This window comes from Ovis canadensis, chromosome 11 (genome assembly GCF_042477335.2).
Source record: "Ovis canadensis isolate MfBH-ARS-UI-01 breed Bighorn chromosome 11, ARS-UI_OviCan_v2, whole genome shotgun sequence".
Taxonomy (NCBI): domain Eukaryota; kingdom Metazoa; phylum Chordata; class Mammalia; order Artiodactyla; family Bovidae; genus Ovis; species Ovis canadensis.
In genome coordinates this window covers 42228305-42369948 of record NC_091255.1, presented here as the reverse complement: position 1 = coordinate 42369948, position 141644 = coordinate 42228305, and the positions used below count along the sequence as shown (strand labels likewise).

The 141644-nt window shown below is 49.0% G+C and overlaps 4 protein-coding genes, 1 long non-coding RNA gene and 1 other non-coding gene across 39 annotated transcripts; 1 reads left to right on the top strand and 5 right to left on the bottom strand.

Moving 5' to 3' along the window:
• The first annotated feature begins 3890 nt into the window (after positions 1-3890).
• Positions 3891-19938, top strand: ALDH3A2 (aldehyde dehydrogenase 3 family member A2). 8 transcript variants are annotated; one of them, XM_069603626.1, is made up of 13 exons: positions 5183-5548; positions 5671-5797; positions 6575-6735; positions 8897-9128; positions 9834-9919; positions 10997-11205; positions 12169-12286; positions 13912-14053; positions 14566-14732; positions 16074-16173; positions 17118-17353; positions 17961-18066; positions 19771-19938. In XM_069603626.1, the coding sequence occupies exons 3-12, from the start codon at positions 6583-6585 to the stop codon at positions 18030-18032; spliced, it is 1515 nt and encodes a 504-aa protein (XP_069459727.1). In that variant the 5' UTR covers positions 5183-5548; positions 5671-5797; positions 6575-6582; the 3' UTR covers positions 18033-18066; positions 19771-19938. The 8 variants fall into 8 exon arrangements, with proteins under 8 accessions (XP_069459729.1, XP_069459725.1, XP_069459731.1 ...); XM_069603624.1 differs by having other exon boundaries at positions 4496-5783; XM_069603629.1 differs by lacking the exon at positions 17961-18066 and having other exon boundaries at positions 4788-5548; positions 5671-5783.
• Positions 17164-22143, bottom strand: LOC138447543 (uncharacterized). Its single transcript, XR_011259881.1, has 4 exons — positions 20498-22143; positions 20307-20391; positions 19479-19588; positions 17164-18941 (listed from the first exon to the last, which is right to left on the bottom strand). It is a non-coding gene; the product is annotated as an uncharacterized lncRNA (long non-coding RNA).
• A 778-nt stretch (positions 22144-22921) lies between these two features.
• Positions 22922-42680, bottom strand: SLC47A2 (solute carrier family 47 member 2). 23 transcript variants are annotated; one of them, XM_069603599.1, is made up of 20 exons: positions 42579-42668; positions 41927-42040; positions 40085-40145; positions 39299-39400; positions 39037-39105; positions 38220-38368; positions 37556-37598; positions 37311-37394; positions 34333-34377; positions 34060-34157; positions 33663-33760; positions 32662-32775; positions 31973-32040; positions 31003-31111; positions 30267-30342; positions 29934-30003; positions 25310-25442; positions 25144-25238; positions 24184-24277; positions 22922-23410 (listed from the first exon to the last, which is right to left on the bottom strand). In XM_069603599.1, the coding sequence occupies exons 1-20, from the start codon at positions 42614-42616 to the stop codon at positions 23190-23192; spliced, it is 1881 nt and encodes a 626-aa protein (XP_069459700.1). In that variant the 5' UTR covers positions 42617-42668; the 3' UTR covers positions 22922-23189. The 23 variants fall into 23 exon arrangements, with proteins under 23 accessions (XP_069459700.1, XP_069459702.1, XP_069459716.1 ...); XM_069603600.1 differs by lacking the exon at positions 22922-23410 and adding an exon at positions 23717-23916; XM_069603601.1 differs by lacking the exon at positions 37311-37394 and having other exon boundaries at positions 42579-42680.
• A 10937-nt stretch (positions 42681-53617) lies between these two features.
• ALDH3A1 (aldehyde dehydrogenase 3 family member A1) lies at positions 53618-61702 on the bottom strand. The gene is made up of 11 exons (XM_069603598.1): positions 61596-61702; positions 59554-59720; positions 57741-57972; positions 57352-57437; positions 56913-57121; positions 56235-56352; positions 55630-55771; positions 54884-55050; positions 54374-54473; positions 53904-54034; positions 53618-53819 (listed from the first exon to the last, which is right to left on the bottom strand). Exons 2-11 carry the CDS (start codon positions 59713-59715, stop codon positions 53805-53807), a joined length of 1362 nt encoding a protein of 453 aa, XP_069459699.1. The 5' UTR covers positions 59716-59720; positions 61596-61702; the 3' UTR covers positions 53618-53804.
• A 17088-nt stretch (positions 61703-78790) lies between these two features.
• ULK2 (unc-51 like autophagy activating kinase 2) lies at positions 78791-134092 on the bottom strand. Of its 5 annotated transcripts, none has more exons than XM_069542933.1 (28): positions 133505-134092; positions 132535-132627; positions 131205-131246; positions 126278-126310; positions 125826-125862; positions 120276-120449; positions 119116-119189; positions 117400-117501; positions 116384-116442; positions 114114-114196; positions 112186-112233; positions 111763-111851; positions 106071-106242; positions 99448-99508; positions 97122-97259; positions 95994-96139; positions 94266-94346; positions 91990-92276; positions 90946-91133; positions 90437-90540; positions 87855-88004; positions 86495-86703; positions 84542-84720; positions 84046-84164; positions 83562-83719; positions 81555-81690; positions 80900-80988; positions 78791-79901 (listed from the first exon to the last, which is right to left on the bottom strand). In XM_069542933.1, exons 1-27 carry the CDS (start codon positions 133592-133594, stop codon positions 80930-80932), a joined length of 3111 nt encoding a protein of 1036 aa, XP_069399034.1. In that variant the 5' UTR covers positions 133595-134092; the 3' UTR covers positions 78791-79901; positions 80900-80929. The 5 variants fall into 5 exon arrangements, 3 of the variants coding, with proteins under 3 accessions (XP_069399034.1, XP_069399035.1, XP_069399032.1); XM_069542934.1 differs by adding an exon at positions 124852-124947 and having other exon boundaries at positions 78791-80988; positions 133505-133628; XR_011247043.1 differs by lacking the exon at positions 83562-83719.
• TRNAR-CCU (transfer RNA arginine (anticodon CCU)) lies at positions 132156-132227 on the bottom strand. The gene has a single exon. It is a non-coding gene; the product is annotated as a tRNA-Arg (tRNA).
• Positions 134093-141644: the final 7552 nt, after the last annotated feature.

Sequence of the window (141644 nt, the reverse complement as noted above, 5' to 3'; positions counted from 1 at the left end):
CAGGCATGACATTTCACAGAATTCCACCAAACCTTTATAATACAGATCACACCTACACCTTGTAAACTGTTTCAGGGCATTCAAAAAGGAAATAATTTCAATTCTCTTAATGTTATCAGTGTAACATTAATGCTATTAATGTCAGTGCTTAGAAAGATTACACACAAAATACAGCTACAGACCAATCTTCCTTATAACTGTCACTGCAGAATTCTTACATAAAATATTAGCAGAGTCTGGCAGCTCCCAAGGAAAGTAGCACATAACAGTCAAGACTGTTCTATATGAGGAAACCAAGTAATGCCATTTATCATCAGAGCAGATCTAACGAGAACAATCATAGGACCATCTCCATGGGCACAGAAGAGTCATGTGGGAAAATCCTCAACCATTCTCGTTGGAACATTCAATAAAGCAGGCTCCATGGATACTTTCTGAACATGATTTTTTAGAAGATGCTTCTTTATGAGTACACTGATGAATGTCTTGATGGCATGTTTAAGATCATTCGTAAGTCAAGAAGGAGTACCTATGGTTCAGGCGCGGAGCTGATGGCCTCTGTGGACGTGGTTTCAGACACAATCCTGCATTACCGATAACGTGAATTTTCTGCACTGTATCAAGCTCAAGGACACCAACAGCTGTTCTCAAAACAATCTCTGCCAGCTGCAGCCTTAAGGTCTCAAGGTCTCCCCTTGTAACTAGGCAACCATTTGAACCCCAACCAACCCCTACTTAACCAGCACCCTTATTTTTCGCCAGCACCAAACCTAACTCGTGACAAATAGCTTAAGCAACTTTCTGCTTTTTGCCTTTATAAGCTGCCCCCACTTGTAGTCCGGCAGTGGCTAAGACTGAGCTCCCAAGGCAGGGGGCCCAGGTTCTATCCCTGGTCAAGGAACTAGATCCCACATGCCATAACGAAAGATTCCACGTGCCACAATGAAGATGAAGATGCTGTGTGCTGCAACTGAGACATGGCACAGCCAATTAAATTAAAAAATAAGTCACACCGAGAAACAGCCATCAGAATAGTTAACTTCCTTTAAGTGACACTGTCAAGTGCTGATGAGGCTGTGGAGCTAGCAGACTGTCACACACACGTGCGTGGACTATGAACAGGCAAGAGCACACTGGAAAGTTGACTACTACAGTTACACACGTATTTGCTTTCACGTGGAAATTCTGTACCAGTGACCAGATATGGACATAAAGGGGTGCTGGTAACATTCCAGGTGGCAGTTAAATAGGCAGGTTAAATTTGTCATAATTCACTGTATACGTTTATCATTCACGACCTCTTGTATTTATGTCATATCCAATAAAATGTAATCCTTAATACAAGAAAATACATAAGGCAATATGCAAGACCTCCTCAGGAGCTGGCAGAGAGGGCTCTCCTAAAGGGACAGGGGCAACAGACCCCTTAGTTAATTTAAAAAAAAAATGCTCAAGAGTGGGCGAGGAGTCAAACCTCAGTGATGTTGCCTAATATTAGAATCACAACAGATTCTTCTTAAGATCCTAAGGTCAAACCCTCAGCAGGAGAAGCAGCCCTTGGCTACTCAGAGGTTAACCTACCTTAGCTGACACTGGTTCCTGTTCTATTTTCACGTTGGTATTCTGCTCATTGTTTATGTTTAAAAAACTGTGATGAGACTCATAAGCCAGTTTAGTCCCTTATGTAACATTTATATTGGCTCAAAGTTTAAAATGTCTACCCACGTCAGATCAAAAAGGGTGATCTGTGGTGAACTCTGAGCCAATGTAAACATTGCCACAGTTCTAGAATCAGGTTCTGCCCACACTTGGAAAGTTTGTCTGACATCACTGTGCTGTCACTAAAGGCCTATGTTAGCACTTGTCTTTGCTGGCAACACCAAAGAACGATCAAACTACCGCACAATTCCACTCATCTCAAACGCTAGCAAAGTAATGCTCAAAATTTTCCAAGTGAGGCTTCAGCAATACGTGAACTGAGAACCTGCAGATGTTCAAGCTGGATTTAGAAAAGGCAGAAGGACCAGAGATCAAATTCCAACATCTGTTGGATAGTAGAAAAGGCAAGAGTTCCAGGAAAACATCTACTTACTATGCCAAAGCCTTTAACTGCGTGGATCACAACAAACTGTGGAAAATTCTTCAAGAGATGGGAATACTAGGCCACCTTACCTGTCTCCTAAGAAATCTGTATGCAGATCAAGAAGCAACAGTTAGAACTGGACATGGAAACACAGACTGGTTCCCAACTGCAAAAGGAGTATGTCAAGGCTGCTGCTGCTGCTGCTAACTCGCCTCAGTCGTGTCCGGCTCTGTGCGACCCCACAGACGGCAGCCCACCAGGCTCCCCCATCCCTGGGATTCTCCAGGCAAGAACACTGGAGTGGGTTGCCATTTCCTTCTCCAATGCATGAAAGTGAAAAGTGAAAGTGAAGTCGCTCAGCCGTGTCTGACTCTTAGCGACCCCAAGGACTGCAGCCCACCAGGCTCTTCCATCCATGGGATTTTCCAGGCAAGAGTACTGGAGTGGGGTGCCATTGCCTTCTCAACTTTATTTAACTTGTATGCAGAGTGCATCATGCGAAATGCCAGGCTGGATGAAGGACAAGCTGGAATCAAGACTGCTGGGAGAAATATCAACAACCTTAGATATGCAGATGACACCACCACCCTTATGGCAAAAAGTGAAGAGGAACTAAAGAGCCTCCTGATGAAAGTGAAAGAGAAGTGAAAAACCTGGCTTAAAACTCAACATTCAAAAAATAACAAAGATCATGGCATCTGGTCCCATCACTTCATGGCAAATAGATGGGAAAACAATGGAAACAGGGACAGACTTTATTTTCTTGGGCTCCAAAATCACTGCAGATGGTGACTGTAGCCATGAAATTAAAAGACGCTTGCTGCTTAGAAGAAAACTTTGACCAACCTAGACAGCATATTAAAAAGCAGAAACATTACTTTGCCAACAAAGGTCTGTCTAGTCAAAGCTATGTTTTTTTTTTACAGTAGTCACATATGGATGTGAGAGTTAGACTATAAAGAAAGCTGAGCACCAAAGGATTGATGCTTGTGAACTGTGGTGTTGAAGAAGACTCTTGAGAGTCCCTTAGATTGCAAGGAGATCCAATCAGTCAATCCTATTCATTGGAAGGACTGATGCTGAAGCTCCTATCCTTTGGCCACATGATGCAAAGAACTGATTCTTTGGAAAAGACCCTGATGCTAGGAAAGATTGAGGGCAGAAGGGGATGACAGAGGATGAGATGCTTGGGTGGCATCACTGACTCAAAGGACATGAATCTGAGTAAGCTCCAGGAAATGCTGAAGGACAGGGAAGCCTGGCGTGCTGTAGTCCATGGGGTCACAAAGAGTAAGACATGACTGAGTGACTGAACTGAACTGACTGTCTTTGCTGACAGAAAAAAATCCAAAGAGGATTTTCACTGTGTATATACATGGCTGACTCACTTTGTTGTACAGCAGAAACTAATACAACATTCTAAAGCGATTATACTCCAAAAATAAAATTAAGAAAACAGATTTAGCATTTTAAATGCTTCTTGGCTTTCCTCCGTCTCCTTTGGGACAGTCTCCCGGGAATGCCGTGCCCTGGGACAGCAGGAGGATCCTTCACTGACCTGAGACTGTAAGCCTGCCAGGCACAGGCAACCCTCAGGGATGGAGCTGGCTTAGACACTGGAGACTACAGCTTTTTTTTTTTTTAAAGAGAAGTTTTCTTTAAGGATGTTACGTTTAACCAAAGATGGAATTAGGTAAGCTGAGCACTCCAGGCTGAGGATAGACGCAGGAGTAAAGCCGCTGAGTGGGGATGTGCTTCCCGTTCTGTGAGCAACGAGGCAAGCACTCCACTCAGTGGGAGGATCACTTGGAACAAGGCTGGAGAGGAGGCTGCAGGCAGGACACACGGGGCTGCTGAACACAGTGTGGGTTTTAGATTTTACTCTAAATGTCACAGGAAGCCAATGGAAAGCTTTGAGCAGAGGACAGGATCAAGGGTGTTGATGACTGACAGCTGGGTGGAGAAACGCTGCAGCAAAGTCAGAATTCAGATATGAAAAGAGAAGCCACTCAACCTATGGCAGGCGGAGGGAATCTAAACAGTAAGACTACAGGACAGATGGGAAGCTGCTTAGAATACCCCTGGCTGGAAGGAACCCGGGGGGCTGCACCAGCACCTTGTGCCACCCGGACAGGCTGTCACTGTCACCCTGCGTCTACCAGACATAGCCCCCTTGGCCAAGGGAGGAACCATCCTTGCTCCACTTCCACCTCAGGAATGGCCGGCAACCACCACACTGCAGAACCCAGAAGCAGAAAGTTGCCTTCCTCCTCACCCTGCTCACTCTTGCTCATGCCTCCAGAGGCAGAACCCACTGGAAGCCAGCAGCCATGGGAACCTGGCAAAGTACAGTTCCGACATGCTGGGAGTCTGTGGGGCAGGTTACATAAGGGCAACTGGAGGACAAAAAATGACAATTTCCCAAAGTCAGCAGCAGAAGCAGGGAACCCAGTGGGAGGTTCCATAAAGTGCAGGTAAGAATTATCATGGCTTAAACTAGGGCAGAAGTGCTCGGATCAACAAGCTAGGCCAAAGAATCAGGATAATCTAAGGAGTTTGGCCTGAATAAAAAGGATAAAGGAAGGATGGTACCCTTTACTGAGACTGGGGACACTGGAGGAGCTCTGCAGTGTATTTGGTAGATTAAAATAAACGAGCAATTCTATCCATGGTCACCTTTAACCTGCCTATTATGAACGCCAGTATGAAAGGGATGCAGTTGAACATGCCTATTGGAGTTCAAAGAAAAGGGTAGGACCAGATGGAATTGAAAACCTCCAGCACTGTCCAGGAGATTAGATGAGGTTGTGACTGAGGAAAGAGAAGAGGCCTGGGGACTGAGTCCTCAGGCACCAGAACTTCAGGAGGCCTGGAAGAAGAGATCCGGCAAAGAAAGACCCAAAGGACTCTGTGAGGGAAAGAAAGGAAAACCAGAAGAACACAAACAAGCAAAGCCAAACACAAGCAGAACACAAACAGGCAAACAAGCGAAGCCGGCCTCCAGGAGATGGCAGTGATCAGCTGCAGCGGAGTGTGGAGGCAAGTGATCAGTAAACAACCTCTCTCACAAGACTGTTGTTGTCGCTCAGTTGCTACGTCATGTCTGACTCTTTGCGACCCCATGGACTGCAGCACATCAGGCTTCTCTGTCCTTCACTATCTCCAGGAGTTTGCTCAGACTCATGTCCATTGAGACGGTGATGCCATCCAACCATCTCATTGTCTGTTGTCCCCTTCTCCTCCTGCCCTCAATCTTTCCCAGCATCGAAGTCTTTTCCAAGGAGTTTGCTCATAAAACTAGAAGAGAGTTGTTTTTTTTTTTCCTGGCCAGACCCGAGGGCTGTAGCCCAGGTGGGCAATAACCACATGGAGGAAAGCGCTGTGCAGAAGCTCGGTTTTCCGAACAGTTTTGTATATTGTCAGAAGAGCACGCATCAAACAGGAGACGCGACAGGACCCTTGAAGGTTTCACGGGAGACCCCGCGGCCGGGAGGGAAGCGCACCTCTGGGGAAGCATCAGCGACGCATCCCGGGAAAGGGGCAGACTTCCCCATCCTGAGGCAGAGTCCTTCACCTCCGGATAACAGGTTCTCTCCCTGAGGAGTCAAAGCACAGGGAAATGATAAGCAATCACGTGACAGGCAGATTAAAGTCTCAGTGAAGTCAGGAAGGAGCCAGAAGGTTCCTCCAACCAGCACAGGTGAGGAGAGTGAGGTGAGCACCCACCGGCAGCGGGCTCTGTCACCGTGGGTGCAGGGGGAGCCGGAGCCCGGGCCCTCTAGGGGAAAGGGGTCAGGGGCTTGGGGAGGCAAAGGGGGACAGAGACTCAGGATGGGGGTGGGGGAGGGAGACAGGGACTCGGGGAGAGGAAGGGGGACAGGGACTCGGGGAGGGGGAGGGAAGGGGGACAAGGATTCGGGGTGGAGGAGGGAAAGTGGGACAGGGACCTGGGGTGGGGGAGGGGACAGCAAACGGACGGTGGAAGCGGAGGAGAGCGGCAGATAAGGGAAGAAGAGATGCCGCAGGGTACTGACATGCGTGACGAGTCCAAGAGACTCGGTGCCCGGAAGAAGCGGTGTGGGCGGCCAAGCGCCGCCTCCCGAGCCGCTTGGCGCGGGGCCAGGTCTGCGAGGTCTGAACCGCGCGCCCCAGGCGCAGGCGCAGCCGAGGTCCCCTCCAGCCCCCACGCGTCGTCCTCCCCGGCTCACCCGCCGAAGGCTGGGGGCGGGGCCCGCACAGTGTCCGGCCTGCGGGGGTCACGTGGGCCGCGCCGGCCAATCGGCGCGTGATTCGGGGCTGAGCACTGCTGGCTGGGCGTCGGCCGGGCAGTTGGCGTCGGCTGAGTCGGCGCGTCGGGTGCTGAGGTGCGGCGTGGGCCGTGAGCCGTGGGCCCGGGACCGGGTGGAGGGCGGGGATGGGGCGGCACCGCCCCGCGGCCCCGCGTTCTGCCCGCCCGCCGCCTACGGCGCCGGATTTCCCCTCTTCCTGCAGGACCGGCCATGGAGCGCGAGGTCCAGCGGGTTCGCGCGGCTTTCGGCTCCGGCCGCTCTCGCCCCTTGACGTTCCGGCGGCGGCAGCTCGAGGCCCTGCGCGCGATGGTGCAGGAGCGCGAGAAGGACATCCTGGCGGCCATCGGTGCGGACCTGAGCAAGGTGCGCCCGGACCTGACCCCACCCTTACCCCTCTCCCGGGATTGGGTCATTTGAGCAATTTGCGGGCCGGATTACTGTCTTTCAACTTTATGGCTGCTGGTTGCGCTCGGATTTTCCACCACGACTTTAGGTTTCAGATCTGTGCACCCGCGAGTTACCCGGGACGTGTTAAAGGCAGACGATGTTTCCGTGGGTCGGGTGAGGTTTGGGGGCACTCTGAGAGCCCGAGTTTGTAACAAGCTCCCGGATGATACAACGCTGCCTTTTTCTGGAACCCTGCTTTAAATAGCAAGGTTTTGGGCGAGTGTTTAGGGTTTAAATACTGTCCCCTGTGTTCTATAATACTGTTGTTACTATTCTTTTTTCCCCCTCTTTATTCTAGGGGTAGCAAAGCCAGAGCAAGGCCTTGCTCTGGCTTTGCGAGGCTCCATCCCTCACTTCCCCCTAAAGATTATTTTGAGGAGTACAAACATAAGAAGTGTGGGCTTCCCTGGTGGCTCAGTGGTATGGAATCCACCTGCAGTGCAGAAGATCAAGATCTGATCCCTGAGTTGGGAAGGTCCCCTGGAGAAGGAAATGGCAACCCACTCCAGGATTCTTACCTGGGAAATCCCATGGACTGTGGGGTCACAAGAGTCGGAAATGACTTAGTGACTGAACACCACCACCACCACCAGTAGTTACAACAGAACTATAACATTTACTTACGGTGGAGAAGCACTGTGTCACAGAAGGTGGATTTAAGTTGTCTGAAGCAAGATGTCTGAATCATTCCCTCTATCAGCATTTCTGAGTGTGTATCTTAAGGATTATGAAAGAAGTACAGGGCTTCCTTTGTGGCTCAGCTGGTAAAGAATCCACCTGCAGTGTGGGAGACCTGTGTTCGATTCCTGGGTTGGGAAGATCCCCTGGAGAAGCGAAAGGCTAGCTACTCCAGTATTCTGGCCTAGAGAATTCCATGGACGATACAGTCCATGGGGTCGCAAAGAGTCAGACATGACTTTAAAAAAAAAAATGAAAGAAGTACAGTAAATTCCTTGCCCTTGAGGGTGTTAAATTTGGTCCAGAAACAAAACATGCCCAAAGTGAAACTACAGTTTTAAGTGAAGTGAAGTGAATTCGCTCAGTCATGTCTGACTCTTTGCGACCCCATGGACTGTAGACTACCAGGCTCCTCCATCCGAGGGATTCTCCAGGCAAGAGTACTGGAGTGGGTTGCCATTTCCTTCTCCAGGAGATCTCAACGCAGGGATCGAACCTGGGTCTCCTGCATTGCAGGCAGATGCTTTACCATCTGAGCCACCAGGGAGGACTGGCATAAGGCAGTGTATTAAGGGTGAAATATTAAGATATGGGTGAAAGCATAATTACTGTGGCTTGTAAAGTGAGATTAGGGCACACCATTATTAATTAAGGACCATTTAAGCCTGGGTTTAAATGTCTTGGATCGGTAAAGAAGGATTTAGAGAGACTGAATATATTAGGGAGTTAATGAGCGTATACTATGGGCTTTAGGTGGCACTAGTGGTAAAGAACCTGCCTGCCGGTGCAGTTGACATAAGAGAGGCAAGTTCTATCCCTGGGTCAGGAAGATTCCCCTGGAGCAGGGCATGGCACCCCACTCCAGTGTTCTTGCCTGGAGAATCCCAGGGACGGGGGAGCCTGGTGGGCTGCCATCTATGGGGTCGCACAGAGTCGGACACGACTGAAGCGACTTAGCAGCAACAGTGGTAAAGAACCTGCCTGCCGGTGCAGTTGACATAAGAGAGGCAAGTTCTATCCCTGGGTCAGGAAGATTCCCCTGGAGCAGAACATGGCAACCCACTCCAGTGTTTTTGCCTGGAGAATCCCATGGATAGAGGAACCTGGACGACTGCAGAGTCGGAGACAACTGAAGTGACTTAGCAGGCATGCACTGTGGGCTTGAAGGGCGCAGAGAAATCTACACAGCAAACCAGCCCGTCTGACAGGTGTGCTTAGCCCAGCACTTTGGTTTCTTTGTACACTGCTGTATGGTTTGTGGGATCTTAGTTCCTGGGCCAGGGATTGAACCCATGCCCTCTGCAGTGGAAGAGCAGAGTCCTAACCACTGGACCACCAGGGGATTCCCTTGCCTGAGTATGTCAGACCCATGAAAGTTAACTGTATCCTCTTGTGACAGAGCGAATTCAACGCATACAGTCAAGAAGTCATTTCTGTGCTTGGAGAAATTGATCTCGTGCTGGAGAAGCTTCCGGAATGGGCTGCTGCTAAACCAGCTCAGAGGAACCTGCTCACCATGCTGGATGAGGCCTACATCCAGCCAGAGCCCCTGGGGGTCGTACTGATTATCGGAGCTTGGAACTACCCCTTTGTCCTCACCATCCAGCCCCTGATAGGAGCCATCGCTGCAGGTCTGGGGTCAGCTTGTGTCCTCGTGCCATTGTTGCATGTTAAGGAGGGTGCCTAATTAAATGCACTTGCTGTGGTGGCTTGCCTTAGTGTAAGCCAGCAGTGTATTGAAAAGTCATAGCATTATTCTTGTTTAGTGGGCTTCAGAGGTTTGTGTGGCCACTGCTTTCTGGAGCCCTGGAGAGGGAACCCATGAGGGTGGAGAGGCACACGTGAGTCCACAGACTGGGTCAAGAGTCAGACGTCCATGTTCCCAGTCACCACCTCTGGCTTTGGATGAATCAGTTGGATCCTGTCTGACTAGATTCTGCATTCAGATAAGGACTGTGGGAGTCATGCTCCGTGGCCCACAGCAAGTGCGAAGGGATTAATTTCTCAGTTCTCCAGGATCCAGATCAACAGCTTCATGATGACAAGGCTCATATTTGTGTAGTAATCCCAGGGCAAACAGGAAAACCCAGGAGTGGGAGTGAGAGCAATGTGGGAACGCTGGAGGCCACGTAGGGAGGCTGATGGGACCTGGAGGGTGAGAATGGAGGCGTCAGCCTATAGGAAGGAGGCAGTGGGGTGACTCGGGCCCACGGTGAACAAGGCCGAGCACAGACGTGGAGTGACGCTTAGCCTATGCTCCGCACGTTAGCACCATCTGGGTGGCTGTTAGTCACTCAGGTACTCGACAGTGCTGTCCTGCTTTCTGCTCTGTTTAGGAAATGCTGTGATTATCAAGCCTTCCGAAGTAAGTGAGAATACAGCCAAGCTCTTGGCTAAGCTCCTCCCTCAGTACTTGGACCAGGTGAGAGTGCCCCTCCTTGGCATGCATGTCTGTCTGTTGGTCGTGGGGAACAGGTACCCGCTCTTCCCGCCGCCGTTGTTTGGTGGTCGGGCCTCCATGCCCCATTTCCCTAAGCCTCCTACAACTGGCCTGACAAGAGAAGTGAAGTCCAAGACAAACTGGAATCGTTCAGCTGCTGTGGTTACAGTCTGTTCAGGCCCTTGGCCTTATCAGCACCTCTGCTGCTCAGAGAGCATCCCCTGCTGTGTGGTGTTCTGAGTTGACCTGTTGTTGGATCTGCCGCGATCTTAGGTGTACTCACGTAGTGGGTTGTTTGACGAGGGACTGGAGCTGAGCCAGGTGCTCCTAGCGAGGTTCAGTTGTGTGAGAGTGTGTCCAGGCTTAAATGGACAAGTTTGTGGCCTGAAAACCACAGAAGGAAACAGCCTGCTGACCCGGAGCTGGCCCCTCACTCTGGGTTAAAGTCCTGGCAGTGAAGAGTGTCAGAAGCTGTGTAGAAAAAACGATCAGGGGTCTGGTGCAAGGCAGAGAATGTTGTGATGCCGTTTAGCTCTGTGGGGAGGGGGTCCTCAGGGACTCTCAGGGAGGCAGCTATGAGGCCCCCAGCCAGCAGGCACAGGAGCTGGTGGCAATGGGGTAGGGAGCAGCTGGCCCGACCTTGGGGGCCCTCACTGGGTTTCACACATGTTCAGACTCAGATGTCCCTCGGTCTCCCCGTGGTCTAAGCCCTGCACTGAGCTGAGTTCAGGAAGGACGTCCAGGTGGACGTGCCCAGGGCCTGTCCTGTGCTCACCCACAGCAGCTGCGTCCCTGCCACCCTCCCTTCGCCCTGCCCCCAGCTCTGCATGTCCTGGGTGGGATCCCTCTTCTCCTTTGTGGCCTTGTGAGGCTGAGGTGGAAATGCTGGTCTCTCTGGCCAGTTCTGCCGCAGGTCGAGATTCTCAGGTGCCATTGGACTCCCCCACCCATCCTCACCAGGTCCGGTCTCCACCTTTTCCTGGTTTTACAGACAGTTAGGTATTTACATTGGACGACAGGATGAAGTCGGTGATATTCGCGTCTGTCTCTTTCCTTCAGGATCTGTACGCCGTTGTCAATGGTGGTGTTGAGGAGACCACGGAGCTTCTGAAGCAGCGATTTGACCACATTCTCTACACGGGAAACACCGCTGTTGGAAAAATTGTCATGCAGGCTGCTGCCAAGCATCTGACCCCTGTGACCCTTGAACTGGGAGGAAAGAGCCCATGCTTCGTGGACCGAGACTGTGACTTGGATGTCGCCTGCCGGTGAGACTGGCTCTCTGGTTTCCTGGATTTTCCCAGCTCAGCCGAGAGCCTGCTGGCGTGTCCCCTGTGCCTCCTGGCTCCAAGAGACCTTGATGAGTCTTGGGGGTTGATGTCCTCCTGGGTGGGGGCCAGGCGGTAGCGTGGAACTTTCACACACTCCCTTTTAGCGCCGTGGCCGGAAGTTGTGAATACAAAGCCTTGACATCACACGGCCATCCTTAGGAATGAAAAACAAGGTCTCTCTGTTCTCAAGATAATAGATCAGGCAGGAAATCTTTCTGTCCCACTGGTAGCTGATCCAGAAAGTACAGTAGATAATCCAAAGTCTTTAGACTCCCTATGCTGACCTCCTCAGTTCATTTATTGATAACCGATACTGCTCATCTTCTAACTAAGAGCATCTTGCATCTGAGAACTAGAAAGTGAAAGGTTTGGAGGTGTCTGTGCTGAATCAGTTTGGCTCACAGCAAGTGCTCAGACCCACAGTTGACAGTGCTAGAGCGGCATGGCTCCCCTCCCATCGGAGAGGCGGTGGAGAGGGGGTGGGGGCATTGGGCGGGCTCGGGTGGGCTCTGTAGGTGTCTGTCTGCCCGAACAGGAGACCCCAGTGTGTGGATTTCTGTCAGAGCTCAAGCACAGCTTCCCAGAGCCAGGGGACCCCGTCCTCCCAGACGTCCTCCTAGCCAGAGTTGGAGGAGGGAGGGGGTGTCAGGAAACCGCACTCTGTCCTTTCCTGCTGCAGGCAGGGCCGTCTCTGCATTTAAAGCATTGTTGTTGATGAGTAGGCACAAAGCTTTCCCTTCTTCTTAGAATATTCTGCATCAACTGAAAGTGCTACAGAGATGAGTCATTAAAACATCGTTCAGTCAAGATTCATGAGTACGTTTGTGAGCATTGTTAGTAAACAGCACAGCGTGGGTGGCAGGTGCGGGGACTGAATGCAGCTGCTGGTGCTTTTCCCAGACGCATCGCCTGGGGCAAGTTCATGAACTGCGGTCAGACCTGCATTGCCCCCGACTACGTGCTCTGTGAGCCGTCCCTCCAGGACCAGATCGTGCGGAAGGTGCAGGAGGCCGTGAAGGTGCGTGTTTACCACCTCTGGTTGCACTGGCTGCCTAAGGGTGCAGAGTGAGGTTGGCTGTTTGTGGGCAGCAGCTCCCCATCCCCTCCCCTCTTGAACATTTCAGTAGCAGCTGTGACTGAACTTCCTGGCCAATGAGAAAACATTTTTGGAGAACGTTTGCTGAGAGCAAGGTGAGGCTGGTGGTATGCACACCAGAAACCGTCCAGCTGATTTGTTGATGATAACTCCTTAGGTGCAGCACAGGCTTTAGAAAAAACAGTTCAGGTGTGATTCTGTGGTCTGGGGAGAAGACCGTCAGGCTTCTGCAGTGCAGTCGAGGACCCCTAATGTGTGGCCACTGCCCGTCAAGGTCATCTGATCTTCAGTGTGTAGGCGGTTTAGCAAAGCCAGCTATTTCGAGGAGTGAGTGAATTAACTATGCTTAATGCAGCCCTCAGTCTTTGAGGGTGTTTCAAGTGTCAGTCTAGGGCTGGGGTCAAGAAAGGCCCCAGGTGAGCCAGGAGAAACGAGGGACTCAGACTGGAGGAAGGAGTGATGGCACTGGGTCATGGGCCTCCCGGGTGAAGAAGTTGTTGGAACAACCATGGTTTACTCCCTGGGTGCTGACTGAGCCCTGAGAGGTGGCTCATGGACAATCAGGAGAGACAGTGTGAGCAGTGAGGGGCCAAGGGTCTTGATGTGGATGTAGTGGTGGGACTGTGGCGGGCCTGGACAAAGACAGCATGAGAGGGGCCTTGGCCAGACTCCAGGAGACACTGCGGCTGGAGAAGTTGTGCTGGGGGTGCGTGGTGACAAGCCAGGTGGGAGTGACTGGGAGTGACAGTCCCTGTCTTCCTGGAGGCGTTTCTCCTCTCACCGCCCTGCTTGTCGCCTGAGAGTCGCTAGGCGTGATTTAGGAGAAGTTTCCTGTCCTCCCATCCGCAGGAGGTCTGGGGTCTCCAGGTGACACTCAGGTGCAGCTGGCACCAACAGCCACTCCAGTGGCCCCAGTGCAGGGACCTGAGACCCTGTGTTTCCACAGGCTGCCCGGGATGTTCTTACCAGCCAGCTCAAGGTTGATGGGGGGAGTGGACAGTGGTCAGGGGAGATGGAGCGTGCCTATGGGGCTGACTGTGAGTCATTGAGATTGGTTTACCCAGACTGTGCTTTGATCTTCTGAGTGGTTTCCCAACTGTCTGTGGCTGGTGGAGGTTCCAGGCCAGGAGGAAGCAGCACAAAGCGCGGCAGACTCTTTCTGCGAAGGGCTGCACAGGCTGTGCTCCAGGCTCTGCAGGCCACCACTCAGCTCCTCGAGGGAGCGGAGGAGCCAGAGTCGACAGGGAAGCACGTGGGGCCCCGATACGGGGCACGACTTGCAGTACCCACTCTGCGTCCACCCCAGGAAGGACCCACGCTAACCCCAGAAACTGGGAAATGGGAGACGTGTGTGTGTGTAAACTCCTGTCCTCAGCCTCTCAGGGAGCTTAACCTCACTACTGTCGAAGTCCTCGGGGGGTGGGGGGGGAGGGGGCGTGGGATTCTGTGAGGGTGTAAAGCCAGATCTGGGGACATAAGTGAATTTTATAATTATTAAGTTAAAATGTGGGTCTTTGGTGATGACTAGATACTGTTGTTTGACTCAGGAATTTTATGGAGAAAATGTAAAAGAATCTCCCGACTATGAGAGGATCGTCAATCTTCGTCATTTTAAGAGGATACAGAGTCTGCTGGAAGGACAGAAGATAGCTTTTGGTGGGGAGATGGATGAGGCCACACGCTACATAGGTAAGGGGACCCACCTGGTCTGTGTCCTCAGAGTCCACGTCGTTTCTTCCTGTGTCGTCCCATGTGCCCAGGGCAGGCAGAGCCTGAGCCAAGGCCCAGGGGATGCTACCACTTTATGACATTCTCTGACCTCACTCAGTTGTAGTTAAGGTCAGAGAGATCAGGGCAGGAATGCACTTGAGTGAAGAAGTGGTGCTGGTCTGGTCCCTCCAAGGACCAGACCATCTGTGCTCCCAAGAAGGCCTGTCCAGGGAAGGACGCAGGTGTGCAGTGCTGAACACGGTTAGGTGAACACAGGATTTACTCCAGCCTGCCTACCCCCTTGCTGGCACAAGGATCCCTGATGCACACGCCTGGAGACATTGAGTATTTGCACGGTTCATGCATGCACTTGGGGCTTATTTCATGAGGTGACACTTGGCTGGGCGGGGGAACCCTGAGCGCAGTGTGCAGTGAGAGTTGGATGTTTCTGGCTCAGCTGCAGCCTTTTCATCTTTGATTTTCTGTTTCAGCCCCAACAGTACTCACTGATGTGGATCCTGACACCAAGGTGATGCAGGAAGAAATTTTTGGACCAATTCTTCCAATAGTGCCTGTGAAGAATGCAGATGAAGCCATACAGTTCATAAATGAACGCGAAAAGCCCCTAGCTTTCTATGTGTTTTCTCACAACAGTAAGGTAATCTTCACAGCACATGCGTGCTGTCGTGAGCCACGCTCTTGAACCTTCTCTGCTCTAAAGCAGACTGGGATTATTACGCCTGAGTCCCCAGGGAGGCTGTTCTCACAGCTGGCCGTCTCTTTCTTAGGTAATGAGGCCCTGGGGTTATCACTGTGACCTTCCCCTCACTCCCTGGGGTCAGAGCTCCATCTTCGGAGTGACTGTCACAAGTCTGTTGACTCACAAACACCTCCCGTCTAATTGGGAGACTTCCAGGCGCCAGTGTTAGCAGCTCTCCCGCTGTTAACCCTGGGTGCCCGAGGACCCCAAGGCCATGCAGGCGGGGCTGTGGAGCGGACTGGGGCAGGTCTCTGGCACTGCCAAGGGAGCTGCTTGGAAACCATGGACTTGGGTTTTTCCAGTGATGCAACCTTGTGGTTGGAGCGGTTTCACAGTCCTAGTCAGGCTGGCCACCCACACCTTGTCACCCCAGGCCTAGCAGCCCCGCCACCGCTCTCAAGCCTGTTCATCTGCACCTCCAAGGTGACTGGCTGCTGAGGGACAGTAGCCTCAAGGTGGGCCAGTAGGCCAGGAGCCTCTGAGGAAAAGTGAAAACTCGGAGGAGAATGTGCAGCCAGGCCAAGCCGAGAAGTCCCCAGAGCAGGTGTACCCTGTGGAGCCTCTGCCCAGCCGTGCAGGTGGTCATGGGGCCGCTTCCAGAGCTGGCCAAGCTGTTGAGGGGCTGATCTCTGTCCACCATCTAGGGAGACCAAGCGTGCAGGGCTCAGTGAGGATCAGGTTAGCAAAACAACGGTCTACAGCTGAAATGATCACAGGCAGTGGAGGACAGAGCGGAAGCTGAGGTCTGTGGCCTGGGTGGAGGGTGGCAGGTCAGGCTCTGTCCCGTGGTCAGTGATGACCTTCGGTACGGAGGACTGGACTGGTCGGCACCAGGGAGGCAACGTTTACCAGTCAAGCGTTACTGCCCATTTGGGTCCTAGGTGAGCCAACCAGCGGTCTCCTTCAAAAGTAGGACATTTGAATGTTTTTTGCGTCTCATAGAAATGAAATATCTGTAAATCACAGGCTGTAAAGTAGACCAGAAAGAAGAAATAGTAACAATTCTTAAGACCTGGAATAGATCCTGAATGGTCCCTGATAAGAGAGGCCCTGGCTGTGGGCTTGGGGGTCGAACGCTGGTTTGACGGGTGTTCAACCACCTCTGCATTGCTTCCCCGGAGGACTCGATGTGCAGCTGAGAGCTGACCTGTACCATGCTTGCTCATGGGGTCTGACCTCAGGAGGACGTGTGTCCTGGGCCAGCCACAGCTGACCTGGGGCCTCTGCTCTTCCCCTCAGCTCATCAAGCGGATGATCGACGGGACGTCCAGCGGCGGTGTCACAGGCAATGACGTCATCATGCACTTCATGCTCAGCTCTCTGCCCTTCGGAGGCGTGGGTGAGGCCCCTCCCAGCTGCTGCCCAGAGTCTCCTTCTGGCCTGTCCCCACCCTCCACCCTCAGGGGCGCTTCCCAGTCTGTAATGGTTTACAGTTTGCTGCTTCCCTGGTTTGCGGTTCTTCATCAGATGCAGGGCATGTCTTGGGCCAAGAATCAAGTCTCAGATGAACTGAGGCTTGCCCTCTGTCCTTTATGAATGAGGTGGTGAGGGACAGGCCATGGGCAGGCGAGGGATGGGCCCGTGGACAGGCGGGGGATGGGGCCATGGGCAGGGCAGACAGCAGCCGAGGACCTGGATGTCCGTTTGCATTTTTAGGGAAAAGGCACAAAAACAGAATACTATGGAAAGTTGTGAGGGAAAATGCAATGACCTCTCAGACATAAACACTTAATATTTTGTAATTTAGACTTTTTCTTTAAAAGGCACAACTTTTGATACATCTCACAGAATCCCCCTGCAGCTTCAGCTTCACCCAAATCATGCCCTGGGCCCTGGTTACCCTAGCCACACACGTGTCTGCCTGGCTTACGTGACAGAGCAGACAAATGAGCACAGGCCCGGAGCACAGCTCTGAAAGGGCAGAAGTGTCCACCAGCTTGTTAGCACCACCACATGACCTCCCGAGAGCCTGGAGGAAGCGTAGCTCAGCCCCGGGCTCCCAGAGTCAGACCCTCAGGGCCACACTAAGGCCCTACCTGCCCTGTTCCCTCTTGGAACTGGGGTTGTGGTAGAGTGAGCCTGTCCCGGGAGCACCCTGAGCATGTCCTGGGCCGGGTCCACTGTGCAGGGGACAAGGCGCTCCCCCCATGCCGATGGGCAGGGGGCCCAGGACCTCCTGGAACAAGGCCCCCTTCCTGCCAGGCTGGTGGGCAGGGGTCCTGCCTGTACGCAGGAGGAGCTCCGTTACCTACAGCGGCTTGTCTCATCTGCCCTTGACTTCAGGGTCCAGCGGGATGGGAGCGTATCACGGAAAACACAGTTTCGATACTTTTTCCCATCAACGTCCCTGTTTATTAAAAACTCTCAAGCGGGAAGGCGCGAACCAACTCCGATACCCTCCTAACAGCCAGTCGAAGGTGGACTGGGCGAAATTTTTCTTGTTGAAGCGGTTCAACAAAGGGAAACTCGGCCTCCTGCTGCTCACTCTCCTGGGCGTCCTGGCCGCCGTGCTCATCAAGGTGGGTCCCCAATGGCTGCCTGGGGTGGCTCTGTCTTGGGAGCGCCTCCGATCTTATTAAATCAGTGCTGTCTCATCCTGTTAACATTCAGCCTAAAACTAAGGGCTAGGGAGCGATGGCTTGCAGGCAGCCCGTGATTCTCTGAGCATCTCTGGCTGCTTCTGGGCTCCAGCAGCAGAGACTGTCCAGGCCACAAGCCTGTCCTCACAGGAGCCATGCGCTGCCTCTGGTCTGTGGTTAAAGCCCTGGAGAGCTCGCTTACAGAAGCTGAGCTGCCTAACCCTTGATCCTCTCACTGTTGGTGCCTTGGGGCCAGCTGGTTCCTGGATGTGCATGGACCCGGCGCGTGGAGGTGGAGGACAGTCCTCTGGTGACAGGCTGCTGGTGGAGGCAGCTTGGCCATGAGGCTGACCGCAGTGTGTGTCTCTGGTGGTTGGTCATCGCAGACGTGGACGTGCTAGGAGAGCCGGTGCCAGGCAGCTTCCCAGGGCAAAGCCAGATTTAACAGGAACAGCTGCGTTCGTGTCTATGTTTGGTTTAAGTGTTGAGAGGGTGTTGGTAGAGCTGGAGACACCAGCCGCATCTGAATTCATTTGGGTTTCCTCAGAGGTACCAGGCTGTGCTGAGGACAAAGGCCCTGTTGCTTTTTCTGGCAGTTCACAGACGTGCCATCCCGTGAGCCGGTCTCAGAACCCACTCTGTGTTGAGAGGAGGTAGGGCCGTCTCTTCCTTTCTGTAACTCGGGCCAGCGTGGGGTGTGTGCTCTTCCGATCACGTGTTTTTCTACACTCAGAGGCTCATGTGTTACCAGAAAAAGAATGTGCAATTTATTTGTCTCCAGGCACTTTGGACTTTAGCCTGGAGCAGCAGAGTGTTAAACCTGACAGCCATGGTTCAGTCCAGGGCCGGACTCTAGAGGGTCGGGACGAAGCAACCATTGCTCCCAGAAAGCCACAGCCATGTGCGCTCAGCTGCCCCAAGGATGTGCCCGTGGAGCCACTCAGACCTAGCTTCAGAGTCTGAGCAGCATCTCGTAAAAAGCTCAGAGTCACTTTTTGTTTCGTTTTTGAGTTGTTTTTCTTAAAGTTTAACTTCAGCACTTATGTGGCAGACCTGGTGAATGAGAGCTTGCTGTGGGCTGCCTTGCTGCTCTTCTGCCCCTTGCTGAGGCTGGTGGCCCTGTTTGGTCTCCGGTCCCTGTCTGCCTGTCCTCTCCCAAGTCGTGGGTCCCCAGCCTGATCAGTACCTCCTTGGTTGCGATGGAGTCGCTCAGCCTGGTGGAGAATCCAGAGGTGCAGGCAGACTGATCCCCACAGGCATGCCCCCTCTTAGGGAGCAGTGCTCCCTGCCAGATGGGCGGGCAGCGCTGCACAAAGTTCCCAAAAGGGTTTGGCAGGCAAGTCTTTGTCTGGTAGGCTCTAGAGATGCATCAATGTTGTAAAAATGTCTATTTAGCTGGGCCTGGAGATTGATTTAATTATGGCTTTGGGTGAGGCCTCTTCTGAGCCCGCAGGGTACGGGCAGCCCCGCCTCTTGCTGTCCTCACTGGGAACCGAGGTGTTCCAGTTGTTTTGGATCCTGTGTGAGACTGGGTAAAGATTTGGGGGCTCTTCTCTCTTTGCTGCTTCTCTACGCTTATACCCTCCTTTTAGAAAATCATCTTTTATTTTCAGCAAAGGATTCTGTGCCTAAATTGGCCATTTTCTTGAGGAATGTTTGTTGGTGATCACTGCAAACATTTTTCTGAAATTGTTTTTTTGCACTTCGTAGCTCTGATTGATTCTAATAATTCAGTTTACTAGGATTAGAATGCATTTGGAGCATTTTAAAATGGGAAACTGAAAGCCACAGTTATTAGTCTAAGGGGAGCACATTAGAATCTCAGGGTGGGGGCATTTTCCACATCCTTTTTAGATAGGGTTCCAGTAAAGGTTAGCCTAAGCTACGGAAAGCATTGCTGGGGTTTTTAAAAGCTGAGGAAAATAAAAGGTTAAAATCAATCGATGTCATCAGGATCTTGAGGATTAAATGCATCGTTTGAACTCTGTGGCTATGCTTCTTTAAGCCTCAGTGGGTGTTGATGAAATTAATTACTCTCTGGAATTTGAGAAGCAGAATTGCTTACCAGTTTTCAGAGTTCGCGTGGACAGTCCACTTCCTTCTTACAACTTATGTCTTTGCTCATTGTCATGTCTCCTCCATGTCGGACAGAGTACTGCTTCCAATACCACCATCCTGTTGTCGTTTGGGAGGGAGAGCATGACCTCTCGTCCTTAGGCACCTGTGGGCCCTGCTGTCACTGGAGGAGAGACTTCCAGGATGGGAGGTGCTGGTCGGGGTTCTGACCCTGGGCCCATGTTGCAGGGCTGAGGGGGTCATAAACTGGCTGTAACTTGGATCCCTTCTCCCCACCACAGGGCGGATACTACTGATGGACCCTAGCCACCTCCTCATCGTCTCTGCTGAATTATTATTCTGCTCAGTGGCTAACCAACCAATCATTTTTAAATTGTACCAGAACTTTTTAAGAAGATATGCAAACGCACCATCCTTGCCATTCACCATTAATAAAACTCACTGCTTCAGCCAAAGTCCCCCACTTACCTCCCCACCCTGGCCCCCTAGGACTGAGCACGCTCACTTGGAGAACTTGCGTCCCTAGAGCTCTGGGCAGGGACAGGGAGTGCACTGGGTGAGCCCACATTCCCAGACCTGCTCAGTGACTCTTTACCAGGGACATGGGGCTTGCCACCCCCACCCCCACCTTCAGGCAGCACTCCCTGAAGCCTTCCAGAGACTGCCCTGCACATGTTTCCAGGTCTCAGTCTAGAGAGGTGAGGCAAGATCTCCCAGAGTCCTCGGGGTTTGGGGCACTAGAACTGGGGGGCGGGGGGGCCCTGTCCCTGATCCTGGGACCAGAAGACAGCTCCAGGAGGCAGCCCTCCTTTCTCACCACTCTCTGTCCTGTCCTGAGCTCGGCTTGTGACGGTCTGTTGTGATGTCCACACATGGTAAATCCTTGGGCTCCTGGAAGGCAGCTGCCAGTTTGGTGCAAGAATCATCTGTCATTCGTAGACTTTGTGCATCTTACAAAGCCACTGGCCTGTTTCACTGCTATCGTCATGGTACTCAGATGATACCCACCCTTGATCAGAGGCTGCACATGGCAAGTCAGTGGCTCTTGAGGGACGAATCTTCAAGTTTCCTGCTTCTGTACCACAAGGCGAGTAAGCATCCCCTTGGCCTCCCTTGTGGCTCAGCTGGTAAAGAATCCGCCTGCAATGTGGGAGACCTGGGTTGGGAAGATCCCCTGGAGAAGGGAATGGCTACCCACTCCAGTATTCTGGCCTGGAGAATTCCATGGTCTCTGTAGTCCATGGGGTCACAAAGAGTCGGACACAACTGATTGACTTTCACTTTTGGAAACCTGCGAGGGGCACTGCTGAACAGATTCTGTCCAGAACTTAACATGGGGAGCAGTTTCTGTCCTGGACAAGAGGTCTTGGGTGTTCACAACTTAAAGCCTGTGAGCCCCAGGGGCTGGTGAGGGGCATCTGGAAGAGGGCTCTCCATGACCAGGACAGCAGCCAGCCCACTGAAGGGGACCTCCCAAGCACAGTTGGGACCAGACCCAGCGCTTCAGCCAAACAGAAAGTCTCAAGAAGAGCCCTGGGGGTCCTCCCTGCCCCCACACTCAATGAGAGAATGTACCTCACCTCACAGCACATGTGATCCACCATTGAATGAACCTGCTTTGGCTGACTGCAGAGAGTTACGCCTTCATTACAGAACACAGGGATCAACAACCAATCACTAGGCTGGCTTAGGACATACCTGCTTACACTGGGGCTTTATCAGAATAGTCAGCCATAAAATATCTCAGACAATGGAGTTTTCATTTGGTATATTGTGCATTTTACTTTCTAATTAAAATTATTTGCTTGTCTACTGCTATATTCTGCTTCAAAGTAGACACATTATATTTGATGAAATTGGCATGAATTTTAATAATGTTAGTTTTCAGATAGGCCCTGATGAAGACAATTGTTTAAACATAAATTTTCTCCAACTAGAAATACACTTTTTGCCTTTATCAAAGGTAGTGTTGATCCACTTAAATTCTTTCTCAATTTCTCAGCCTAGATTTCTCAGGTTTTACTTTGTCACTTGTGCGTTGTTTTTAAAAACCACCTATATATAGTAAATAGGTTTCTTTCTAACTATATCTTTACCCATCGCTGACCTAAAACAAGTATAACATTTCTGTAAGCACATTCAGGAGACCCCAGTTCCCTAAGCCTCTGCACAGAAACTGGCTCTGCGTCGGTTCCGCCTAGCGGGGGCTCGTGCAGATGCGCTGTTTCCCAGACTTGGCGCTTGCAGTCCTCTCTCCTCAGTGCCTTGCAGTCTGATGGCTCAGGTGGTAAAGAAATCTGCCTGCAATGCAGGAGACTCCAGTTTGATCCCTGGGTTGGGAAGATCCCCTAGAGGAGGGTATGGCAACCCACTCCAGGATTCTTGCCTGGAAAATCCCATGGACAGAGGAGCCTGGTGGGCTCTGGTCCATGGGATTGCAGAGTCAGACACTTAGCACTTAACACCTTCCTTTCACTTATGCAACCCTAGGACACAGCACGGCCTTTCTGTTCCATACCTGTTCATTCTGTCTGGGTGCAGAAGCTCACTGAGTCTTCAGGTCACAGATGACACTGGCTCCTACCTTTCTATGGAGTCAAACGTTTGCACTCTGCATCCTTTTTCCCTAGTCACCTTGATTAGTGCATCCACTGTGTCTGTGGATGTAACTACCCACATTAAAGGGACTGATGTTGAAGGCCAGGCTGAGCCCCCAGAGCCCCATGTGCAGCCTGGAGCCCGAACATGTCCCCAGTCCCAGGCCTCAAAGCACCCTGGGACTGGGTTAGCCCCCAATTCTGTCCTGAGCCTCCCTGGCCCAGCGACCTAGGCCTCACTGTCCGTCGAAGTGTTAGCCGTGTCCGACTCTTTGCAACCCCAGGGACTGTAACCCGCCAGTCTCCTCTGTCCATGGAATGCTCCAGACAAGAACACTGGAGTGGGTTGCCATTTCCTTCTCCGGGGGATCTTTCCACCTCAGGGATTGAACCCAGGCCTCCTGCATTGTAAGCAGACTCTTTACTGACTGCCCTTGGTTATATCCTGACGCTACTACGAGAAAGGCATTTCTCAAGTGAAAATGCTGATGCCCTGAGAGGACTCGGGGAAAGGTGACCAGCTTCCTGGACCTGCAGGAGGCTCCAGAGCCGGAAGCAGACGGGTCTCAGCAAGGTGGACGATGTGTGCAGGGCCCACTGAGCCCCCCCTTCCAGAGCTTCACAAAGGCTTTGTGAACAGACCTAGGCAGCAGACTCTGCCTATTTTTCAGTGTGACAGGGGCGTTTTCTATTTCCTTTTGATCTGAAATCTCCAACCTGAAGCCATTTATTAACGGGTCCAACCCCAGGAGTCTCATCTTCTGGTCAGCTGAGCACTGATCAAGAGCAGTCCAGGTGAGAGGAGGCAATTTAACCGCCACTCAGACCCGCCATGTGACATGCAGCACCGGCTGAAAATCTGTTTATTTTCTGGCCACACTGCGCAGCACGTGGGATCCCAGCTCCCCAACCTGTGGGGGTTGGTGGGGGGTGGGGTTGGTGGGGAGGAGGGGAAACCTGCTTGGTGGACAGGCAGATTCTCAACCACTGGATCACCAGGGAAGTCCCGTGAATGTTCTTGAGGAGCGGTCAGGGGCGTCCCCCTGCACTGAATTTGGGGTGGGCAGCCACTCTCAGCTTCCTTTTCGTCTCAAGCTGTCTCACTAGGGCCTGGCGGTGAGGACCCTCAGGACGAGCCCCGCTATCAACGAGCCCACTGCCACCGTCAGAGCAGCCCCCCGGCGGAGAGCCAGCTGCTTGGCTGACAGCCAGCCGGCAGGGGTGGGTAGGGCGTGGACTGCTTCCGGAGTCCTGATGAGGTCCAGGTGGCCCCCGGGCCTCGAGTAGGTCGTCAGGATCACGCCAGGGGAGCTGCCTGTGGCCACTGCAAGACAGACAGAAGCCAGCTCAGCCCTGGGTGGGGGTCTGTGGAGCCACAGGATTGACCCCCTGCCTCACAGCTGGAAACACGTGGGACAGCATGCTATAGACCTGATGAGCAGACAAGGCTGAGATCAGATGGGGTCAGATGACCTCGAGGTGCGTATCCTCCACCAGCGACCTCAGCATGTGACATGCTCTGTCACACTGCCTCCCCCGCTCTCTGGCAACACTGAAGCCCCCAAAGCCTGTGCCGGCTCCCCATGCCCACCCCAATAAAGGCACAGCCCAGGATGAGCAAGGTGAGGCTGCGGAGATAACCAGGCTATGGTCTGTGGACACACAGCCCTGGGCTCAGGCCAGCGCCGGGGCAGCAGAGCTCCGGTCTGACAGGGTGCGGAGGGGTGGGTGAGAAGGGCCCCCCACACCAGTTATCAAGCCAGGCTGACCTGCCCAATCCTCGGCTGCAGGCCTCCTGACCACATTGAAGCTGGGTGGTGACAATGAGCCCTGAGATCAGATGGTTGGTGCTCAGACCTCGTCCCCTAATTTAGCAGCTAGCTGCAGAACAGGGAGGAGATCCAAGCGCCCAACCCATGCCCTCGTCTGATGACAGGACCAAGGGTCAGCCTCCCAGACCAGGACAGACACGGCCTGCTTCCTGGGACATCAGTGTCCCCTCTTGGTGTCAGAACAGATGTCACTGTCACATTGAGGAAGAGAGGCAGCCTGGGTGCTTGCGGTTCCTGGCCACCCAAGCACACAGGGCAGTGTTACCTGAAGACACGACCACTTTCTCAGGCCCGGGCCTGGTTCTGAAGGCCATGCTGTCAGTGCTCTCCAGTGGCGGCAGTCCTGCGTGTTTCTGCGCCTGAAGGCGAGAGAGTCACCAGGTCAGCCTGCCAGCTGCCCATCCACCCAGCCTCAGCTGAGCCCCACAGGCTGAGCAGGATACACATGGTCACACACAGGCACACCTCGGGGGCTCCAGACCACTGCAATAAGGTGAATAATGCAGGCAGAGGGCTTTTCTGGGTTCCTGGTGTACATAAAAGTAATGTTTGCACAACACTGAAGTCTGCTAAGTGTGCAAGACACCTTGTCCATACCGCAGTTAAACGATACTTCCTGGCTGGAAAATAGCATCACCTGAACCTTAAGCAGGTCATATTTTTGCAATGGTGACGTCAGAGTTCAGTGATCACCCCCACCATAAGTGAAATGATAATAATGAGAAGATTTGAAATATGATGAGAATTATGAGCAAAGTGTGACTCAGAGACACAAAGCAAACAAATGCTGTTGCGAAGATGGTGCCTGCCGATTGCCTTGCTCAATGTAGGGTGGCACCAGACCCTCAACCTGCAAAAACCACAATGCCTGAAGTACGGTAAGGCCAGGCCTGCCATGTCCACGGTCTGGGGAGTTTTAAGTGGCGCTCTTTCAGTTATGGGTTGATCCATTGTCTCAGATGCCAGGAGGACTGGATCCGCACACAAAGGCGAACCACACCCCCTGGGTTTCAGGATCTGAGCCATAGAAGCAAACGCCAGGCTGCCTGTTTCAGAAGTGCTCCCAAGAGGACGACAGACAGGGTGCTGTCGGTACCTTTTCCAAGGTCACAGCTCACCCTCGGGGTCATCGGGAGCCCTCTGCTTGAGTTTGAGCGGGGTAGGGGTGGGGGGTGCTGAGGATGGTGTCTGGCATGGTTTCCTTGGTAACGGGAAGAGCACTCACCTCCTCTGCAGCCCGCTTCCAGTCCATCCGGGCTGTGTAAGTGACGAAGGCAGCGGTGGCCAGTATGACACAGACCAGCATGCCCAGCCAGAGGCCTGCAGGACACGGGGGTGAGTGAGGGCATTGACGATTACTAGGCCTGCCCCCCTCCCCCCACACCACGTACCCATGATCCCCATCCCGACCAGGAAGGTTAGCACAACACCCAGCGGGAGGCCGATGGCGTAGTACATAACAGCATTCACCACGGCCCCGAAGGCCTGCCTGCCGGTCCCACGCAGGACCCCAGCGTAGAGACACTGCAGAAGGAGGAAGGGCTGGGGGTTGGTGATGCTGAGGCAACGGTGGGTCTCAGCACTGAGGCTTCCTCAGGAATCTACAGGCCACAGCCTTGTTTAAGTCTGCAACACGGGCTAGGAGGAGCCCTCATCTCCCTTCCTTCCTGGAGGGTCCTGCCCAGGGTCACACAAGGCTGCTGCATTTCAGATACAGGGGGAGGGGTCGACTGGGAGTCTGGGGTGAGCAGATGCAAACTATTACATATAGGATGGATAAACAAGGTCTGAGTATAGAGCACCGGGAACTGCATTCAATATGCTATGATAAACCACTATGGAAAAGAATATTTTTAAAAATGTACACCAACTCAACGGACACGAACTTGGGCAAACTCCAGGAGATGGTGAGGGGCAGGGAGGCATGGCTGCCGTCCATGTGGTAGAAAAGAGTCAGACATGAATTAGCAACTGAACAACAATACATATATGTATAACTGAATCACTTTGCTATACAGTAGAAATTAACACATTATAAATCAACTATTCTACAATGAAAAAAAGAACATTAGTACTTTGGCCACCTCATATGAAGAGTTGACTCATTGGAAAAGACTGATGCTGGGAGGGATTGGGGGCAGGAGGAGAAGGGGATGACAGAGGATGAGATGGCTGGATGGCATCACTGACTCGATGGACATGAGTTTGGGTGAACTCCGGGAGTTGGTGATGGACAGGGAGGCCTGGCATGCTGCAATTCATGGGGTCGCAAAGATTTGGACACGACTGAGCGACTGAACTGAATAAAAAGATAATTACTATGGGTTGGCTTGTGCCCCGCCCTGAAGATGCTGAGGTCCCGACCCCAGGATCTCCAAATATGACCTTAATTGGAAATGGCATCTCTGCAGAAGACCCAGTTGAGATGAGGCCATCAGGGTGGACCCTACCCTGAGAAGACGGGTGTCCTTGTGAAAAGGAGAAACTGGAACACAGACACACAGAGGGGGAAGACAATGTAAACAGACATGGGGAAACAATGCCTTCTACATGCTCAGGGGCTCCTGAGGGTTCCAGAAGCTCAGCAGAGCCTGGAGTAGATCCTCCCCTGGTGCCTTGGATCTAGGACCTCTGGTCTCCAGAACCTCGAGACAATCTATTTCTAGTATGTTAGGTCGCTCGGCTTTGCGTGCTTTGTCAGGGCAGCCCTGGCAGGCTCAGACAACAAGAACCCGATGTCTGCAGTGGACAAAGACACGAGCAGACACTTCACCCGAGGAGACACGCAGATGGAAGGGGCTTGGCGTTAGTCATTCAGGAAACACATCAAGGACTCCCAGGTGGTCCAGTAGTTAGGGCTCTGTGCCCGCACTGCAGGGAGCCTCGGTTTGATCCCTGGTTGGGGAACTAAGATCCCACATGCCGTGTGGCATGGCTAAAAAAAAAAAAGAAATGTACATTAAAACTACATTGAGATACCTGTACAGACCCATGAGGATGGCTCTAATAAAAATGAGAAATAATATAAAAAAGTCAGTTTCTGCTGTAAAGTGATCAGTTATACACACATATATTTTCATATTCTTTTCTATTATGGTTTGTTACAGGATACTGAATATAGTTCCCTGTGCTATACAGTAGGACCTTGTTGTTCACCTGTTTCATATATAGTAGTCTGTATCCTGCATGATTCCAGTATTGGGTACATGTCCTTAAACATTTGTCAAAACCCATAGAATGCACACCAACCATGAACTGTGGACTTAATGTATCAATATTCTTCATCAAGTAAACAAATGTCCTGTACTAATATATGATATAAATAAAAGGGGGAACCAGGGGAGGGGCTTATGGGAACTCTGTATTTGCTTATTTTTTTGGTAAACCTAAAACTGCTCTTAATCTACTTTTTCCAATTTCAAGACAAACAATAATGCCAAGAATTAGCAACACAGAGGAGGAACTGGAATCCTGGCACATTGCTGGTGGGAATGTAAAATGATACAGTTGTTTTGGAAAACAGCTTAACGGTTTCTTACAAAGTTAAACTTACGCTTCAACCTAACAATTTAACTCCTTAAGACTCTACTAAGAGGCAGGAAAACATACGTCCACACAATGATTCATACTTGAATGTTCCCAGCAGCCTTAGTCACAGCAGGCCACACTCAAAACAACCCAAATGTCCATCACCTGATGAATGGGTAGACAAACATGTTACAGCCACAGAGTGGACTATTATTCAGCGACAAAAAGGAATGAGGTCCCGAAAAATGCTACGCCATGGATGAACCTCAGAAACATTTCAAGAAGTGAACGAAACCAGGCACGAAAGACCACATACTCTGTAACTGCATGTCTATCAAGTAATCAGAAAAGACAAGTACACACCGACAGAAAGTGGGTCAGTGCACTGCCTGGGGCTGCCCGTGGGAGCAGGCAGTGACTTCAAAGCAGGCCCCAGGAATTCTGTGGGGGTGATGAAAACAGTCCAACACCGGATTGCAGCGCTGGTTCCACAAGTAGATGCTTACTTAAAGGTTTGACTTATGTAGGTAAAATGCATGAATTTATGGTATGTAAATTATAACTCAAGAAAGACATAAAAAAAAAAAAAAAAAAAAACTAGGTCCATGAAAACTTAAGAATGATATAGGGCTTCCCTGGTGGCTCAGTGGTAAAGAATCCATGTGTCAATGGAGTCACAGGTTTGATCCTGTCTGGGATGGTCCCACATGCTTCAGAGCAACTAAACCCGTCCACCACCCTCGTGCCCTAGAGCCACCACGACTGAGCCCTATGCACCCAAGAGCCCGTGCTCCACAACAAGGGAAGCCTGAGCACCGCCACTAGAGAGGAGCCCCCATTCCCACAACTAGAGAAAAACCTGAGCAAGCAACGAAGACCCAGCACAGCCAAAAGTAAGTAAATAAAATTATACAAAAAAAAAAAAAGAATAACACAGATCTAAGGAGTTCTCACGGAGAAGGCAATGGCAACCCACTCTAGTACTCTTGCTTGGAAAATCCCATGGGCGGAGGACCCTGGTGGGCTGTAGTCCATGAGGTCGCTAAGAGTCAGACACGACTGAGCGACTTCACTTTCACTTTTCACTTTAATGCATTGGAGAAGGAAATGGCAACCCACTCCAGTGTTCCTGCCTGGAGAATCCCAGGACGGGGGAGCCTGGTGGGCTGCCGTCTCTGGGGTTGCACAGAGTCGGACACGACTGAAGTGACTCAGCAGCAGCAGCAGCAAGGAATTCTCTGGCAATCCAGTGGTTTGCCAGTGCAGTTCTCTGGCCATGCAGTGGCGCTTCTACTGCAGGCAGCACCAATTCAATCTCCGGTCAGAGAACAAAGATCTCGCAGCCCACATGGTGCAGCCAAAAGATAAGAATTTTTAATGAAAAAATATATAGACAAATAGATGGATAGATATAACCAGGAGTAAAGATAGTAGATGCAGCGATGCGCACTGCAAGACCCCTGGCAGTTGTGAGCTGTGAATCTGCTGCGGGTTCCCTGGTGGGCAGTGCTACCTCAGGAGCATTTAGGAATGCAGAGCCCTCTGTGGCCTGACCCTGCAGGAGGAGTTTCTCAGCTATGGCCTCACCTTGCAGCTAGAGGAAAAGTAACTATAGTGTCCTTGCAGAAGCCATAACAGAGCCCAGAAGAGGGTTTCTTTTAATGTTTTGCAATTAAAGCTGTGAATTTGATGACAAAACCCAGCCCAAAGCAAGCAGTCCTAATGAGGTCAGAAATGTGCTACAAGCCTGTGCCCAGCTAGATTCGAAGGCCAGCCCTGGAATGTATGGGGAACCAGCCAGAGTGACAGGGCTCTGGGGAAAACTCTCCACGAATATACTTTCTCCCAACGGTTCTTTCTTTCCTTCCTATACGAGCTGATGATGACTCTGTGCAGGTTCTTGCCTCCTGCCTCTTGCTGCTCTCTTAAGTCCATGCTCCAAGCAGAGACTTGGAGCTTCCTGCAAGATTGCCCAAGATGGGAAGATAACAACCCAGGGCTTCAAATTCTGCTCAATAAACGAGACTTTGGTGCTCGCTGTCTCTATGCCAGGCTGTTAAAACATTCACAGAATTCAGACTTGCACTCAATGGGACCTGCTCTTCAGTGATCCAAGTGGAAAGTTGGACCCCTCCGTACTCTGGGTGCCTCTATTCTGGAAACCAGTGTGGCCGCTCCTGGCCGGGTGGGGCCTGGGTCAGAGCTGTGCCCTGCTCCCCACCCCCAACCCGATCCTGGGGAACAAGGAAGAAGAGGGTTTATGATTCTGCACTGAAGAGTGGTCAGTATTTTGCCAATCTGTATGCATCTCAGTAAATTGGAACTGCAGGAGAGAAAAAAGGGACGTGTTATTTTGAATAATAATAGATCCAACAAGAGCTGCCGCTTACTCTGTAGTCAGCCCTAATCAGGCAGCTCAAGCTCACAGCCCTGAGCTGCTGGGGTGGGGGCAGGGGTTGGGAACACGGGGGTCGGAGGGGGACTCACACAGAGGGCATCAAACAGCTGGAAGAAGATGTACAGCGGCAGGACCTTGTTGACCAGGGCGACGACTTCCCTGCAGGGACAGGGGACCATGAGGCACAACCTTGGCCTTGGAGTCCCACTCCTGTCCCGTCTATTCCGCCCTGCCCCCACTTTCTGTGAGCCTAGGTAGTGGCCCCAGGCCAGGCCAGGCCGCTCCTGTCCCTGAGTCTCCCTGTGTGGGGGGGACACATCCGAACCCCCCAAGGAGCCCCGGCAGCTCTGCCCTGCCCTTCAGTCGGCGCCTGGTCTGTGCACAGGCAGCAGCCGAGGCCCCTGACTCGAGGTGAGACCTACTCATCATTGGTGAAGATGTGTCCCAGCTTGTTTCTCAGGAGGCTCAACAGGATGCCCACAACCAGGGAGGTTCCAACTGCAAGAGATGAAGGCGGTGAGGCTGACCCAGCCAAGGGTCGACCCTGGATCCCCTCAGCCTGAGCCAGCCCAGCCGCATGTCCCCTTGGACGAAGACCCTCATCTGTGGTCCCGTGATGACAACATGCAAAATGCCCTTCCTCCTGTGGTTCTCAAAATGGGGTCCCTGGACTAGTGGCTGCCTAGGGAAGCAGACTCTCAGACCCCCATCTCCGACCGGGTCAGAAACTGCCGGGGGCGGGGGGATGTTCAGGTTTTGACACCCTGCTCCCCCAACCCCACCCCCAACCTAGGTCTAAAGCCTGAGAACCACTGCTCTCCATGAAGAGCTGATCTGAGCCTGGCAGCTACAGAAAGCAGAGACAGGATGGATGCAGAGGGGTCCTTTCTGAGGGTCGCCATGAGCAAGCCCCAAGCTCCTGGGGACTCCAGGAGGCCGAGCTCACAGGAAGACCTAGAGGGCTGGGAGCCTGGTGAGGAAGGGCCTTCCCAGCGTCATACTGTGATGGAAACTGCCGGCCCAGACCCCCAGCGGTGGGGAAGCGGCCAGAAGGGGCACCGCAGGCTTGCTGCTCTGGGCCACGTAACAGGTACCACAGGCTTGGAAGGTAGCTGTGGCTCTCAGGGCCTCCCCTGGCCTAGGCCTGACCCCACCCACCTGTGCAGAGGGTGCCTGAGATGGCTGATCGCTTGGCTTGCACAGTGTCTGCAGCTCCCAGGGCTGTCCCCACTCGGACACAGACCGCGATGCTGAGCCCCATGGGGATCTGGACTCAGAGACAAGAAGGTACGGTCAGCCCCCTCCTACCCCAGGCCAAGAGGGAGGAAAGCAGGGTGTTCCTGGCTGCTGGTAACCAGCCGTGAGATTGGCGGCTAGCAGGTCGGGTGAGGGTACCCCAAGCAAGCCAGCCAAAGCCCCACCCTGGCTGAGCCATCTGATGCCACAGGCGGCCAAAATAAACACACAGCCAAAACCTCATGAGTAAACACGACATAAAGAGGCGAGTATAGTCATAAGTCTGTCAGAAAAGGTCCCTGTGAGAAAAAGATTGACACCACTTGCAACGTAAGAATCACCTTACAGATCAGTTCTGTACAGGTAGGTTTCTGTGACTCCCTTGATTAAAGCTGTGGTCACAGAGTGTGCACCCCAGGCGGCTGGCAGAGGCTGTGCAAGCGACATGGGATAGCCCATGTGTCCTTGAAGAGGAAGGAACTGTGGAGAGTTCTTTCCCCGGCGGAGGCAAGGAAGTGCCCCCAGAGGGCTCTGTTCCCCAGGGCCCACCACTAGGGGTGTGCAAGAACGTGGGCCCACTGCCAAAGGGAATGTCCCGTTTTTCAAAAAAAAGCAAAAATCCAGATTGTGTTGTGAAATCTCCCAATTTTAAATGATGCCAATCAATTCAAAACAATTCCAACATGGAGAGTTCTGTATCACCCTTGGCGGAGTGGCTATGGGCCACATGTGCCTGTTAGGGCCTGGGTCTGGTGGACACAGGCAGTCTGGAGGGTCCCTCAGGAGACAGAAATGGCCCCTGGGGGGACAGCTGCCCCTCCCCTCTGACACCCCCAGGCCGTCAGGGGGTTGGGCTGGGGGCAGAACAAAACGTGCCCCCCATGAGCCTCACCATGTAGATGACAGTGGCCACCTCATAGATGACTGCTTGGGCAGAGAGGTCGAGCACACTGAGCAGGCCTGCAGAGATGGGGCGGGAACACAGTCAGTGTCCAGCCAGCGGACCAACAGCCCCGGGCTGACAAAGTGCCCCTTGCTCTTGGGGCCAAGGGGCCAGTGGCTTCCAAGGTCAGACACAGCAAAAACCACCTTTCCACCTGGCATTCAGCCTTCCAGGAGACCCCTGCCTGGGTGTGCCAGGGTCAGGGTCTCTCTCCTGTGTACACGGTATGATGAGGGAGGGAAGAAAGCTGGACCAAGGTCAAGAAGCCTGAGTTCAGCTCTTGGCCCTGTTGGGGTGACTCTGGACAGCCTCTTTTACTCTTAGGACTCAATTTTCTCATCTATAAATGGGGTCCGGGATAGACTGGAAGGTCTCTTGGGGCCATTCCAGCCCTGGCGGTTTGGACTCTGTTCTGAGTCAGTTGATGAGCACAAGATGTGCTGGTTGCACCAGTTCCATCTCACTCCATCTCTGACCGAAAATCATGCTCGGGTGTCCACTCCATGCCAGGCCTAGACTGGACAGTGCTAGGCCCAGGCCTGCCTGCTGGAAGCTCACAGTCTGGCAGGGAGCCAGGCCGGGCAGGTGAACCACCTGTCCGGGGGAGGGGGCTCCCCACATCCCGCTGCCCCACATACCCACGAGGAAGCTCCCGATCTCGTAGGCCCACCACTCGATGCACAGCATCAGCATGCTGGGGATGGCCAAGCGGAAGAAGGGGCCCCAGTCCTGCAGGCACTCCCAGGACCAGCCTAGGAGCAGAAGCCAGATGCCTGAGCCCCCATCCGCCTTGCAGTCCAGCCAGCCCGCCCACCACCAGGGCTCACAGCTTTTGGCTCCACACAGCAAGCCCAGGCACTTGCCACCAGGCAGGGTGGGGGCGGGAGGAGGGCACCAGCTAACATCTCAGTCAGCACCCCTGGGTGGGAGCCTGGGCTGGCAGACAGCCCTGCCCTTCCTGGGCCCCGTCTCCTTGGATGAAGTTTTAGCTTTTATCTCTGCCCCATCTCCCCGAAGGGCTGCTAGGAGGGTGGCACGACACCAAGGTGCTGGGAGGTTTCACAAGGCAGACAGGGTTGTACAGCCATGGGGCCAGAGAGGGACCCACGGTCTACACAGACAGCTTTCTGGGGTTAAAAGCTCAGCACCTAGGCCTAGGAGCAGGTTTGAGCCTAATTCTGTGATTTGCAGTGAATGACAAACTCTCTCGGCACCAGCTTCCTCCATGTAAATAAAAATAGAGTTAACAAGGAGTCATGAAACTTATCTAAGCAATGTGGGTGCAGCCTGCTGCTGGCACCCAGCATTTTATCCGAGTTGTCATTCAATCTCCAATAGGAGCCAGGAAGCTCCTAGCACATCCCCAGCAGGGCTGTGCCCCATGACACACTGGACTGGGAAACCGGGCCTCTAGGGGTTGGGTGCAGAGGCCAAGAGGCGGGTACAGAGGTGGAGAGAGGGTGCAGATACAGGAGGTGGGGAAGGGGTGGGCCTTGAGGGATGTGGGGGCAGGCCTGGGGCAGGGCTCCTCCAAAGGCTCCAGCTAGGACCCTGCCCACAAAGTGAAGGCCCTGGGCTGGTGCTGGCGGCCTACCCGCCCCTCAGCAACCCCCTCCCTGGGTGGGGGCCCCCTCCACACCTGCCCATGTCTCCAGATGCAGCTTCTTCAGCACAATGTAGAACAGGAGGAAGACAGCCTGCGAGAACTGGGAGACAGTGTTGGCGAATGCGGAGCCCCTGACAGAGGAGGGAAGGCCAGGCTGGAGCAAAGGCCAACTCCAGCCCTGGGGGCAAGGCGGGGACAGGCCTGGCTCATTCCCAGTTCCCCACGACCCCTCTGTGGCTGAACAGTGTGGACAGCCTCCACAGCCCTTGTTGTGATGGGACTGGCTGCCCCCTCGGGGGTAGGCAGGGCTCTGGACCAGGCCGCCACAGCCCCTGCCCACCTGATCCCCCAACCAGCCCCTGAACGCCTTACTCACCTGAACCCCCCAACACTTGACCTCCCCAACCAGGCTCTGAAGCCCCCTGCTCACCTGACCCCCTGGCCCAGCACAGAAACCAGGACATAGTTGGCCAGGGCGTTGACGCAGTTGCCCACGACCCCGCTGAAGACTTGGGGCCAAACGATGCCCTGAAATCGGTGAAAACTGGCCTTATTGAGTGGCGCGACACCGGGGGGGACACAGGCTGGGGACATGTGGCTCCCCACAGACCCGTGTGGAGGTCAGAATAGGGACCCCAGGCACTCCTCCCCTGCTGGACAGTGCAGTGTGGGGTAGGGGGTAGCTCCAGCTAGGGCCCTGTACCTGATTCTGCAAGTACTTGGCCTGCAGGCTGTAGAGAAAATTTGCCTGTGTAAATAAGCACACAGACACAAGTAAACAACACCTCCACATGGACAAGAACAGACACTGCTGAGATGAGTGTGGGGCAGCTGCTTCACCAGAGTGTGTCCCGACCTGCAGATGCACCTTGCTAGCCTGTGCCCCTGCCCTGCCTGAGGGGTGGTGCCAGGATGGGGCCAGCGGGCAGGGAGGGTGGACCCGAGAGGGGCTCCAGTGCTCTGGCAAGAACGAGAGGGACTGGGCTCCTGGCCGCCAACCGGGCCTGTTCACAGAAGGGCCACCAGAGCCCACAGGTCGGGGCCACCCTAGGACTTGTCTCTGGCTGCCAGAGACAACACTCTGGGTGGAGAGGCCTTGGGCAGAGGCAGTGGGGGTAGGGAGGGTGGAGGCCACCAGCAGCCTCTGCAGAGCAGGGTGGAGACCTCAGAGTCATCCATGGAGGACAGAGGGGGCCTGCTTGTGTGTGTGTGTCTTGAGGGCATCCCTGAGCTTCCTGCCCTGTCAAAGCCTGGCCCAGGCCTGTGGCCCCTGCCCACCCTCCCTGCAGCCTTCCACCTCTCTTCAGGACTGCACAGTCAGCAAGAGTGTGCCGCTGGATTCAGGTACTGGCTCTGTGCCTCCTGTGAGCGGTGTGGCCTTAGGCCACTTACTTAACCTCTCTTGCCTCAGTTTCCTCACCTAAAAAGGGGATAATACTGTGCGTGTGAATCCTTGCTATTTATACATACATTTATACGCAACGCTAATATTGCAAAAGTGCTTACAAAACAGCATTTGGCACATTTAAGAGTTCCAAGAGTTGGGTTAACATCATGACTAAGACACGTGATGCTTCTCATCCCACAGGGAGTTACGTTCGGCAGCATCTTTGTCTGGGAGGGAGGGGTTTTGTTGATTTGATAAAGTGGCTACCATAGTGATAACTTGGAAGTTTCCCCTGACCCAGCCCCAGGGGCCCTGTTGGACAAGATACCTTCACTTGGTCTAAAGAGCCAAAGCTTTGGAGGAGAAAGACCAGAATTTCAGGTGGTTTCCATGATACAGGAGAAATCTGGAGCCCCAGAAATGTCATGGCACTAGGCTTCCAGATGGGAGGGTGTGGCTGGGGCTCCCTGACAGGCCTGGTGTCCCCTACGGGCACCCTGAACTCATCCCAACCCCCCCTTCCCAGGCCCATCAAGAGCTCTGTCACTGGTGCTGGGAGGATAGAGCGGGGCAGAGCAAGGGAGGATGGCGGGTGGGCAGAGCGAGGGAAGGCAGAGGGGGGCAGAGAGGAAAGACAGAGGGGGCAGAGCAAGGGGGGATAGAGTGGGGCAGAGACAGAAAGGTGGGATCCCCTGAGACAGCCTGCCACGTGGTGACACGTCCACTGAACCACAGCAAATCACGCCGTGCAGCCATGAGTCCCGAGTGGACACATGGACCACTGCTGCTGCTGCTAAGTTGCTTCAGTCGTGTCCGACTCTGTGACTCCATAGATGGCAGCCCACCAGGCTCCCCCGTCCCTGGGATTCTCCAGGCAAGAACACTGGAGTGGGTTGCCATTTCCTTCTCCAGTGCATGAAAGTGAAAAGTGAAAGTGAAGTCGCTCAGTCATGTCCGACTCTTAGCGACCTCATGGATTGCAGCCTACCAGGCTCCTCTGTCCATGGGATTTTCCAGGCAAGAGTACTGGAGTGGGGTGCCATCGCTTTCTCCACATGGACCACTGGGTGGGGCTCAAATCTCAGAAACTTACCTGTGTGGATGGACTGCTTACTTAATATTCAATAAATTAACAGAGAAAGAACATTCAACAACGACTCTTAGAAAACATCTTGGAAAGATTACAGTCCTAAACACAAAAGTAGAAACCATTAAAAAGTTCAAATAAAATAAAGGCAAATGCTTCTATAATCCTGCGATGGGGTGACTGTTCTTAAGCTCATCAAACAGACATCATAAAGGATGGGATTTATGGATCTGTTATGTACACATTAAAAATTCTTTAAGAAAAAAGTATCGAAGAATTAGAAGGCAACTGAAAAAGTTTGTGACACATATGCCAAAGGAGTGAGATATTATTTAATAAGAGTTAAAATAATTAGGGAGAGATTAATCCACTAAAATAAGCAAAGGATGTGGGCAATTCACAGAAGGAAAACAAATGATCAAAGATATGAAAAAACACTCAAATTCATTTGCAATAAAGTGTATGTTAAAATAACCTATTTCTAATTGGAGAAAACATTTTCATAATACTCTGTGCTGATGAGAATATTGTTCTTGAGGGTAGAAATGATACAAACCAGTATCAAAAGCCACTGACAGAGCAACTCCAATTCCAATAAGGCATCATTACAGACATTCACAAAGATTTTTCTACAAGAATGTTGATCACAACCTAATTTATAAGAGTGACCACTGCAAACAACCTAAATACCCAACACATGGGAACTGGTTAATAAGTTATGGCAAAGGGGGGGATACTGTGGGGCCTTTGAAATGGGTATCGTGGACAGTGATTTGAGCATATCTAAAGGTGGCGATGGCACCCCACTCCAGTACTCTTGCCTGGAAACTCCCATGGACAGAGGAGCCTGGTGGGCTGCAGTCCATGGGGTCGCTAAGAGTCGGACACGACTGAGCGACTTCACTTTCACTTTTCACTTTCATGTATTGGAGAAGGAAATGGCAACCCACTCCAGTGTTCTTGCCTGGAGAATCCCAGGGACACGGGAGCCTGGTGGGCTTCCGTCTCTGGGGTCGCACAGAGTCGGACACGACTGAAGCGCCTTAGCAGCAGCAGCAGCAGAGACTGACTAATGATATATTTGAGAGGGAAAAGGTGGCTTACGAAACAACATGCACACACTGGCCGCATCTCCCACTACAGGTGTGGCTCTGTGTTTGATAACACACACACTCATGAAGAGAAACAGCCCTGGAGAGAGATTAACCTCTTTTCTCTGGGTAGTAGGATCACGGAAGATTTGAAAGTTTTCTTCCCCAGGCTTTCCAGAATCTCTCCTGTAAATGGTTTTCTAACCAGAAAAAGGTGTTGTGCTACTTTTTAAAAGTTCAATGTGCACCAACCACCGACCGCACTGTGAAGTTTTCTCCGGCCCCTCTGGCCACCAGCATGAGGGCTGAGGGGCGCCTGGCTGGTGGGGGGTCAGGATCCAAGCTCCATAAGACAACTCACCGGCAGGCCTGGGATGTAGACCTGCACATACTCCTGGGCCAGCCTACAGGAGAGAGAACCAGGCTCTGAGCCGAGCAGCCTATGCCCTGGGTGTGGGGAAAGGTTTGGCAGACTTTGCCTCGAAAACAAGACCCCCAGAGGCATCTGGAACCTCGGTGGGGGTGGGGTGGCAGGAGGCGGGGCCCAAGAACCAAAGGACCCAAACACAGGGTCTCAGGGCTGGGGAACTTCAGTTGGGGTGATGTGTGGTTTGTAAGGGGGAAAACAAGATTCTATCACATTAAGAATTAACTACACGAAGTGCACATAACAGGAAACGAGGGAGCTATTCCGAGGAGGAAACACATCCTACGTTAACAACAGTGTGTAATTCCTCAGAAATGGGGTTCGGTCCTGTTCCCACTGTTTGTGGTGTGGGGTGTGCACATGTCACTGCTTCGGAAGCCTCTGCGGGGCTCAACCAGATGCAAACAAATCCCATACAAATGCCTTTTCTCAATTAAAATGGGCTGTGGTCTGCCCCCTGCTGGCCACAGCTGGAGCAGCATGCTGTGGGGGAGAGTCCCCAGATCAAGCCCCCATGAGAAGGCTGGAGACCCAGAGAGAGCAGCACCGGCTGGGCTGGGCCTCCCGGGGTGACATGGCCCTGCCCGGCCCAGCGCACCTGGACACGGCCGGGTCCTGCCTGCAGAGCAGCAAGATGAGCTGAGTGTTGAGGAAGAGCGCCCAGCAGGGCAGACAGCAGAGCAGCAGCACCAGCACGCCCCGCTGCAGGATGACGCCCACGTGCTTCTTGTTGGGGCTGCCAAAGCTCTGGAACACAGGAGTAATGCCCACCCCACGCCTGCCCTCCGCTGGCCGGCTTGGGGGAGGGGGGGCGCGGGTGCGCTGGGCAGCCCTCCACCACTCCCCAGTCCCTACCCGGGGCTTCATCTGAGGGGCTCAGCGGCTCTGAGTGACCGCAGCGGCCATTTGCAGAACTCCAGCCCCTGTCCACCCACAGTGCCCAGTACTCCCCCGACTCCTGATGGGGGAGGCACTGCCCATCCCCCACCATCCCTGAAGCACCAGCACATGCGAGTCTCCCTGGGGAGTTAGCAGCAGCCAGGCCCACCGTGAGACCCAGGCCCCCGGAGCTGAGCCCCTCCGGGTGGTGGGCCCCCCGAGGACAGCAGGCCCCCTCTGTGTGCCCTCAGTACACAGGGCCAGAGGATTCAAGGTCAAAGTCAGAGGACTCAAGGTCGGAGGACTGTCTTTCATTCCAGAGCTCTCTCGCCTGGCCACCCTGGCAAGGGGAGGGGCTGGTCCCTAGAGCACGCGGTCCCTGAGGGGTGGGTGTACAAGGATAGCTGCCCCCCAGAGGCCTGCCTGACAGGTTCCCAGATGCGGGGGCCACTGGGGGGCCTCGGGTGGGTGCCCAGCCCTACCCTTTCTGCAGCAGCTGTGGGACTGGCTCCGGCCCTGCCCGGGGGCCCACCTACCTGGGACATCAAGGTGTCACAGGCCGAGGACAAGCCAAACCCGACGGAAACTCCACAGACGTTGACAAACTGGAGCCACACACAGGAGAGAACGCAGGCTTTCAGGAGGAGACCGACGGGGGACCCTGCAGCCAGGGGACTGCCCAGCAGCAGGAGACCCCCCGGCCGGGCCTGTGCGTGGGGTGTGCTCAGAGGTCCAGCTGTGCTCTCAGGCCACGTCTTCTCCCAGGAGCCCAGGAGAGAAGGTCCTGGCTGTACTCACAGCCACCGAGAGGGTCACTGCCGCCAGCTCCACCGTGCCCAGGTGTCCGCAGAACACCGTGCTCACGACATAGACCATGAAGTTCAGCATCTGGAAGAGGAACTGAAGGCCGGGGCCAAGGTCGAGGGCCCTGCTCACAGCCCAGCTCCTGGCAAGAGGCTCTCCAGGCCCTGACCCTCGAGGCTGGGTGGCAGAAGGCCTGGGTCCTGCCCCCACCCCACGGGGCAACAGCATCAACCCCTGAGCTCTGGTTCCCCAGCAGGGGCGCTGGAGTGGGCACAGCTGGTGATGTTACTGTAACCATCTTGTCAGGCCGCATGCAAACACAGAGGAGCGGAGTTAAAGACATCAAAACCCTAGGAAGCCTCTGTCCACGTGGTGGGATTGGAAAGGAGTCTTCTTTTACTGTTATCCAAACTCTTACAAGGAGCACATATTTAGTAGTCTTTATGGTCAGAAAAAAAATGTACCTGGAGCCATTTTGCCTTTGAAAATAAATGGGCAAAGGCCCCTCTTCCAGTGCAACGCCCGTGCAGGCACCCCTGGGCTCCCCTTGGCCTCTTGGGCCTTTCGGCCAGCCTCCCCGTGGGTTCCTGAAGGACACACCTAGTCCCTCTGATGGTGGGGGGAGGGGGCTGCCAGCCGCTGAGAGAGGTCAGACCCCGCCAGGCTCTGGGTGGTGGCCCCTGGTGCCACCTGGACACTGTCCCTGTGGGTGATTTCTGGGGAAGGCCTCCAGCAGCCCCTGCCCCCTGCCTTGTCAGCGCCTCACCCCCGCCTCCTTACCAGGGGTCCAGAAAGGACGAAGAGCGTCCGTGCCTCAGCTCCAAAGCCAACGGGGACCAGCCTGCGGAGGGCAGGGCAGCAACTCCTTCGGCCTGGGGGGACCGTGTCCTGGGGGCTGTCCATTCCAAGCCCAGGCCACCCAGCCACCCTGCACGCCTGAGCACCTTCTCAGCCAGCCTCATCCAGCCAGCCAGGGTAACCGTACAGCCTGGCTAATGAGTAAGGGGCGGAGGAGGGGCCACTACCACCCATGGTACCAGCCCTGCCCCCTGTGCACGCCAGGCCTGTGGCCCGACCCACTAGCCATGGACAGGACAGAGGTCTGGGCACCCGGAGTCACCGTGCTGACCCCATTCCAGGGGGTTGGCAGCAAAGGCCCAGGAAGTGCAGGTGTGAGACAGGGCTGAGGGGGCCAAGGACTCTCTGTCCAGGTGAAAAGAGAGACACACTCAAAAGGGTCCCAAGGGGGGTTGGGGGATAGGGGTCTGGGGTCAGTTCTGACAAGGAGTTCCCTGCCCCACAGATGGAGGGCATTCAGTGGTCTAGCCCATAGGGTTCTGGGTTTCCCTGGTGCTCCCCAGGGTACTAAGCAGGTCAGGGTCAGCCCACTGTCCAGGGAGCAGGTCCTTGGCTGAGGATCTGCAAATATCCCCCAGAATTTATTGATGAAAACTCACAACTGACTCCATGTCCTCCTCCATGCTCTCTGCCCCCTGCTGCTCACAGGAGCAAGGAAGTGAGGTGAGTTGGGCGGGGTGGGGCATAGGAACCCCTGCCCTTCCACCCGTGTGGGGACTGCTCCCCCAGGGTGGGGGCCGCCCGGGTGCTGACTTTCAGAACTCCACTTTCAGCCTCTTTCTACGAAGACCCCACTACTGTTGGGGTAATGCAAATGCAGCCAGCACCACGCTCAGGGCCTGCGGGCTTGGGCCCAGGTTTGATTTTCCAGGATTTCAGCCTGTGTGAACTGGCACAGAGTCTCGGAACAGAGTGGTCACCCAGTCCCACGCAGGGTCCCCTGGCCAGGTGAGGACGCCCCTCTCCACGGCCCCCACCCTCAGGGGTGGCTGCGCAGCCTCTGCTCTGTGCCCTTGGTCTCAGACCCCCCCACAGCAAAGAGGAGCAGGGATTCAATTCTCAGGGATGGGGCCACAGACCCCAGGACTTTGGGACTCTCTCCCTTCTCAGGTGAGAACCTGCCCCGCAATCGCCTGGCTCTGGGAGCATGCCTCGCCACTTCCTCCCTCCTGGCAATGTTTGTTAATCATGGTTATCGGGTGGAAACAGGAGAAACTAATAAACAGGAAGGGGAGAGACAGCGTGGAGGGGGTCAGCATTGGCAGGTGATCTGGAAAGAAGCTGAGTGACTAGAATGAGAAAATCCGGGTTTTTAAGGGCAAGTCCATGAGATGATTAAGCTCTGAATACCTTCACCCTCAGAGCCAGATCTCTGGAAGACTGGGGCAGAGTCAACCTGGGATGGCAACAGGAGGGGGAGGGTGGGATAGGGGGTGCTGGGGACCACCTGGAGGGGCAGGTTGGTTCTTCAGAAGGATGAGATGCTGAACAGATAACAATGGTGTCACCTGTGTACCCCAAACTCAAGTGTCTTTAATCAGCCACCATTTATATCATGTGGGCTGCTGGGAGCATTGGGCTGATGTTTTTATCGCACCTGTGTCTCTGTGTCCCCTGGAGAAGGAAGGGGCAACCCACTCCAGTATTCTTGCCTGGAGAACCCCAAGGACAGAGGTACTGGGGGGTGCTACAGTCCATAGGGTCTCAAAGAGTCAGACATGACCGAGCAACTGAATAACTATCTGTATTCACCCCGAGGCTCACCCAAGTGGGACTGTCTGCCGTGGGTGTCTGCGGTCAGCAGGTGCTTCCCTGGGGCTCCATCTTCTGTCACGGGGCCTCTCTGGGCAGCCTGGCATCTCATGGCTCGGAGCTGGCCTGACAAGGGAACATTCCAGGATGGCAGTGGGAAGGTCCAAGGTCACCTGGCCCAAGCTTGAGAAAGGAAGCAGCATCCCCCTCCTAGTGGGAGGAGCTGGAAACCCTGCACCCTGGGGACCCAGCTTCTCGACGGTCCCACCTCCATCCTCTCCCCTCTGGCCCAACACCCACGTCGCACCCTGAGCAAGGGCAGAGCAGGGAGGAGCTCAGACCTGCCCAGGACCCTCACAGAGAAAAAGGACCCAAAGCTCTCAGGTCCCAGGACTGGTCGGGGTGGTGAAGGGAAAGGGTGGAGAGTCACTGCCAGCCCCCAACACACCCTGGGGTTGGGAAGGCATCCAACTAAGGAGAGGATGCCTCCGCTGAAGCCAGTTCCAGTGCCCTGCAGCCTCATTGTGCCATGAGGTGCTGGAGTGTGCCCAGAAGGGCTCAGTGAGGAAGCACAGATGGAAGCAAGCCAGAAGCCAGTGACCTGGATGAATTGGCCTAGCCATCTCAGCGGGGGGGGAGGGGCGGGCTCAAGAGTCCCTCTCACCACAAGACCAGCTGTAGCCAGCACCAGCACAGAGCCATCGCAAGGGGACCCTGACTCTGGTTGCAACTCTTGCAGCAGCAGGAAGACAGTCCCCCTGGGGGTGCGTCTGGCCTATGAGCCCCGCCCTCTGGGAACTGATGACCCAGTGATCTGCCAGGCACAGCCAGGGCCAGCCCCTGCAAGCCTCTCCTCGCTTGGTTACACCTCACCAGGCCTGAAACTATTTTTTTTTGCCCTGGGGCTGCCCTGCGCCCTGCAACCCCAAGTCAGGGGCCAGAGTCCCTCTCTCTGATTCCCTCTTCCCTGCCATGTGACCGCCAAACCCCCAGCTCTCCTCTGGGGAGTGAGAGACTCTGGCCTGGTCCCTCAGCTTCACACACATCTTCAGGGCAAAGGACGGATGGCTGAGCAAGACTGACATCTGAATGCCTGAGGCCACTCCAACCGCCCCCAACCCCACCTCCTAGATTCAGGTGGTGTCCTCTTCCCTCTCTGCCCCTCCTGACATTTCTTCCCTCCACACCCCTGCCCTTCCCTGCTCTAGCCAGACTTCACTGGAATGTCTGGGCTCGGGTCTTGATGAACACCAAGGTTGGCAAGGGTGGGGGGGACACAGCCGGCTGGTCAAGCCTTAACAGTGACCGGAGACCCTCCTAGGGGACCTTCTGAGTTAAATTTCTGCCTGTGGAGAAGTTTACCAGAATGTACTGGAGACACCAAATTCAGAGTTAAACCAGCAGTTCTAACCCGTGACTGCATTTTAGAATCACCCGGGAAGCTTTTTCCAAAAACACCACTACCCAGGTCTCACCAGAGATGTTCGGGCCTAATTAAGGCCCAGGCAGCAACTTCTTTTCCCTTTTTCTTTAACTTCTTACTGAAGTATAACATTTATACAGAGGAGCACACATAAGCCTAAGGGTCTGTGAATCTTCTTAAATTAAAGGCACCTGAGCAACCAGCAGTCCACTGAGGAAACAGTTTACTCTCCTCCTCTGAGCCCGGGACAGTGTTCAGCCACTGTGCCCCACGGAGGAGAACCATCCTCTTGGTTTTAGCACCAGGGGATTCTTCGGCCAGGTGTCCTTTGACACCCGCCCAGGTGATTTCTCCAGAGCAGCTGGGGTCCAGAACATGGGCCTGGACACCTCCACCACCTCACCCAGCACACTACGGCCCTAGCCGACCCCCAACTACTTCCCTCGACAAAGATGAAGAGCTTCAGAGGCACCAAGCTCAACAGTTACTTCTTATATTCACAGATACAAGTCCCCACGGCCCCCCTCTCCCAGGCCTGTCCCCTGTGGCAGGGGCCTCCTGAGCTGGGCCTACTGCTGATTCTCACCACTAACCCCGGCTGTCTCTGAGATGGTCCTTCCAGAAACTGCCACGGCTATCAGGGCTCAGGAGCCTGCTACTGCCTCCCCACCCTGGATGCCATTTCCCCTGCTGAACTGGAGGCTTCAGGATGCGCCTGCTGGGCCGGGACAGCCCGGCTCAGGAGGCCTTATCCTGGGGCCGAATGGTCAGGAGGCAGCTCCTTACCCGTAGAGGGCCGCGGGAACTCCTCCGCCTCAACAGTCAGGGTCTGTACCACCCAAGGGGCTGGGCTGAGGGACTGGGCGCCCAGCTGCAGGCAGCCCTCTGAGTGCGAACCTCGAGCTCGGGCCACTGTGGCCGGCAGGTTTGGAGCGGCTGGCCCCAAACAACGGGCTTTAGCGAGGTCAAGGCAGCCAAGAACGTCACCGTCTCCAGGGTCCGCCAGGGACCCACGTGGGAGAGCAAGCAGGAAGCTGAGCCCAGGCTGCAGGTGGCCCCGTGGGGAATAAGGGCCTCGACTGAGAAGGAGACTCAAGTCAGAACAGTGTGGTGCGCAGCAGGCGGGGATTACTAAGGCCCGGGTGCCCCCGGATCCTTCGGCGTGAGCACCGGCAGCACGTGGGGACAACACCCGGTACAACACACACCCGGCCCTGGGACCCCGCCCACCGTGCCTGTCCTTGTGCCACGTGACTGCCTCTCCTTGTGCCACGTGACTGCCTCTCCACCGAGGTTTATTGGCCGCCTTGGCCGGGCTGGGCCAATCAGATTCTCTCCTGGGACTTCGGGGGTGTGGGCGTGGAGCCGGTCCGAGAGATGGCGGGGCTGGAGGCTCAGGTCTGGGCGGACTCGGCCAGGCCGGGGCAAGACTGGAGGGAGTCCAGCTAAACCCAGGGCTGGGGGCCTGGCAGCAGAGGCAGCTGCGTGGGAGGGGAGGAGACGGGCAGTGGTGGGCAGAGGGGCACAGATGGGAGACCCTGTGTGCCGTGAGGGAGAGGGCCAGAGTATCATTCACTTTTCACTGGTTTGGCTTTTTCAGTCTTTTCCACGTCTGGTCATTTTATGGCCTGGCCATTCCTTCCTGCTACCAGATGACGCCCCTGCCTCCTCATGTTCTACTTGAGATGATGAATGTAGGTCAGTCCCTTGCAACCCCATGACCCCTGAACCTGCAGTTCTCTCCCCAACCCCAGCATCATCTTTGTAGTGACCCCCACTGAGCAAACCCTGGCCTTCCTGTCCTTCACGTGGGTCTTGTTAGAGAGGCAGACGTTCTAGTGTGAAGGGCCAAGCTTGCTCCCAGACCCATCAGATCATAGCCAGCCAGGGAGCAAAGAGGACACCCCCTCTTGACACTTTCTGTCACACCTGCCCATGAAGTGGTTTGCTGAACCCAACTGTTTGCTCAAGGGGAGCGTCAGATTAATTAAACAAAGAGGTCTACAAGCAAACCGACATCTAAGTCTGTAAATGCTTCTAGGTGAGGAGGTCAAAACCTAAGCACAGGGAATGCCCTGGTGGTCCAGTGGCATAAGAATCCGCTTGCCAGTGCAAGGGGCAGTGGTTTGGTCCCTGGTCCGAGAAGATCCCACATGCTGTGGAGCAACTAAACTCGTGAGTCACAACTACTGAACCCTGTGTGCCCTAGAGCTTGTGTTCTGCAACAAGAGATACCACTGCAATGAGAGGCCTGAGCCCCCAGCTAGAGAAAGTCCTCCCACAGGAATGAAGAACCAGTGTGGTCAAAAGCTAAACAAGAAATAACTTACAAAAACAAAAACCTAAGGACAACCAGTCAAAAACAAGTAACCAAAAGGTGGAGGCAACCCAAGTGTCCATTGAGGAAATAGAAAAACAGACTGTTATCTATTCAGTCAATGGACTATAATTATTCATCCTTAAAAAGTAAGGAAGTCCTGACGGATGCCACACATCAACAATACCAACACAGAGGGCATCATTTTAGGTGAAATAAGCCAGTCACCAAAAGACAAACACTGATGCAATACCCTAGGAGATGCTTATACGAGGTCCCTGGAATCATCAAGTTCATAGACAGCAAAATGTTGGTTGCCAAGGGCTCAGGGAAGGGAGAGGGGGAGCTGTTTGGTGAGTGTAGAGCTTTAGTCTTGCAAGATGGAAAGACTTCTGGGGATTGGTTGCAGGACAATGTGAATGTGCTTAACAGCACTGAGCTGATACACTTTACAGTGTTTTTTCATATAGAGGTTTTTCTTGGCCATGCTGTGCATCTTGCAGGACCTTAGTTCTGTAATCAGGGATTGAACCTGTGCCCCTGCAGTGGAAGCATGGAGTCCTAACCAGTGGCTGCTACTGCTAGCTGCTAGGTCGCTTCAGTCGCGTCCGACTCTGTGTGACCCCACAGACGGCAGCCCACCAGGCTCTGCCATCCCTGGGATTTTGTAGGCAAGAACACTGGAGTGGGTTGCCATTTCCTTCTCCAATGCATGAAAGTGAAAAGTGAAAGTGAAGTCGCTCAGTCGTGTCCAACTCTTAGCGACCCCATGGACTGCAACTTACCAGGCTCCTCTGTCCATGGGATTTTCCAGGCAAGAGTACTGGAGCGGGGTGCCATCGTCTTCTCCACCTAACCAGTGGACCACCCGGGAATTCCTATATATGCACTTTAAAATGTTTAAGATGTTTAATTTTAGGTTATGTATATTTTACCACAATTAAAAGTGAAAAAAAATTTTTTTAAACCTCACAGAAAGTACTGATGCAAGTAAATGAGCTAACATATATGGAAGTGCCTGGAACAACATAGGCATTTAATAGGTGTTAGAGTCTGTTTTCTTTTTCTTCCTTAACTCTGGTCCTTGATTCCTGATGGTCTAAAAGAATGGACCAGATGAGACTAGCTTATAAGAGGCTAATGAACACTGCAAAAGTCCTTGGGTTTCTTTCCTTAAGCAGGTTAGATAGTCTGCATAACAGTTTTGTTGCATAACAGATCTGTTTGAAGATGGACGAGAACGAAAAGGAGGAGAAAAAGATTCAAGAGAAAATGAGCTTGCCTCACGGCATTTTCCTTCCTGCAGATTTCCTGCGGATGTGTGTTGAGCATAGGAGCATGTGTAGAGGTGTTGACTGGACAGGCAGCTTTAGCCATGACATCATATTTCATCTAGTCCCAACCTTTTCAGGTGTATGCTTATCTCCCTTTACAAATGAGAGAACTGAAGCTCAGGGAAATAGACTGCCCAAATGAAGTGGTGGGGCCAGAATGTGGGGCTGGTCTGTATCAATCTGGGTGGCAATGCGCTCTTCTCCGGCCCTCCAGCTCTACGTGGATGTCATCTTGCAGAGTGCCCAGCAGACCTGTGCTGGCGTCAACCCTGGCTGTCTGCCATGGCGTGGGTAGAGGAGACACTGCACCTGTGCTCCGCAGCTGCCTCTCCCGCCTGTGTCACAATGAGCACAGTTTGGGGGGAAAAAGAGGAAGAAAACATTTATCTGTCTGCCTAGCAACTGCTGGCCTGCTCTCTGAAAAAGACCTCGGGGTGGAGACGCTCCTCCTGCCGGGGTGTCTGGCTGGGCTTAGGCCCCTCTGCTCCTGCCCTCTGTCTTCCTGGGAGAGAGGACGGGTCACTCAAATTTCTACCAGCCGCCGACCTTGTAAATTCCTACCAGGCAGACGGGCTTCAGGGAACAGAGCACTGTCATCTTTCTCCAGCAAAACAGCTGCCAGTCTGAACACTGATTTCCCAGAAGGTCACACAAGGACTCGTGAGCTCATGTCTGGCCCTGGTTCAAAGGAAAGATGTTCTGTGAGCCTGGTGCTCTGGAACCAGGGCTAGGCAGCGCTCCTGGGGTGCCACGGCAGTCATTAGGGAAGCACGGCGCCCCCAGGGCCTCGTGGTCGTGTGAGGGAACAAAGGGTGTGTGGTTTCTCCACATATGTCTGTCTGTCTGTCTCTCTCTCCCCCACAAACTCAAGTTTTTGACTCAAAAACTTGGGTCAAACCAGAGAGCTGAGAACATCTTCCCACCAACCCCCATCCTCTTTGCTAAAAGCCTGCCGTGGAGTTGAAAGCAGCCTGGAGTGAGGATCTGGCCGGTGGAGGCTGTCCTCTTGGTAGAGAACTTGAGTGCCAGGCAGGGACCCCAAGGCCACGGGCTTGGCCCTGCTGTGAGAGTGATCAGACCTGCACCCGAAAGCACGTGGCTTCCCCTGGTGCCTCCTCCTGGATCTTCCCAGAAGGAGCAGCTCTGCCAGCTCTCTGTCCGCCAGGCCTGGCTCTGAGCCTGGGCGCTGGCTTTGGATGCGGCTGCCTCACTTGCAGGAACCATCTCTGTTGCCTTTAGGAATTAAGCAGCTTAGCCCACACCCAGTTGGTATTTTCAGAATTTCTGATAAACAAAATAAATATGCAGCTTATATAATACTCCTGGCTGGAAAGTCAACAATGGCTGGCATGGCTGAGCAGCCGACCAGAACCCCAAGGGCAGCGTGTCCCGGGTGGCTGGTGATAAAGGAGCCCATTGTTGGGCCACCCTATCAAAACCCTTTGTTCTAAACTTTCTAAAGTGAACTCTCCACAGAGGAGTGAACTCAAAGCCCATGTCAGAGTGAGGTTTGCTATGGGCGGAGGTCTCAGCAGTGGTAACAAGCACCAACCAGGCCCTGGTGCAGCTCCAAACCGAGAGCTTCCCCCGAGTTCTCCCATTTCATCCTCACACGAACGCCAGATGTAAACACCGAAACTAGTGCCCGTTGTAGATCAAGACTATGGCACCCACTCCAGTACTCTTGCCTGGAGAATCCCATGGACGGAGGAGCCTGGTGGGCTGCAGTCCATGGGGTCGCAAAGAGTCGGACATGACTGAGCGACTTCAATTTCACTTTTCACTCTCATGCATTGGAGAAGAAAATGGCAACCCACTCCAGTGTTCTTGCCTGGAGAATCCCAGGGACGGGGGAGCCTGGTGGGCTGCCGTCTATGGGGTCGCACAGAGTCGGACACGACTGAAGCGATTTAGCAGCAGCAGCAGCAGTAGATCAAGAAGGGCTTCCTAGGTGGCGCTACTGGTAAAGACTCTGCCTGCCAATGCAGGAGATGTAAGAGACGCAGGTTCAATCGCTCGGTCGGGAAGATCCCCTGGAGGAGGGCATGGCAACCCACTCCACTATTCTTGTCTGGAGAATCCCATGGACAGAGGACCCTGGCAGGGTACAGTCCATGGGGTTGCAGAGTCGGACACGACGGAAGTGACTTAGCATGTATTCACGGAGATCAAGAAGCAGGTCTGGGGATTTGCAATAGCTCAGCTGACCCTCAGCATCGACTACCCTTCCTACTGCAGCTTTTAGTGTTGCTAAAACCCAGCTTTCCCAGATTCCCTTGCAGCCTGGGCTCTGGGCGAGGACTGAGTTCTGTCCTTAAGCACAGATTGGCTCCTGGGTTTGATGAGCAAGGCCATGGTCCCACAGCAGTTAATTCAGAGGTGGCTCTGATTCCCCAGGCGGAGGGTAACCCTCCCGGTGAGCCCTTCTCATGTGTCCTGGGAGCTGTTCCTGGAGGCCTTGCCCAGTGTCTGCTCCTCCAGACTTTCCTGTGTTTTTGTAGAGACCTAATTCCCTTTAGGTAAGTATGTATTTATATATTTTTATTTACTTTTTGGCTGTGTCTCAAGGCTTGTGAGATCAAACCAGTCAAAATTAAAGGAAATCATCCCTGAATATTCATTGGAAGGACTGAAGCTGAAGCTCTAATACTTTGGCCACCTGATTCAAAGAGCTGATTCATTGGAAAATACTCTTATGCTGGTTAAGATTTAAGACAAAAGGAGAAGGGGATGACAGAGGATGAGATGGTTCGATGGCATCATCGACTGAAATGAACATGAGTTTGAGCAAACTCTGGGAGATAGTGAAGGACAGAGGAGCCTGGTGTGCTGCAGTCCACAGGGCTGCAAAGAGTCAGACACAACTTACCAACTGAACAGCTATTGAAAATACCTACAGAGGATTCCGTTTTCTGTTCTGACATGCCTGATATGGTCCTGGAGTAGACACCAAGCAGTCCTCCTCCAGATGCCCCCTTGGCCTCTCCCATTGGTTCAGAACTCAGGGCATGTGGGCAGCAGTGGCTGGAAGGAAGAACTGGTGTGCATGGGAGTTTAGCACCTAGAGGCCAGCCAGCAGCTGCTTCAGGATTAGGGAGGGAGCCAGGGAGGAAGGGACTTGCCAGAGAGAACAAGCAGTCCTGCTGGGAAGATGCTGGGATACCGAGAGACCAAGGGGAAGAGGAGGAGAGAAGGACACCAGCCAGAGGATGGGTAGGGATGGGATGGGGGGGGGCAGGGTGAGTCTGTCCATCTGATAAGATGATTTCAAATATAAATAGCTGAGAAAACACAGTTCAAAAACTTTTTTTGAGATATTTTATCATCATGGATAACAAAGACTCCAAAGACAGAACAGGGCCAGCAGTTCAGTAACATCTTCCACGAGCCAAGTTGCTTCCATCTTCCAACTGCCCCGTTCTTAGCAGGCCTACTGAGCTCAGGGAGCTGTCCTCATGGTCACGAGATGGCTGAACTGTTCCAGGTGTCCCATCCAGACACATCACCTTCTCAGACCCTCATCCCTTCTAGTGCTTCTGTTTTCATCAGGGAGGAACCTGTCCCAGAATCTAACGCCTGTTGACTTCCCTTCACATCCCACTGCCCACACTTGGTGGCATGCCCATCCTCACCCAGTCACTGGCTGGAAAAATACACTTCAGTACTGGCTTCTGCCAGGGGGGCTCAACCCTGGCAGAATATTAGACTCTTCTAGAGAACTTTAAAATATATATATACTTTCAAATTTTGTGTGTATATATATAACTTTGTAAGTTCTTTCTATACACAATAAATATATGAATACATACATACATGTAATGTATTAATGCTCAGTTTCCACTCCAGAACACAGAATCAAAGGCTCTGGATCCTTGATAACGATGTGTGCAGGGAGAGGGGTGGCTGGGGGGTGGGCAAGGAGGCACTGGGGGCAGGGGAGCTCTCGGGGCCCTGACCAGGGGTGGTGGCCTACCTTCCCTCAGCTCCTGAATGGTTCTCCCTGCCTGCGGGCAGATTCTCCATCATCTGTGAGGCACCAGCCGCCTTCCAGGTGCTCTTCCAGGTGTCTGTTTATCCCTGTGCTTATTGTCTGGTCCGTACAAGTGGCAGACACTTGCTGCCCAGTATCGATGCTCCTGGGCTTCCTCCACGGCTCAGTGGTAAGGAATCTGCCTGCCAATGCAGGAGACTTTGGTTCAGTCCCTGGGTGGAGAAGATCCCCTGGAGATGGTAATGGCAACTGACTCCAGTACTCTGGCCAGGGAAACCCCATGGACAGAGGAGCCTGGCAAGCTACAGTCCTTGGGGTCACAAAGGGTCAGACGTGACTGAACAACAACAGGGATGCTCCTCCTTCCACTGGGACAGGGGTGCTGCGAGACGGGATGTGAGTGGAGGTGACCCGTGTGTGGGCCTCTGCATCTGCCTCCCGCCTCCGTGAGCCCCCAAGGCCTGCTCTGAACAGGAGACCGCTGTTAGCAGGGGCGGGGGGAAGTTCCAGAAACAGAGCCCCGCCAGCCTCCCGTGGCACTCACCACGGCCACTCTGAGGTCAGACTGTTCCTGCAGCATCACCTGAGTCACCCCTATCAACCCCTTCCTAAGTCACCCCAATCAAACACACCTCCTGAGAAGCACAGACCCTGTGTTTTTTTCACAATGTCCCCAGCACCCAGGACTGTCCACTCAAAAAACTGCTGGGTTTTTTTTTCTCTCTCTTGTGGTTAAGACTCTGCACTTCCAATGCAGGGGCCATGGGTTTGATCCCCGGTCCAAGAATTAAGATCCCACAGGCAGTGAGGCATGGCCAAAAAAGAAAGAAATAATTTAAAAAATTTTGCTGAAGCAACAAATGAGTGGAGGAAATCTCCCCTCTGTTTCATAACAACAGCAAAAGAAGAGACTGTGACCACAGCAGACTGCTTGCTTGTTTTCTGAGACTCTAAATACTAGAAGCACCAAACAGTGGAGCCAAAGGGTGCTTTGCCAAGGTTTCAGCTGCCCAGCTAAGAACCGGGACGTCAAGGTGCCCTCCTTGCCCTCTGTCCAGTGTGATAAGGGTTGTGAGGAGCCACCCAGAACGTCACCCCCTCTCATTGGTGACCTGTGAGTTGGGATGGGTCTTGGTCATTTACGTTTTGCACGATGGCAATTGTTTGGAAAGGCTGAATCAATCGTGCAAATATTTTTTCAGTGCATTCCTTAATCCAGGAAAAAAACAGTAGAGGGGATCACGATAGTGAGATTACAGTTTTTTTTCATTGTTTTCTATTGAGTTTAAATCTAGTTAGGAAATAGGGTTAGTCCAGGTTAGTCCTGTTGGTCAGGTTTAGAACATCACAATACAACAGCTTAGACTGTTAGTCTTGTAACAGAGGTGGTGAGTGGGAAGAGGAGGAGGAGGGAGGAGGGAGGCAACAGTGACTTTTCCCAGAGCACAGAGAACGACGCAGATCAGTTGTTTGGAGACCCTGAACCATCTCCTCTCCAAGCTGCGTGTTTCCAGCTCCCTCAACACCGTCTCAGGCAAGGGTTTTGAGGACACATCCCTGCAAGTGACACTTCCATGGTGTCAGGGAGGAGACGCAGACCCTGTGAATGGTGTCGGGAGACCAGGCTACACCACTTCCAAGCCTGGGCTTCCTCCTCTGTGGAGGGTGCACAGAGCTGCTGGTGGTGGTGGGGAGGGGTGGGTCCAGCCGAGCCTTCCTCCTTCCTCTTCCTCTGGCCTGGGGGCGGCTCTTCTGGGAGGTCAAGGGACCTCTTTTGAGCAGGATGTTTTGTTAATTTGGCTTAAATCTTACTGGATATGGGAGTCTGGAGCTTAGGGCCAGGGGGCCGGAGACTTTAATTTGGGAGGAGAAGCCGGGGAGGTGGGGGCACTGAAGTGTGGTGTCCTCGGAACCCAGAGTGAGGGGGAGAGTGCTGGAAGGAGGGGTGTCCTGGCAGGGGGCTGCCATGGGGACGAAGTGTTTTTGGGTCAGCCCGGTGGGGGTGGAGGGGAGGAGGGTGGGGACGGGGCACTGACTCAGGGAAATGGTCTGGGGAAGACTTTGCTTTCGTTTTCAGTCAATTATTTGGATATTTGCAAAATAAGTAACAGGCACACACAGAACATCCAGTGACCTCGTCCTCTCCCCTGCCCTCCTGGAGCGGACGAGGTGACAGCCAGTGCCAGGGTCGGCCAGTCTCCCCTCACCCACCGGACTGATCGATGCCCTGCTTCCCTTGGTCTTCACTGGACCCTGACCCGGGTCCTCAGGCCCCTCAGGCCAGACCCTGGCCCAGAAGCTGCTGTGCGGGGTCCCAGTGCTGCCCCAGCTCCCCATCCTCCCACCCCAGAGGCAGCACACTGGAGTCACCCAGGGGGTCTTGTGGGCCATCCACCACAGGTCTCACCCAGGGACCCCCTGCCCCCGCCTCCTTGGCCCCCCTCTCCCTGAAATGGAGCGGACATCCCCAAGTTGCAGGGCCCTGGGGCTAAAGGGAAGCTCTGAGGAGAATTTTGCTGCTCCTCAGCTGACAGTGGGGTGGGGCTGGACAGGGTGGGGGCCGGGAGGTGGGGGATGGGGGGTGGAGGTGGGATGGGACTGGAGGGGGCAGGGGCGGGGTGCAGACACACAGTCCGGGGCTGGTCTGAAGCTTTATTGCTCTATGCTTAGTGTAGCGCGGGGGCAGGGCTGGGTGGGAAGGGTGCACTCGAGCAGGGGGGCACCAGGGGAGCACTCCGAGCACTGAGAGCCAGGCGGGGGGGCGAGGAGTGGGGGCGCCAGGGGAGCACTCCGAGGGCGCAGCACAGTGAGGCCAGGGCACCGCTTCAGTGACGGGGCATCTGTGGGGGACACGAAGGGCAGTGAGGCCCTTATCTGGCCGGTGGCTCCCCCACCCCACCCCATCCCCACCTCCCACCTCTCACCTTGGCCGGGCTTGGCGGGTATCTGGCTCTGAGGGTCTCTTCGTTCAGCAGAGGCCTCACCAGGCAGGAGCGGCGGTGCGAGAAGGTCTCGAAGCTCTTCCTGCCGTGGTAGGACCCCATGCCGCTGTCCCCTGCAGGGGCGCTGGTTCAGTGTGGCCCAAGACTCTGATGCCCCTCCTGTGCCCCTTCTCCCATCCGCCCGCCTGGGCTGATCCCCTATACCGCCTGGGCCAATCCCTGACCTGGGGTGTCCGCTGCGGTGCCCGCAGCCCTGGGCCTGAAGAGTCTCACCCTGACCGGCCACTAAGTGACTCTGTGGCCTCTCTCAGGGTCCAGGTGAGAGTCTCCAGGTTCAATGTGGCTTTTGGGTGCACCGGCAAAGGAGGAGCTGGGGGAATCTGAGACTCAGCCCAGGGATGGAGGACACCCGGGGTGGGGCAGCAGGTGGCAAGCTCAGCCCCCAGACTCACCCACACCCCCGTAGGGCAGCGAGTGCACGGTGATGTGGACAACGACATCATTGGCTGTCACCCCGCCGCTGGAGGTCTCCGCAATCATCTTCTTAATCACCTGCAATAGCCCCCTGGCCTCAGTCTCCACCCAGGACCCCCCAGCCCTCCCCACCTGTGCGAGTCCAGGAGCTGCAAGGATGCGAGCTAGTGGAGGCTGAGCCCAGCCTGGGGCCGCTCCCCCCGCCTCTAGAGTCCCAGGCTGGGTCCCCCACTCTCCCCATGGGGATTTGTGCCAAGATGGGAAGAGCAGTAGTTCCCACAACACCAAGAATAGCACCAAGTGGGTCAACATCTCAGTCAGTGCTCTGTCCGGACTTCAGAGACGAGGGGAAAGGGACTCAGGAAGGTTAGGGGACTTGCCCAACATCGCACGGCAGGGAGTATGGGGCTGGAATCTGTTCCTTGAGTCTGCATTTGCAGGGGTGCTGAGCTGGGTTCCCAGGACCCTGGGGAGGGCGCCTGGCCCACCTTGTCATTCGGTGAGAAGACATAGAGTGCCAGGGGCTTCTCGCGCTGGGTGATGAGCTGGATGGCCTCCTCCAGGCTGCGCACGCACACGATGGGCAGGACAGGCCCGAAGACCTCCTCCTGCATCACCGGGGACTGGGGGTCCACGTCCGTAAGGATGGTGGGGGCTAGGCAGGGAGAGGCCAGCGTCAGCTGGCGCCCAGACCTGCCCAGGCACGTGGCCTTCTCTCCCAGCCCTTTACAGACGAGGTCCCCGGGCTCCACGAGGGGCAGGAGGAAGCCCTCCAGCTGGGCTCCACCCTGGAGGGTCATGGGGAGGACAATGGCATAACCAGTATGGGGGGCCCTGGGGACCCCACTTCAGGCTGCACGAGCCCTGCTGGAGCTCCTCTGCCTCCCGGCAAACTGGGGGCCAAGTGGGCCCCCATCTGCTGACCCCCCGGGCCCAGGCAGGAGGCCCCTCCCACTTGGCACACCTGGGGCTCCCATGGCCTCTGCCGCTAGCACCCTCTGCTGAAGCTACTGGCATGGAGCGGAGGTGGGGCTCCTTTAGGCTTTGGGGGTGGGGGGGTATGGTCTGAGGAGGGGCTTCCCAGGTGGCGCCCAGCTCCTGCCCATGGGGAGGCCTGGAGTCAACCCGGGCCATGGGTGAAAGGGGCTATATTATATGCACCACAGGGCTTCGCCTGCCCCTCGAGGGTCTGTGCCCATTTCCACCAGCCCTTCTGGAGGGCTGGCACACGCACCGATGTAGCGGGTGGCCGCATCTCCGGTGCCTCCATAGGCGACCTTCTGGCCCTCCAGCAGGCCCATCACCCTCTGGAAGTGCTGGGAGTTGATGATTCTCCCGTAGTCCCTGGACTTCTTGGCGTCCTCCCCGTAGAATTCCTGTGAGGAGGTGGCAGGCTCCAGGTGAGGACTGGACCCTCGTCGTGGCCACAGGCTGCAAGGCCACAGCAACTCCAAATTGGGAGTATGTGGGCACTGCCTGGCGGAATGGTGCCACTAAAAACTACAGGGCTGCCACACCCCTGCTGCCCACCGCCTTCCCCAGGGCATGAAGTGCTGTTGTTTGAAAGAAGTACATGCACGGCATCTGGACATCACACTGGGCTCGAACATGCGTCCACAGCACAGAGGATGGAGGGGACATGCCACATGAGCAGCGGCTGCCTCTAGAGGGCGGGATTCCAGGTAGAGCTCTTTTCCTTCTCTGTGCTTTTTAATCTTTTCCAAATTACAGTGAGTGTGGATTACTTTCATGATCAGAAAAAAAATTCAGTCTTTTCTTTAGTCCACACCCATCTCACTGCCTAGCAGCCCGTCACCCACCCCCGGCGCCAGCACTCACTTTCAGGGACTTTTTGAGCTTCTCCACGATTTGGCTCTGGATAGAGGGGTCACACAGGATGTAGTCGGGGGCCGCGCAGGTCTGGCCACTGTTCATGAACTTTCCCCAGGCGATGCGTCTGTGAGAACCCCAGGTTATAGGGCGTTCTGCCAGCCATGGGGAGGTGGGAGGGGGCTCCCTGGGAACAAGCCTCTGGCCTGGTTAGCCCAGAGTCAGGCTGTAAGGGGCTGAGCTGTGAACTGTCCATGGGGATGGGGAGGCATGCCTCGGTGCCCTGCTGGCTTCCAGATTCCTGCCAGAGCACACTCATGACCCTGGACGTGATCCCTGGGCCTGCAGTGACCTCATCACTGACTGGCAGGAGGATGTCTGGGGCAGGGGGTCTGGGGTAGGTGGCCTTTGTACCCCTCTTTCAACAGCCTTGAGCCCTGCATGGCCAGGTGTCACCTGCACGGCTAGGTGTCCCCACACCCCAGAGGCAAGGCATGCAGTGTGTGAAGGGGTGTAGGGCTCTGGCTCGATGCCCCCACCCCTGCAGGAAGTCCTTCCCGAACTCTCTCTGCGAACATGGTGCCCCCACCCCAGCTCCTGCCAGGACCACAGGTGCCCAAGGACAGGGCCACGTCGGTGTCACTTGGGGTGCCCTGCTGTGTGCCTAGGTTGGGGGCAGCCTCTCACCTGCAGGCAATGTCCAGGTCGCAGTCCTTGTCCACATAGCAGGGGTTCTTGCCCCCCAGCTCCAGTGTGACGGGGGTCAGGTGCTTGGCCGCAGCCATCATGACGACCCTGCCCACCCCGGTGCTCCCGGTGTATAGGATGTGGTCGAATCTCTCCTTGAGCACCTCCGTGGTCTCAGCAACACCCCCGTTGATCACAGGGTATAGATCCTGCCGAGCGAGGACAGAGGCGAGGCTCAGACATGGCCACAGCCCCCTCCCCACCCGCCCGGGCAGCCACCACTGAGCAGACGCCCTCTCCTGGCTCGGGGGTCCATTCTCCTCACTGAGCTGTCCTCGCCCCACCCGTGGCTCGGCCCATGGCTGCAAGAATTCACTATTTCCCCACCCCAAAGACCTGGCTGGGCCTCAGTTCTCAGTGTGCTGGGGGAGCCCGTTACCTGGTCCAGGTATTGGGGGAGGATGGCGGCCAGCAGGCTCGCCGTGTTCTCGCTCAGCTCTGATGGTTTCAGCACCACTGCATTCCCTGCAGAGCACAGAGAGTTGGGACTGCACCAGGGCCACCCCTCACTCTGTCCTCCAAGGGACCCAGGACACATGGCAGGAGGCGGGGCTGCATGGACAACCGAACCTGGCTGGGCCTTGGGCACTCAGAGGCCTGGCTGAATACTCTGGTCCTTGCAGCCTCCCGAGAGAACTAGCTCCATCAAACCTCTCCTTGACCGCAGGCCCCATCTTTGCCCAGTCCTCAGCACCCCAGACCCCTTCCTCTGCAGGGGAGGATGGGCACCCCTCCTGGCTCCCCGACCTGGAGTGGGGCCCACAGTACCTGCAGCGATGGCGCCCACCATGGGCTGGATGGTCAGGTTGAAGGGGTAGTTCCAGGTGCCGATGATGAGGACCACACCCAGGGGCTCCGAGTGGATGTAGGCCTCATCCTGCTGGGTGTGGGGGGTCTTCTCCACAGGCTCGTCAGCAGCCCACTCAGGGAGTTTCCTGATCATGTAGTCGATCTCCTCCAGGACATACACAATCTCCTCGTAGTAGGCAGTCCATTCGTTCTAGAGAGAGGGCTCAGTGAGGCTCACCCCAGGGTGAGGGCCGTGCAGTGGGGGCTCTGAGCAGAGGCCCCAGGGCCCCTGGTGGTCCTGCTTCCCAGCTCTGTGACCCCGAGTGAGCTTCCTACCCTCAGTCTCCAGATCTGCAAAATGGGAGCAAGACAGGACCTTATCCTCCAGGTGGGCCCATTTAGAACTTGACTTATTCAGCTGCAAGGGAGCCATTCATTGCAGAATCCCCAGCCCAGAGCACCCACCAAGAAGGCACAGGGGGTGGGACTGAGGATTAACCTTTGGGTGGTGAGCTGCAAGGACCCCTTTCTTCAAGTGCTGGGGGCTCAGGCAGGTTGGACATGTTGAGTTCAAGGTGCCCAAGGGGACCTCAGACCTGATTTGAGGGTCCCTAGTGAGTCAGGGAGTGCTTCCCTGGTGGCTCAATGGTAAAGATTCCGCCTGCCAATGCAGGAGACATGGGCTCTATCCCTGGGTTGGGAAGATCCCCTGGAGAAGGAAATGGCAATCCACTCTGCTATGCTTGCCTGGGAAATCTCATGGAAGGGGAGTCTAGAGGACTACAGCGCATGTGCATCCCAAAGAGTCTAACATGACTTAGCAACTAAACAAGTGAGTCCAGGAGAACAGAGCTGAAGGATGTCCAGGAAGGCTTATAGATGAAAACAAGACTTGAACCCAGGACAGAGCCCTAAGAAGACCACCTTGAGAAAGTGGCTGTAAGAAAGATGCAACCAAAGAGAGTCAGGAGGAAATCCAGGAGACCCTCAAGCCAGGGGAGGAGGGACTGGGCAGCCCATGGCAGGGCGTGGGGTGGGGAGGAAGCCAGTGTGCAGGGTGGGGAGAGAGGGAGTGCAGAAGGTGTAATAAACAGCTCTCTCTAGAACTGCGACTTTGCAGAGCAAGATGGAAGTTGTGAGGTCAACCCCTTGGATTTTCTTGCCTTTGGTTTTTGTCTTAAGGTTAGAAATCTTGAGAGATTAAAAAATAATACAGTAGCAAAGGGCCAGGAAGCAGAGGCTTGTAGACTACAGCCTCTCTGCTCCCCTCCGAGGCAAGACGGGAGAGCGGAAGCAGCTCCAAGTGACTTGGGGGCAGTGAGGGGAAGGGGCTGAGAATCTGGAGGGTCTGGTTTTGCTCAGAAAGAGGAAAGGATGGGGAGGGAGGGCAGACCCCAGCAGAGGGGCCAGACTGGGCTGTTTCTTGGTGTGGAGAACCTGGGGCTCCGCGTGGGCTGAGGGATGGAGGAAAGAGAGGCCAGAAGGGGTGTCGTGTTAGCAGGAGATGGTTAAAGTGGTGGCCTCGAGCGCTGGGCTGGGTGGAGAAGGGAGTGAAAAGCCAGGAGCCGGGTAACAGACGGTGGAAAAGAGCCTCTGGCCCTGTGCAGGGCGCATGGACCTGGAGCGCCTCGCGCAGGCAAAGGAGGGCGCGCCCCATCCCAGAGGCGCGCAGAGTGTTTGGGGGACTAAGAGGCTTCTCTGTTAAGGGGTGGAGCACTCTGCCCCCGCCCCCGCGCGCAGCGGACTTCCTGGGCGCAAGCAGTCCGCGACTCCGGTGGTCCGGCCGGCGCACCTTGTGGAGGTCCGCAGCCAGCGCGCCCACGAGGTCCTTCTCTCGCTCGCGGATCAGGCGCCGCAGCCCCTCCAGCTGCTGGACTCGAAACTGGAGCGGGCGCGTCCGACCCGAGTTGAAGGCGGCTCTGGCCCGCTGCACCACCTCGCTGATTGCGCTCATGGTACCTGGGAATGGAGAGCTCCTTGCAGCGTGGAGGAGAGCGCCCTTCCGCCGGGCGCATGGACCTGGGGCGCCTCGCGCGCAGGGAAAGGAGACCTAGGATCCCTAGGGCAACACCCATGCTTGCTGCTGATTTTATAGGATGATCTCCCTGGGGTCACTGGGAAGTGCATCCTTTTGCCTTTTCAGCTCCCTAACCCCGCAGTCTGGACTGTCCTGGTTGGCAGGCTACCCCTGCCCACCAGCAGATGACGGACCCTCACACTGGGGACCCGGCAGCGGTGACCTGGAGTCCTAAGATTGTCTACACTTGCTCACCGTGGGGTCTTGGCAGTGTGCTGGGGGCAGGCCCTTTTTGGCATCTCTCAAGCCCCACGCCCACCTCTATATATGTGCAGAGCTTTTGACACTCCCAGGCAAACCCTCCAAGTGCTCTCCAGGCACACCCGACCAGCCCAGTCTCCAGATCAGATTAAAGGACCCAGGTGGTGACTCCACACCCACACTGAGTAAAGGAAACCCAGCATCAGGACACATGCCCCACCTTTCGGACTGAGCCTCATTCTCAAAAGCACTGGTGGCTTCTCCCCAGACAGACCCAGGCTGGCTGGGTCTTGAAACTGTTGACCTTGTCGGGGGCACGAGGAGTAAGAAACGGAACAGGCTACAGACATCAGAGAGCCAGGCATGTGTGCACTTGCAAGAGCCGGTGGGGCAGGCCCTGGCATGGCAATCTTCTGGTGGTGGGGTGGGAGGTAGGGGGTGGTGGATTAGAGGTTATCTTTGCTTGCATTTTTCTGAAGGGCTTCATTTTCTGCAGCAAATTTGCATTTTCAAAAAACGTTTGTTAATTTGGGGGGAATTCTCTGGCTGTCCAATGGTTAGGGCGCCGAGCTTCCACTGCAGGACTGCAGGGGATGCAGTTTTGATCTCTGGTTGAGGACCTAAGATCCTGCACGTTTGTTCTCTTTTTGAATAGGTAATACATGCTCATGGTAGGAAATGTAAAAGATACAGAAAGGACACAGAGAAAAGTTAAGTGTCCCTCCTTCCTCTCCCCCAGTAGTTCCTGTAATCCTCCCAGAGGTATCCACCCACTTTCAGACACAATGTGATCTCTGACAGCAGAAAAAACACAGCAAGGCTATTTCCACTTAAAAAAAAAAAAAGACATTATATGGGGCTTCCCAGGTGGACCTCGTGGTAAAGAACCCACCTGCCAATGCAGGAGATATAAGAGATGCAGGTTCGATCCCTAAGTAGGAAAGATCCCTGGAGAAGGACATGGCAACCCACTCCAGTCTTCTTGCCTGGAAAATCCCAGGGACAGAGGAGCCTGGTGGGCTACAGTCCATAGGGTCACAAAGAGTCGGACATGACTAAAGCGACTTAGCACTGCACCACATATACACAATATGTATGGTATATGTGCATGTATTATTATACATGGTATATATATACCATGGCTTCACCTGCGCCACCGTGTCCGCAGGGGTCAGCATCCCCTTTGAGCCTCACAGATATCCTCACAGATATCCTCACTATGAAGGAGTGCCCACGAAGAAGGAGCTGCTATAGTCCACATTACTGACGAGGAAAGTGAAGCTGAGAGACATTAAATGCTCTCTCTAAGGGACTCTTCTGCCTCCGGGTGACTGAATCAAGCCTCCTCACCCAGTGTCCCCAGGTCCCCCTGCTCCGAGGGCCCCAGGGGGCCCCACCTCCCTGGAGCCGCCAGACATGAGCTTCGGACCTTCAGCACACAGCTTAGATACTCAGAAGATGCTCCTGGGGGTGGGAGGACCAGCTGCAGGGGTGGACCACTCCCCGCTAGGCTGCAGCTAGAAGTCTCCAGAAGAAGAGAAGGGGAAGAGGGTTACCTTCGACACAGGCTCTCCCAGGGATGGAGCTCCAGGAATGGGTGTCAGCTTAGAGGTGATGCATTTAAGGACCCTTCTCCTGGTCCTGGGAGTCCCTCCCCAGGAAGTTTGCGTAACAGAACAAAACAGCTTTCAAACATGGGGCATTGTAATCTGCTCCCAGTTTGGGGGATTAGGACTGGGCTGTCTGATTTTGTCCGGTTCAGAAATGCAAGAATGTGTCCGCAAGGCTTGGGTGGGGCCTGGTCCAGCCTTCCAAAGGAGCCTCTGTGTTTGCCCAGGGGCTGCGGATTGATTTAGACTGACCTGACAGCTTCCAGATTTCCCAAGTGCAGGTGCCAGCTGCCATTCTCCCCACCGCCCTGGTTACATAAGGGCAGGGGGCGGGGGGCAGGGTACAGTCATGGTGATTGTGCACGCAGCTCCCTGAAGATGCCCCATGGAGGCGAGATTGCCAAGCCTGGGGAGCCACAGGCCGGGACTGTCTATAGTGGGCCCCACTGTATGTGGGTCTGCCCTGTTAAACAGCAGAGAAGAGGATCACAAACCGGTACCAGCGGCCAGGAATCTCCCAAACATGGTCACCTGGGGGCCAGAGATGCTTGGGCAGGGAGAGCTCGGGAAGCCCCTTTCCCTAATTACAGGTGTTTGCTGGGTGTCTGCTCAGGGGTGGGGTTGGGGGTGGGGTGGAGGCAGGTGTGGAAAATGCATCTGAACACTGCCCACACCTCCCCTACACACACCTCAGGCTCTGGGCCTCCCACAGGCACTGCCTGCCACCTTCACCCACCAGCCTCGCCATGTCTGGGGGTCCCAACCTCCCTCCTGGATTGATCGTCCTGCCCCCTCCCTCCACCTGGAATGCCCCTCCCTGTATCGCCGCCCACCAACCCTCGTCACCGCGCTTCCTCCTCTTCCTCCATGCTGTTCTTTTCCAGAAGGTATATCAGCCTCTGACAGGCCATTTGTCTACTTACTCTGTTTGCCATCTGTTGGCCACCACCTAGAATTTGCTTTGTTCACTGCTGAGTCCATAGCATCTAGAACACTGTCTGGCACAGAGTAAATGCTCAATAAGTGAGTGATGTGATGAAGTGAACAGAGAGCGTTTCAAAGTAATATGAAACCTGTAGTGGCTGCAAGTGGAGAAGGAAATGGCACCCCACTGCAGTATTCTCGCCTGGAGAATCCCATGGACAGAGGAGCCTGGTAGGCTACAGTCCTCGGTCGCTAAGAGTCAGATATGACTGAGCAACTTCACTTTCACTTTTCATTTTCATGCATTGGAGAAGGAAATGGCAACTCACTCCGTATTCTTGCCTGGAGGATCCCAGGGACAGAGGAGCCTGGTGGGCTGCTGTCTATGGGGACGCACAGGGTTGGACACAACTGAAGCAACTTAGCAGCAGCAGCAATGGCTGCAAGATGCATAAGATGCTGCAGGGCTTCTGATGAAGGTCCCACAATGGGTGAGTGGGGAAACAGAGTCTGAACTGAATGGGGGGTATTTAGGGAAGGAACAGCAGGGAGGCTTGGAACAGCAAAAGCAGGCACAGAGAGGCAGGAACAAAGTCATGTGTCATCGCAGTTATTAATAAGGTGCTATTAACAAAGGGATTGAAACTGTCGAGGGTGCAGATTCTCAGGCCCCCCTGCTCAACAAGATCAGAAGCTCCGGCTGAGGCCCAGCCACTGGTGATGCTACAAGGCCTCCCAAATTTCCAACATCTGTTGGATCATAGAAAAAGCAAGAGAATTCCAGAAAAACATCTACTTCTGCTTTATTGAACGGAACAACAGAGGATGGGATGGTTGGATAGCATCACTGACTCAATGGACATGAGCCTGAGCAAGCTCCAGGAGTTGGTAATAGACAGAAGCCTGGTGTGCTGCAGTCCATGGGGTCACAAAGAGTTGGACATGACTGAGCAACTGAACTGACTGACTGACTTGGCTCTATTGACTACACCAAAGCCTTTGACTGTGAGGATCACCACAAACTGGAAAATTCTTCAAAAGATGAGAATACCAGACCACCACCTGCCTCCTGAGAAATCTGTATACAGGTCAAGAAGCAACAGTTAGAACTGGACATGGAACAACTCAGACTGGTTCCAAACTGGGAAAGGAGTACATTAAGGCTGTATATTGTCACCCTGCTTATTTAACTTATATGCAGAGTACATCATGAGAAATGCTGGACTGGATGAAGCAAAAGTGGAATCAAGATTGCTGGGAGAAATATCAATAACCTCAGATAGGCAGATGACACCAACCTTATGGCAGAAAGCAAAGAGGAACTGAAGAGCCTATTGATGAAAGTAAAAGAGGAGAGTGAAAAAGCTGGCTTAAAACTCAACATTCAAAAAATGAAGATCATGGCATCTGGTCCCATCACTTCATGGCAAATAGATGGGGAAACAATGGAAACAGTGACAGACATTATTTTCTTGGGCTCCAAAATCACTGCAGATGGTAACTGCAGCCATGAAATTAAAAGACACTTGCTGCTTGGAAGGAAAGCTATGACCAACGTAGACAGCCTATTAAAAAGCAGAGACATTACTTTGCCAACAATTGTCTGTACATATAGTCAAAGCTATGGATTTTCCAGTAGTCATGTATGCATGTGAGAATTGGGCCATAAAGAAAGCTGAGCACTGAAGAAATGATGCTTTTGAACTGTGGTGTTGGAGAAGACTTTGGAGAGTCCCTGGGACTACAAGGAGATCCAACCAGTTAATCCTAAAGGAAATCAGTCCTGAATATTCATTGGAAGGACCAATGCTTAAGCTGAAACTCCAATCCTTTGGCCACCTGATGTGAAGAACTGACTCATTGGAAAAGACCCTGATGCTGGGAAAGACTGAAGGCAGGAGGAGAAGGGACAGAGGATGAGATGGTTGGATGGCATCATTGACTTGATGGACATGAGTTTGGGCAAGCTCCGGGAATTGGTGATGGATAGGAAAGCCTGGTGGGTTGCAGTTCATGGGGTTGCAAAGAGTCAGACATGACTGAGTGACTGAACTAAAAAAGGCCTCCCAGTGATTCTGAGGCCTCTAAGGGATTCTGAGGCATCCAGGTAAAGGTGGAGAACCACTGACTCACCAGTGACTGGGAAGAGTTCCCTTTGATCTCTGTGTTTATTCTTTTAAGAAGTTGCTATAAGGAAATCATATTATTTATTGTTTAATACCTGCTATATGTTACAGACATATATATATCTATATATGCATTTACAAAACTATATTCTGTAAACTATAATAATGTATGTATGTAACTATATTTTGGAACTCCTGGGAAGATTGATGGTAATGATGTGAATAAGAAAGAGATTTTACATTGGTCCGAGGCACAGAATTCAGTTCACATGTTTCAAGTGGTCAAGAAGCTAGGCTGAGGGCATAAAACCTGAGAAACTGTTCTAAGGGATGAGTACAAGGTCTTTAGAGGCAAACGTGAAATTGTTAGGTAACGGCAGGCATGATGTGAGGCATTATTCCAGGGACACATCACAGACTCGAGCTGCCTGTGATCATCACGGCCACCACTCAGGCAGCAGTCACTTTGTGCTGTGACTGGACACATGGGGCCTCTGATGACAATTCTACAGGAAGGTATCACCACCTCCCCTCCCCCCATTTTATAAAGAGGGAAAGGAGGCTCGAAGAACGTTGGTCCAAGTTCCCATCACTCACAGCTGGCGGAACCAGCCTTTGGACCCACCAAAGCCCAGGCTGACTCACCCAGTCCAAGCCGTCTCCCTGGAAGAGATATGCAGCCAAAGCAACCCCAATGGGAAGGGACATATCTGAGCCTGCTCCTCGTGGTGGAGCCCTCCTGCCCTCCTTCTGAACACTCTGGTTCTCAGTACACAGCTGGTTCCAACCAACCTGGGGATCTGGTTCCAAGTAACTAGATAGAAAGAGGAAGGGTGCCAGGGAGGAACAGCTGGGAAGATGCCAACCAGCAGGATCAGTTCACTGTACAGCAGCATTGAAGAGGGGAAAGTAAGTGTAAATTCAACAAAAGAAGTGTAAGAGTTATACGCTGAAAACTGCCACGCTTTGTTAAAAAAAAATTAAAGATCTAAATAAATGAAATCACATGTCATGGATCAGAAAATGTAACATTAACGTGACAATACTGTCCAAATTGATTTACAGAGTCAATACAATTCCTGTTAAAATCCCAGTTTTGGGTTTTTTTTTTTTGCAGGAATAAAAAAACTGACTTTAAAATTTCTATGTAAACGCAAGGGACCAAGAATAGACAGAACAATCTTGAAAAAGAAGAACAAAGGCAGAGAGTCAATTTCAAAACTATGACAAAGCTGCAAGATGGTGATGCTGCTGGGACTTCCCTGGGGGTCCAGTGGTTAAGACTCTGAGCTTCCATTGCAGGGAGCACAGGTTTGATCCCTGATCAGGGAACTAGATCCAACATGCTGCATGGTGCAGCCAAAAAAAAGAAGATTGTGGTGCTGACATAAAACAAACATTCACATCAGTGGAGGGGCTTCCCAGGTGCCACTAGTGGTAAAGAATCCACCTGCTAATGCAGGAGACATAAGACACATGGGTTCCATCCCTGGGTCAGGAAGATCCCCTGGAGAAGGAAATGGCACCCACTCCAGTATTCTTGTCTGGAGAATCCCATGGACAGAGGAGCTTGGTGGGCTACAGTCCATGGGATCACAAAGATTCAGAAACAACTGAAGCAACTTAGCATGCACGCATAGATCAATGGAACAGAGCTGAGTCCAGAGATAAACTGTTACACATATAGCCAACTGACTTTTGACAAGGCTGCCAAGACAATTCAGCAAGGAGAGAATGGTCTTTCCAACAAATAGCATTGCACAATGGAATATCTACATGCAAAAGGATGAACTTGGACCCTTACCCCACACCATATGCAAAAATTAACTCAAAACGTATCATCCACCTAAATGTAAGAGCTAAAGCTACAAGGAAGTGTTAGTTGTTCAGTCATGTCCAACTCTTTGGGACCCCATGGGCTGTAGCATACCAGACTCCTCTGTCCATGGCATTCCCCAGGCAAGAATACTGGAGTAGATTTCCATTCCCTTCTCCAGCGGATCTTCCTGACCCAGAGAGCCAACCTGGGTCTCCCACATTGCAGGCAGATTCTTTACCATCTAAGCCATATTTGCCTTTCATACTACAGGAAAACACAGGAGAAAATCTTCATGTCCTTATATTAGGCAATGGTTTCTTAGATAGACGACCAAAAGCAAAAGCAACCAAAAAAAAAAAGTTAGTGGACCACATCAAAAGCTGAAGCGTGGGACTTCCCTGGTAGTCCAGTGGTTAAGACCCTGGGCTTCCAGTGCATCAGAGTCCACTGAGATCCAGCTGTGCACCTGCCATATAAACTTCCAGATGCAGTGCAGTGTGGGGCTCACTGACCTAGAGGGCTGACTGCCAGGGCCTGAAGGGAGTGAGGGTGCCAGGGTGCGTGGGGCAGGCTGGACTTGGCTTTGCCCAACAGCACTCCATTTCTGACCTGAGGGTTCCCTGTCCTGGGTTCCTTCAGTCAGCAGCTGGACACTGAGCCGCTAGAGGACACTGGGATTTCAATGACTGTTTACAGAGCCTCTCTTGGGAGCAGCAAGGTGAGCGAGGCTGGCTGCATGTCCAGGAAAATGCAGGAAGGAACTTCTATCCACCCTGAGGGTTGAGACTTGGGTCGGAGAAGGTACAGGTTTGCACCCCTGGGAGGTAGTGGGAGCAGGCGGGCAGCTCCCCAAAGGGTGCTGCCAAGGTGCCCCACTGTCACCTGGCCCTGGCCTTCGTACCCTGCAGACTCCGAGGCAGCATCCAGGAAGCCAGGGCTGAGCCTGAACCAAGAGCAGCCCAGGGCTAGCGCCAGCCTGCAGCAACAAAATGCAAGTCACAGTGAACTGGGCTCCTGGCCCGAACCCTGCCCGGAGCCCCTGCACGTCCGCTGGAGGGCACGCTGCGGCCCGCCTGGCACTCCTGCTCCTCTGAGTGTGGGAAGCCGCACCCTGACTACAGATGAACACAGAGAGTGCACCCCATTGCACACCAAGTTTAATAATTACTCTAAAAGGGGCAAGTATCTGTTTATTTCTGCATGATGATCCCACAGATATAGTTTTGTGAACCTGCACAAATGTGGTGACTGGTTTTTAGAGACACCGGTTCCTTTCTCACTGAACCTGGCTCGCCTCTCCCCCCATCAGCGCCCTGCAAATTCCAGCATGTTGTGGAATTTGTCCTAATCTTTACATAACATCTGATAAAGTTAAATGTGCAATACACACTGGTGGCTATCTTTGTCCCAATCCTTAGATAACATCTGAAAAAGTTAAAGGTGCAAGACACACTGGCGGCTGTCCTGTTTTTAAGACAGGGTCTCACGGAACACGGGTTCTGATCCCCGGTGGTGTTGTGTTGCCTCTGAGTGGTGGGCACAATTCCCCGCCGTCCAGGCAGGGGACAATGGGGTCCACTCTGTCCCCTCTCGTAGCCGTTCAGCACTAATATCCACAAAGTCTGATGTGATGGGACCAGAATGCTCCCTGCTGGGGGAAGCCACCAGCTTTGACCAATGCTCCAGAAGCCTCCTTGAACTTACTGGTGTTTTTGTTTCTTTGTAACAGACTCCCAGGAATGTTGGCATTTTTGATCTCCTGCCTGTTGACTGATGGCAGTCCCCGGAGGCCAGCGGGCCGTCTGGGCCATGGTCCAATCGGGCTGCCGGCGCCCCGTGTTCTCATTTCTCGGCTGTTCCCTGACCCCGTGCTGGGGGCGTCCTCACACATGTGCCCCAAGCTGCCTCCCAGGCTACTTCTGTTCTGTGTTTTCCTTGTTCATGTTTAGGAGCTCCTGCTGTGACAGCCAGCGGGTCACTAGTACTATTTTCCTCGATCTCTTTTGTCCAGGGACTGGATTTATGGCATCTCTGGTTATGATGAGTGTCTGCACAGCCAAGAAATATGATTTAGTTTGAATGAGGCAGGCTCTCTCCCACCCTGCATGGTTCATCTAGAGTTGCAGTATTTTATCATTTACTCTGAGCCCTTCGAGAGGCTTAGTGCACACATTCCCTATATGAGCCCATTTAATCCTCATAACTGCCCAAGGGGTAGGAACAGTTATCTTGTCCACTTTATAGATGAGGAATGGAGAAGGCAATGGCACCCCACTCTAGTACTCTTGCCTGGAAAATCCCATGGACGGCAAAGCCTGGTAGGCTCAGTCGTGTCTGACTCTTAGCAACCCCCCCTTTCACTTTTCACTTTCACGCATTGGAGAAGGAAATGGCAACCCACTCCAGTGTTCTTGCCTGGAGAATCCCAGGGACGGGGGAGCCTGGTGGGCTTCCGTCTATGGGGTCGCACAGAGTCGGACACGACTGAAGCGACTTAGCAGCAGCATAGATGAGGAAACAGAAGCACCAAGAGGCTAAGTAATTGGCCTAAGGTCACACGGCGCGTGAGTGATGGAGCCAGGGCTCTCCCGGCACTGATTCCTCAGCCTCCTTTGGAGGTTCACACCCTTCGGCATCACCCATTCCCTCAACGTGCTTTCCTCTCCTGACTCTGCCATCATGCCTCCTTTCTGAACCTTAGCCTTGTGTGGCTCTGTGACTCATTCTTCATTCACAAGGAAAGGAAGTCTGGGCGAGCCATGGCTCTTCTGCTCCTCGGTGTTCACAAAGGCTAGGCCCCACTTATCTTCTAAGAGAAGTGTGCAGGTAGGTTTCCGATTCATTTCTGTTCTTCATCAATTCCATCTTCCTACTTTCCTTCTGTGGGCTTCCCAGGCGGCTCAGACAGTAAAGGATTCACCTGCCAGTGCAGCAGACCCAGGTACAATCCCTGGGTCCGGAAAATCCCCTGGAGAAGGGAATGGCAACACACTCCACAGAGGAACCTGGTGGGCTACAGTCCAAGGGGTTGCAAAGAGTCAGACGCAACTAAGCATGCAAGCAGTTTTCTTTTGTACTTAAACTGAAAAAGTAGGTCCTTGGTCTTTTGTTTTTCTATTTTAATACAGATGGCTTTTAAGTCATTTTATTTTCCACTGAATGTGGTTTTGCCGTGTCCTGGAGAATGTAACATTCCTATTTTCACTGCTTTCTAATAGTTTTTAATTTCCTCCTTGATGGCCTGTTTTTTAGAAGCGTGTTTCCTATTAATCAGGGACCCACTCCAGCATTCTTGCCTGGAGAATCCCATGCACAGAGGAGCCTGGCGGGCTACAGGTCACAAAGAGTTGGACACGACTGAGCGACTAACACACTTTCCTATTATCAAAGCAGTTAACATTATATTCGTCACATCTTTATTAGTTACTGACAACTTTCTCAGATTATGATAAACTTTATCAGATTATGATTAAAAAAAATATGGCCTTCTTCTCTGCTTTCCTGTATTGGTTCAGGCTTTGTTTGTGGTCACATAATCTTTGTAGCCATGCCAGGGACATAAGAATGAGAGGTATGTTTTCTGTTCATAGCTGTAAGAATCTTTACCTATCAAATGTACTGATTATTTCTGGACACTATTCCTTTTTATTTACTTGGTCCAACTCTAGGCAATGTGTATAAAAGCCTCCCATGGTTAACTGTATTTTTATCCAACTGTCCTTACAATACTTCTGCTATGTATATTTAACCACAGTTTGCTTTGCTCATACAACTTTACGACTGGCCCTCCTTATGATTTTTGCCTTTTCTCTTCACGCTTCAGCCATAAATGCCACCTTATCTGATGTGAATACAGCTGTTTCTGCATAATTTTTGCTTGCACCTGTCTGCATACCTCATTACCTCCAGCAATTTATCCTGCTGTTTTATGCATTTCTTGTAAGTGATGGTCGGTAGATTAGTCTTAGATGCCCGCCTGACAGTCTTCCTGGAACTTTCCATTATATTCTTCCCATTTCCTTAGCGCCCACTCTTCGTGTTGTTCTCTCCTCTCTGATGGTCCCTTTTCCCTACTTTCCCTGTTGATCTGTTAGCGCTTCTCCCCTGCATGGCCTTGATGGTCCCCTTCCTCCCAGCTCTGTACTCAGATGCACACTTTTCTACAAGTGAGGAGAGCAAAATCCCGTTTCTGTCCCTACGCTGGCCTGTGCCTCTGCTGCCCCAGGAGGCCCTCGAGGAATCCCCCTTCTGTCCTGACATTCAGGTGAATCACTTTCCACACTCCCCCAGCATGTGTCCTTTGCTCTTTCCTCACCCCTTGGAGAGTCTCGTGCTTTTAGTTCTACACAAAAATTTGGACCAAGTGAAGTATGAATATAAAATGGCTTTTCAATTTGTTTTCAGTTCAGCTCCAGCTGGGCCTCCTCAGATCTTTATTTTCCACCCCTTCAAACATTCCAAGAGGCTCCCATCACTTTCTGGTCAATTTCCGGTGCCCAAAGCTCCGTCCAGGCTAACTAAGCACTTTGATCTCAGTGCATGGCCTGTGCCAGCTCAGCTCTGGCCCATGTCCCCAGGAAGAGGACAGATCTAGCTCGCTCCCCTCCGACATTCCCTGAGGCTCTGTCCACTGCGGGGGTGGCAGTGAGGCGGACGGAGTTTTGCTGGCAGGAGAGTGAACCAGGGCAGAGTCTTTGCTACTTACCGTTACCTAGTGCTCCTGGCAGCCTCTGTGGGTGTCCAGGGTCCCCACAGCTCCTGCCTCCACCCAGTTACCAGGAAAGGGGTTTCCAGTCCTCTCTGCCCCTGCCCCACCCTCCACAGCATCATCTGTGGGTCCCCTCAGCTGGCTGAGGCTCCCCGGCTATCAGCAAGATGGTCTGAGGCCATGCTTCCTCACAGCGCAGTCAGCTGGAGGAAACTCACATCCTCATGACCTAAACGGACCCTCTGACTAGCCGTCTCTCCAGTTCCATCAGCTCAGGTGAGGGTAGTTCAACAAGGCCCCTGTGTCAGGAGATGTCCCTTTTGCATGCACCCCCATCTCTCTTGGGGCTCCCCCTCCGTGGGCTTGGAGGGGTGGGGACGCCATCCTTTGGGGATGTTTGGGAGGAGGGAAAGGCCACAGTCCCCTGTTAGGCTCACGACTTCCTCAACTCTTACAGGTGCTATACTTTCTAGTTTTCTGTTTCTATGGCAGTGAGATGCTGGAGAAGACGAGGGAGTCAGTTGTCTCCCTCAACTCTGGGTGAAGTCTCCATGGGTGAAAAGCCAGAATGCACAAAGGAAGAACAGCTGGAGCCCAAGGGGAGGAGGCATTTCAGACTCTGGGACCCCCTGCGGGGGCTGGAGAGTTGGTAATTCCTGGACTGCCACACACGCAGACTTCCCTGAGTCCATGCTGGGGTTGCTGGGGAGGGGTCGACAGCTGCCCTCGGGACCACAGAGCCGCTACAGAGAGCATGGCCTGGTCAAAAGCACTGCACCACTACTATACTAACTCAGCTTTAAACAGGGAGGCGATCCTGACCCCTGCTCCATTGTGGATGAGCCTGGAAAGCACTGTGCTGAATGACACCGGTCACAGGATGACAGGCTACGTGATTCCAGAGATGGAAAGGAGGACAGGGGAGGGGTGTGGAGTCAGGGTGTAATGGGGACAGAGATTCAGTTTGGGAAGAGAAGGTTCTGGAGATGGTGGTGGTGGTGACTGTACAACAGTGTGCACGTGCTTACTGCCTCTGAGCTGTGCACTTGAAAACGGTGAAGATGCGAAACTTCATGTCGTGCAGGTTTTAACACAACAAATTTAAAAAAAAAAAAAAAGCCCATCCACATGGACCCAGGAATGCAGCAAACACATGAGCACCATCTACTGATCCCCCTTCCCAGTTGCTGGTGCTGGGGTGGACAAAGGGCAGAGCCAGCCCCCGCCATGCCCGCGGGCAGGGTGGAGGCTCCAGGTGCAGCGGATCAGAGGAAGCAGGTCCAGATGTGAACCAGCTCTGGCTTCAAGTGAGCGAGGCTGGACTTGCTGAGACACGGGTGAATGATGACAAGCCGAATCTGGACAGCGGTGACCTTTGGCGGCACAGAGAGAAATAGACCAGGAGAGGGGTGGTAATGTACTGAGGGCTTTCTGTGTACATAATTTCTAAAGCTGGGTGGAAGGAACAGTGTTAAGTATTTTTATATATTTCTGAATACCCCAAACACTTCATTGTTTACAATTAAGACTACTTTTGGAGCAGTCTGGGGCACAGCAAATGTGGGGGGAAGGTAAGGGACTTCCTGTGCATCCCCTGCCCCCACACAGACACCAGCAACATCCCCTTCGGTGGGTATATCTGTCACAATTGATGAAGCTCCGTGGACACGTCATCACTGCTCAGAGCCCAGAATTGACCTCCTGTGGGTGTGGACACATGGATCGTGACCTGTATCCATTGATATCACGTCACACAGAGAGAATTTCCTCTTACCTAAAGAAGAAACATGGGGCGTCCATGCTAAGTGTCTGCTGGCCGTGGGAGTGTTTCCTGTGGGGTGCAGCTGACGAGGGGCACCCTGAGAGCCACAGAAGGGATAACAGGGTGGAATACCCCAGAAACCATGGGCTGGAACAGTGGCGGCAAGAGGCAATGGGTTCGGGTGCAGCTTCAGCAGAGGAATTTATTGAGGAAACTTGAAGGAGTGAACCGCCAGGTGCCAGCAGCCTCACTATAGCCTTGCTGATGAATAGCACAGATCAGAACAGCCCTCAGACCCTTCAGGTTTGGACCAGTGAGATAAATGAAGGTGCAGCCACTCGAGAAAAGGCTTCAGATCCTAAAAAAGGGCAGCTGTGCATAATACCTTCATACACAAGTTTTAAAACAGTATAATTTCTATAACTGCATTTTTACAAAAGATGTCATTTACACAGGGAGGTCATCTGAGTGGATGAACCAAAATGTTAATATAATCTCTGAGATGATGGAAAGTTTGTTCTTTGTAAGGATTTCTGCAACGGACACAAAGTACTTATAAAAAGAATCATCATCATCCACAGGGAAACGGGACCAGTCAGTTCTCAGACACTGAGAGAGGAGGCCCTCGCGGTGAGGAGCCGAGCTCCCATGCAGGATTTGGCTGGGAAGTGTCCAGGGAGCATGAGACAGAAAAGGGGAGCCCACAGGAGGTGGGGTGCTGACCTGGTGACCACTCCACCCTGCATGCTTGCTGCTGTGGGCCTCTTGAGAGCCAGCCTGGAGGTCAGCGGCGGGGCTGCTGCACGCCGGGCACTTGGGCCACTGGTTGTGGCTTCTGGCACCAACGCCAGCACCGGGGTCTGGAAATAAGGCTGGTCCACCTCTGGATGAGTCATCTGCAACCTGGTTTGCCTGGCGCTCCCCCTGGTGGCCACTGACATGAAACACAACGCTGTGTGCCTGCTCCCTAGGTCATCGGCATGGGCCACCCCCAGACCCCCTCACATCGGATTTCCAGGTCTCCCTTCTTCTAGGCCCTGACCCCTCAGGACACCATCCACATTTCTGTGTAGATCCTTACCCTTGGCCTCTCCAATCCATGCAAAGGCGATGACTGGGCCCGAGCTCTACCTGCCTTGCAAACAGGGTCTTTTGTGTGACCCAGGAGGTGCAAAGTGGCCCTGGGTCTTCTCTGCACACGAGGTGGAGTCGCCACAGGATCAAGCCCCCAGAGCAGCAGTGGACGAGGGGCACAGCGGTTCAATGACATCCATTCTGCATGTCCTCAGCTCTGATCCTGTTCCCAGGCCTCCCCAAGATTTTTCTTACAAATATTTGTGTTTTACCAATTCCATCCTGCTTAAACCAGCTGGGGTCCTTTCCATGCATGGCAGCTGCAAGGACTCTGCCCCCACCACCCCCAGGTGCACAGGGCTGTGCTCCCCCTGAGGCGGACTCTACTTCCCACGTTGACCCTGGACTCGGCCAATGGGACACTGACAGATCCTAGTCAGGGCTGAGGAGTGAGTGTCCGGGGCTCGTCCTCTGACACCAGGCACTCCTGAATGGGGTTGGGCCGGCAGTCGACAGTAGAACGTCAAGCAAACCCACAAACACAGGTGAGGGCCCCCAGGCCACTGAGCACCAGCCATGCAAAGCCAACCAGAGCCATTCAGCTGGACCACAGAACTGTGACAATCAGGTGTGCTCACTGTGTGAAGCTACTGTTCTTGGAGTGGTTTTGTTACACGGCAAAAACAATCTCATACACAATTCCTAGCAACAGAGAACCCTCCTGGATACACCCTCATCCTGTTCATCTCCAAGTCACATGGGTTTTATCTCCTCCCTGTCTCTAGAAACCAGGCACTTTCTCCTTTGAAGACATTTCAGGGGGTGTCCCTGTGTCCACTTAGGCCGCTTCCCATCTTTTCTCCAAGCTGCCAGTGCAACCAGGCCACCCGCCTGTGTCAAACCTTCCCACAGCTCTGAGGGGGCCTCTCCAGCCTTCCTAGCTGCACACTTTGACCCAATGCACTGACCTCTGGTCAGGCAGGGCCGGTGACGAGAGCCTGTGTCCATCACAGGATGGATGCACTCACGTGTGCAAAGAGGTGCGTAAAAGAGTCCCTGTGCCCAAGCAGAGTCATTGCTGTATCTGCATCTTGTGGGGGCATGTCAGGAAGTGGGCTCCAGGGAGCTTGCCTGAGGCAGATCCTGATGTGGGCACTGACCACCGTGAGAGTCAGCAAGCACCTTCAGTCCCCTCCCAGGCCCTGCAAGATCTATACATGCTCACGTAGAAGTTGCTGGATGTGTGACGACATCCAGATAGACAAACGGTGTCTATCTGCCTGGAATGTGGATATCGCCACTGTCACTACCATAACCACCAACAGCAACATCACCACCACCATCCCCACATACCCACCAGCATCATCCTCCTCCTCACCACCACCACCACCAAAATCATAAATGCCACCATCATTTTCCACAAATATGTTTTGAGTACCTGCTCTTTGCCAAGAAATGTTCTAGGAACTCGGTGCATTATTAATAAGACAGATTCCTGGCTTGAGAGAGATGACACTTTAGTGAGGTGAGCAGAACAGCAAGTAAAAGCATAAACAGGGTAATTTCAGAAACTGGTTACTGTGCTACAAAAAGCACATGGTGCTGGGTCAGAGGACTGCTGTCTTGTCACTGCCTCCATTAAGGCAGGTTTCCCTGCCACAGGGCCTTTGCACAGGCTAGTCCCGCTCTCAGAACACCCCCGCCTCCTTCCTTAACCTGGGCAATGGCTACTCATCTTTTCCTGACTTTGGCTCCATCACCCCCACCGTGAGCCCGCCCACAGCAATGACACTGTCCCTCTCTCCTTCATGGCATTCACGGCACTCACCATGTGGTTATCGGTCCTGCCTGAAAGGTACACCCTGAGAGAGCAGTCAAGCCTCTCATTGCTGCAGTCCCAGCATGGCAGGTGTGTAAGTAGGAAGAGACCAACTTTGAAGTCAAACATTGCAATTTCTTGAAATTTATCCATCAGCCTCTGGCCTAGGACACACCTCACAGAAGAGGTGATGCCTCCCCTAGACCCTGCCTCACAAAGACCCCTCCTCTTCCACTCCAGGGAGTCACCCCTAAATCCAAGTGTACAGCAACTCAAGAGCTGTTCCTTCTTCACCCTGTTGGCTGGAGGCCTGGCCATTCTCACCCACAGAAGCCCCTTCAGGGCTGTCCTCAACACAGGAGCATGAAGGCCCCTGGAGGCAGAAGTCAGGGGGAGACCTGGAGCAGCCTTTCCCCTGGAGACCCTTTTGTCTCTCCTTTGGGACGCCATGCCCCACTACTCTCAAGAGAAAGGCTGATCGCACAAGCGCCTGGAGGGGCCCAGGGGTCTTTGGGGTGGTTTCTCTGGAGGAAGGGGGCCCAGGACTTGCCTTCCTGCTCCTCTCAGAAGTGAGCTGGGCTTCTGGGGGAGCAGGGCTGAATAGGTACCTGCGTAGGCCTGTAAGCCCCTGCTCCTAGGTTTTCCTCAGGCCCTTCAGTGCCCTTCTGTCTGTGGGGCGTTTTCCCCACCAGGACCGTATGAGTAGGTGCCCCTGCAATCATCTTCACTGGATGGAAAAGCGAAGCTGCAAGAAGGCGAGGGATCTGCCCAAGGCCACACAGCATGAGTGAAAGGGGCCTCACTTGTCAAACGACCAGAAAGGTAAGTGTCTCCAGATGCTCCAAAACCAATCATCATGCAAACTCTGCATCCTGCCTATTTACTAACCGTCCAATGAAATGTTTAAGGTCGGAACCATCACCAGGGCTGTGCTGCTGGCCCGGACGTGGACCGTCCACATCCAGGTTAACTGATACATGGGTGGGGGGGGCACACGTCCCCAGGGGCCTGTCCCTGCCACCATGCGCACCTCAACGCCGGGCTCTTCTGTGCTTCACCCGAGCACCGGGAACACACTCAACAGCCTGCAGATTAAGACTGGTTCTTATACATTTAAAGTGGATATTAAAAAAAAGAGAGATTTTGTGACATGTAAGTTATGTGATATTCAAATTTCAGGTGTCATCTGGTTGCTTTGCAGCTCAGCAGCAGGGCTGAGTAGCTGCCGAAGGTGCTGGCCATTCAGTCCTGAATGGAGCAAGTGGGCACCACGGGACATCCTGTCCAGCCTCCTGGACAGGATGCTGCAGAGCAGATGATGTGTTCGTGACCATGTGGAAGGAAGCTGGGACCCATGTGGGAGTAAACAAGCCCCTTACGTAACAAGCATCTGTTCCCAAGAATCCCCCAGTTTTCATATCCTCTCTGGACTGACATGCTCTGGTCACAAGCTGGCTCCTCTGTGAGTGACCTCTTAAATGCTGACATGTGCTCAAGGTCAGCTGGTCTGAGAAATGAGATTTTATTCCATATCTTCAGTGTCCGGAGTCCACGGAGGACTCACATCTCTGAACACCAGACACGAGGAGACAGCCTGTGATTGGAGAAAGGTCCCCAGCCTCAGCCTCCCTCAGAGCCCCCCTGCCTGGCTCAGATCCATCTCCCATCTGAGCCCAGAGACTAGGACCCTCAGCCAGTCCATACCAGGGACTTTTTACCCCGCCACTCACAGAAGCCTCCAGACTGGAGATTGTTGGGAGGGAGAGGCGAGGAAGGAATGTGTCAAGGGGCCACTGCTGCAAAAGGAAGTCCGAGACCAAGAGAGCTGCACCCAAGGAGGCAGAGAACAGCCAAGATGCAACAGCCTGGGAGTGGGAGGAGGAGGAGAAGCCCAGGGCTCGGTGACCTCACTCAGATCCACTCCAAAGGCTCTTCAAAAAGGACACACTGAACGGCCACAACAAAGATTTACATGGCAGATTACTAACTGGCCAAGCAAGGCCCTGGGGAAGGGGACCTGAAGCCTTGGCCCCTTCCTCCAGAACAGTCTGAGTACTGGCCTACCATGACCCTTCACCTGTTTGACCCTGCCTTGTCCACAAAGGCTGAAACTTTAGGGGCTACCGGTTATTTCCCATGGCGGGTGCTTTTAGGTGGGCCACTGTGATGAGTCTCCTCTGTTTGTGTGAGGACCTGGCCATCCTGACCCCTTGCCCACAGTGTTCCTGCCAGGGCTAGGACAAACAAGGAGACTCAGGCAGCACTCAGGAGCCTCCACGGCTGCAGACTTGGGGCTCAGGGCACAGCCAGAGTCATCTCCTCGCGTGCAGAGCAGACACGATACTTCCAGGTGGTGTCTGTCAGGGAGGGAAGACGCCAAGCTCCCCAGCAGCAGGTAGCCTCCTGGAACAATACAAGTTCACTCAGTCCCAGTGAGAACAGGTGACTGCTTGCGGAGGCTGTGGCGGAAGCAGCAAGACTTCCTCCAAGGCCCATACACAAGTCCCCCCATCACCTCACGGGCCTTCTGGAGCCAAGTAACAACTTCACATCCATGGTGTCCAGCTCGACTCCCCTCCTGTTACCTGTGGGGACTGAGCCCATCCAGCCCAAACAGTAACCTTTTCTCCAGCCTCCTCTTCTCGACCCCAGGGAGGGCGGAATAACAGAAGGGCACTCTGGCTCTTCCTCTTGAGGAGAAGCAGGTGTGGGCATCATCCCTCAGGCCCAGTGTAGGCCCAGCTCAGGCAAATCCTTACAACAGGAACAGCCAGCTAGCACATTCGCGGATTACTCCTCTACCTGCATTTGTACTGTCCATAACTTTCCAGATGTCAATCCATGAGTGTATGGACTGGTCCATTTCCATTTTATGAAACAAATGATAGAAAAATCAAAAGATACACATGGAAACATAAAGCATTTGTTTATTATTGCTATAATCAAGGCAAAATCTCTTAAAACAATTGGCCTTGATAATGGAAATATAATCAGAATCATTATTCCTGCATTTACAGTTTGTTTTCTGCTGTTCAGACCGCAGGGTTTCACACATACACCACCTACCACCTGACTTTTCTCACACAAGAAGAATGCACTTGGAGACCACTCCCTAGGTACTGATGGCAGACCAAGCATTTCCTCACTGTGAACTCATTCCATCCTGTGTTTAAAACAAACGGGAAAGGGGAGGGGCCAGAATGCACCCACCCCCTTTGGAGGATCAACTGAGATAACCTAGGTGGTAACTGAGAGAACATATAAGAAACTGCCCTTTACACTCAAAACAGTGGTACAAACTAGAGCATCACTGGTAATGGTGCTTGTCACCCTGCTGGGGGAGGGGGACCCCCAGCATAGCCCTGCTCCCATAGCCTGCAGAACTGTCACCACAACCTGAAGTCCTGGGGCAATGTGTGTTAACCACCCAGCCTCCAAACTCACTGAGGAAGGAGTTGGTCTGACAAGCCACGTCACAGGGACCCAGCCTTGTCCTAGAAACACCTGGTCAGTTTTATTTATCTTAGTATACATCTGTACAGGCAATAATAAAAAGGCTACTACACAATTCAGTGAGTTTTACCTAGTTTCAAGAGTAATGCATGCAGTTACAAATGAGAGGTAGAAACACCGTATTAAAGACCTAAAAATACAAACATCATATAAATAAATGTTCAAATTAACTGCTGGAATTTTATACAGATAAATAAGGTAAAAATTACATTACTTTGTCAAAGGAAAACCTTGTTTTTGTTTTTATCAGTACACTAAATTAGATTAATGCCAAAGAGCTTCTGTGCAATTTGTCCAAGTTTAGATGATATCATCTAAGAGGATTAAAACTGGAGAATGGTTTGTTCAAGTATCCAAGCACGTAAGTCAAAGAAACCAAATCATCGACCACGTGGGCACCGTTTCTGCAGGGACGTTAAGGGCCCACATTCTCCACGACTAGCTCCCTGGTGGACTGCCGGGATTAACAGGAAAATGCACACGGGCTGGAGAGAGCCGCCCCTTATCCTAAGAGAAAACAAACCTCATTTTTCACTGACTTCATGTAAAACTCCACATCACTAAAAAGCCTAGAGGTCACCAACTCTGTTTTGGCCCTACTGCAATTCTTGGGTGTATCTCTGGCCTGCCACTTGTTCCAGTGCTGCCCGAATAAACCTAGCAGTCACAGGCATGAATGCACATTACGCATGCACAGTAAAAAAAATGCAAACTAAAGCAGACAACCAGCAACTTAAAAACATCAGTGAGAAAAAACCTGTAGGCGTAGATGAACAGGTTAAGAAAATGCAGAGGCTCATAAAACACAAGTCTTTACCACTGAAAAGTCCACGAGAGATTACATGTGAATTCTGGAAAGGGTACGCATATATAATCAAGTAAAATACTCTAAACAAGTCCATTGTGCCTCAGTTAGTTTTAAATTGCAAAATCCAATACAGTTGTTTTAACAAATTAGTGCAATATGAAAGATTTTGGAAGATTATTAATATATGTCCATGTTAGCTCAAATTGAAGATTTCACAATATCTTCCAAGAGTCATCTTTCACTCCTTCTTAAGCTATTTCTTCCTGAGCTGTTTATGGGTGCTTGCTCAGACTCAGACAAACTCACCCCGAGAACTGAACTGCCCGGAGGAGATGGGGCTTTTACTTCACGCCTCAGTGAATACAAGGAGTCCCACACTGTGCTCTGGTGGCTAGTACAAAGAGCCACTCATCACTTCATGCTAACTCTCCTTAACAGTAACCATATTGGTGACTCTAGTTCTAAGGTATGTTTATTTACCAAAATCAAACCGAAAGCCCAGTGGAACACTTTTGTATCTGCTTCTATAAAGAGAAAGGGAAGGGGTGACTTCTCTGGTTAGGCAGACCTCCTACAATATGTAGTTCTGGGATTGGTTTTCCTTTGTGAAACCACTGCGTGCTCTTTGGTAGTCACCATGTAAGAGTGGGGCGACAGGACCCAAGCTGTGCTCCCAATGGCATCACCTGACACCCACCGCTGGTCCTGGGGGCAGGCCTGCTGCTGCTCACAAGGCTGAGGTGCTATAGCAGAGTGCCGACAATCTTCTTTCAATACTAGATTTATCTAGAAATAAAATCCATGATAAATGCCATTAATATTTCAAAACTGAGGAAAGAATCACCACTGAGAAAAATCTCTCCACCTCCACCCTCACTTCTGTCCTATCTTTGCCCCAAAGTTAACAGTTCTAGTGCTTTTTCTTCTTTCTGCCAGGTAATTGTCTAGCTTAGTGCTGCACGGTGTAAAACCTAGATTAGCAAGTCAAACGAAGAACATGTAGATTTTAACAGCTAGTTTGCTCAAAACTGCTAGTAAGTATAGAACTGCCAGTCCCTGGTTGCTCTTCAGAATGTGGATGACCACACCTCCTCCAAGAGGCCCACCACCTCCTCATCTGCTCTTCACAAGCCTCATATCTACTCCTCACAACAGCTCTGCAAGGCAGGCCTTGTCCCTCATCTCACAGAAGAAACTGGGGCCACGGAAGGGGGATGTGACTAGCCCAAGGTTAGGAAACCAAGATGCAATCCCCTTGGGCAGGGCACTGCACACCCCAGGGTCATCCTGCTGCACCAGGAGAAGACAAGGAGATGCAATCAGCAAACACACTACTTTCCAAGTCAACTCACATCTGTGGATGTTTTCAATGTCTGCTGGGTCCTGAAGAATCTTAGTTAAGCCCTCCAGAAGAAGGGCTGCTTTATGATAGCGATAAACAATATCTTCAGTCTGCTGAAACATTTCATCCAAGGCTGCGGCTTGAACCTGGAACCAGTGAAAAAAGATAAGGTTCTCAGTTTTTCCAAGAAAATATGAATCCATGTGTACAATGCAGCTTTAAATGGAATCTCTCTAAAATTAATACATTTTGAAAAAATAATACAACTTACTGGGTGAATGATATAAAGGAAAAGCTTCTTGACAAAAGAGTTACTAACTCTGCATTCAAACATAACCTTCTTGAACTCAGAGACTCAAAACTCCTAAGGTTTAACACTTCTAAACTGGCTCATATCTGACTTCAATAAAAAGTTTACTTTAAATATACACTTCCATACTAGTAACCTGGCATTTCATTAAAGCAGATTTTGTTACAATGAAATAATTAAATGATGTTAAAAGCCATTTATCAGCTGATTCAGTTAAAGGACTTCCTGGTGTGTGGGATTTATTCACTCAGAGACGTTTATTGGGCACCTCTTGAATTTATGGGGCAGTGGGCATATGATGAAGGCAAGCTCACAGTCCAGGTAAGGTGTGGGCTGTCCTCCAAGGGCCACACGGTATCACAGGAGGAAGCCCTGGATGGTACCCAGTGGACTACACTCAAAGGGCACCTAACTAGACTATCAAGGAGGGGAAGGTGAGGAGAGCCTCCAGGAAGTGATACTGAGGCTGAGTCACGAGAAGCAGGAGTGAGCTGGGCAGTGGGAGAGGGGGGCAAGGCCTCCCCAGTGTCATTCACAGGGTTATAAGCGTTTTGTTTTCCCAACAGCATCCTAATTTTCTCTTTACTCATTCGTCTCTGAGTCTGTGAGGGATCCACTGTGCTAATTTACCTGTCAGTATGCTGTCACTTTCAAAAAGCAAAGCCACTTACAATAAGATAAATAAAAAGGATATGGAAAATCAAATCCTGACACAGAGGGAGAAAGAAAGAACCACATGTAAGGTGAGTGACCCCAAGCTGCTTGGCAGCCAGGGCCCAGGAGAGATTTGTTGGAGGCACGTAGCCCTGTCATCAGCAGAGACAGCAGCACTGTCACTCCTCACGACAGGACATCTGCCCTGGCACAAATTTTAAGAGAAAACTTGTCCTAAGAACTCTTTATTTGGTATAAAATGATATAGTGCATAATATTATTCATGTCAACAATTTATAGCAATATAATATATATTATTTTCATTAATAGCTTATATTCCAAAATTATTTTCATATGACTTTTTATTATGATGACTTTCAAAAAACTGCCAAGGGGATAATATAACAGTACAATTCAGAGTTCAGGTAAATCTGGGCCCAAGAAAGAAGGTCAATTGTGTTAGTATGGTAAAAATCATAAAGTTGGTAAATAATTAAGTTCTTCCCCGCTGAATTACTTAACAGCCCCTAATTTCATGCTTACCTCAGGCAATTTTCCTTTTGAGATACAGAATACAAATTATTTCTACGAATATAACCAAATATTTGGCAAAGTAGGTTAAACTTCTTGTCTATACTGAGGTCAGTTGTGGAATCTGAGCACATGAATTTTTGCAGATAGGGTAAAAGCGCAGAATTTTTTTCTAACATTTTAAGCCAAATTTCTTAAACAATGGGAAATGAAGAAAAAGGTCCGGCAAAAGCTTTTAGATACAAACTATCAAAAGATTAGATCATGCCTAATGTTAGCAATTTTTAAGTGGTATGGTAAACTCTTATTAATACCAAAAGTGGTAACCAACACAGCTTGTTTGCTGCATGTTAATTCAGTCCAAATACTCCTTCCGGAAGAGGTACCGTAACACCTGGGACTTGGGAGTGGTGCTGCATAAACTCTGCTTAAAAGGATGATGTCAAGCAGGTGTGCAATTCAAAAGATGCTCTTAAACACCAAAACTATTACTGTACAATATTACACCTTAAAAAGGGTTACCATTTCTACAGCACAGTTATAGATGAGTTTCTCTGCAGTTACACTGTTGATTTCATCAATAAATCTCTGTTTGTCAGAGAAGAAGCGATTCAGCTTTTCTGTCAGTTTCTTGCACATGCTAATGCAGAATTTATATCGTTCATTCAGATTTTTGACAACTGGAAAAAAGTTGAAATAAGAATTCAGTTTTCTTTCAGAAACAGAGTCATGGTGACATGCAACTTTCCTGCTAACTTAAGGAAAGTGACACAAAATGATCACTGAGAAAAGCGCCTGGAAATCAATCTTTCCTATGTCCTCTCTCTCAGTCAAGAGAGGACTGACAACAAAGCACCTGACTGCTCTGTGTTAAAAACAGAGAAGCCAGCATCTTTTCCCATTGAAGAAGACTTAATAAGACAGTGACCCCTCATCAAAAACCCCTTTCTCAGTGCAAGGGGAGAGGACTGCTGGGCCCCCAGGAGCTCACCATACCCCAGCCTACCTTGCTTCACACCCGAGGACGGGCTCAGCTTCCCGGACTTGATCTGCTCTTTGGCGAGATGCAGAGAGGCTGCCAGGAGTTGTGCAGCTTTCATGTGCAACACCAGCTGCTCTACCCGCCTGGCCCAGAGACAGCAAGCACAGTGTTAGCCTGCAAACCAACAGGCCAGGCCCCATCTCAACCCACCTTGACACTCTTAGTGCACAAAGGACTCCTGAAAGGAGAAGGGTCGGTGTGGAAAAAAGTATACTTTTAACATTAGGGGCACACTCAGATAAGAGTACCATCTCTTTATAATCAAGTGTCTTTAAAATCAAGGCTGCAGAACCTCCGGTCTTGGCTCACCAGTGAAACTGAGCACTGAAATAACTCAGAGACTCCTTGACACTTATGCTAACCAGATGTGACCTGCAGTGGGTGGCGAGGCCTCCAGCTTGGACACCAGTGTATGGAGGGCAGGAAGGAAGGAAGAAGATGGACAGCAGGGGCCACCTACCCCCAGTCCTTGCTCAGCTGGCTGATCTGGTCCACCACTGCACTCTCCTGGATCTGGTACACGGAGACGGCGGATGCACAGAGCTCTGGGCTCCCCCCGCGCATAGCCGTCAGGTCCAGCACACACTCCGTGAACAGCAGCATTGAGTTCAGGTGGCGTAAGGTGTCTGCATGTTCTTGCTAAGGCAAAGCCAACTTGTCTTAGAAACTTGCAGGTTAAGGAGAGGTGCATACTCATTTCTGTATACCAATCATGGCCACTGCTAATATTTTTCTATACGTATCAATATCAGAATGATCAAAGGAGGCTTAAGTTTCTAAATTCCAGACAACCAGTCAGAAGATAAACACAAATGAAATCAAAGATGTGTCATGTGTTTTTGTAGCATGTATGAGAGCAGCCACAACATTCAGCCTCAAAGATATGAGGCCATTGTGCTTTCACCAGGAAAAAATGGAACACAGAACTAAATCGATGTACATGGGACAGAAACATGACCAAACAGATACTAAGAGAGAAGCACTTCAGCATATTCTGGACATGAGACCACACTTCTCGATAGTCTCATGAATTCTACTGGCTTAAAATTTCAGAGATACTTTATTTAAATTTCTGGTGGTTCCTCAGTTAGCAGTGGTTCCTAATAATAAACCTTTAAAATTTCATGATCTTTTCAGTTAGTTAGAATGAGGTAGAGACATGGACATAATAGCAATGCATTAAAAATGGGTATTCTAAAATTAATGCTGTTTTGAGATTTGTTTTTAGCTAGCAATGCATTTTGAAATCTCAAATAAAACGAAGTTTCTCACTCTCCTTCCATGGTTAAAAGGGATAAAACCAGTGTCCTTGAGACAGGAGAATAAACGAACCAACTTTTGAGAGTCTCCCTGCTCTGCAACAGCAGATTGGACTGTATGTTCCAACACTTACTGGAACATAATTTACATTATACATATTTTCAAAATTACAGCTTAAACTTACCACGGAATCACTACTAAGATTTTGCATGCAATATTTTATAAATTTTATGTGAGATACTTAATGCTCCTCCACACACAACAGAAATCCCAGGGGTCCAGCATGGACACTTAGTGCCTTCGATGGTCTGGAGAACGGGTCATTTTCATTTGAAGTGCAGGGTGATCTGCACTGACTGAAGTCAGATGCAGTCCACAGGAAGATGGCCTAGAGTCGATGCTGAAGAGTTAGCTGGCACAGGCTTTGGAATCGTAACATTAACCTCTGTTCTGGATGTGTGCTCAGCACGCTGCACATTATGACCCGTTTTTCCCTGGAGAACCAGCTCCATGGAGGGACGTGACTGTCCAATCTGCTGGGACGCTGTATTTCTCAGAGTTACTGACTCAGTTGGCATTATAATTTACTTTTTCAAAACCTAAGTTTAAGTGTATCATTTTTATCTTGTAAGGTAAAGTAAGCTTTGAGAATAAAAAGTTATGGTTTTAGGGAAAAGATTATGTTTTAAAAGTCCTATAAGTAGTAAAAGGGCTTCCCTTGTAGCTCAATCAGTAAAGAAAGGAGACCTAGGTTCAATCCCTGGGTTGGGAAGATCTCCTGGAGAAAGGAATGGCAACCCACTCCAGTATTCTGGCCTGGAGAGTCCCATGGACAGAGGCGCCTAGCAGGTTACACTCCATGGGTTCTCAAGAGTCAGACACAACTTAGCAACTAAATCACCACCACCACAAGTAGTAAATAAACTTCAGATAAAAGAATTAATACAAAATCTGTATGTGTCACTTCCTATGAACCAAAGCTTGTTGTGAATGAGTGTCACTGTCAACATAATTCTAAAAACACATCACCAAGGTTTCAGATAGAAAAGGTCATGGGAAGAACCACTGGGACTTGCTCTCGGATTCTGCCCTCTCATCATCAATTCTCCCCTCACTGTAGCCTTAAAGGACACATCATAGGGTCTCTTCCCACCTCCATCAGCGTCTCCTCTGGCAGTTCGGGGGCTTCAAAGGTGACGAGCCCCTCCAGGCTGGGGGGTGAAGCACCACAAGGCACATGTCTCAGGCTGGGGGCTGCCTCTGCTCCCAGAGGGGGAGACCCCGAGCACAGCCCAGGCGGGGAGCCCCCACACACGCGGCCACCGATGGAGCACAGAGAGCCCCCAGAGCTGCTAGAGCCCCCTGTGGAGAGAGGACATGGACGGCGCTCAGTGATTAGCACCCAGTGATCACCAGGCAGTATGGCAACCAGTAAGAGAAACCCCGCTCCCATCCCAGCCCAAAAACAGGCTGTCTTCCCATGCTCACCTTCATTCCTCAGCTATAGGCATCCTTCACAGACTCATCACAGCTGCTTTTAAACTGTTTTAGACAAACTCTAGCATACGCCTCAGAGAAGGCGATGGCACCCCACTCCAGTACTCTTGCCTGGAAAATCCCATGGACGGAGGAGCCTGGTAGGTTGCAGTCCATGGGGTTGCTAAGAGTTGGACACAACTGAGTGACTTCACTTTCACTTTTCACTTTTATGCATTGGAGAAGGAAATGGCAACCCACTCCAGTGTACTTGCCTGGAGAATCCCAGGGACGGGGGAACCTGGTGGGCTGCCGTCTATGGGATCGCACAGAGTCAGACACGACTGAAGTGACTTAGCAGCAGCATACGCTTTTCTCCCCTGCTGCACCACAGTCCTCAGGTGAGAAAACTTAGCCATAGGTGGTACATCACTAAAACTCTACCCGAGTGCTGGTCCGGAGGCACTTATACCAGTCCTGATTTCTAATACCACAAACAACACTGTGATGAGATCTCGCCTTCTTGTGAGTTATTTATGTGTGATAAATACTTTATAAGACCATTTTGCTGTGAGTGGTCTTATAAACAGAATGCAGTTATCACAAGTCAAATATTACTATACACGCTTCTACAGCTCTAAGAATCATCATGCTGTTTTCTAAAGCAGCCAAAAGTGAGCACACAGTTCCCACTAAGCCTCCACAGCACTGGGTTATACTATTTAAATGTTGGCTTAGTTAATAGGTATAATAGGTATAGTTAATAGGTATTTTCTTTCTCTCTTTTCTTCGGCTGCTCTGCGTGGTATGAGGGACCTTCGGTCCCTGACCAGGGATGGAACTGGTACTCTCTAGAGTGGACGGTGGAGTCTGAACTACTGGGCCACCAGGGAAGTCCCCTCATTTACTTTTTATAACCCTTTAAGGTAAAGAAGATTGTTATCTCCACGTCACTGGAAATTATATCACACTATGAAGGCATTTTCAGAACTTGCACCCCAAACAAGAGCCCAAGGCAGAACTAAGTCAGTCCTCACCTGAGGTGGTTCTTATCCGAAGGCCCATGTGGGCACACGTGGTGGCTGCGGCCCTGTGTGGGGGAGACCCCACTGTGAACATCACAGCCCTAGAACTTGCTGCTGCTCCTATAGGAGGGGCCAGGGCAACACCACAGGCTCCTGCAGGGGCTGAAAGAAGAAGTTCACCACGCGTGCTATTTTCCAGAGGGCAGGGTTACAGGGAGACTTCACTGTTACATTAGATTTTTGTTTTTTTACAATAAGCGTTTATTACTCTTAAAAACAGAGAATTCAATTTAGAGCTCCATGAAAAATATTTTACAGCAATCCCTTCACAGGTGTGAATCTTCCTGTCACCAAAGCCTAGAAGTCAGTTTTCTGTGCACTTCTAAAATATGTGAACTGCAGTCACAGCTAAGAATAATTTGAAAATGTGGAAACTAAGAACTGAAAATAAAAATGTGAGGAAAAAAACCTGATTAAAAAATGGGCAGAGGACCTGAGAAGTTACTTTTCAAAAAAATATGGTCAATAGGTACATGAAAAGATGTTCAACATCACTAATCATCAGGGAAATGCAAGGAAAAATCACAGTGAGACACCACCTCATACCTGTCAGGACGGTCATCCTCAAAAAACCACAAATAACAAATGGTGGTGAGGATGTGGAGAAACTTAAGAGCTAAGCTGTCTTATAGCTTATAGTTTCTTAGAAGAAAATGCAGTGTTAGGCATGAGATAGGAGTATTTAGGGAGACTCCAAGAAAAGGGAGACAAAAGCAAAGACTCCAGAGAAAAGTCTACCCTGCTACCTAGAGCTACAGCAAACCCTACACACAGCCTCACTCGTGGCAAAAAAAAAAAAAAAAAAAAAGACCTCATACTATTTGACTTTATTCTTTATATATAGTATATCATGTCTGGCTTTCAACAAAAAATTAAAAGGCAAGCTCATCAACAGACAGGACGTGGCAGAGAAGAGAAATGAGTAATGTATCTGATGAGCTCATCAACAGACAGGACATGGTGGAGAAAAGAATCAGCTAGCCTGAAGGTATGTCAGTAGGAACTTCCAAAACTGGAAAGCAAAGAGAAAGAAGAACCAAAAACAAAACCCCCAGAATGTCCAAGAACTGTGGGACAACCACAAAGGAATAATATATATGCAATGGGAATATCTGAAGGAGAAAGAAAGAAACGAAAGAAATACTTGAAGTATCAATAGTAAAGACCAAGTAATTTCCCAAACAAATGCAGAATCAAACCACAGATCCAGGAAGCCTCAAGAACACCAAGTGGTTAGAATTAAAAAAAAAAAAAATCTATACCTAGGCACTTCATATTCAAACAGCAGAGAATCAAACAAAAATTCCTGAAAAAAGTCAAACTGTGTGGGGGGGTGCGGGGGGGGGGTGGGGTGGGGAGAGAACATCTCATCTATTACATCAGATGAACAAGGGTAAGACTTACATCAGACTCCTCTTTAGAAACCATGCCAGATGAGAGTGGAGTGAAAAGTGAAGTCCTATTGTACAGAAACCGCAAACCACACTCAAGATATTTACTGGTCTAGACATTCCCTGCTTTGGAGAGTCATGGGAGAGTCAATAAAAGAATTATAGAGAAAATAAGAACAAAGGTTACAACAGCGATTCTCAAATTTAAGTGTGCATAATAATCACATGGGGAGTTTGCTAGAGACACAGATTACTAAAATCCATTTCCAGAAAGCTCAATTGAACAAGTCTGGTTTAGGGCATGGACCAGCCCTTTGATTTCATTTTTTTGACAAGCAGCCCAAAGTAATCTTGGTGTGGGTCCATGGACATAAAGGTCTCCGGAACAACTGAAAGAGCCAGGGATCTCAGTGACCCATGGCTCTCTATAGGATAGGCCAGCTACATAAGAAATGCTGAAGAACACGTATGTGTTTAAGGTAACTTTGGCCAGTGTTATCCTACTGATAAAAAACAATCTTGGTCAGAACTCCTTCTAACTCACGGGTTGCTTATCATCCAGACGCTGCACAAGTCTCTGTCTTGGCAGGCTCCTAAGAAATCAGATGAGATGACATGACAGAGGCTGGATGAAGAGACGTGGGTCAGCAGGTTCATGAACAATCAATAGGAGTAGACAGGCAGAATGTTATCCCCACAGCCAAGCCAGAGACGCTCACGTTCTGACCCTGGGAACCTGTAAATACCTACATTACATGGCAAAGAGGAATTAAAGTTGCAGATGGAACTAGGGTTGCTAATCAGCTGGCCTTAAAGAGATTATCCAGTGGGTCCAATGCAATCACAAGGGGCCTTCAAATGGCTAACAAGCAAGCAGAAGGTCTGAGTCTAGACTGGCCATGGCTGGCTTTCTAGATGGAAGGGGAGCAGGTGAGCCAAGGGGAGCAGGTGATCCCTAGAAGCTGGAAAGGCAAGGAATACAGTCTCCCCAGAGCTTCCAGAGTGAACACAGCCCTGCCCACACCCTAACTTCAGCCCACTGAGACCTTGAGAACCGTAAACTAATATACTTGTGGTAATCTGTCACAGCAGCAAGAGGAAACTAAGAAATCATGTGCCTAAAGGAAACCAGATTTTTCTCACCTGTATCCATTGGTCGTTCTGTATTTAAACTGTCTGTGCTGCCCTGATGTCCACCAAAAGGTGTTTTCACTTGTTGATCTGATAATTTCCCAGTACTGACGGACCTAAAAAGAAAAATAATAATGTAAATGTATACTTTTAAAAAATCCAGACATATCAAGAACAATGGTGACTTAAGCCAAGCCATAAAAGGGTTAATGGGAAGTCAAAGAACAAGGAGACAAAAATAGAGACCAAACAATTCAAGGCAGAGATTAACTTCATAACCAGAAAAACAGAAGGTAGAAACAGACCCCTCAGGAAACTTAGGATGAGCTATGATTCACACAGGTGCAGGAAGCATCCTGGTTTTCTGAGATGCTACATTTACACAGAGTGGCTAACTATACACAGTATCACTAACCACTGGCATAGAGCAGCTGCTAGTTTGGTCCAGTTGTTTTATGGTAGAAACAGAGGCACTGCTACAGTCTTCAAGTTTGAGGCTGGAAGGAAACGGCCTTGTTTACCTGCCAAACGCTGCCTTGACCTGATGCTTGGACTTCTGCCTCTCCCCTCCTTGTACCAGGACACAGTGAGTGCATTTCCTTGGGTTGTTCCCGTCTTTCGGCTGCCCCTCGGAAGTCCCGTGACGAGTGGCTAAGGCGAGCAGGTTGGAAGATGCTTGCGTTTTGGGAATTTTGAAAGGAGCCGTGGTCTAAAGAAAAACACATAAGTGAATTACTCCAACATATGGAGTAATTCCATTCAGAGTCGCCAGGCTCGTGGTGCAGAGGCTGGAGCAGAGACCCCGGACTGCGGAGGGCCTGGATTCAAATCTGGCTCCTCTACATCCAGTCTCTGTGACCCTGACCAGTTCATTTACACTAAGCCTGCTTCCTTTCTTCAGGGTAAACAGGATAATGAATGTAAAGCATGCAGCAAGTAAAGGACTTACACTCTGCCTGGCACACAGCAGGTGCTGATTAACTGTAGTTGTTCTCCCCCTGAATGCTTTCCACAAGTATCTGTTAGACTAGCTCATGACCTAGCTTTCTACTCCTGAGAGCTCAGTTAAGCTACTGCTAAGCCGACTGCAGGGACCTTCCATTGACACTAGCTCCCTGTACAAGCGCACGCCCTAGACAGCAGCCCACAGGGTCAAGAGTGAGTAAGTTCCGGATCAGACTTCCCTGACAGGCCTGGTGACCTTCCCGTCTCCTGGGGCCCTCCCACTATGCACCCCTTAAGACAAGACCTTCATAGAACTTACCAGACCCTGCTCTTTGGTTTGGAATGACCCATCCAGCCTTAGGCCAGAACCCCACAGCACTCTACCCGCAGACGTAATAGCGGCGCATGCTCAGGCCCTGTCTTTGTCTGAGCTCTGATTCAACTTCCCTGTGTGGCCCCTGGGTGCTTCTCCTGGGACCTGGGAGTAATCAACTTCCCTATTTTAATTTCTCTTGTGGTCTGCTACTGGATCCAACTGACCATCCAGAACACAGTGCCCCAGTTAAGAAATGTTCATTTAGCAAAGTCATAACATCTACATAAGGGCTAAATAAACACACCTTAGTAGGAGAGCCAATGATGGTTGGTAATGGAGTTCTGAAGAACCAGTCTGAGCTCCGCGGGGAGGACCCGGTGTGCTTGGGCGGGGAGGTCCCAAGACTGCCAGGCCGGCTGGGCTGAGGGGAGCAGCTGTAGCCAGCCCCGGCCTGGGATGGGCACACGGGGTCAGAGTGCTGTTTTCTGAGCTTCTGCTTGTTCTGGTAGATGTCGGTGAGGGTGGGGGCGCTCGGCAGTCTAGCGCCCAACAGGACAGGCTGTGGTGACTGGGCCTGCGGTATGGGAGAACCTGCCAAGGACACAGAGGCAACGTTAACCCAAACAGAACAAGCACAGAGCAGAAACGGGGAGTCAAGAAGACACCTCTCAAATGAGAATTCTAACGAATGTCTTGTTTTCCATGAGATATTCTAAAATTTGTTTACCTGGCAAGACACAATTTCTTGGCTCCTTTACAAAACAGTGACAAAGGCGTTGCTGTTGGTGTCCCAGGAGACAGAAGTTAATGACTGTCTATCAGCTGTTTTTATCAACAGCAAGCACATAACTCAATTAATGTAATGTCTAATCACCAACGAAGAAAATTAAAGAGTAAATGGCTAAAGCTAATGCAGACAACACAAATCTACACTGAACAAGATGGTTTCTACTCTTTATGTGAAGACACACATGTGTCTTATCAATGAAATTCTCTCTTCTCATGTAGCAACTAAAAGAAACTCAAGCTAACTAGAAAAAAACTCCTTATTCAAGAAAAGAATGTTGGCAAGAAAATTAGAAAGATAATATACTTTTCCTGGATTGTTTTGTCTAAAAATAACAAGCATATGGATATTTGTCAGTTTCATTAAATTCATTTGAAACCTAAAATATCCATCTTCTCTACAAAGAGAATACTCATAGACAGACTTCCTGCCTCTGAGGGGAACACTGGGAGACAGGTCTCGAAGAATGGTTGGCTATGACCTGGGAACTCCCCTCCCAACCCTGCTGCTACTGACCTAACATCCATAAGCTGGGAGCTCCAGTTACAAATTCCTTGGAGCTTCTTGCAAGCCAAACCACCACCAACAACACTGAAGACATACAAACCTTCTTGGTGGCAGATAACCATTATCTTCCCCAAAACAGACACCAGTAAATATGAGATACTGCTGCTGACCACTCTTAGCTTAATCTCATCCTAAATCTAGTATTTTAGTTTTCAGACCTGCATTCTGCCATACATGTGTGTAGACATATACATATGTACCAATAAACAGTGACAAAATGTTATGATCTGGAGAAAGTTATTTGAGCTCTTTTTTTTTTTTTTTTTTTTTTTTACTTTACAATACTGTATTGGTTTTGCCATACATCAACATGAATATGCCATGGGTGTACATGTGTTTCCAATCCTGAACCCCCCTCCCACCTCCCTCCCCATACCATCCCTCTGGGTCATCCCAGTGCACCAGCTCCAAGCATCCTATATCCTGCATCAAACCTAGACTGGCGATTCGTTTCTTATATGATATTATACATGTTTCAATGCCATTCTCCCAAATCATCCCACCCTCTCCCTCTCCCACAGAGTCCAAAGACTGTTCTATACATCTGTGTCTCTTCTGCTGTCTCGCATACAGGGTTATTGTTACCATCTTTCTAAATTCCATATATATGTGTTAGTATACTGTATTGGTGTTTTTCTTTCTGGCTTACTTCACTCTGTATAATTGGCTCCAGTTTCCTCCACCTCATTAGAACTGATTCAAATGTATTCTTTTTAAGGGAACATAAAATCTGCAACACTAACCCAAGAAAAGAGTTCTTTTCTAAGTAATGGAGCATTCCTTTAACTGCCCAGTGCCTCAAATGCACGTGTAAGATTTGATTTATCAGAGTGTGATTTACACATATCTTTTCAGACATATATATTTTATATAATAAAGCAAATAAACACCCACATTTCTTTTTTATATGATGCTAACTGGTAGCTCTTATTAAAACCAATATTAATCAAAGTAATGAAATTTCATTTTCTAGATTGATTTTCATTGTCTGTATGACAACCAGAATTTAGCCAAGTCATTAATTCCTAAGACTTGACTTCATGAAAGAATCATATACCCAGGAGACAACCAATCAGCAATGATGCACTAGAGGACATTAGACCAAGACAGGACAGCACAGAAAATATCTCATATAAATTCTATTGGTTTGCTAAGACTGGAAAAATCTAACTTGAATTCACTCACGACGGGACTTAAACTATGAACACTGTGTGGACATCGCCTACCTGACGAGTTCCTACTCCTGGATTCGTGGCCCTGAAGATGCCCGCAGCAGCACTGACGGAACTGCTCAGGAATGGTGCCCACTGAGAGAAGGAAAGGGGAAAGGATGGAGAAATGGCTCAGAACTAGTAAAGGATGGAACAGGAAACAGGTGCACATGCTGTATATTACAGCTGACAGAATTTAATTAGCAAAGATGTAGTTCAGCTTGTGCATGCTAAGTGGCCCACATGCTGGGTACTGGGCTCACTGAGAATCGAGCCCTACAGAACCTGCCTGGAGAGCAGAGGCCGGGGAGAGAGCCAGGCACACACCCTCGATGCCACAGGGCATGCCTTCATGACAGAGAATGTGAAAAGCTGGTCCCAAGCGTCCAGCCCATGGAGCTGCTGGGGCCCAGTGGCTGGCCCTCTACCCACCATGTTCCTGCCAAGGTCACTCTCATGCTGTCCCAACTGTGACGGCATGGGTCACAGATCTGGATGGCATGGTGCCTGGGGAGGCTCCTTCAGCCTGGGTGACATCTTCTCAGGACTCACTACCATCAGAACTCCTGCCCACTCCTCCTCCCTCCCTCACCCTTGGGGGTCAGGCCGATAGGTGGTCTGAAGGGCACCTGCCGCCCCTGCTTCCTCCCTGATCTCCAGCAGGGTCTTCCCAGGCGCTCTCTAGAACGTTCTCTGCATCTACCTCTGGGGAGCCAAACTAACCAGAGGGAGAGCTGGGGAAGGCTTCAGGGAGCTTCAGTAGACGAGAGACACGTGTCCACCAAAAAGAAGAGGCACTGACTTAAGTGTGGCTGGGCCTTGCCCCTAGAACCAGGAGAGCCTAAGGGTTACAGAGGGGATGAGGAAGGTCCACAGTTTTGTTTGAAGAATATTTTTCAGCTAAAAATACTTTCAAAACCATTGCAACAGGGCGGGTGGTGAGGTAACCTATTGACAAAGTGTCACTGGGGTCGTGTTCTGTGACTGGGGCCCCTGGGCACTGCCATAGTCTCTCACTCTCCCTCTGCTGAGGTGTCTCCCCCTGCCCTCTCAGTTTCCTCCGGCAGCTGTGATGGGGGGTGCCGGCCCTCCTCTTGGAAGTGTCTGTGTATGCTGGCCCACCCTGTCCTGCTCCCCCCACATTTCTGCTGAGTGGCTGTCTCTCTCAGACTGCAATCTCAGTTGCTCTGGCCTCTCCGATGTGTGTTCTCAAGTTGGAATATTTTCTCTGTCTCTCAGTTTTCCTGAAAATGTGGTTTGGGGTCTTTCTGTTGGGTTGAAATTTGCTGTTCTGTGGCCTCCCAGGGTGCCATGGGGGTGGTTTCCGAGCTCCCCCTGCTGCTGTACATGGTGACCGGGAGAGGTAGGAGGAGCTACCGCCCCTGCCCGCTGCAGCAGGAGGTCTCTGGTAGACACAGCCTGGCACAGTTATGTACACCACTGCCTTGTAACCCTCTTAAATCCTAGCGCCACAGCAGGGCAGGCATTATAGGGTATCTGATTTTGTGTTTAGAGATGCTTTTTATCCATAAGACCCATGGATACTATCATATTTTCAACAGTGCTCTGAATGGATTTACAGGCCCTCAAGAAGGAGTCGGAGCAGTGGAAGGTTGGAGGGAGGGACATGGCTCCTTATCAGCTGGGACTCAAGGCCACCAAGAGCTGGGCTCCTAAGGGAAGGTCGTGTCACAGGTGTCATCATCATAAAGGAGGGAAACAACTGCCACGTATTCTCCTTACCCAGAGGGGAAGGTGAGTAAGGCCTGGAAGAGCCAGTGGAGAGTCTTCGTCCTATGGCTGGAACCGCATCTGCCGGCGCTGGGGAGCAAGATCCCGGACGGAGGAAGCCCAGAGGGCTGGTGTTAGACCTTCGTACCACTGCAGATCTGGGGAGAAACACAATTACTCCCTTGCTGGCAGCTTCCAGGACTTTATTTCCTTCTTTTTTTCCTAAAGCTTCCAAACAGTATGCCATGCAGTAGATTTTTTAAAGTATGGAGCAAGTTGTATGGAACAGACATCAAGTGTGTGAAACTACAGAGTAAGGTCTCCCTCGCACCTTGGATCCCTCTACTTAATTTCCAACACTTCCTCAGTCCTACTCAAAAGGTTACTGCTATGTTCATTTCTAATGTATCCTTCCAGAGTTCCTTAATTCAAATATGAATGTATCATGCATGTGTGCATGCATGCTAACTCATTTCAGTAGCTTTTGCGACCCCATGGACTGTAGCCAGCCAGGGTCCTCTGTCCATGTGATTTTCTAGGCAAGAATACTACAGTGGGTTGCTATGCCCTTCTCCAGGGGATCTTCCTGACCCAGGGATCAAACCCACATCTTTTGAGTCTCCTGCATTGGCTGCTGCTGCTGCTAAGTCACTTCAGTCGTGTCTGACTCTGTGCAACCCCATAGACAGCAGCCCACCAGGCTCCTCTGTCCCTGGGATTCTCCAGGCAAGAATACTGGAGTGGGTTGCCATTCCCTTCTCCAATGCATGTATGCATGCTAAGTCACTTCAGTTGTGTCTGACTCTGTGTGACCCCACGGACAGCAGCCCACCAGGCTCCTCTGTCCACAGAATTCTCTAGGCAAGAGTACTGGAGTGGGTTGCCATTTCCTTTTCCCCCTGCATTGGCAGGTGGGTTCTTTACCACTAGCACTGTATCACACTATATGAATTACCTGGCCAAGCTTAAACATCATTTAAATGGATCCACTACAAAATCATTCATGATTATTCAATTTTGTATACCTCCAGCACACATCCATGTAAGAGAGTAGTCAGCTATGGAAAGCAACAAGACTTCAATAACAAGGACTTTAAAAGACAGGTAGAGAAACTGGGAAAGGGGCGAGTGCCCACCTACCGTGGAGAGCCATGTAGATTTGTGCTGGAGCCAGCAGTGGAGGTGAGGTTCTGCTCTATGCGCTGGTAGTTCCTCACCTGTGTGGGGACGGGAATGGGGGCAGCTGCGCTGTGCGGGGACACGGAGGGCTGGCACTGCCTGCAGACACGAGTCATGGAAAAGGAAAGAAATCCAGTGAAACCACTCTCCTTTCACTTGACCCACTGGTGATACTGAGAGAAAGTTCTAGAAGAAGCCAAGTGATCACATCTGAATGTGAATAAGAAATGATCTTAAATACACATATATAGCTGAAAACATCACATCTGTCATTTCAAGAAGTCTCCTGGTTTGCACACACACACTGAGGAGGAAGACTTCCAACAAGAAGGGGCTACACACCCCTCTACAGCAACAGGAAGGGCCCACGGCCAGCACAATGCAGCTTCATCTGCTTACATTCTGTGACTTATTCCTTATGTGATCAAGAGGAAAAATACTTCTAGGAAACTATGCTGGGTAAAAGAACAGGAAATTCAAGAGCAGAGATGCCTGGAATGTTTACAAAAGTTATGAGTGTAGTAAGCGTTCTCAGGAACTGGGACTTCGATGAAGACTAAAACATACTGTGTGACTCCAGCACACAACTCATGTGAGATCCACACTGTGCAGCACAGCTGGTTTCTTTCCCTGCTTTTCACAAACTCAGATATGGCATGTCCTTACATGACTTTCAATTCAATCTACAACATATCTTAAAACATCGGGGGTGACACTAGGCCTTAAGAAAGAATGAGTAATTTCATTCTTTTGCCTTTCCTTAATTCTGAAAAAGCCAAAAAATCTCCCACTTTTGCCTAGTTACAATATTAGAGATAAAGAGATGATATATTTAGTTACTTAAATAAAAAATCAATGAAACTGATAAACCCTTGGTGATATTAACTAAGGATTAATGAGAAAAGACTCAAAATCATAAATATAAGAAAGGTCATAACTAATGCCACTTTGAATATACAGATAAATCCTATAAATACACAACCTACCAAGACTGGATCACGAAGAAAGAAAACCTGGAGACCTATTACTAGTAACGAGACTGAACCACTAACTGAAAACCTCCCAAAAGAGAAAAATCTAGGACCATATGGCTTCACTGGTGGATTCTATCAGTTAAAGACTTACCACACAACACTCAAACTCTTCCAAAAATTGAAGAGGGGAGAACACTTCCAAACTCATCCCATGAGTTCCCCATTATCCTAGTACAAAAGCCAGACACAGACATTATAGGAAAAGAAAACTACAGAATATCCCTGATGAAATTTGAAGTGAAAATCCTCAACAAAATACTAGCAAACCAAATTCAAGATCACATCAAAAGGATCAAACACAATGACCAAACAGGATTTACAGTACACCATAATTAACAGAACAAAGGACAAAAACCACCCAATCATCACAACTGATGAAGCATTTGTCAACATCCAACACCCTTTCATGACAAAAACTACTAAATAAAATAGGAATAGAAGGAAATTACCTCAACAATAATGAAGGTATATATGAAAAGCCCACAGCTAACAACATATTAAATGGTGAAAGACAGAAAGCCTTTCCTCTGTGACCAGGGATGAGTTAAGAATGGCCTCTCTCAACAATTCTATTCATTGTAGAATTCCAAGCCAGAGCAAGTAGGCAAGAAAATAAAAGACACTCAAACTGGAAAGGAAGAAATAAAATTATCTCTTCACAGACAGCATGATCCTAAATGTAGAAAACTAAAGATTTTACATGCAAAGGGAAAAAAAAGACATCAGAACTAGTAAACTCAGCAAAGTTGCAGGATATAAAATCAACACACAGAAAAATCAGTTGTATTTTCCATATATTAACAATATTTTTATTTAAATAACATATATTTCCATTTTTAATTTAATTAATTAATTTATTTTATTTCAGATTTTTTTATTTAAATAACATATATTTCAATTAACAAAATTGAAACTGGACCCTTCTCTTATGCCACATACAAAAACCACCTAAAAACAGATTAAAGATCTAAATACAACAACATAATGTATAACCATCGTCCGTGTGGAGACCATGTATGGAGACCTATTGTAAAACACTGTGAATATACTTAATGCTGTTTTTGAACTCAAACTGAAAAATGGTTAAGACAGCAAATTCTCATATTTTTTTTACTACAATTTTAAAAAATGTTTAAAGAAAGAAACCGTTGTGAAACAAAATAAATTTTAGAATCAAGAATATAGAGTTCTGTAACTTTACTCACACACAAAAAAATATGAAAAAATGTTTAGTGAAACACATGCAAACATACCCTCCAAACACCAAGAACTCATTAGAAGCACGTCTGCCAGCAGTTCCCACTGGCATATCATCTGAAGGAAAAAGAGAAAAACACAGTCAGTTTTGGTAAACCACCTGCTTAAAAGTATTTATTGTTCCAACTTGACTATTAGGAGACAATTGATCACAATACAAATTTACCATTTGCTTATGTTGTGATTTTGCAACAATAAGCTAGTAGGGAACTGCACCCAGCTGAACGCACAGGCTGCCAACATCACGTTTTTTCAAGGTAAACTGTCATGCTTATTGCCACAAGTATGTATTTCTCCACCATTTAATATGTGCAAAATCTGTGCTACTGTTTTTACCATGTTCCATTTCACATGTCACTGACAAAGGTTTTGGGTGTTGTTCTCCTAACCCCAATTTGCCATAAACACCGTGGGCTTTACTGAACTACTTTGCAGAGTGTGGTGACTTAAGAACATGTGTGTCACCTTCTAGTACAGCTGCCTGCACCCCGAGTCCAGAGCATGGAGCATCCCCACTCCTGCATGACACTCTCCTGGGTCTTGCATGGGTGGCTGAACAAGATGTCATGAAGCTGGACCTCTTGGACACAGATGCCACAGGCAGTCTTCATGCTCAGACATCACCCATCTATGGGAACAGAGTGCAGCTCAGAACACAGGGTCTCTCATCCCTTACCACCTCTACACCCATCAGATCACACTGCCCTGTGTGACCTTTACATGGCTGCAAAGGTGTAATTCATATGTGCTGATGTGAAATAGCAGTGTTGACTAATAATATAAATTTTAAAAAATAAAATAAACTATGTAACCTCAAAATACTCAAAAAGGAAAAAAAAATAAACACAGACCTCCCTTTGAACAGCCCTACATGGAACTGAGGAATATCAATACATTTATTTTTGCCCTTGCTCTCATGAAGCTTACACTCTAATAGTGAAAAAGGGTTAACAGTAGCAGGGAGTGATAAGATGTATAACAGGAAAATAAGTCAGGGTAAGGGGATAAAGGGAGGGCCACAAAGAAGTCAGTTTTAAAGACAACAGTTGCCCAAGGGTAATGGAGAAAACAGGGCAGAGGGGACAGGTTAGAAGCTAGAGTTCACCTCTTCATTTTGTAGCTTTGAGTTTGGAATCATATATCACTGTGAAACAAAACTAAGAAGAAAAGAACAACCCCTAGAAATCAAAAATAAAATGAAGTGATGGAACCTAACCATGTATCAGCTCGGTAACATAACCACCAGAGGGGAATCCTTTCAAGTGACTTTAAACTTGGAAATTTAATTGAACATCCCTAACGGCTGAGGCTTTGAGGGATTTGAGCAGCCCCTCAAAAAGGAAGCTGTCTGAGACAATGACTCAGGCTGATGACCCAGTGTAGACTCACTGTCCATAAGATCCGCCACACACGAAGCTTTCAAATAACATCTTAATTGCTAATTCTAAATTATGAGCACATGACCATCACCAAACATTCAAAGAAAGAATCTAAATGAAAACTAGACTCTAAAACAGACTGGAGGGAAAGAGGAACTAAACATTTTACAGGGAAAAGTTTAAAAATGTATATAATTAAGTGCATTCAGAGATAAAACAGTGCATCTTGAAATAAGAATAAACAACAACACTGAGAGGGAGATAAAAAAGAACTTTTAAAAACTGAAAAGATGAGAGCATAATAAGTGAAAAACCCAATAGAAGATTAATGAAATAAAATTCATATTTTATGGCAAGGCAAGAGAAAATTAAACAAAAGTTCTCTCTGCTCATTTGGGTCTCCTCCCTTCCTTTTAGTTGGTATTTTGCACCTGCATTAACCAGACCTCCTTAGGAAATAACCTTCCCTCTTAATCTTGTAAGGGGTCATCACAACCACCCACCACTGGCTTTTTACATGTAGACCTGGATTGTGTAGCTAGCAACATGTCATTTGATGTACCGCCCCAATATAATTGTGGTTTGACCTGTAACAAGTAGAACAGTCCTTATTAACTTTTCATCGATAAGAGAACATTAAGGAAAGTTTCCTAAAAGTAGAGCAATACAACAAAAAGATGCAAAATCAGACAAAGAAGGTTAAGAAAATCAGGAGTATGCTCAGGTATGTGTTACATTAGTACTGCTTAAGTTGTACAGATGTTTTAAATGTTTCCTTCAGAGACCTTCAGCTCCTGATTTCACATGTAAGGAGCTTGGAAGTCACCCTTCCATCCTGACAAGTGAAGACTCTTTTTGGCTCTAGAGGAGACGGGAGGACCCTGGGCGAAGAGATGTCCCCAAGACTACAGAAATAGGCAAACACAGAGAGGACTGGCTTCACTGAGAAGGGACTCATCAACTGAAAAGACTGTGGAAACCAGAGCCAGGGCAGGAACACCTGAGTGAGAACTGACAACTTGCTGGACCCTCAGGGCAGACAGTTCTGAAAGCTGAAAACTCCAGGGAGCCAAGGTCATAGGAGGAGCACAGGGCTGTCAGACTGACCTCTGGGAGCCCAGGCCGACTGCCACAGTAAATGTGGAGAAAGATACTTTCCTGCCTGGAGTGGGGGAGGGGGCTTCTGTGGAACAAGGCCAGTCCTCAAGGGACACGTACTAACCCGAGTTCACCAACTGGGGCTGAACTCAGAGCCTCAGTGACCTGGAGATACGGAACCCCCAACTCCAGGCCCCTCCAGCCACCCTGTCCCACTTCAGACAAGAGAAGAAATGTGAAATAGCTCTGAAGTTCACAGACCAAAGGCTCAGGCTCCATGAAAGTGTGTGAAAGTCACTCAGTCATGTCCGATGCGCTCCATGAAAGGCAGAGCCTTAACAACAGGGCTGCCTCCTCCTCACCACATCATTAACAACCACAGCTCTAATGGCCTGTGGACAGCGCTTACCTACCCCACCTCAGCCCTCGATAGTCAGATGCAGCTATCTAGACACAAGTACAAGGCACATCAAAGGCAAAAAAGAAAAACCACTCTGAAGAGGCAGAGCATCAGAACCAGACACAGTGGGGATGCTGGGACTCCCAGATCTGGAATTTAAAACAATGATGATTATCACATGTGTGTGCTCTCAGTCGTGTCTGACTCTTTGTGACCATAGGCACTGTGGCCCACCAGATTCCTCTGTCCATGGCATTTCCCTGGCAAGAATACTGGAGTGGGCTGCCATTTCCTTCTCCAAATGATTAATATACTAAGGGCTCTGACGGAAAAAGCAGACAGCACACAAGAACACATGGGGAATATAAGCAGAGATGGAAATCCTAAGAAAGAACCAAGAAGAAATGCTAGAGATAAAAAACACTGTAACAGGAATGAAGAACATCTCTGTGAGGCTTATTAGTAGACTGGGCATGTTTGAGGAAAGGATCTCTGAGCCAGAGGATTATTTCAACAAAATCCTTGAAAACCAAAAAATAAAGACTTGGAGAAAAAAAAAAAAAAGAACAGAAAATCTAAGGTCTGTGGGACAACTACAAAAGGTGTAACATGCAGAATGGTGATTCCAGAAGGAGGAGAGAGAGGAACAGAAGGAACTATCTGAAACAATGAGAATTTCCCCAGATTAATGTCAGTCATCAAGCCCCAGATCCAGGAAGCTCAGAGAACACTCAGCAGGGTAAATGCCCCAAACAACTACACACTGGCGTGTCATTTGCAAATTCTAGAAAATCAAAAATAAAGAAAAAATTCTGAAAGAAGCCAGAGGAGAGAAACACCTACAGAGAAATAAAGATAGAACTACACAGACTTCTCCGAAACCTCACAAACTGAAAGAGTGGAATCTAATACTTAAGGTGTTGAGAGAAATAAACTACCAACTTAGGATTTCATACCCTGCAAAATTATTCTCCAAAATGAAGGAGAAATAACGACTCTCAGACAAGCAAAAATTGAAGGGACTTGTTGCCAGTAGATCTGCCTTGCACGAAGTTCTTTAGAAGAAAAATAATATAGATCAGAAAACAGAACCTACACAAAGTAAGGAAGAGCACCAAAGAAGGAATAAGTGAAAGTAAAACGAAAACTTTTATTTTGATTATTCTTAACTGATCTAATAGGTAACAGTTTGTTCAACAGCAACGATGTACTCAGTTATGTGTGCTTCCCTCCATGCCCTATATGTGTGTGTGTGTACATATATATATATGCTTGTGTATGCTTATATATAAGTGTAATTAATGACAACAAAGATACAGGGAGGAAGGAATTAGGGTTATTTTGTTATTATAAGATACCCACAATATTCAAGAATGATATGGTATATTTCAAAATGGACTTGGATTAGTTACACATGTATACTGCAAATCTAAGACAAACCAACCACTCAAAAAAATAAAAAAGAAGTATAACTGATATGCCAAGAAAGGAAAGAAAATAGAACCTTAGTAAATGGTCAATTAAAACCACAAAAGGTAGAAAAAGCATAGAAGATAAACAGGAAGGCAGATCAAGGACAACAATAGAAAACAGTAAACAATGTGGTAGGCACTAATCCAGGTATATCATCAATAATCACTTTTAACATCAATGGTTGCACACATAAAAGACAGAGGTTTCAAAGAAGACATACAGGTGGCCAACAGGTACATGAAAAGGTGCTCAACGTGGCTAATTATCAGAGAAATGCAAATCAAAACGACAATGAGGTAATCACCTCACACCAGTCTGAAATGCTCCTATCACAAAGACTACACATCATAAATGCTGGAGAGGGTGTGGGAGAAAGGAACCCTCCTACACTCCACACTGTAAAGATCCTGTCACTGAACACAATACAATTCAACACAAAATACAACACAACACAATTCCAATCAAGTTCCCCAAATGGCTTTTCTGTAGCATTTTCAAGTCAAAATTAAACTACATGGGGGGAAAGGGGCTGAGAATAGCCTGGGTGATTCCACAGAATTCTTGGGTGCCCTCTCACCTTCACCTCTGACCCATATCACACACACACAATGAAACAAATCCTTTATATAAGTCTGATAGGGCAAGTCTGGGATTGCATATCAGTGAGGAAAGGACAGAACATTTGATAAATAATCCTGGGGTAACTGATAGAATCCTTATCATCTACACAAATTAGTTCCAGGTAAAGTTAAATATGGAAAAAATAATGAAAATCTCTAGAAGGCATCATGGTACTACTGGGGCAGCATGACAGGACACTGCTGCTAGTGGCTATAGGCTACAACTCGCTTGTACCAACATTTTACAGAGCTGAAGCTGTACATATCTACAGCTACCTGGAGGAAAGTTTGGCACACGGACATCTGTTACCACACATTCTAACAGTAAAAAGATGGAAATGATCCAAGTCACAATCAGTAGGGAGATGGATAAACTATGGTTCAGTTGTACTATCAATATAAAATTCGTAAGTTAAAATGAGCTAGATACACACCTAGCTATATATGTAGATACACATCAAAAATAGGAATAAAAAAGCAAACCACAGAAACAAATATTCTATGTAACATTTACTTAAAACTGTAATATCACCAAAATACTATTTTTTTTAGATACAAGCATATTAGAATTATAATATAAATCAAGAAGAAGAATATATCTCTGGCAAGATTAGAATGAGGCCAGGTGCTCTGGCTGTACCTACAGCATTGTATACCTTTAAAAAGACATCTGAAACATCCATGGCAAAATGGTGACATAAATAAAATTAGCATGGTGGACAATTTGAGTATCTGCTGTATTATGTGGTTTGAAATATTTCACAATTTAAAACTTTCATTACTTTTTCAGTAGGATAAAACTACCACACAGGATGATTTTTAAAGGCAACTCCCAGCTCTCGGTGCTCTGGTCAGAACCTGCCACCTGCTATTACATGCTGTGCGTGATTCCCCTGCCTCAGCCAAGCAGCCCTAAAGTGTGTCTGGTCTGAGGTCACAGCCTTCATGACAGCTAGCAAAGGGCTAATGTAAGCAGCTATTAAATATGAATTTGACAAACATCCTGAGACCTCTTGACACAGACTTCTCCAGCTTCCTACACATGCACACAGTCAACCTGATACTATTCAATCATTAAAGTCTTCAAGTTTCCAGCTCTTCTGACCCTACTCCTCTGCAACCAAGCCCCGGTTCCTTCTGTTTTATCTAACTTCTCTTCTCGTAGGTCTCCCAGTGCCCTGCACTACTCCACAGAATCCTGGCTTGGATTCAGGCAGCCTGGATTCTGCTTCCTTTATAAAACATCCTTCCTGTGTGTTTATGAAGCTCATTCCTGAACTCTGGCCAGCATCTCCTGAAGCAAAGCCAGACTGTTTGGAAGACCCTTTGACTTTCAGATTTTTTCCAAAAGAGGTCTTCCTTTAGATCCTTTCCTTAAATTTAATTTATCTCATTCTGCTGGCTTCTCTACTCCTTTCTGTTTGGATACTAACAGAATTTGAGGTCATTTCCTGCAAAGTTTTCATCTACCTTCAGAATCCAAGGTTACTGTCACAGGAACGTAGGCATATAGTTCTGGGAATTCCATCAACTAAATAAAATGTCCATTTGGAAAGGTGTCCTACACACAAGAGCGTGACATAAAGGTTAAAAAATGCTAGTCTAGTAAATTCAGAAATACAATGTGTACAAGCAGAAAAGATTCTCACATGAGTGGTCTGACGAGATGTTGTGTGGAACCAAAACAAAGTCATCCGTGTCACAAGAAGAGTTCTTGCTACTAGTACTGGCAGAATCTTTGGACACCTGGAGATAGTTGGGAGGACCCAATGGTGGGGAGGATAAGTTTTCTTCCTGAATATGCTGCATATCTGGAAGGGACTAAAATTAACAACATAAAATTAAAAGTGGCCTCAATAAAATGCAAGTCAGAACAGCCATTAGACTAAGGAATATTTTTTTCATGAAAGTGGCACAGAGTTCAATTCCACTGAAGATTTTAAAAATCTCTTTGGAGAACCTTTCCCTTAGAGAAGCACAGTTTAAGGTGTGTTTGCATAACACCGTCTAAAATGTTTCCCAAAAGTGATACTTAAACATCACACCTCTTATCACGTGCACAGGTCTGCCTCCCCTGAAAGGTCTGCTGTGAATCTGTATCATGTCCCATCCCCGCTTCAGCTCATGGCCTAGCAAAGCAGATACTCAATACCTGCTTACCTAATGACCAAAAAAATGTCCAGGGACTTGAATGACATTCTGCACACAGTTTTCAATCTCCAATGAAGAAATATCATAAAAGGGAAAGCAAGAGACTATGTTATACAGAAAAGTAACTAAATCAGTAAGGATAACTGTGTATAAGCACAGGGAATTACTGACACTTCCAGAAAGAAAGATTTAGAAAGCCTTACAGGTGTGGGTATGTTCCTTTTTTCTTTTTTGTCAGGGGAAGGAGTTGATTTGTGGAAGATAGAACCATAAGGGATTTGTGGAAGATAGGACCGTAAGGGAAGAAAAGCATATGAATATATTGAATAGATCCTTGGGCATAAGTAGCTATATACCTCTTGGCACTTGCCTAATTCAAGGACAGTAGTCACAACCTTAATTGAATATCTTCATCATACAACAGTCTCCTAAAACAATGAACTTCATAACTTACTGTGTTAGGTCCCCATTACCCTGTTTAACCTTTGTTTCTATTTAAGAAAAATACTACAGAATGCTCTGTAAAGCCCAGTTTTAAACCGCTACTATTCCTTTGACTGTCACTGCACAGTGAAACCAGTCTCAAATCTCCTTATCACTTCTCTGGGTGTGTGTGTGACATACACATGATATAAATTCTCCTTATCGCTTTTTGAAGAGCACTTATGCTTCAAGGTTATAAACAGAGTGGAAGCTGGAGGGAGTAACATTACAGAGCACTCACCACGGGCTCGGCACTGAGCTTGGCACTGGGCCCTGTTAAGAGCTTTCCGTGTATTCTCTAACTCCAGCCCTATTCTGAAATCCATTTCATACATAAACAAAACTCAGAAGAGAGAACAGGTGAGGTGGGCCAGGTTCCAAGCACCTAATTCCACCAATTCTTCCCCGTGCTCTTGCTCCCCAGGCAGGGACTCTCTCAATGTCTCCCTTTGCTATTTACAAAATTACCTTCATCCACAGCCACCTGGGCAGACGAGACGCTTCTCAGGTTCAAAGGTCATCTTCCACTAATTCTCTTCCCTCTTCAAGGACCCTGTTCAACTCCCCTCTGCTTTCCCCTCTGCACACAAACATGTTTAATTTCTTCACATCTCAAATCAATATAACTCTCTCAATTACCATCTTATCTCCCTTCTTCACTTAACAATGTTTCTTGAAATTTTAGTTTTCACTGACTCAAATTCCTCACCTCCAAAGTATCACTTGCTGCTGCTGCTAAGTCACTTCAGTTGTGTCCGACTCTGTGTGACCCCAAAGATGGCAGCCCACCAGGCTCCTCCGTCCCCGGGATTCTCCAGACAAGAACACTGGAGCGGGTTGCCATTTCTTTCTCCAATGCATGAAAGTGAAAAGTGAAAGGGAAGTCGCTCAGTCGTGTCAGACTCTTTGCGACCCCATGGACTGTAGCCTACCAGGCTCCTCTGTCCATGGGATTTTCCAGGCAAAAGTACTGGAGTGGGTTGCCATTTCCTTCCCCAAAAGTATCGCTTAACTCACCATAAGCCTCTTTCTGCCTTCAACCCTCTGATGAAACTGCCTTTACTAAGCTTCCCAGTGCTTCCACTGCCAGGTCTGTGGACCCTCCGCTACTCCTTCAGGTACTGGACTCTGCTTCCCAGACACTGGGCCCCCAGCCCTCCATTCAGGGACCCTGCTCTCTGCTTCCCCTTCTACTTCTCAGTCTCTTGTGCCCCTCTAAGGAGACCGGTGGAGTATGAGTTTCCCCAGTGCCACCCTGGCCTCCAACCCTCACAGTTTATACCCACCTGGGGCCCACTGTCACCTTCCTACATCAACTACCCCTGCAGAGTGCTGACTCCCGAGCTCAGACCTGCCCCTGGGCCTGCACATCACAGTGCATCATCCTTGTGCTCCCCCGCTAAGCGGCTCCATCAACTCACACCACTCAGGGCCCATCGAGACCCTCTTCCTTAGGTCCCAAATTCAAGCAATCTCTAAGCACTGCAGACTCCTCATCCTGCTCTTTCTGGCCCCTTGTCCTCCTCTTTCCTACTGCTGACTTAGTTCAGTCCCTCATTCTCAAAGACAAACAAAGCAAACCCCAAAACAAACCAAAAACAGTGCAATGGTCACAGGCTGTTCTCTTTGCTCTAGGAGAGAGGCCTCTCCTCTGATCTTCCATCCAATCCCCTACCTGCTTACAGAGGAATTTATTTGCTAAAACACACAGTGGATCAGGTCACTCTCCACTGAAAGCCACTCAAATGGCTCTGCACACACAGCCTGCTCTGCTCGTAGCCCAGATTCTGCCAGGATGAAGACTGCCCCACCCCAGCTCCACTCGCCACCCCCAGCACATCACCTTGTTCTTCTCTGTACCCTCATACTGGGCCATGAGAGGAGTCTGTCCCATAGCGCTTCCTGCAACGCCAGAGGGTTCAGCTCTGTACAGGGCAGCGGCCATCAGTTATAGCTGGCTATAAACATGTGACATGTGGCCAGGGAGACTACCGAGTTGAATCTGCAATTCATTTAATTCTAACAAATGTATGTGGCCATGGTGGGCTACAGACTGCTGCAACAGGTCATGGTTCCACGGGGATTCCTCTGCTTACGTTACCGCTCTTACAAATTCAAAACTCAGCTCAATGTCTCTGCAAGCTCTCAGTCTGATTTCATGGCCTCATCCCCAGTCCCACAGGCAACAAGAGGCGTGAGGTATCTGCCTCCCACAGGCTGCTCCACTGGCCTCTCCTCCACACAACCAAACCCAGAGCTGCTCAACAAAGCAACCTGCCATGTCCAAAACTTCACACAAAGTGGACATTAAATACATATAATCAGAAGAGTAGATACTCAAGAGGTATTATCTACATAGCATTTAGCCTATAGCCAGTATCAGATCTAACAGAATTATTTGAATTTTTCTGTTACAGTTTTCGTTTTTCACCTTTCAAAGACTTCTCTGGAGTAAAGCAGCAGCTAGGTTATTTTGGGAGAATGTAAAGAACAGATCGTCACATGGGCATGCCTGCCTGCATCCCCCTCAGTACAGCAGTATAGCCCAGCCCCAGGAGGGAAGGAGTGCATGCAGGATGTCACCTCACTGTTGCAGATTATGTTGACACAAGGCCTATCAGATCACTCCACTTTCTAATCTCTAATTGGAAATTATACAGAAACATTCCTGCTCTTTTATTTCCAGATATGTTATTTTCACTTCAAGCATGAGCTCTTCATTAAGGCCTTCTAAAAAAGATTTTTCTACCAAAGTTCTGGGGCTTCCCAGGTGGCACTAGTGGCAATGAACCCACCTGCTAATGCAGGAGACATAAGAAACTCAATCCATGGGTTCAATGTAGGAGACATAAGAGACTCAACCCCTGGGTTGGGAAGATCCCCGGAGGAAGGCATGGCAACCCACTCCAGCATCCTTGCCTGGAGAATTCCACGGACAGAAGAGCCTGGCAGGCTACAGTCCATAGGGCTGCAAAAAGTCAGACATGACTGAAGCGACTTGGCCCGCACTCACAAAGTTCTGAGCATCTATAATAACTACGCCTCCCCTCCCCACCATGTCCTCTCCCTGGTCCTATGAGCGCTGGTATGCTCTTCCAGCAGCCCAAGCACTCCTCTTTTGCTCTCCCTTTCAACAGTCTCATGCAACAAAAACCCAACACGCATTGTCCTGTCAAAGCACCTTCCCACTGTGTTCCCCTGGTGACCCCTTCTCTGTCTCCTCCCATGGTTGTCCAACCACCCTGCAGGCCTCCCCAAACCCAGGTCCTCCCCTGCCCTCCCCTCTCCACCACACACTGCGCTCTCCACACCCCGTGTCACCTTGCATCACGTACATGCTCCATCATGGCAACTACAGCCATCATGTACCCACCACGTACCGCCACCCACACTGCAACCAGAGGGTAACCAGGCCTATGTTACGGGTGAGGAGCTGACCTGGCCAGCAGGTTACAGGGGCAAGCGGCAGGGCCAGACAGTCTGCAGTCTCTCCCTAACAGTGCACTTCCTCAAACTCTTCCCACTCACTTCAGATTCAGTGTTTTTCTTTATTCCAGACTGAAACAGGAAATATACGACACTTTTTTTTCCCTCTTAGTCTTTAAATCCACGGGAATATAACTAAATCTTCTTAGCCCTTTGCCTTTCTATTTGGTCTGAGTCGGCAGGCTGTGCAGAAGGACTCTGCCAGTATTAGGACTCAGTCATGTGCCACAGGCTGCTCCAGCCTCTGCCTTCACCAGGGGCCACAGGGTCTCCCTGGAAAACAGGAATAACAGCACCTGCCACTGCCTGAGTATTACCATGGGCTGAGCAGTGCGGTCAGTGCTTTTCCTCTTTATCCTTAAAAATGCCATGAAGCATCTAACTTATGCTCACTTTACTTAGGCTCAGAGAGACTGAGTCACCTGTCACAGGCAACACGGGGAGTCATGAATGTGGACATGTCCAAGCCCAGACTCTTGAGCAGCAGGCTCCTAACCCCCAGCCCGCTTCCTGTGCAGCTCCCCAGCCCCACTGCCAGCAGAAGTCAAGAAATGCATGTCTGCAGGCCAATCTGAAAAATGGCTGCAGAGGCTGACACAATGGCCTCTGGACTTTGACTTGTGAAAAGTTTCAAGGTCACAACTCTCTCAGGCAGCAAGAGAGATGTGGGGGAAAGTCCAGGAAAACACAGAAGAGGGAAAGGCAAGACCTGGAGGAGCAAAGCTGGAGGAAGGCAATCTCAGGACCAGGAAGAAGCACTGAGTCTGGAGGGAAGGGCTGCAGGGGAGCAGCTCACAGGGCCTGTTGCCATGACGACGGGGTCTCAGGCCCAAAGGGCACTTCTCTACCACTGGAGTTCTGTGTGCACTAACTCTCCAGACTGATGTTTATGATGTTCATAAAATAAATACAAAGCTACCTATCTACCTGTCACAGTGAAACCCTTCCCAAACTTACTGAGCATGAGAAGGTGAGAGCACTGTGTTCCTGGTTCAGAGGAAGGCAGCCCTGAGAGGTACCATGTTCTGCTGAAGTGTGCACATCTAGGTAGGGGCAGATTCCAAACAGAGATCCTCAGCAACAGGGCTCCCTGCTCAGGCCTCAGCCGCGCTAGGAAACTCCATACATAAAGAGAACACCCATAACATATCTGCAGCTCTGTCTGTGAGCAGATGCACCAGCATAGACTCTACAGTCACTTCTAAGAACCCCAGGACTTACCGGTGGAGAGGCGAAACGACAGGATGGAGAGCTGCCATAGGAGCCTCCAGAGGCAGAGCCGGCATACATGGGCACCGGGACTGGGCAGGCTGGGGAGAAACATGAGGGAAGAGAGGCCACTGAGTGTAATTACGTGAGTCATCCACTAGGAAACCCACAACTGCCACAGCTTTGTGTTGACCAGAAATTCACATCCATATACTCCCATGGATGAAACTAACAACACAGCAATTACTGATCTATTTCAACTTGGATGTAGAAGGAAAAATAGAACTGTAACTAAATAAACACAACTATAGGTATTTAAGAAAAGCCCAATGAAATCATAAGCACATAAAAGATTAATTTTGTGATACCAAATACTAATTTTTCCTTATGGTTGCATTTACTTGTTTAGTAAAAATGTAAAAAGTGGGTACTCACATTTTTTTACTGGAACTTGCTCAAGGAAAGGATGGCTGAAAAATGCTTCTGTAATGAAAATGAGAATGCAACCTTTAAACTGACGTTGATTTTGGCAGACGGGTTGATCTTGTTGATGTAGTCAACATAGTACCCTTGAAATCATATATAATTATTACTGTTGTTGTTGTTTAGTTGCTAAGTCATGTCCGACTCTCTTTTGCAACCCCATAGACCCCGCCAGGCTCCTCTGTCCATGAGATTTCTCAGGCAAGAACACTGGGGTGGATTGCCATTTCCTTCTCCAGGGGATCTTCCTAACCCAGGGATCGAACCCAGATCTCCCATATTAGCAGGCAGATTCTTTACCACTGAGCCACCAAGGAAGCTCATAATTATTATTACATTCTTTATACAGACACAATTTCCTTTCAATATAACAGCATGTTATTTTTATAAATCATCTATAAAAATCATCAAATTGTAAGTAATTCTCAATCAATGAAAATTTTAAAATAATGGCTGTGAATTCTCCAAATGCCTATTACTAACACAGTACCACCAAGACGACTAAAGTGATCTGTCCTCTTGCGCGGCTGTCTTCAAGCAGACAACACTACAGAGAACCGCAGCCAGGCCCTCGCTAAGCACATATGTGAACTACAGCTGTCAACTGTGCTGACAAGAAGTCTTAGGCAGCTGATTTGTACAGTAAATTCCACCCTTCTATCCCAGAAGTATTCCTACAGCTAGTTTCACATTTGATTTAGTTCCTTCAGCTATTCACCAAGGATAAAACCTACACAGTAAGCCTGCTAATTAGATAAAGATAAATAGGTAGGTGAGTACATGGAAGTTTATTTTACTCTCTTTTCCTGTATGTATAATTTATTTTATTGTTTCTTTAAAAGCCCACAAAGACCATCTCATTTATCATTAGGTCTCCAAATTATGTGCTACTAAATAGCACAGAGTGGGCAAGGAGAACAGCACAGCATAGAAGTTTGCCAGATAATATAAGATCAGGAGTGAGATTAACTCAGATTTAGTCTAAATAACCTCACTCTCTGAAACACTCAGTTCATGGTCTCAGTAAATGTTCTCAATAGAAAGTAGTTCTAACAATTTCTGTATAGGGGGTAAGATGAAATAATCTGGATATATCTTTTCTGAAACTTCTGTAAAAACTGAAATTAAACTTTAGTTCATGTAATTGGTAAATATTTCTATCTTTCAGAGAAAGAAATTAAATGAACACTGTCCAGTAACCATGAGAAAAATGGGCCAATATGACCCCGTGGACTGTAGCCCACCAGGCTCCTCCACCCATGGGATTCTCCAGGCAAGAGTACTTTAGTGGGTTGCCATCTCCTTCTCCAGGGGATGTTCCCGACCCAGGGATCGAACCCAGGTCTCCCACATTGCAGGCAGATGGTTTAATCTCTGAGCCACCAGGGAAGCCCTCGACATACAGGATAATAGTTTCTAAATTATTGCTTATATTAAACATTTATATTCTTTCCATACATTTACAAAATATGTAAAAAGGAAAAACACAGGGATAGAAAGAAAAGTAAAAATGAATTTCATTTTCCTCTGAAACCTCTATAGTATCTTAAAAAAAAAAGTTTTTCATGTGGTTGCCAAGAGAGGAAAGGAGGGTAAGGAGGGACTGGGAGTTGGGGATTAGCAGATGTGAACTATTACATATAGAACGGATAAACAATAACATCCTACTGTATAACAGGAAACTATATTCAACAACCTGTGATAAACCATAATGAAAAAGAATATATATGTGTGTGTATAACAGAATCACTTGGCTGTACATCAGATACTAACACAACACTGTATATCAACAACACTTCAATAAAACATAAATTAAAAAAAAAACTTTTCAAAATACACAAAATTAGGAACCAGATACAAAATCTGAAAATATTACTTACCAAAGTCCATTCTATCTTTTTGGTTTCTCTGAAGCAAACCCAAAAGAAGATTAGCCAAATAAGGTGACGTTTCTCTGGGAATGCTGTGGGGGAGGGGAAAAAAACCCACTAAAGTGGTGAGTTTATATATATTCACTACACAACTTTTGCTTTCATTATGGTAAATGAAAATGTATATGCAGTTTCACAAATACCACATTTTGTACCAAGACAACCATGATAAAGCCTCATTCCTTAAAAGAAAAACAACCGACTAAGCAGCTGCCTCTGAGAAGCAGCATCAGTCTGGAAAGACTCTTGTCTTGAGATTCTCACTGCCTTTGTCAGAATATCTGCAGGACAAAGCCCCTCACAAGCACAGCCTACCTTGAGTTTTAACACAACTTCAACCTGGCACTGAGAGTTGCTACAGAGTTCTCTGTTAAACAAAGAGCAACCTCCAATTCTGCCTGGAAAAGGGCAGAGCTTAAATACAAGTGTCTCCAAACAAACGCTATACATAAGTTTAAAAAAGCCACAGAACAATTTGCAAAGTAACTCGTATTGCATTATTATGTGGCAGAAGCACCAGTAAGAACCAGACATGGAACAAAAGACTGGTTCAAAATTGGGAAAGGAATATGACAAGGCTGTATATCATCACCTTGCTTATTTAACTAATACACAGAGAACATCACACGAAATGCTGGGCTGGATGAATCACGAGCTGGAATTAAGACTGTTGGGAAAGCTATCAATATGCAGATGACATCACTCTAATGGCAGAAAGCGAAGAGGAACTAAATAGCCTCTTGATGAAGGTGAAAGAGGAGAGTGAAAAAGCTGACTTGAAACTCAACATTCAAAAAATTAAGTTCATGGCATCACTTGATGGCAAATAGAAGGGGAAAAAGTGGAAACAGTAACAGACTTTATTTTCTTGGGCTCCAAAATCACCATGGACAGTGCTTAAACTAAATTTCACTGCAGCCATGAAATTAAAAGACACTTGCTCCTTGGGAAAAAAGCTATGACAAACCTGGACAGCCTATTAAAAAGTAAAGGCATCATTTTGCCAACAAAATTCTGTATGATCAAAGCTATGGTTTTCCCAGTAGTTATGGTACGAATGTGAGAGTTGTACCATAAAAAAGTCCGAGCACTGAAGAATTGATGCTTTCGAATTGTGGTGCTGGAGAAGACTCTTGAGACTCCCTTGAACAGCAGCAAGATCAAACCAGTCAATCTTAAAGGAAATCAACCTTGACTATTCATTGGAAGGACTGATGTTAAGCTAAAGCTCCAATACTTTGGCCACCTGATGTGAAGACCCAACTTATTGGAAAAGACCCTGATGCTGGGAAAGACTGAAGACAAAAGGAGAAGAAAGTAGCAGAGGATGAGATGGTTAGATAGCATCACCAAGTCAACGGACATGAATTTGAGCAAACTCCGGGTGATAGGGGAGGACAGGGAAGCCTGGTGTACTGCAGTCCATGGAGTCACAGTCAGACACAACTTAGCAACTGAACAACAGAATAAATATTTATACATAAATAAGCAGTCAAACATGTAAACAGAACTCACACCAGAAATATTTCTGAAGAAAAAGAATTTCAAAAGGTACACAGCCAACTCTTGTTCTCCCTAAGAGCAGGGGAAGCCCAGCCACTTTCTGCTTTACACCCATCTATTCTGTTTGCATTTTCCTCCCTTCCCTCAAAACACACACATAACTTCTACAGGTTTTTCTTCTGAATAAACTTAACATTTTTAAAAAGAAAGAAAATGGCACAGCACATGGGCATGTATGATGCTCTGCTACTGCTGCTGCTAAGTCGCTTCAGTCGTGTCCGACTCTGGGCAACCCCATAGACGGCAGCCCACCAGGCTCCCCAGTCCCTGGGATTCTCCAGGCAAGAACACTGGAGTGGGTTGCCATTTCCTTCTCCAATGCGTGAAAGTGAAAAGTGAAAGTGAAGTCGCTCAGTCATGTCCGACTCTTCGCAACCCCATGGACTGCAGCCCACCAGGCTCTTCCGACCATGGGGTTTTCCAGGCAAGAGTACTGGAGCGGGGTGCCATTGCTTTCTCTGGTATGATGCTCTAGTAGCTTTCTAATTTCCTGTTAAAAATCTAGTAGCTTTCTAATTTCCTGTTAAAATGAATGCTCTCCTTACTGCTAACTGAAAAAAAGATGCAATAATGGAAAAACATACATAAAACACATAGAATTCAGATAAATAACACAGTATTGACATAGTAAAACCCAGTGTAATCAAGACACATACCTAGGCATTAAGTTCCTGTTTTTCTCATAAAACATCCTTAGGTCTTGAGGACTATTAGCCTGTTGAAAAAAAAAAAAAAGAAGAAAATGGTTTAATTTCCTAAAAAACCAAGCGCAAAAACTCCAAATCACATGATGGATGCTCATATTCTTGCAATAGAATAGAAACTGAACTTGAAAGCCATGGACTGCTGAGGGAGCCATTGATGGGCACAAGGAACTTCTAACACCTCTGACACTGTATGCAGATTCTGCACATCCGGGCATAATTTATCTTTCTGAGGTCAGATTCTCAGAGAGGCCTGAGGCTCAGAAGAGTCACTACTCTGGAGGTTACACGGCCCATCCAACAGGTGTGCTGTGTGGAGTCAGGTGCAACGAACCTTCAAGGGAGTCAAGCCAGAGAACGAAGAAAGTGCTCCTTTCCAGCCTCTCCAGAACACAACACAGCAGCCTCGCAGTAAGAGCTGCTGAATTACTGAAGCTGCCTCTACCTTCAAACCAGGCTAGGAAATCAAGTGTTCAACCTGCTGTGTCACTGACTTTTAATACCATCTTGGGCAAATTATTTCTCTCTGTTTTAGTTTTCAGATTTAAAAAACTGTCTCTGTAACTGGCCAATATGAACTCAAGAAGAATCACTGTGATCATATGCTAGAAGAGCTCCTTCTGACAAAATGTTAAGGGAGAGGCAGACGTACCTAAGTTAGATTGTGTGAAACCAATGACCTCTCCTTCAGGAGAGGCGTGAGGAGAGCTGTTACCCACCTTCCTATACCTGCCCCCGCCCTCACATGGATTCCCAGACCCCAAATCCAGGCTAAGCAGGAAGCACTAATGTCACCATTCACACCTATTTCCCACGGGGTTGTAAGCCTGAGCTGGCGAACCTAGTATTACCTAGTATTAACCCCTACACTGTTTAAGGGTCAACCGCATTCCCCATTTTGTAAGTCAAAGGCAACTGCAAAATGAAAAGAGCCCCAAACTAAGTATACCTGAAAACAGTCACGGTACCTGAAAAGGTGGCTTTCCAACGAGGCACTGATATATCACTGTCCCGATGCTCCACAAGTCGGCCTTGGCATCATAATGTTGAGACATGATAACCTCAGGAGCCTGAGGAGAAAGCAAGTCAAGAGACGTGCATAATGTCAGTTACATAATTGATCTGCATGTGTTAACTGGAGAAGGTCACACTAACAAAACTACAACAATAAAAACAACAACACACTGTGATATTGCCCTAATCAAATGATACTGCAACCAATATAGACCCACATTCTTACACTGAGGTTTACTGGCAAGTCCCAAAAACAACAGTGGAGGAAAAGCAGCAGGTTCCAGAAAGAAAATATTTCTATATAATTGGATGGACACACAAAATACAGAAAGAGCATAAAAATAATAACACTGAGTACACCCCAGTCCCAAGATCAGGGTTACTTCTGGGGTGGGAGAGTAGGAGAGTGAGAAGGGCAGGTTACAGAAGGTACACAAACCGCTTCCGAAATATTTCATTTCTTCTAAAAGAAGACCAAGGTGAACAAGGTAAAATGTTAACTGTCGAATGCGGATGGTAGGCACACAAGTGTTTGCCACATTAGTCCTATTTCCACCATTTAAAAACTCCAAAATAGCGGAAAATCTATCACGGAAAACATAATAAAAACAGTCTTAAAAGCAAACAAAAAGTCTCTGATACTTTGTTACAGCTGTTTTCTCCTCTCTCATTAGATATTGCTTTCTAAAACTACCATCAATCAAGGCAAGCATTGACTGGAAATGCTAAATACACTGAATGACAGTGACATTTTATTTTCTAGGCATAACATTTTTATTTATTGTTCCTAGTAAACTTTTTACTGGGTCAACTTCCTTTAATAATCAGCCCAAGTATACTCTCTCTATCCTCAAGGCTGTAAGTTCAAGACTGAACTGATTTCACACTCAAGAAGTGCAAAGTAGTATTTAATTATATTAAATTATAAGATTTATCATATAAGCAGTACAGTTATGATCAAGAAAAAGTAAATCTAACACAAAATTTTTTTGAACTTTGAGTACTAGTTCTCTTGATCTCAAAGTTGATTTTACATTAGAAGAAACCCTATCTGAACATAAACCCATTTTAAATTCAAACTGAAGTAGGTTCATTTACTTCACAGGATTCTGAAGCTCCAGAATCAAGGTGTTTCCAGGGTTACCACCTCACATTAGTTCAGAAGTGTCACAGCCTCACCCTATTAGACCTGAGAGTAACCACAGGAAAGGATAAAGAAGAAAAGTAAGATTTTTCAGCTGTTACGTCTGACGCGAATGGGAAACATTTCTATAGTATAGGGATCCTGTCAAGAGACAACATGCAAAGGATGACTACACCCTATAGGTGAAGATATGCCCCAGGAGATTTTTTTAAGTATTCCTAAAATTATACATCATGTATAGCATGACCATACTTCATCAACTTTTATTTCTAATTTAATCTAATAGAAGAGTTCTACCATAATAACTAATCATGTTAAAAAATAAATGCCAATGGGCAAAGATGACTTTTATAGTCCACTAGGCTAAAGCGAAAGACGTCTGTATTACAGCATTTCAGTACTATAATTAACATTTGTAAATAATAAAAACTCAGACTATGATAAAAATGACATCTTAGTTGGAAACAAGCTTTATACTTAAATTCCAATGCTTTCTGCTGTAAACACAAAGGATGCAAACACTCACCATGTACATTGGGGACCCGCACAGTGTGGCAGCCATCATGTTACTATGCAAGTAACGAGCAAAACCAAAATCAGCTGTTTCACAAAATAAAAGGAAGAAAGTCAAAGGATACCTTTGCCCACACTTAACACAGATCATATGATTCTTTTAGATACAAGCAGGCACAAAAGAACTATGAGAAACTAGAGCTTATTGACTTAGACTGTCCACCAAAGAAAGAAGTGGCCACCTCACTTTCAACAAGTTAAATAATGGTAGTAGCCACCAATGGCACAAGTCGCTGCTCTGCCACTTTTGTAACCAAGAAGGGAGTTCCATGCTTTGCAAGAGAAAATACCAATAATAGTAAATGATTCATTAATAAAGCTCTCATTAAATATCAACACTAGGTATAGAGTTTGAGCTGTTCTCATCCTCCTCCAGATACCAAATGCAACCTATATAATAACAGAGATTTCTTAAAATACTGGTAAAAAATTGTTTTTCCAACAACCATGAGAACAGCTTTAAAAAAAAAATCTAGCATTACGAAGTGCTTCAAATAATCCTGAGAGGGCTAAAGTATTAGTTGCTCAGTCATGTCCAACTCGTAGTGACCCCATAGACTGTATAGCCCACCAGGCTCCTCTATCCATGGGATTCTCCAGGCAAGGATACTGGAGTGGGTAGCCATTTCGCTCACCAAGGGATCTTCCCCACCCAGGGATCGAACCCAGGTCTCCCATACTGCAGGTAGATTCTTTACCATCTGAGCCATGTCTGCCTTGAGCGAGCTAAAAAAAGCCAAAACACCTTCCAAGTAAGAAGCCTGAACTAAATGGTCTCTCAGATCCCTTAGGTTAAAATCCCATGAGCTGTGAAGAATCAGGGTATTAATTTGCTGCCAGCAACGCAATGTGTTAGCTTCCCTCTGACGAAGAGAAGCATCTCCTGCTGAGATTCCTACTCGAATCCCTGGTGCAGGCCCGTCAGCCCTGTCTGAAATTTAGCACCTGCTGCCAACAACGTAAAGGATTCCCACATCCAAATGGACTTCAGTGAACAGAACAAAAATCTCAAAAGTGTCTCGACAAAATTCATTATTCTCACTGAACTAAAATTACCTAAAAGAATATTGAGTCTCAAAACTGTTCTTTGAGCAAAACAACATAGCCACATACCTATTTTGATGCGAACACCACTGACACTGGACTTCCTGCGATTGGCATAGGACAGCAGGATGTTCTGGGGCTTGAGGTCCCTGTGGATGATGCCCTTGCTGTGCAGGATGCGCATGGCAGCTGCGATCTGATGCAGAAACACTCTGATGGTGTCCTCGCTGAGCGTGCCCTTAGCTGGGAGAAAAGGCGTTCCATAAACACTTAAGCCTACAAAATCAACTCTCATCTGTGGGAGTAAGGAATGGGAATTCACTTTTTTTCATTGTTTTTACTCTAACAATTTAAGTCTATGAAGAGACATCAAATATCTCAAAAATTTTAATCAACCTGTTGTATAAAGAACTGATTTATATCTTCCCTTCTCATCAGTGTTCATGGTTTTCTTTTCCCACTTTTACTGGGAAGAACGAACATGACAACAGATGCTCAGCAAATGCGAGTCTCCTCCACAAGCCAAAAAAGCCAAAAATAAGTCCCCTTCACATCAAGTACTTGGGATAAATGTCCATATTTAACCCCAACCACTACCTGAGTACAAATTAAAAACAAGTGATATGCTTGGCTGGCGAGTCTACGGCATTACCCCCAGCTGGACCTGTCAGGGGGCTGAGGCCCACACCTGTCTCCTTTTCATCTCCCGGAGGCACCTCTCCTAACTAAGGACACCTGTAAGAAGCCGTCTTTACTGCTACCGAGAGGTGGTGGGGACAAGACTGGAGAGTTGTCACTCTTCAGCAAACAGCCACGCCCGCACATGCACACCAGAGCGTGGCTTGGTGTGGAGTCCGGCTGCCTTTGTTCAAATCCCAGTTCCTCCACTTACTAATGCTCACTGCACAGCCCTGGAAGTTGACCCCTCTGTGCCAACTCCTCCTCTACAGAAAACTGAAAACAGACTAACCACGTGGGGCCGTTGCAACATTCAAACAAGGTAGCACGTTTAAGCATAAAGACTTAAGGAAAACGCCTGGCATGTAATAAGTACTCAAAGGTAAACTGAAAGTGCAAAGTGTTAGTCACTCAGTCGGTCCAACTCTTTTGTGATCCCCTGGATCGTAACCCACCAGGCTCCTCTGTCCACGGAATTCTCCAGGCAAGAATACTGGAGTGGGTTGCCATTTCCTTCTCCAGAGGATCTTCCCGACCCAGGGATCAAACCTGGGTCTCCTGCACTGCAGGCAGATTCTTTACCATCTGAGCCACCAGGGAAACAAGGTAGTCAGTACACAGATATGTATTTATAACAATGGATCTAAAAGTCAAAAGTCCAATTCTTTCCATCTACATTAGGTATTTAATATCCGTGACCCCATTTTGACTTCTTTGGCTCAGATGGTAAAGAATCTGCCTGCAATGCAGGAGACCTGGGTTCAATTCCTAGGTCGACCCCATTTTAGAGTCTCTGTGAACATATTTCTGCCTGTACAACTCTAGAACATGTTCTTTATAACCTTCTCTTGTGCACTTAAGACTAAGAAAGACAGAAATAACACTAATACACTGAACAAGTGAAATATTACTTTTAAAATCGTTTTAATGAGTGACATTTTATGTCCTTAATATCTTCAACAGGGGAAACAGTGACAGACTTAATTTTGGGGGGCTCCAAAATCACTGCAGATGGTGACTGCAGCCATAGAATTAAAAGATGCTTGTTCCTTGGAAGAAAAGCTATAACCAACCTAGACAGCATATTAAAAAGCAGAGACATTACTTTGCCAACAAAGGTCCATCTAGTCAAAGCTATGGTTTTTCCAGTAGTCATGTATGGATTTGAGAGTTGGACTATAAAGAAAGCTGAGCACCAAAGAACTGATGCTTTTGAACTGTGGTGTTAGAAAAGACTCTTCAGAGTCCCTTGGACTGCAACGAGATCCAACTAGTTCACCCTAAAGGAAATCAGTCCTGAATATTCCTTGGAAGGACTGATGCTGAAGTTGAAACTCCAATACTTTGGCCACCTGATGCGAAGAACTGACTCATCTGAAAAGACCCTGATGCTGGGAAAGATTGAAGGCAGGAGGAGAAGGGGATGACAGAGGATGAGATGGTTGGATGGCATCACCGACTCAATGGACATGAGTTTGAGTAAACTCCGGAGTTGGTGATGGACAGGGAGGCCTAGTGTGCTGCAGTCCATGGGGTCGCAAAGAGTCGGACACAACTGAGCGACTGAACTAAACTGAGTATCTTCAAATAAACTAAATCCCCATGGTATAAAAATTATCAAATACTTTTTTCTGTGAGGGCTATTTTCATCTGCTTTTAAAAATTCTTTGGGGTTCTTTTCCTGATGCTCACTATTAAAAAGAAAAATCCAAATGCATTAAAACATACAAAAAGTGAAAGTTTCTCTGCTCCCCTCCCTGGAGACGAATGAACACTGTTAAACTCTGGAGTACATTTTCCCGGTTCTCCCAGTTCTACTGACACTTCCCTTGCAGATGGATGTGACGATGACCGCACATTAGTGGGAGGGTCAAATCAACAACTGGCAGAGAAGGCGATGGTATCCCACTTCAGTACTCTTGCCTGGAAAATCCCATGGATGGAGGATCCTGGTGGGCTGCAGTCCATGGGGTCGTGAAGAGTCAGACACGACTGAGCAACTTCACTTTCACTTTTCACTTTCATGCCTTGGAGAAGGAAATGGCAACCCATTCCAGTCTTCTTGCCTGGAGGATCCCAGGGACTGGGGAGCCTGGTGGGCTGCCGTCTATGGGGTCGCACAGAGTCAGACACGACTGAAGCGACTCAGCAGCAGCAAATCAACAACTGGAGCTTTACTGCTGTAACGTTTTAGATTACACTGAAGCAATGAAAATGGATGGTACCGTTTTTTCCATCTCATTCATTTACATTTTCATTTTAGGGCTTAGAAAACTTTTGCTACTGTAAATGACTGCAGCTGCTTAGAACTTGTATCTTTGCCCCATGATACATGAAAGTTTATCTGATTCAGAGACCAAATTCTAACACCATTTCTGTGCATAAAAATTAATGATCTCATTTAGGCTATTTCTGGGCACAAACTACAGTAGAAATTCACGTATTTCTATGAACACGGAATGCCTACTCTCAACACAATCCCATAAATTGAAATTCTCTTGGTAATAGTTTAACATTTTAAAGGCACAGCCAACATGAAAACTCTCAGATGGCTGAACTCCTGAGCAGTTGGCCCTGACAGGGCAGGCTCAGCTGTGGCTGCCAAACTGAACATATCTGCTAGAAATAATGTTAAAGTACAACTTACCAATTACCTTACAATTTCCCTTATTTTAACTTGCAATCAACAGAATTTGTTTTTTATCTTTTGAAGATGTGAAAGGCACTTTATTTATCAAAGCAAATACAAGGACTAAATGGGTATCTTGTGATTTAATGGCATTATGCCCTCCAGACCTCTGACTGACAGATCTTCTTGATCAATGCTCCCCAACAGAAATATAATGTGAGCCTTATACATACCTTAACATCTCCTAATAGCCACATTTTCAAACATGAAAAGAAACTGGTGAAATAATATCTATTTAACCTAGTACCTCCAAAATATCATTTCAACCTATAATCAACATTAAAAATCTTGATATAATCACTCTTTCTTTCAAAACGCAATGTGTGTTACACATCACAGCACACCTTTCAATAGCTCAACAGCCCCATGTGGTCAGTGGCTACTATAGTGGACAGTACAGCTCCAGACAATGCCTTGAGGACCTAAGTTATTTGACACGGTCTCTTCAAGTGGCAGACAGGGGAGAGGTTAAGTATCCAGAACCACACAGCAATTAAGTGACATAACAAAGGAACTACTGCAAACCAGCCTGCCTGGCCGACTCCAACATTCAGGTAAGCTCTTCATTCCCTGCTCTCCTGATCTAACACTACTGCTCCGGAACATCCAAAGCAGAGTTCAACATCACGTATGGACTGCTGAGGAAGCTAACAAACCTGCTACAGCAGCATCAGCACCTGTGTCAGCCCATAGGCTTTGTGTTAGAAAGGGACACTGATATTCCGGCAAAGAAGTGAAATAGCTAAGCATCCCTCAGTCTGACCCCAGGGAAAGGGGCTTTTACCTGGATCGATAAGAAGTCAAGGATCTCAAGATTCAGAGGTTAACAGAAGGTAAAAGCAAGGTGTCTTCTAGCTCCAACTCCTCTCCTCCAATAGAGAAAAAAGTGCCCATCTCTGAATTTTATCTACTGGCAAATGACTTTTTGAAAAATCTTTTTACCAAACTGACATAATTTGAGAGAATCTCAGGAAAAATACTGGAGAAGGCAATGGCAACCCACTCCAGTACTCTTGCCTGGAAAATCCCATGGGTGGAGGAGCCTGGTAGGCTGCAGTCCATGGGGTTGCTAAGAGTCGGACACGACTCAGCAACTTCACTTTCACTTTCACGCATTGGAGAAGGAAAAGCAACCCACTCCAGTGTTCTTGCCTGGAGAATTCCAGGGACGGGGGAGCCTGGTGGGCTGCTGTCTACGGGGTCGCACAGTTGGACATGACTGAAGTGACTTAGCAGCAGCAGCAGTAGGAAAAATACAAAAAACACACATGGACTAACCTCCTGAGTTCAGAATAATGGTGGTCTCTCAGTGGGAGGGACCGGAGTAGGACTACAGAAGGGCCCACAGGAGCTTCAGCTGTATTTAGAATTTAACTATGGGGAGGAGGAGAAATACTTGTGTTTTATATATTATTTCTACATGGCTTTTGAAATCTCAGCAATATTTTAAAAGATTTTTTAAATCTCATTTTTAATTGTTCCTTGTTTACCTGAACATTTAAAATATATTGCTTCTCTTCTGTAAACTGCCCACACCCTTTGTGAGTATATCTACTGATGTCTTAGTGCTTTACCATCAATTGCCATGACCTAGTTCTAGGCTGAGAGATGAACCTTTTACTACTTTTCTGTTCGTTTGTTTTGCCTATTTCCCATATACCTTCAAGGGTGAACAAGTAGGTGCTGACTTCATCTAATGTCCTTTAAAAAGTACTTTGGAGGGACACAATTTGATCTGAACTTTATATATAACTTTATATATGGAATTTCAAGCAACATCTAGTACTAAAACCTTACCTCTATGCCACAAAATAATGTCAAGGTTACCCTGAATCCCTTACGATATATTTTAAAATTTACAAGCAACATTCACATTAATAAACACATCTTAGGACACATTCTCCCACTGTTTTTTTTTGTTTAAGGAAATGAAAGAGACTAAAGGTTCACTGCCAGCCCCCAACTAGAATCTTTTGAAGAGAAATTTTGTTGGTTTTTCTCTGATGGTGAGAGGCCTCACCTCTCAAACTGTCAGAGAAAGGCACACATAAAGAAGTACTTATATACAAGCAAAGGAGTAAAACCACCACACACAACAGTCAGGCAGCAAAGCAACCACAATTAAACATATACAAATATTTATTGAACATTTCTATACACATACAGAAAACAAGGGTAGTATATTTCAGAAGTAAATGAAGATTAAACACACTATAGTACTATACTGACCACTGACAAAGTCAAAAAATTACCTTGCAAATAATCTGCCAGGTCTCCACCATTGCAATACTGATATACAAAACAAAAAGTAATTAAAATAAGACACTGATTCAAAATTATTTCAATTCATTATCAACTAACCTTTTTTTTTAAAATTTGGCTACACAGCATATAGTATATCAATTCCCTGACCAGGGATCGAACCCATATCCCCTGCATTGGAAGCTTGGAGTCTTAAACACTGGATCACCATGGAAGTCCTATCAGTTAATTTTAATTAAAAATACATTTGTAATAATATAAATCCAGTCACAAACAAATTATAAGAATCACAGAATCAACATTTTAAATGTTTATATTCCTTATAAAATAGAATCTAAATCACTGAAACTTTATTAATTCAAATTTCAAATAACCTACTGTCAATTTTAAGGTATGCATTAATCAAAAGAAAAAAATTAAAAGAAACCTGAATACTACCTACCTCCATCACCAGAAAGACAGAGTTGGGTAATTCCTGAAAAGTAAACATATTATACAGGGTCTAGATTAGAGAAAAAATTAAGCAAAAATTTTAAAATAATGATTGTTAATAAAATAGTATATGTATTCATTTTAAAGAAGTAAAATGAAATCACAAAATCCATTAGTAAGTGAAATGTAAAATCCCCTAAACACTGACATAAGCATCTCAGCTTCAGTGACACTAATGGCTAATGAGGTCATCAAGAAGTTCAAGTCTATTCATGCAAAGAACTAACGGAAGAACAACACTAAACGTGCAGTCTCAATTCTGGAACACATGGTCTGGGATGCTTTGTCCTACCAGCGCACATACACCTGAAGGAAGCATGTACTTGCTGGGATTCTTAACTGTAATATAATACACTTCCACCTTTTTGCTTGATTATCTTCACCTCTCCAGCTGGCCAATATTTATGTCTGGTATGTAATCCCATACCCTTCTCCTATTCATACAATCAGAAGCTAAACACACACACACAAACACACTTTACTTTGAAAAAACGGAATATCATATATAAATGTCTGAACCTTGCTTTCCTCACTCAATAATATACCAAAGAAATCCATCCAAGTCAAATGCATATGCACAAGTCTTTTTCCTAACTGTCATGTGTCATTGTGTGACTGTATCACCATTTAAGCTGTTCTTTACCAAGGAACATCACTTGTGTCCAGTCTGGGCCATTATAAGCAAAGCTGTATTGTTTCTTGGATATACATCCTAGTTCTCAGTCTTTTATGGCCCTCGGATAGATGTCCAGGATTCTGGGTTGTTTAGTCAAGAATGTGCAGCTCTAACAGTGGCAGATACTTCTCACTGACAGACTTTTTAATTCTCTACTATAAACAAGACACTGGTCCAGGCCCCGAGGGTACAGCAGTAAGACAGCAGAGTTGAATATCCTATTCTCCACAATCTTAAATTCTAAGAAGGGAGGGTCAGGAGCAAGTCAACAAACAAAAGCAGTAAGTACACAGAGCCTGGAGATGGTGACAGGTGCCTTGGGGAAGGAGGAGAAACAGGGTTGGGGAGGGGACTGCAATTCCATTTAGGGTAGCTAAAGAAAGCTTCCTGAAAATATACCGTTTGAGTGAAGACATAAGGAAGGTTGAGGTATACCTGTGCAGACCACAGACATAGCGATCCATCTGCACATATAATCTCCCTGCAGGAAGGAGGCCCTCAGCATGAGGAAAAGGGGGAAGTAGCCAGGAACCACAGGAGGCCCAAGCAGACATAACAGAAGCAGCAACACACAGAGGAGAGACCAGGGATAGCAGGGTTTGTCTTTCACTCACAGAAACAGAAGTCCCTGCAGGACCCATGCAGAGAAGGAACACACCCTGACCTGCATTACCGGGAGTACTTAGACTGTAATGCCCAGACTCTTCCTCAGGGTATGGAGGCAAAGTGTCATCACACAGCACTCCAAAAATCATATCCAAAGACTGACATTTGTACCAGTGACACATCTCCTCCCCAGTCACACCAGTAAGAATTACTGCACTTCCTACTTTTGCCAATAGGAAGGGTGAGAAGTGACATCTGTCACCTTAATTTACCTTTCTCTACTTGTTTATGAAAATTTTATCCATTTATGGCTGTATCATCTGACATTAAATAAGTCTTTCAAAACTTTTATGTCCCTACTTTAGTGGCTTCTGAGTTTATCTTGACTTAAAATACCTTTCTGGGGACTTTCCTGGTAGTCCAGTGGTTGGCAGTCCTCCTGCCAATGCAGGGGACACAGGTTTGATCTCTGGTCTGGGAGGATCCCACGTGCTGTGGAGCAACTGAACCCTTGCACCACAACTACTGAGCCTGTGCTCAGCAACAAGAGAAGCCACTGCAATGAGAAGCCCACGTACTGCAATGAAGACCCAGCACAGCCAAAAATAAAAATAAATAAAATACCTTTCCAGCTCTTAGATTACATATAGTCATGTAAATATTATTCTAAGATCATTACTGCTTATTTTATATATTTAAGCCTTTGAGTCACTGAAAATTATTTTGGAAAAATGATGAGGACGGATGTCTCAGTTTGCCAGCACCATGTATTGAACGAATCTCTTTTTCACTATACTAAAAATTAACAAGAGGTAGATGTTTCCAGACCATTGACATTCACGCAGGGAAGTATTCCCAGCTGACAATACTTACTTCAAGCCCAAAATCCTCAAAGATATGTATCTTTCAAAAGCAGTCGTGATATCACCCTCCGAACAGCTTTGCACTGTCCCTGGACTAGTGATCCATCCCGTATGGGCCCTCCACTCTCCCCTGCATCACCCAGCACTCCCTCCACTCCCAGCACTCCTGCCACATCCCTTTTTCCAGGTCCTCACTCTTGTCTTTCCTGTCGGCTCCTCACAGAGGCTGCGTCTGCGTGGGAAGCTGACCTGCCTATGCCCAGCCCAGCCTCCTCCCACTGTATTATATGACTATAGATTCATATATGTATTTAGAAAACTCTAAAACAAATATAACAAACAGTGGTTATCCCTGGGAAGTGCCGTATCTTTTCTAATTTATTCATTTTGATAATGCTGGAATATTTAAACTGTGAGTGAGTGAGTGAAAGTTGCTCAGTCGTGTCCGACTGTCTGCAGCCCCATAGACTACATAGTCCATGGAATTCTCCAGGCTAGAATACTGGATCTTCCCAACCCAGGGCTAGAACTCAGGTATCCCGAATTGCAGGCGGATTCTTTACCAGCTGAGCCACCAGGGAAGCCCCATTCAAACTGTTCGCATATATTACTTTTGTAATTAGGGAAAATGTGTTTCTTTTTAAGTGTCATCTAAAGTGAAACCTGAGCACGACAATGTCAAAAGTTCTCAGTTCATCAAAGTGCACATAAGTCTGAGGCAGACCTCCACAAGTGGCGGCCAGTGTGAACGGTGCTCGTCTCCAGTGGATAACATGACTGCACCCCATAGCCTGTACCTCTCCCTGATCAGAACTCAGCGAGCAAATCTAAACTCTGTCTACTTGACAGCCAAGCAGTCAAGACTATTTCATCTGACCAAGAGTTCTGAAGTCTATTTTTATAAATTAATTCCAGGAGTACACAATGCACAAAACAGTAAACATTTCTCCGCAGTCACCTTGATATTTCCAGTTGCTCCACAGTTCTGGTTTCTGGAATATGTTCTCCCTAATGACATCTCATTCTGCAGCCAAAGCCAGTATTTTAAAATATTCTTCAGTTCGACAGACAAAAATCTAACTACACTCTCCACCCTGAAAGCAAAATCAACTCTGAAACTGATAGCGTTTTCTGTACCTCTCAAGAGATAGGCAGAGAACAGTTAATATTACTTAACAATTTTTACATGAGGCACTGACTTGTACTTCGTGGTACCCTCTATCTACAGAAACTCAGACAACTACACAAACAGCTCTGAGGAAAACCAGCATTTCAATAGGGATTGTGACATCAGATTAGTTTTGACTTTAACCGTTTTTTCCCTTTTTTTCTAGGCTGCTTTGAATTTCTCAAATGAAGGAATGAATTGTATCTATTTAAATAGGTAATAAAATATACCCACAGAGTATACATGTTCTGTATATGGAATCTGTTGTATTTTTGGAGATCACACACTGACATCAAAAACTTTAAACCTGTTTGTGCTACTTGTCCCAGTAATTCCAATTCTAGAAACTGAACTCACAAGACATAATCAGGTATCTTCAGAAGGTATATATTATCCTTGGAGCATTTTTTTGTAATGAGAAAAACCTAAACATCTTATAACTTGGGTCGAGTTAAATAAATACTTTGCTGTATGGTATGACAACATGAAAAATGACTATATTTTTAAAAAGACATATAGAACAGCCCACTAAAATTAATCACACTGAAAGCAAGGACTGTTTTACTCACAGCTTTGTTCCTAGCACTCAGAAATGCCTGGCACACAGCACCTCATCACATCAAACCTCACAAAATGAATGAATTTGAGTAATTCAAGTGTATAGGGAAATGGTTTTAGCTAGAAATAAAATAGCAGAATCACATAACATGCTCATTTACTTCCTGGAATTCCACTGTCCAGACTAAGAAAACAAAAGAACAGAGTAATGTGCATCAAGCACCCTGGTCGGCTATGGAAGGAGTGGAGGGAAAAGCTGAATGCACCGCCCCTCAGGATCAGACCCCTGGCATTCCCACCAGGTGAATACCACTAGCAAGTGTGATTCTAGGATCCAAGGATTTTAAAACACAATATGGCCCCTAAATGCAAGCCAACTACTTGCTCTGGTGCTCCACCCAATAAACAGGAATTTTCTATAAACCTGGGCTTTTGAAAAGGATTTCCAAGGGTGATTTTGACTATGCAGAAATGTTGCCTTAGAATGTAACTTCATAATCCAGCCTTCCCACCTCCAAAAATAATGTGACTCTACTGTATGCCATGGCAATCAACATAAACAAATCCAGGTGATGAATCTGCAGAGTTTCCTTGTTATCATGCCATGTTATCACCTAATATCACCACTATTAGCAAACATTGCTTCTGCAATAAGAAAAAAAGCTCTAGTCAGTTTTTCAATAGCCCAAAATAGTCCTTTCTACATTCATCAGAGAAATGCCAGATCTCGCGTCAATATTTCTCTACTTGACCTAAAACAACACTACTATAGCATATTATCATGTCAGTAAGATTACTTATGCAGCACATTTTATCCTTTTGCCTTATGCTATTTTATACAAATTCTTAATTAATAAACACACAACTCCAGCTATACATCTTTTCAACAAGAAAAAAGCAATTTTTCTATGATGACATTTAAATTTATATGAAATAGAAAAAGTTTCTATTAAGTTCTTTATTAACAAACATACATATATTTCTTTGAAAATCCAAAATAAGGTACCTGAACATCATAGAGTGCTACAATGTTTTCATGCTGAAGCTCCTGTTAAGAAAATTGAGAATTCAAAATATTTGTATTTATTATAAGAATTGTAATATTTCAATATGAAAATAAAATTAAGTATATACACACATTTATATCCATTTATACTATTTCTAATATACTACACTTTTGTTACTAGTTATAACAATTCAATCTAATGAAGAATAACAAGAAATGTGCCTAATCAAACTACTTGGGGCCTAAATATTTTTTCACTGTCTTATTCTCATTTACAAAATAAAAGGTCAGTATGACCACATATTTTACTGCTAGTCTTAGATTTAATACATAATTTCTAACAAGAAAGGCCTAAAATTCCAAACTGCTTTTAGAAAGCACAATTTGCCTAAAAGAAAACAAAGTATAATTCAACAAGCTATAATTCTTACCCAAGAGCTGTCCACAGAATAGCAGTTCTGATGAATGTTCCATGTTTATATTACTTTGGGATTAAACACACCTAAACCTATTTCTTCACTGCATACTTTTTTCAAATTTATTTATAATGAATCAAGAGCTTTGTGACTCTCCAAGAAGTATTAAGTAAACATGACTTTCCACATTTATTTGACCATGGACTTCTTTCTCCCCCTCAAAGCATCCCACTTGGATAATTCTGCTTATGAGTGATCTAAAAAGACAACTTCCTAGGAAAATAACTTTGCTCAATTTATAAGGAAAATAGATTACAACTGCCCCCAGTTCTCCAAAAAATATTTAACTGTAACAAGAATGGAATCAACAGAAGAAAGAAATAATGTGTAAGAGAGGCCTGTGTGTGGTGGTAGTCACTCAGTCGTATCTGACTCCTTGCAACCCCATGGACTGTAGCCAGCCAGGCTTCTCTGTCCATGGGATTCTTCAGGCAAGAATACAGGAGTGGATTGCCAGAACCTCCACCACAGGATCTTCCCCACCCAGGGATTGAACCTGGGTCTCCTGCATAGGAGGCAGACTCTTTACCATCTGAGCCACAAGGGAAGCCTCCAAGAGATGCCTGCCTCTTCTCAAAGGACAACGCAATAACTAAGGGAAAGGAATGATGAGAAGCGAAAATCAGTTTTCATCTAATCCCTCTAAGCACTGGCCAAGAGCCACAAACATCTATTCTTTAAAACAGCTTGCAAGTAATCAATGTTTAAAAAAACTGAGCATGCAAAAATGAGAGCAACAGGCGAACATTCTCAAACTTGGGGTCAACTGCCCAAACTGGAAAGGATGTCATCTTGTGTTCATTTAAGTTTTAATCTAGTATATCTAGTATGAAATACCCCATAAAGAAACATACCTTTAAGATTTTAATTTCCTTCCCAAGCAGTATTTGTGATTTTGACAGGTTCTTTTTATTAATACTTTTAATAGCTACCTCCCAATCAGTTTTCTGGAAAGGAAAAACAATTACTCCTGAAAATTATTCCACAGAAAGAACTGAAGAGAAACAAAGAAAAAAGAATCTATAAGCATGTTTTTAGCAAATTCATGTAACAGCACCAGGAAAAAACAGAACCCAAATTTCTAACAGGAAAATGATTTTACAAAGGTGTAGCAAGCTAACGTCCCACAAGACAGCCAGTAAAAATAAATATGAAGCCTCCGTAGTAACTAGCAACAAATGAAAAAAAAAAAAAAAGACACACTTTATTTACAACTACTTAAAAGTTATGGAGGATAAACTGGGAGATGGTTAACAGTTAACCGAAAATAGGATTTGACAGCTAGGCAGGATTAAATGATTCGTGGTGGGTTTTTTTTCCCCTTGAGTTTTAAGTTATTCTCACGATAAAGGAAAACTCGGTAATACTGTATTTACTACTTTACAGGCTGAGCAAACAGGCCAGCCCCCTTCAGACCTGCCCCTTGGCTCAAACTCTCTTAGAATTATTTCCACTCCTGAGGTGCCTTTCCGAATTCTTTAGATTCTAAAACCTGCTGGGAGCCTGTTTTCGGAACAGCATAAGCTTAAAAAGAAAAAAAAAAAAATGCTGAGCCCGCTCTCGGGTCGATTTTGGTCTCCCCGCCTCACCCCCGGCCGGCCGGCCGCCCACCCCAGGAACGGAGGTGGGTGGGCGGTCGGGGCTCCGCGCGGGGAAACGCGACACTGAGTTGGGGAAGGCCGGGGCTCGCGGGCCACCTGCCCATTTTCCGCTAGGTCTGCAATTCTCCGCCACCGGGGAGGGTCCGAGCGCGACCGGCCCGGTCCCGCGCCACCCCAGCCGCAGCCTCACAGCCGCCGCAGCCCCGCCTGAGGCGGGGCTCACCTGGCGGTGCCGCCCCCGGAAGACCACGGCGAAGGCCCCGTGTCCCACGAGGTCCCGCTTGCTGTACTCGAAGTCTCCCACCACCTCCATGGCCGCGCCCCGGGGTCGGCGCGGGCGGGCGGCGATCAGCACCGCGGGCCCGCCGGCCCCGAGCGCGCCCGCCGGCAGCCGAGCTGGGGCAGCCGCGGCCCCGGGCCTGGGCGGGCGTTCATGTCGAGAGGCCGGGCAGAAACAGGGAAGCGCTGCGCAGGGCCGGGGTCAGCGAGGCCTGGCCCGGCCCCGGGCGCTCCTCATGCCGGCCGCCGCCGGCCGCTGACTCCCTGACGAAGCGGGCTCCCTGAGGAAGCGGACTCGGCACTGCCGACCAGGGGCGGCGCCGTCGTCGTCACTGAGCGCTCCCGGGGCCGCGCGAGCGCCGGGGAGAGGTGCGGGCCCCGGCGCCCCCCATCCCCGCCCGTCTGCGCGTTGGCCTCTCCGAGGGTGCGGCTCCGCCCGGCCGCCGCCCTTCGCGGGCCAGGCCTTGTGCCTTCGCCTGCCTAACTCGCGGAGGACCCGCACGCGCGCGCCGGCCGCTCCGCGCCGACTGCCGGCCCTCCGCGACGTCAGCGCATCTTGTAGGCCGCAGCGCGCGGCGCGGCGGACGCGCTACCTCCGCCGCGAAAATGAGTGCCAGCTGCCGTTGGAGGCGGGAAGGAGCGTGCGAGCCGGCGGCGCCCAGGGCTGGAGACGGGCTTCCGGAAAGGGGCGACAGAAGGGACGGGGGCATCCCTTTGCAGTGTGGACCCCACGGATGCGATGAGGGCAAAGGAGCATCTCTTGTATCCAGGCCTTTCCGCGCCCTGCGAAGCCAGAGGCTTCGCCGCGAAGCCCTCACCCTTTTGCATTTACTGTTCAGGGCCCCTCATGGATGTGTAGGTCAGGGATCCTGCACCTAGGCATCCTGCGGCCGCTTGGCTTCTGTGAGGAACTGATGACAGTCCTAGAGAAATAAATGCTGATGCTCGCAGACTCCGTTTTGCTTGTTTTCAAGGCTCTAGTGAGAAACTGCTTCCCAGCCTCGGGTGTCCTGCAGCGTGGCCTCCGGCTTCCTTTGAAGGGCCTAAGAGTTTTCTTTTCTACCAGCTCACTGACGTTCAAGTGACAAGGAACTTACTTTACACTTGAAAAATGACAACCTTTCCCTCAGAGAGGTGTCTACCGAAATCATTTTGTAAACCACGTGCTTGAAAACGTCAGAAACGCCAGGTTCCATAATAGGCTGCATGTTCACTCGTTTAGCATATCTGCTCTCAAGTTATCTCTCACTTCCAGAGTTACATTTCCCACCCAAGGCCCTTTCCTGAACACTGATCTCTGAAGGCCCAACAGGGACCCTCAGGACATCCAACCTTGTAGCAATCAGCCTCGGGAATCTCCAGAGAGAAACTGGCCTCTTCCTCTAACCCTTAAAATGTGAAGTCTTGGGTTTATACTTCCAATTGTGCACACCTGCCTAATTCCCTCCCTATGTTAGTCTGGCCCAAGTGAGTGTTGGAGCCTGTGTAAGTCTACAACCTTCAAAAATTAACAGCAGGTCCAGTGGTTGGAAATCCACCTACTGGTGTGTGGGGGGAGTCAGGTTCGATCCCTGGTCTGGGAAGATTCCACATGCCACATGGAGGGCTGGGCCCATGTGCTGCAATCACTGAAACCCTAAAGCGGTTAAAGCCGGTGCTCCACAACAAGAGAAGCCCCTACACTGCAACTAGAGAAATCCCTCACACAGCAGCCAAGACCCAGTGAAGCCATACATAAATAAACAAATAAAATTTTTTTAAAATGAGGAGCAAATGAAGCAAATTTGCTCATGAACACAAAAATTCATTTGGGGATGATTCCTTACCTCTTTGAAAGAGTCCCTATTTTCTTTTCTCTTTAAACATGAGTATTTAAATATGAGTCAGTGACCTAAAATCCACTGAGAAGTAGTTCTCCAGGATGTGTATATTATGGGTTGTAGGTCCCTGAACCAGCTACTTCACCTCCCCTGCCTAGGTTTCTTTGTTTGTAAAAGGAAGCTATAACATCAACATATACCTTCACTGGGTGGTTAAGAGGATTAAAGGACTGATGTGGAAAGAGCCTGAACAGTACTTGGCTCTGCAAAGCAGTACTTAATGTGTGTGGACAGGGAATGTGAAGGACAGGGATGCCTGGCGTGCTACAGTCCATAGGATCACAAAGAGTTGGACACAACTGAGTGACTGAACAACAACAACAAATGTGTGTGGGGTTAGTAAAATGAGATCAAACCTGGTCATAGGTGACACATGCTGGAGTCACCCCCTTTCCTTCGCTGGCCATGCCCCAGGTGGTACTAGGTGAATAGAATCCAAGCTTTGCAGTTCTAGCTTTGATCGATGGACCATTACACCTGTGTAAGAGCTGGTTCTCTAAACCGTTCCCTGGAGAATTCACCTCCTATAAACTTTCTGTGCAGAAGCAGTGGGTGTAAAATTTTTGGACAACAGAGAAGTCACAAGGAAAACTAACACCCCAGGACTGAGGCTGGCAACCTTTCCCATGAAGTACCTGGCGGCCAACAGGGAGCAGAGCGGGAGCTGTCCAGGCTGTCCTGAGGCACCAATGCTGCTAGTTTCAGGGTCTGTCTGCCGAGGTGTCTTGTAGGGCCTCAGTACCCTCCAGGAGCAGTGCTTCAACCTTCCTGTTGGTCATCTCACCATCCAGACGAGGACAGGTGTATCCTCTGCCAGCTGAGCCAGTGCATGAGACATAATTCATAACACGGCCCTGTTCACAAGGTTGCATCCTCTAGGAATTGAAGGTAATTGAAGCTAATAACTAATATACAGCTTTGAGCTGTTTATTTTTTAATGTCATTAAAATTACATTCCCACAGTAGGACATTATGGAGCTGTCCTTAGCTGTCAGGGGCCCTAAATTTAGACCTGCATCCCCTCCTGTACCCATAGGCTAAGCACAGGCCCTGGGAGCACATCGTTGCTTTAAAAAATATGCAGCTTTCACAGAAGGATTTCTGACCTCGAGGCTCACTCCTGAGGGGAGGTGGCGGTGGGGAGCACTGGAGTGGGGAACCTTTGCTAAGGGGATGTCTGGTTAGGACTATGTCAGTAAGCACATACGCCAAATGAGATAAAGCAAAAGAAAAAAAAAGAGGAATGTAGATAAAGACACAGGCGTGGCTCTTGGGTTCCCACTAGAGCAGGGACTGGAAGAGGCATCTGCTTCTTTGTTCTTTCCCCAACAAGGCAGGAGGACAGAGAGCCAGAAGCCACCAGTCTCAAACCTAAGTTCTTAAGGAGGAGATTCTGATGACCCCACTCTGGAGAGGTGCACTCAGCAATCCTCTCAAGACAGGGACTAGGGTTGACGGAAGCAGGTCGAGTTGTACAAGCCTGCCGGAGCCAGGGGAAGAATGGAGATTCCAAAACTTACCCCGAAAGCGGGGGCGAGTGGGCAACCCAGGAAGGATGATCAGGGGTCAGATTTAGGCTTTATTCAGGAATGCCCAGAAGGAAGATTTTGACTGTACTTCTGAAATCACTCAAAGTTGCCAATCTGATTCACTGTCATTGTTCTTTGTCCTATTAACCGTGTGTGTGTGTGCGTGTGTGTAAACATGCCTGTTGACACTGTTGAAATGTTTCACTTTGTATATTGTGTAATAATAACTGCAGTGAGAGGTAAGATCACTTGCTAATATAAATTCTCACATAAACTGAGCTTCTCAGCCAAACACTGTATGATGTTGTGATGGTGAAAGGGTTCCTGGGACAAGTAAGTGTGACAAGCGTTCACGACCCCAATCTCTTGGCAGGGAGGCATCCTGAGATTAGGAGAATCACCCGTTTATTATTATCTTCAAATCATGGCTGTTTGCTTTTATTTTGGTTCTATTGTCTCTACTTCGATCCTATAGCTGATGCTTAGAAATTCTTGGGACTGGTAGTGCGCTGAGCTTTGATGGTTATACATGTACAGTTTTATTGAAAAATATAGAAATAGGCACATAATGTGAAGAGACCATAAACTTTGGATATATTTCTTAAAGCTTTCAGGAAATATCATAACTACAAATCTTCTGAAATGACATAAAAAATAGACTCCAGCCAGGAATTTTCTGATACTGTGATAGGATGGCAACAGCAAGAAGCATCTTTCTATGTTATACATGAATCAGTATTTCTAGGACTTCCCTGGTGGTACAGTGGATAAGAATCTGCCTGCCAATGCAAGGGACAGATGTTCAATCCCTGGTCTGGGAAGATTCCACATGCCAAGGGGCAACTAAGCCGATGTGCCACAGCTACTGAAGCCCACACGTGCCCATACACTGCAACAAGAGAAGCCACTGCAATGAGAAGGCCGCACCCCGCTACAAAGAGTAGTCCCTACTTGCCACAACCAGAGAAAGACCATGCTCAGGAGAGTGAGCACAGCCAAAAATAAAATAAAATAAATAATTTAAAAATTTCATTTCTAAAATGAAAAACAATTTGATTATTTCAGCCAAAAATAGAGTAGCTAATTTTCACTATTGCCATAACTGTTCAACCCAAAGAGTGCTTAAAACTTGAATCATTAAAAGTTAAAATGCTAAACATATATTTCACAGGAGTGGCCATAATGTTCTGTTAATGGTAATGGCTGAAATAAAGCGAAGAATGTTTTAGGACATGCCTTGGCTGTCCAGTGGTTACAACTCAGTGCTTTCACTGCTGAGGGCGCAGGCTCAATCTTTGGTTAGGGAACTAAGATTCTACAAGCCATGTGGCATGGCCAAAAAAAAAAAAAAAGTTTTTTTTTTTAATTAAAAAATTTTAAAGAATATATTTATATGTCACAAGGATAAATTTCAGGGGATATCATGAGTCCATTGCTAAATAAAGCATCTGAAATATTAAACTCCTAAGGGAAATATTTGATTGATGTGATGATATAGAAAAAGAAAATATTTTAATTTTAAAACAATTTTATTCAAAAACTTAAACAGAATCTATTGAGTGGTTTTAAAAGAATAGTACATCTTCGACCATGATGGATATACTAAAACTTTAGACAAGAAGATCAATATCTGTGTGTCATTACAACCTAGTTTTTTGCTCCCTGTTGTAAACCACATGCCTACTGAAATGAGAAAACAGCTGACCCAGCTGGGTTCTCCAGAAACAGACTCTGATCTGGGGTTGGGATGGAGATGCTCATTAGGGATGGACACCAGTTACAGGAGGAGCAGGAATAGGTAGGACACCAGTGACCATTGTCACTGAGAGAACTATCATGCTGGCTTGACCACGCCTGGGCCACCCCAGTCGAATGCTCTAGAGTTGAGCCCAAATGACCAGCTCACTCTTCACCTTCTGGGGCTGACCTGGAGGGCATGACCCTGGGTGGCTGGGCTGCTCCAGCTGAGGCCCTGGACCAGCAGGGGAGAGATGAGGGCCGACTGTCCTTCCCCAGCAGGGCAGGTCCTTCCTCCCAGAGGAGTCTGGGCATCGCGTCTCAGGTGACCACAGGCTACACTTGTAGTAACAGATAGTAACTCGGAACACTTGTGAGTCAGGCTGTAAGACCTGCACCATTAACAACAACAAAGTCTATTGTTGCACAGACAAGCATTTTTCTGCTTTTTCTGTTTTTAAAAGTACAGTTTTTCTTGGAAATGTTCAGAGCCCACTGCTGTGCTCCCATTCATCCATCTGCCTGTCCACATAACCCCAGCTGCTGGGGTGGGCCCCAGGCAGGCTTCCCTACTGAGCTTCCAGGGGTTGATTGCAGAGCTACTCCCAGGTCCAGCCACAGATTAAGCAATAAGATACTATTACTAAGTCCTTCAGCCTCATTCCTGAACTTGGGCGGGATGAAGAGTTCAGAGAGGGTTGGAGGAGACAGAAAACAAACCCAGGTCCCCCGAGCCCACCACGTGGCCAAGATCTCCTGAGGGAACCTAGGGCTGGAGGCCAAGCCACAAGAGGGGCGTGTTCCTGGAAGGTTCCCCGTTCTGGGCAGGGTGAGAGCTGTGCTGTGTGTGTGTTTACGGGAGCAGGCCTGGGAGCTGGGGGGCCCACTGCTACTTTGGTTCATTCACATCTTCAAGGAGTCTTTCTTCCCTCTTCGGGGTCATCTCACTGGAGTTCGGTTCCCCAGAGCTGAGTACTGGTCCTCTGCAGTCAATCATGGTTAGCTCCTCCTTCGGCCACGCCCATGCCATTGGTCCCCCACCACACAGACTGCACCCAAGAGGCCTCTTCGCTCAGTAATTTAAGGTCCCACCCCAAGGCCAGGCTCTTCCTCCCCTGGAGGGAGCCAGACAGGGATGGGGAAAGGGTAGGGCAGGGTGAACAGGCCAGAGGCCTGCAATCCTCAAAAAAACTCTGACTTCAAAGGAGCCTGAAACAACCAGCCAACAAGGGCCCAAACCATTCTCAGCCACCTCATTTGTCTCTCTGGACAATAGGCCGGCCATCCTCCACCATCTCCTGTTCCTTAACAGTCCAGGAGTGTGCCTCCGAGGGTGGGTTCAGGCTGGGTACAGCCTGCATCTGAAGCGGTGACTCCATCTCTACCTTCAACCTCATCAGGCCAAAAAAATATATATTAGAAAAAGAAAAAAGGATGAAGATTGTTCTGAAAGCTAGTTGCTGTCTTGCAAAGCGTAGTGACTCCAAACAAGAACCTTTTTTTTTTTTTTAATTGTTGCAGGTTTTGTGGGTCAGGGATTGGGGTGGGCCCATCAGGAAAAGCTCACCCTGCCCCTTGTGGTATCGGTATCACCGGGGCTGGAGGACCTGGAACAGCCCGACTGGAAAGGAGGTCTGGTAAGTTTCTTGGATCCTGGCTTGACAGGCAGGGATGGGCTGGATTCACTCAGAGTCCCCCTCGTGCCCCATCCCATCACTGCCCCCAAAAGAGTGACACTTTCCCAGGTGGGTATTGAGTTCTGTCTGGTTTACATATCTGGTTTGCATCCGCTTCTCTCCTTGGTGTTATGTCCATATGTGGGCATCGTTCTGTTTGTCGTCTGCAGTCACCGCTCCTTCTGGCCTCTTCTCAGGGTCTACCATGTGATGAAACCTTGAGTTACCGAGTATTCCGCTCTCAACAAACATCCAGGGGTGTCCAGCGTCCATGAACTTTGGTGACCTTGTGTGTTTGTTTCTGTTTGGTTCACACCCAGCAGTGGGGTCGCTGGGCTGCAGGACACATCTCAACACTGACCGATACTAACAAGTGAACTCCAGGCTAGTCACACATTCCCCCGGCGGAGTATGAAGTTTGCTGCTCTGCATTCTCTCCCATACTCAGTGGTGTCAGCCTTTCTATCCACTTGGCAAGTGTGACAGGCTGGCCTTACCCCCTCCTCCCAGCAGTTCATTCTCTGGCCCAGGGATACCCCTGGGGCTAGTGTCACTGGAGGGGGACCCGCTGCCTCACCTCTGCAGCTTCGAGGAGCAGTCCTCAGCGACAACAGCTTCCTGGCAGTGGCTTGGACAGCTGGTGATGTGAAAATCGGTGAAAGTCCACTGGGGAATGTGAGTGGTGGCTGTGTCTTCTTCATTCCCTCATCAGCTGTGGTAGCCCCAGGCCCTGAGCCAGGGGACCTGGCTCACCATTGTAACTCACCATGAACCAGATGTGCTGAGGACCAGCCGTTTACCCAATCCACTAGCCCTTCACACCGCTGTTGTAACTCTCCTTCGGTGTGACTATTCTCCACCAAAAGGCCCAGTTCAGATGCCCCCTCTGGGAAGGCGCCCAGAGGAGGGTGGACTTGGGGCAGCAAAACAGACCAGGAGATGAAGCCAGCGGGCGTTAGAAAACCCCCCTTATTTTCTTGTTTCTAATATCATCGTTACTTACAATAAACACGAGAGCAAATTATTGTAGAAGAGACGTTCAGTCTTGGCAGAAATACTTGTAGTCTCTTGCTTGATCTGTCTACGAGTTTTAGAAAGGTGAGAGGGATATTGGTATTTTAAGCCATTTTAAAGTTTGTGTGTTTACTTATGTAGTTTTTTTTTTATTTTCAAAAAAAGTATAAATGGTATTTTACTATACATGCCCAGGGCCAGCTTTCATACTCTTTTTAAATTTAAAAAACACTTATTTAGTTGGCAGT

Coding starts and splice junctions, on each gene's coding strand:
- ALDH3A2 (XM_069603624.1), top strand. CDS start 6,583: ATGGAGCGCGAGGTCCAGCGGGTTCGCGCGGCTTTCGGCTCCGGCCGC. Junction 9,920..10,996: donor TCCCTCAGTACTTGGACCAG/GTGAGAGTGCCC, acceptor TCTTTCCTTCAG/GATCTGTACGCCGTTGTCAA. Junction 11,206..12,168: donor GACTTGGATGTCGCCTGCCG/GTGAGACTGGCT, acceptor TGCTTTTCCCAG/ACGCATCGCCTGGGGCAAGT.
- SLC47A2 (XM_069603599.1), bottom strand. CDS start 42,616: ATGGCTCTGTGCTGGTGCTGGCTACAGCTGGTCTTGTG. Junction 38,369..39,036: donor GTGACACCTTGATGTCCCAG/GTAGGTGGGCCC, acceptor CCTGTGTTCCAG/AGCTTTGGCAGCCCCAACAA. Junction 32,776..33,662: donor GCATCTGGAGACATGGGCAG/GTGTGGAGGGGG, acceptor TTCTGCTCCTAG/GCTGGTCCTGGGAGTGCCTG.
- ALDH3A1 (XM_069603598.1), bottom strand. CDS start 59,715: ATGAGCGCAATCAGCGAGGTGGTGCAGCGGGCCAGAGCCGCCTTCAAC. Junction 57,973..59,553: donor TGGCTGCGGACCTCCACAAG/GTGCGCCGGCCG, acceptor CCCTCTCTCTAG/AACGAATGGACTGCCTACTA. Junction 57,438..57,740: donor GGTGGGCGCCATCGCTGCAG/GTACTGTGGGCC, acceptor TGTGCTCTGCAG/GGAATGCAGTGGTGCTGAAA.
- ULK2 (XM_069542931.1), bottom strand. CDS start 133,594: ATGGAGGTGGTGGGAGACTTCGAGTACAGCAAGCGGGACCTCGTGGGA. Junction 131,247..132,534: donor AGGAAATTAAAATCTTAAAG/GTATGTTTCTTT, acceptor TTTTCTTAACAG/GAGCTTCAGCATGAAAACAT. Junction 114,197..116,383: donor AACAGGAACTTAATGCCTAG/GTATGTGTCTTG, acceptor CCTCCCCCACAG/CATTCCCAGAGAAACGTCAC.